The 144179-nt window shown below is 35.0% G+C and overlaps 5 protein-coding genes across 6 annotated transcripts; 4 read left to right on the top strand and 1 right to left on the bottom strand.

Moving 5' to 3' along the window:
- The first annotated feature begins 54093 nt into the window (after positions 1 to 54093).
- LOC149952422 (eukaryotic translation initiation factor 2-alpha kinase 1-like) lies at positions 54094 to 57546 on the top strand. Its single transcript, XM_090170166.1, has 14 exons — positions 54094 to 54224; positions 54282 to 54392; positions 54451 to 54621; positions 54689 to 54875; positions 54938 to 55076; positions 55145 to 55228; positions 55291 to 55777; positions 55849 to 56063; positions 56127 to 56214; positions 56277 to 56368; positions 56435 to 56629; positions 56694 to 56834; positions 56898 to 56993; positions 57077 to 57546. Exons 1-14 carry the CDS (start codon positions 54209 to 54211, stop codon positions 57200 to 57202), a joined length of 2148 nt encoding a protein of 715 aa, XP_090026292.1. The 5' UTR covers positions 54094 to 54208; the 3' UTR covers positions 57203 to 57546.
- A 146-nt stretch (positions 57547 to 57692) lies between these two features.
- LOC149952421 (exosome complex component MTR3-like) lies at positions 57693 to 58979 on the top strand. The gene is made up of 7 exons (XM_090170165.1): positions 57693 to 57843; positions 57907 to 57967; positions 58025 to 58278; positions 58340 to 58400; positions 58462 to 58547; positions 58612 to 58776; positions 58836 to 58979. The coding sequence occupies exons 1-7, from the start codon at positions 57763 to 57765 to the stop codon at positions 58941 to 58943; spliced, it is 816 nt and encodes a 271-aa protein (XP_090026291.1). The 5' UTR covers positions 57693 to 57762; the 3' UTR covers positions 58944 to 58979.
- Positions 58980 to 59073: 94 nt separating this feature from the next.
- Alg9 (alpha-1,2-mannosyltransferase Alg9) lies at positions 59074 to 62903 on the top strand. The gene is made up of 16 exons (XM_090168506.1): positions 59074 to 59206; positions 59416 to 59584; positions 59650 to 59784; positions 59855 to 59925; positions 59989 to 60151; positions 60223 to 60284; positions 60352 to 60439; positions 60501 to 60606; positions 60673 to 60761; positions 60836 to 60943; positions 61013 to 61084; positions 61276 to 61396; positions 61455 to 61599; positions 61670 to 61799; positions 61870 to 62000; positions 62416 to 62903. The coding sequence occupies exons 1-16, from the start codon at positions 59097 to 59099 to the stop codon at positions 62504 to 62506; spliced, it is 1791 nt and encodes a 596-aa protein (XP_090024632.1). The 5' UTR covers positions 59074 to 59096; the 3' UTR covers positions 62507 to 62903.
- LOC149952419 (uncharacterized) lies at positions 62830 to 74032 on the bottom strand. Of its 2 annotated transcripts, none has more exons than XM_090168504.1 (16): positions 73755 to 74032; positions 73307 to 73398; positions 73139 to 73231; positions 72866 to 73065; positions 72609 to 72790; positions 70433 to 72531; positions 70274 to 70372; positions 69818 to 70181; positions 69538 to 69755; positions 69344 to 69475; positions 69188 to 69278; positions 68766 to 68999; positions 68585 to 68705; positions 68247 to 68518; positions 68051 to 68180; positions 62830 to 67984 (listed from the first exon to the last, which is right to left on the bottom strand). In XM_090168504.1, the coding sequence occupies exons 1-16, from the start codon at positions 73912 to 73914 to the stop codon at positions 63097 to 63099; spliced, it is 9375 nt and encodes a 3124-aa protein (XP_090024630.1). In that variant the 5' UTR covers positions 73915 to 74032; the 3' UTR covers positions 62830 to 63096. The 2 variants fall into 2 exon arrangements, with proteins under 2 accessions (XP_090024630.1, XP_090024631.1); XM_090168505.1 differs by having other exon boundaries at positions 69538 to 69749; positions 73755 to 74031.
- A 263-nt stretch (positions 74033 to 74295) lies between these two features.
- LOC149952418 (mannose-P-dolichol utilization defect 1 protein) lies at positions 74296 to 105912 on the top strand. The gene is made up of 5 exons (XM_090170164.1): positions 74296 to 74668; positions 74727 to 74792; positions 74857 to 74989; positions 88768 to 88972; positions 105043 to 105912. Exons 1-5 carry the CDS (start codon positions 74575 to 74577, stop codon positions 105373 to 105375), a joined length of 831 nt encoding a protein of 276 aa, XP_090026290.1. The 5' UTR covers positions 74296 to 74574; the 3' UTR covers positions 105376 to 105912.
- The last annotated feature ends 38267 nt before the right edge of the window (positions 105913 to 144179 follow it).

Here is a 144179-nt window from a genome sequence, read left to right as displayed (position 1 = left end):
ATTCGATATAAAAATCTTCGAATGTTTTTACATTAGATTCAGCCAATTCTTAATTTTTACTAAGCATTTTAACCATTATTTTCGTGTACTTTCATTTTTAGTTTACTATGATTATAATAAATAACCACCCTCCTACGCATTGTAACCCGGTCACCTGAACTAATGGCTTTAAAAGTCGCTTGATGATTTAGGCCAATGATCAATAAAACATTTTCAAGGAAATTGGAAAGCAGTAATATTTCCGAGAGCCAGGACCTGCAAGTGACTGTTTATATAGAGCTTGTTGAAATAATGAAAAGTTTTCACCTGTACGATATGAAACAAGTGTTTCTTTTTAAAAGCCTAGTGTGATATTATGTGAATTAATATGTTCCTAATAATGTAACTTAATAATAAAATAATAGTTGATGTATAGACAAGTACCAAATACGAACTATAGATGTCACTACTATATTATTAGCAGTATGCTATTCTCGGTCATCACCTTAAAAAGATACTTGTTCCTCAATGGCTATTCTATGTAACACCAAGTTGTGTTGCTCCAATTAAATATATATTTTGCTATAGTTAATTAAGTAGTATTTACTTGAGGTTCTACATGAAAATATAACACCTAGGTTCACTCTCCTTACTCAAAAAGGGGTTCAAACATCGCAGTTCCGACCTCTCCATGTGGACGGATTATTGTCAGCAGTTAAAATGCCCCAGTGCCGGAGTAAGGACTAGGCCTACTAGGCACCGGCGTATGGGCCCCCACCAACAGAAGGCCCCGCCAACGGCCAAAAACAAATTTGTGTACATGAATAAAAAAAAACAGAATCATAAATATCTTATTATCTTCCCTGTTTTATTTGTAGCAGACGTCTCTTAGTCTTTGAAAACCGATTTAGTTTTAAAAAACACTGATTTACAGTGAATATTCACTGATTGAAATAGCTCAAATTATGTAAAAAGTCACTGAAAAAATCAGTAAAAATCCATAGGCCCCACCAAAATCTGCCTACTTACAAGGAGACATCCCGAAGTGTAACCCACCGATTTTGTTCAAACTCGTGGTATTGGTAGACCTTCTTGTAGCATGAAAAATCCTAAAGGGAATTCATTCAATGGGCAACCGTTTTGCCATGGCAACGAAAAATGTTTTTGACCACAACAAATTTTCCCATTGAAAATAACATGTGATTCTGAACGATTCCTAGCCCCCCCCCCCCCCTGTGAAAAATTTTAACCAATTTAAAAATTTCAAAAATGCCAAAAATAGAAAAATAGATAAAAATTGCCAAAAAGACATCAAAACTGATCAACTTTTGATCAATTTGAGGTCAAAATCCCATGTTATTTTCAATGGGAAAATTTAATATTTTGTGTTGTCTAAAACGTTTTTCGTTGCCATGGCAAAACGCTTGCCCATTGAATAAAATCCCTTTAGGATGTTTCAAGTTACATGAAGGTCTACCAATCCCCCGAGTTTGAACAAAATCGGTGGGTTACACCAGGGGGTAGAAATGTACGCGAAATGCGTTGTCTCATGCGATTCCCTAGTGGGAGATGTGGGGGTGGAAGTTTAGTCTGAAAAGTTTCAGCGGGTTCGTCTGCTTCGGTATCTGGACCTCGTTCGGGCCTCGGGCTAAAAATGGATCACGCTTATTGTCAAAAGAAACAACCCAAATCTAAAAAGCCGAATGGTTAGTATTACAATTTTAATTATCATCGATATAGTCATAAATTGTTTGTTTTAAAAAACGCTTCAAAATTAATATCTTTGCCCAATGAAGAGATTGAATCTCCTGATTTACCTTTTGTAAAAATTAGTTTTAAATGCTTAATTTCAAATGTTTTCTATATTTTTATTCTTTTTAAACAGCTTCTCTTAGAAAAAAATTAAGGCAAATCCAATAAAAACGAATTACTAGTCCATATTTACAATTGAAGGCACCAACGTATTAATAAACTTCGATACAATTTCAATTTAACCCAACTTATGATTAAAGATGACTTGTGATAGTTCTTACAACTCTTGAATTGGCAAGATTTTCCCATAATTAATTTACACCTTGCTAAAATAAAATAAACCTTAGTTTAATATTATATCTTTGAAATCCAATCAGTAAAATAAAGAAAATTTACGCTTCAAATCAAACTTGGTCGAACCCTCGGGGCTCGGGCCTCGTCCTCCAGTCCCGATTTTTTTGTTTAGACTGCCAGCAGCCAGCACCGACCGCGAATACGAGATTTAAAACTGAATCGAACTGAATTTTTCAGACTTTTTACCCCCTCGCTATAACATTGCCCCCCGCAACTAGGGAATCGCGTGGTTAGACGGGAGCCCGTAGGAATCTCGCCGCATTTCCAATCTTGGGTACGTAGTCTAGATTATCTTTGGTTACACTTCGGGATGTCTCCTTGTTAGTGTCTAGGGCCTCACCTTCAGTAAAACCGGTACTGCGATGCCCTTGAGAACAGTGAAGTCCGAATTACGAGGTGACCGTCGCTATCAATAGGGGGATAACGAAGGGAAAAGCAAAAAGATGTTTGAACCCTTTTTCGGAAACTAGGCCTTTAACGAGGTAGATTTGTTGACATGTTAAGGGGGAAGAATACAGTAAAAGCCTCTTTTTCGTTCAAGCTGAACGTTCCTGTTTTAAAAATTATATAATTGAATTATATTTTTCTTATTAGGCTGAACCTTCCTCTAGTGCTTAAAATAATTTTGATAATTCCAATATTAATAGTTAACGAGATATAAGGTCCTAACTAAAGGGTAGTTTGGGCGCTTGCCCAATTTGTTTAGCTCCGGGGTCCGAATTAAAACGTAATAGCTTAATTATTTTAAAATTTAAAGTTGTCAAAATTATTTTAAGCACTAAACAAGAGGCTGTTCTACACTTAAATATTAATTTTATAAGTTAAAATACAAAATTAAAAGAGTTCAGCTTGAAATAGCGCGAAAGTAGACAATTGCCACTGTAGTCTTCCCCTTAAGGCTTAGCAAAAACACGAAGTAATGTTTTCACGTTAAAAGTTTCCATTATTTCAACAAACTTTAACTTGCAGGTCCTGGCTCTAGGAAATATTACTTCATGGCAATTTCCTTGAAGATATTTTATTTAACCTATTGAAGATTTAAAATAAAAACATCTTTTTCACAAATAGGGAGTTTTTTAGAAACTCGAGTGAATTTTGCTCATAGGTAGCGAAGATTTTGAACGAAAATTCACCCACAAACTTTCTCCAGACTCGTCGGAAATTGTTCGGTTTTGAAGCGGTCGATTCCTTTCTCATCGCGCGCACCTTTCCAGGTAAAACCGAAAAGGGAATAGAACAGAGAGAGTGAATGAGGCGTCTGACCCGGACCTGTCACTTTCACTTGTCAGTGGAACAACGCTTTCGGCACTTTCAACACGAGAAAGGTAGTGAGATGGACACGTAACATTGTCGCTAGTTATATTCGGGAGATGAAGGAAAAGGTTTTTCCCAGGAGAGAATCACACTCTCAGTTGAAGAGAATCTAACCGAGATAACCCATAATAATACAAAATATAACTCAGTGTTGCTATTATATTTATGAATTATTCTGTATGAGGTAGAGTTGTTAATTTTCCGGAAAAACAAAATTCAAAAATTTCCAGAAAATTTCCAGAATTGCGGAAAATGTTTCGGAAATCGGAAAAATATACAATTGAAACGTTAATTACTTTTTAAGGGTTTTTAATGTTTTTATCTTTTCATCGATATAAAATGTCTAATAACAGTAAATATACTACAAAACATTATTAGTGTTACATTATTAATCAGTTCAAACTAGTCTAGAGGTTTAGTTTTAGTTTTAGATTCGATAAAATCAGGCGAAAATGTCGCTTTATTTAAATTTGCCAATATTACTTATCATGGAATGAAACCTTTTTTATGTTTTCGGAAAAATATGGCAAAAAAGGCCTCTGTCATTTTCCGGAATATTTTCTTCCGACTTACAACACTAGTACATGGTTTATTTTAAAAAAATCATCGTAAGACTAAATAGCAATAAATCGTATATTTATACATTATTTGGTATCAAAGTGCCGTCAATTTTTAACAGCAAAAGTATATATAAAATATTTGTAATCTCGAAGTATTCTTGAAGGACATAAAAGTGAATAAATTATCTTAGCCGACCCGAAGTAGGTTACAGCCCACCACCATACACATTTCCGGTATCTATTTTGTATTTACAGTAGAGCTGTGCGAGTACTCGGCATTTTTTGAGGTCAAGTACTCGAACTCGATCTCAAATAAGTAATTGGAGAATACTCGTCGATTAACGAGTACCAAAAAATTGCATAGTCGGGTACCCGATTACTCGAATAAACTGCTCTCTAAACTCGTCGTGTATTTGTTTTTTCTATCCTCGTTGCTTCAAAGTTCAAAGAGGGGTTTTTACAACTTTTTGGGGGGCAATAAACGGTACCTACAAAGTTGTGGAAACTGTGGTTCATTTAAATTAAAGAAATGTTTTTCAACATTGAAAGTTACTATCATAATTTCTTGAATAAAACCAGCTCCTAATCAAGTACTCGGTAGCCCGACTCGTTAAAAATATTACTCAAGGTTTTTTTTAGTTACTCGACTCGAATAAGAGAAAGTTTCCCCTTAATCAAGTACTCGATTACTCGACTCGACTTCCATATTACACGACTCGAATAAGAGAAAGTTTCCCCTTAATCAAGTACCCGATTACTCGACTCGACTTCAATATTACTCGACTCGAATAAGAGAAAGTTTCCCCTTAATCAAGTACTCGACTTCAATATTATTCGACTCGAATACGCGATGAAAAACAAATGATACTCGATTACCAACTCGATTGCCTAAAAACACTAATCGCACAGCCCTAATTTACAGACGAAACCACTGAAAAGTGCATCACATCCCAGTTCAAAATATACTCCGCCAACCAATGTGAAATGCCGAAATTCACGTAGGATAGATAATTTATTATTTACCAAGTTTTCAAAAGTAACTGTAATAGAGTATTTCGAGGCAAAATATTTTTCTTTCGTGTTCTGAAAAAGCAGCGAAAGCAAGTACGTGTTTCAATCAAATACCATTAGCTGTATAGACCAATTTGCAAATTGCTTTTAGGAAAATAAACATTTAGAGAGAAACATTTCAAGGTGTAGTTAGTGTAGGGAGCTGTTGGCTCACTTGGCTTGCCACCACCAGGGTTGGCTCGCGTAGCTTGCAGGGCTTGCCACCATGGATTAAGGGATGATTCTCTGGGGTACAATATTTTCTCCAGTCGTACCCTGGTGGCCAGAATTGTCAACGACCGGAAGTCTCGATTTTACCGATACACGGGGGAAAATTGCAAAGGGGGTGCAATCTCGAATTCGCGATTGATGAAATTATTATTTTTGTAGGCCAAGGCCTATCTTTTGAAAACTTGTTTACAGTTTGAAAGCCTATAAACAATTTAACGAAAAATTAGGTGATATACATAAATGGCTAAAAACCAATATGAAAAAGGTCGCTTACAGTACTTATTATTTCCCACATTTAACCAGGAAGCTCCAGAGCCACTGAGGTACTGACCACGATTGAATATTTAAATTTCAAATGTAATAAAACAAACCGTTGGAAAAATATTAAATTCGCCAAAAGATGGCGACGTGTCAAGAAATCTTATTCCGTATTTGTATCGGTAAAGGGGGGAAATTGAGGGGACGGCAAAAATATCTGGCAGCCTCGTTTGAAACAAACATCTTCAACTCGTAGTATAATAAAATGTGTAAGGTTATTTAATCCATGTTGCCACCACCCTCCTACGCATTGTAACCCGGCCACCCAAAATAATGGCTTTAAAAAGTCGCTTGATGACTTAGCCCTAAGGTGGTGCCTTGGTTATTAGCCTAGCTGATTAATGATTATTATTATTATTATTATTATATAATATTCAATTTTCGAACGTAATAATAAATGATTTATATTTAATTCATTTTATGCGTTTTCACGAGTGTAGTTCTCAAGAAGATGAAATGACTGAGGATGAGGCGAAGTCTGGATTTGTTTCCCTGTAAGACCGGATTCCGGGAAAAGCTTCTTCTTTCTGGAGAAAGTGCCCACCGAAAATGATAAATTGCCTTTTCGTTTGGGGAATTTATGTTTCGCGGGAAACGCGGTATATATTTGGTGTTTCCCAAAACGTATTTCCTCGCCCGCAGAAACCCTTATTTCCCGCCCATCGCATCCGGTCGGCCGAAGAGATACACTTTTGGGACCCTACAATTTATTCCAAATATTTACTTACTGAAAATTCATCATTCATTATTCACGTACCATTTCTGACCTTACTCTTTTAATTCATTACAAATATTTCATCCGAAAACCACCCTAGCCTTACAAACGAAAAACGAAAAATAAAATATAAATTCAATTTTTCGTTATTAATTTTGTAAGCTAAAATATTTAAATTTTTTACGAGCCTATTTGTTGCGAGGCAAATTTTATTTGTAGAAAACCCTCTCATATTTTATACTTGAATTTTATTTTTCATATTCAAAGGCCTATTATAATACGCTTTTTAGGCTTATATAGAAAGGTTTTTTCTTGCCGATATCGTTAACCGGATGTAGGCCTACTTATCGCAACCGATTGAGTATTTAAAATATGGATGTTCAAACAAAAGAGGTTTGAAGCAATCACGGTCGTTTCGCCGCGATGGTCGTCCTTACAAAATCTGTATACTTATTGCATTGTTAGTTGACTCAGCCGTATATCCTACGGAGATTATAGTTAATCGAAGCATTTTCTTTATCAAACGCGTACGTCAAGCCTACTGTTACCATAAGTATCATAATATTATGCTTTAAGTATGACACGTTCTTTATAAAAACGCAAATTTCTTAAATGATAGTTTGTTTCGCCAATGACAACATAAATTATAACGAGGCCGAGGACAGACAATTCTCCACGAGTTGCTAATAGTCTTTGTAACTGCCTAGGCCTAGTAAAAATTGAAACACTTTCCAAAGTAAAATAATTGCTCTTACTTGTTAGTTTGACTAGATAATGGTGTATTTTTGAAACGTAAAATTCGTTTCTGTACGTAATAGCATAAGTCTATAATATTATTCCATAAGTTTGTCACTTTGGGTAACATTTTACCGAGAGCTAATAACGGAGTGACGTCATCACAAGAAGAAAATCTCCCCCTAGCGTGGCGCGGTCAAAGGCTACGTCTGACGCATTAGAAAGCGGATGAAAAACGACGACGAAGCCCGTAATGCAGTCTGTCTTGTGAATAGCTCTCATTAAAACATTTGCATGTGGAGAATAGAAAGTGTCAAACTTATGTCATAATATTTTACACTTATGATAATAGTAATAATAATCAGCTAGGCTAATATCCAAGGCACCACCTTAGACCCAAGTCATCTAGCGACTTTTAATGCCTTTAAATGAGGTGAAAGGTTACAACGCGTAGGAAGGTGGTTCAGTATCATACTTACGGTATTATGTTACTTATACCATTAGTAATATACGAATTAACGTTAGAAGTACACGTTTGTATTATTCCGCTCTGTTAACACACTTTCTTTTAACAGTACAGTTAAGGGCAACTTGAGCTATGGGTGCCGTACCAACTGAGAGTCAAGTGATGAGCGGCGAAGAATAACAATATCCTTTGTACAAAGTCAACAAAACTATATAGCTAAGACCCTTAAATTATAATTTCAAATATTTGATTTTTCACGTGATTCGCCCAAAATTGCGTTTTTAAATTTCATTTTCAAGGTCTTTAGCAATTTACCGCGTACCATTGAGGAAAAAAAGGTCGGGCATCGGCAAATTCAATTAAATTGTCCCAAAATACCAAAACATTTCGTGTGTAGACAAAAGTAATCAACGTAAAAATTCCGCACAAAAATGAGGAAAAATTTTCCCTTAAACAAAAGCATTTCCAAAAATCCATTATTTAATTGAGAAGATTTCTCTGTGGATATTGGAATATTATTTAGCTTTGAAACCATTTTTCTGATACGAGATATACATTCGAACCATAAATCAGTTTTCATTTAAAAACCTTTCATGCAAATCCAAGGTCTTCAAACTATTGACATTATCATCCTATTACAATTTTTCTACGTATAGTTCAAACTTTCCCCTTTCGTACTTAAAATAGCTTTGCTGATTTCAAGTTTGGTATTTAATGATCCTAAGTCAGACATAAATTCGTGACTTTAGGCTAATATCGTGGAAAACCATCTACATTAGTTAATTATTTAGCTCCGGGCCTTAGATTTATTATGTTACAGATAATTAGCAACATAATTTAAAATAACAGAAACTATTTAAGTATTCTAAAAAAAATATTTTCAAATATAAATGACAAACAACAGTCTGATATTGGAAATATCTTATAATTAAAAGGGCAAGGACTGAGGTGAAATTAAACATTAAACCTGTGTAAAATTTACAAGTGCCACTTTGCAACTAAGTACTTAGTTTTGAAAACTAAAAACTAAAACAAAAGTTGGTTCAATTTATTGGATGAATATGAAATCGTTGGAAACGTTGTCCGAAAAACATTGTGTGGTGTGAACAAGGCCTAACCCCAGATATATCCGTTGATTTAAATTATGATTTTAATCAAGTAATTTTTAAAAAAAATATTTTTTATACTTCAATATATTTATGTATATGTACAAAAACAGGTTCTCTAGCAATGTCAAATCAGAGCCAACTAAATTTAGTTTTGTTTTTAAATAAAAATTAATTTAAATTTTAGTTTACATTACCGTTTTATTCAAATTATCAATCAATTATCCAAGAAAAAGAGGCACAATAAAATTAAAAAAATCAATTGAAAGCGATAAAAATCCGATTTAAATCAAACTGAACATTTTTTTAGATTTCTTAAAAAAATCTAAAATATCAACAATCCTGCTAATATGTTTGCCTCTATATAACATTTCCGTAGAAAATTTTCAATGAGATCTTGTTTAAAATGGAATATACAATAAGCCAGTTTCCATAACCGCACCACCATCTATTGGTTTAAAAATAACTATTAAACGTGGATTAAAACCGTATATTATGCCCTAGTTCAGTCAACAATATCATATGGTATAATTGGTAGGGGAGGCACATACAAAACCACTATCGAACCATTGGAGATAATGCAAAGAAATATTATAAGGATCTGACTAAAAAAAGGGAGATATGAACATCGCACAGACTTATACAAAGAATTTAAAGTTTTCACTGTTAGACAACTATATTCGAAATGTATATTCGTCACGAAGTTGGAAATGAAATAATTTACTTCAAATCCCGTGAATAGTGTTGATATATCCAAAATTGGGCAGATCCAAATTCGACTTGGATCAAAATTACAAGCTAAAATGTGTTATATTTGATCCAATTGCAATGCATGAAATCCAAATCTGATTTAATACAAATTATTTGATCCGAATAGAATTGGATTCAAACTGAAAGTGTTTTTATTCCAGTTGGATCCAAATTGAAATATTGGATTAACACAGTTTCATAAGTGTACGTATCTGTAAGAGATATATTACAGTAACATTTTGGGGCGGATGTTTTTGGAACCTTTCTTTTGAAAGTCAAAAACAGTCAAGATTTAGTAAAAATGAATACAGTAAAAAACCCAAAAAATAGTCAAGATTTAGTAAAAATTAATACAGTAAAAAGTCAAAAACAGTCAAGATTTAGTAAAAATTAATACAGTAAAAAGTCAAAAACAGTCAAGATTTAGTAAAAAATAATACAGTAAAGAGTCAAAAACAGTCAAGATTTAGTAACAAATAATACAGTAAAAAGTCAAAAACAGTCAACATTTAGTAAAAAATAATACAGTAAAGAGTCAAAAACAGTCAAGATTTAGTAACAAATAATACGGTAAAAAGTCAAAAACAGTCAAGATTTAGTTAAAAACAATACAGTAAAAAGTCAAAAACAGTCAAGATTTAGTAAAATATAATAAAGTAAAAAGCTAAAAACAGATTTAGTAAAACATACAGTACAAAGACAGAAACGGAAAAGATTTAGTAAAAAATAGTAAAGAAGTTATAAATGTTTTAGTATAATTGGATACAAACCAATAGTTATTAAAAACTAAAGACGTCACGTAAATCATAAAAATAACGGAAGCTCTAATTCTCGCCTGGTTTAAATATTCCCGGGGCCCTTGCAGCCTACTGCTCGGAATTGTTTATTCATTATCCACAAATTTTCCGATTTATTTAAAAAACGTTGGTAAAAAGAATATCATTTTAACTTATTTAATTATGTTTTTTACGCAACCAAGCATTTATTGAATAAAAGTGGCATTTATTTAAATAATTGTTTGTTTTATTTAAATAATAGGCTTATTCACTTTCGATTATTTAAACATTTTACAATTTTTATTCAACTATTGGTTATTTAAATAAATATTATTTAAATATCGCCGAGCTTATTTTATTCCTGGATAAAAATTATTCGAATGCCGAGCACTACCCGTGAACAAGTTTTGCATTGAAGAAAATACCTTTATGGCATACTTATGAGTGAATATGTTACGTATGCTCGTATTCATGCTATTTTAATGATCTGATAACTTATTCTATACTCGAAAGCAGTCGACGTAATTAGGAAATAATTGGGGAAATCCTAAAAGGTCAAAGGTGAATATCTTATTAACCCTAATCATTATTCCGTCTTACGAATTTAGGGCTATTTTAGTATTTTTTCAAACGAGAAAAATAACCCCAAAAATTGGATGATTCAGCGAACCGAACCGCGTTGTTTCGAAATAATAATTCACAATGGAAATTGCGATTTCGTAGATTATAAAAAAACAGTCCAGAATCTTACAAAACCTAATTAATATTCACGAATTTAGATGCCCCAACACGTATTTCGGTTCAGACTCGAAAGCTTCATCGTGACAAAGAATTTCAATACGTAATTCTCAATTCTTCGCAAACATCAAATTGACTTCTAAATTTACCGACGGACACGATGCGAGGAACAATCGACATGAGCTAATTTATACAAAAACTAAAACAAGCGAACTTAGGTTCTGAAGACGTCGACTAGCCACGTGATTACATATGTTAGGGTGATACTTCTATATAGTCATAAATAAGTGAACTTAAATTATTGAATGTTATCTCAAAGCTGGCACCCAGACAAAGACTTATCCGGGATTCTATTTCGGGTTGCGCCACCCCATCTTTTTCTAGATCTTTTTGGTCCACTTTGGGTGGTTTGAACCGCCAAAACAATGTAAATGTTTCTACAAAAAATATGTTGCTTTAACCCAGGAGCAACAAACACAGCACCCCACACTAGGAGAACGCAACCCGTCAAAAGTCGTGCATTTTCTTGCGTACATTTTTCATTGGTTAGAAAGGGGAAAATTCGGAAATTGTCTTCCCCCTTTCCGTAAAACGTGCAGCGTAAATTATTTAGTCCATGGCGTAAAGGTGCGTCCAATGCATTCTCCTTGTGTTTGTTGCTCCTAGCTTTAACGACACAAAATATAGCTTTATTAGTACAATCTTAGCACGCGCTCTAGAAAATCCGAAATTCCTCGCGACTTCATCACGCGCTCGTAGCCTTGTAAAAGTAAGAACCACATTAAAACAAGAAGGGCAAGTTAGTTTATAGAAAGAGCTATTACCCCTAAATACACCCTCCAATCCAAAAACGTCTTATGTTTCCATGGTTAATTGTGAAATATATTTGTGTTAATTGTTAAATATATTTATGTGTTAATTGTGAAATATATTTATGGGTTAATTGTGAAATATATTTATGGGTTAATTGTGAAATATATTTATGGGTTAATTGTTAAATATATTTATGGGTTAATTGTGAAATATATTTATGGGTTAATTGTGAAATATATTTATGGGTTAATTGTTAAATATATTTATGTGTTAATTGTTAAATTACTTAAAATGTTTACTGAAAATTTGTAACAAGAAGCATACAAATGAAAATATTTAGGTTGAATCACCATATTTTTCTAGATTTATGGAATATCAAGGTGTCTAAAATAATTCTAGTGGTTTCCAACATTTGGTAGGAGGCGCAATAGGCGCTTAAATAAACCCCTCTCTGACTGTATTGCTCTCCGGTTGAAAAATGCTGCCAGATCTATGTATAGAAAATTCTCAGTTTTGGCAGAATAAAGAGAAACCATAGACAAACCTGTTATATGTCCAGTCGCAGCAGCACAAACTTTATAATCGGCTATGAATGATCTTTTATTTAAAGGACTATTACTAGGCCTACCTAACAAAAAACCTCTGGCGCCTCTTAGGTAAGGGTTATAATGCGTAGGAGGGTGGTGGCAAGCCCTTCATGCCACGCGAGCCAACAGCTCCCTACTCCGTTAACTTCAACAAGTTTTTATGGAAGGGGAAACCGAAGAGCTCGGGGGAAACCCCTTAAACCAGTGGGGAGAAAACTTGCAAACTCAATGCAGAATGGTTCCGAGTTTTATATAGCGTTCTAATACCTGATTATTTACTTCTGATATATGTTATGTCTGACACCTCTTAGCACAAGGGCGTAAGCTGAAAGAATTATTTAACGTAATGTTCGAATGTACTAATTGCTTTAATTTATTCATACGAATTTAAGTAAATATTTAAACCAAGGTTGGACGGTTGGCATAACTCTTTTCATAACGCTAATCGTGACTTGAGCATTACACTTTCAACAATATCATCGAAATAGTAAAAACTTGAAAATGAACTCCAAAGGGTAAACAAATTATGCCTGACTTACGAAATTTCTCAGCACAATACCGTATTCAAGATCAGTAAAGTAGAGCCCACCGAAAAAAAAACTGAAAAAAATCCCACTATATTTAAATAATTTTCGTTTTGCTTGCAAAATCGTAACATTGGATACAAAGGGTTCAAGGATTTTTCGTAAACCACGAAAAAAATGTGAACTTTTTACAGGCCTATAAATTAAAGCTTGCTTACGCGATATTTGTCGTTGTATGTCCGAAGTAAAGTCGTATAAGGAAAATTGTGAAATAAACAAGTTTATTCGAGCCATTTTGAATGGAACCCCTTGTTTAATCCTTTAGTCCCTAATTGTAATTCGTATCGCACGAGTTCACTTCTTATTTTTGGAAAAGTTATTTAACAACCGATTCTTGCCCAAGTATCGCCTATATCTATTATTAAACCACATCATAATGAGTTGACTTTTTAAACTGAAATCAAGACGATGTATGATATGGTCCAATATTATTTTAATTCAAAAGTAAGGCACAATTTTTGGTGACAAAGAAATGTTGGATTTATTTAAAAGAGAGCTCTTTCGTTCAATTTTCTGACCACTTTTGTGGCGATAAATCTAAACGCATGACTGCCTTACGTAATAGTTTGCCTACATTCGCGTTATCTTATTTAAAATATTAAACATTTTCCCTTTTCAAGATAAATTTTTTATGATTAGATTTAATATATATTTTTAAAAAAGGTAAACATTGTGTTTATTTTTACGCATTTTTATAACGAGGCAATGAACTTGATTTTTTAACCAATGTTATAATTTGTGATTTTTATAGTGTATGTAATTTTGGATAAAGGTGGTAATTTGGCTATTTTATAACCATATACTCTCGCTCATAAAATACTGACCTATATTTCTGCGAAAAAAAGTATAAATTTACAAGTGATGTACTGGCCATCTCAAGCCACTTATTTTTCCAAACAGATTAACCTCCAAATTAGACGTTTGATGGAAATGTTGCGCCAGTTTCGTAACCTCAGGCGATTGCGAATTACCAAAAAGACTTTTACCAATTACGCCAGCTTAGAAACATTTTAAAACCTTATTTGTTTGCGTTCATTTCTGAAATATTTATACAGTTCATTATTTGTGGAAAGACTAGCCTAAATCTTTCAGAAGGTCTAAGGCGTTGGTTCTTTAAAAACAAATAAAAAACGAAAGTGACTAATCTATAGATACCTAGTAATTCACGATTATCGAAGGTCTTAAAAGACTGACTAAAAAATATAACTTTTTTCATAAGGAACCTAGCAAAAAATGCAGTTCGATTACCTTGAAAATCTTTTTCATCTCAATAATCAATGTATTTAAATTTTTGCGCGTTTACGTCAAGCAAATGAAGCGTAAAGTTTTTTCGGTCACTCGTAAACTTATCGAAACGATTATCTGGTGGGAAAAGTACCGAAATATAACCTTTACTGTGTCGTTGAATTTATCTGGTATTACGTTAGAAGCTAGATATACAGGTAAAGTTTGCTATAATTGAACGTCGTTGATGGTTTAAAGTTATTTAATTTATTTTTGATTGAAAATCAATATTTTTTTCTCTCGCGACTATTTTTAGTTATGACTTCAAAAAAAATAACTGAAACCCGACCACACTTGTTTTCGCGTTTTATTAAATTTCAAACGAACGCCCTTCGTTATATTTTTTTTCATTTAGATGGCTGATTTTATACAGATTTACGCCCATTTTTGTAGGACCTTAGATTTCGTGGCTTAAATTGTTTATTTATTCAAGCAGTTTCGATACTGAAAACCAATTAGTATTTAAAGACCCTATATTAGTATATAAAAATAAGATTTCAACACTTTATATTTTAGTTCTTAGATTAGCCATTTACTATTTCTAATTTTAGTATAGGTCAGTTATCAGCATTAGGACTAAACGTTATTTGGAAATTTTTCAACCAGGGGTATAGGAGTTTTAGCCCATGGGTTTGTACGAGGAAAACCCAACGCTCCAGAAACCTGGGTTTTATTAAAAGCCAATTAGCCTTTTCAGTTTACATAATCACGATTAAGTCGATTAAATCGTGATTAAAGATTAGATCTTTATTACATCGATTTAATCACGATTGAGTCTATTAAATCATGATTAAAAGATTATATCGTGATTAAAAGGATTAACTTGTGACTATTTAATCCAGATGAAAAAGATTAAATCAAGATGAAAAAGAATAAATCAAGATTAAAATATTAAATCGGATTAAAAATTTAATCGCGATTAACACGAAATACATTTAATCGGATTAAATTAAGTAAGGAATGATATGCGCCTCGTTATACCATGATGGATTGAATAATTTGGAACTTTTTCCATTAAAAGCGCTGTTGATTTACTTTAAGTGAAACATGATTCGTTCATAGAAGATACTGCTAAACAACTGACCGCGTCAGCTTGTTGAAAATAATTATACTATAACTAGGAGGACAGATTTATGGGATAATGAAATGGACAGTTGAAATTAAGTTTTGAGCCGACCAAAACGTTGAAGAGACAATTATATTTTATGTCCTGCCAGCAAAAGCTTTCGGAGAGACAATGACACTCTTCCTCCTGCTGGTATTCCACCCGCAAAGCTCGGGTGTTCAGGGAGAAGATGACTACCAGTGTTTAACCGACAAAATGCGATTGAAGTTTTGTACCGCATTGCCATTTGCTATATTAAATTTAACGTTTGAGCCTCGAAAATGCGGAATGCGCGTCGGCTCACGTCCAAAAGTCCTTATTGTAATAAAAGCTATAAAGAACATTCCGAAATATACGGATAACAATTTTCGAGCCGGCCAAGCTTTTTCGTAGAATTTTTTTGCGTAACAAAAGGGGAAAAATGTGCAATTAGGCACGTTTTGGTGTTGTGGCCAAAGAAGAAAAACTGGGAAAAGTTGGTTATTTTTTCGAATAGAAAAGCATTTTCTCACAAAACTACTTTCATATCTTGCATTTCAAAATATTCAATATTTTGTTCTCTACGTGGTTTTACGTAAACTGGAAAGTTTGCGAATGCAATTGAAATTTTAAGGGTTTCCATTAGTTTATAAAGTTTAGTTATTAGGACTGTAGAATTTAGGATATTTAGTTCACTAAGAGGTATTTAAAATCAGCTTGTTAAAGATATTTAATTTAAGTATTTTAAAATAAATAAAGTTTCTTAATTTAAGTGTTTATTAATGTCGTAGGATAGATATGAGATATGCTTATAAACTTTATCGCACGACTTAATAATTGTTTATTAGAAGGCATTACATTTTCTTGGCACCTAGTAATAGCGAAAAAAGTACCATTTTCTCCCATATTTTTGTATTTTTTCAATCTCCAGACAATAAGCTTATTTTGTTTGTATAAAGCTAAGGTGGCCTACGTAAATTGAGTATTTTTCAAAGAATTGTATTATTATACATTGGATTTTTCACAACTAATGGCATATTCTGGCTTAAACATTTCACAAATAAATTAATAAAGTTTCGCGGTGGAGTTTTAAGTTGCAATATTATTCGTGGCATTTTTTTCCTGAAATATTTCCGTAATTTTCCGAAAAAAAGGTTTTTATTTCACGATTAACCTAATATTGTTCGCAAATTTAAATTTCGCGGCATTTTCGCCTCCTTTTTTCGAATCCAAAAGTAAAATTAAACCTCTAGACTAGTCTAGAAAAAAACCCTTTAAAAATAATGTTTAAATTTTTTATTTTTCCGATTCCACGAAACTAATAAATTATTTTTGATTGGTGCTTCGTATCTGATGACTACATGAATGAATGTTTATTTAGGTTCCAGAAATGGGGTCCATTTTCAAACAGGGACGAGCAAAGCTCGCGAGGTACAATTATAACAAACTTAATGATATTATTTTGGAAAAAAGACACGGAGAAAAATCTCGTTATAAAGTTATTTTAAGTCGTCACATTGATACCAAAGGCAGATTGGGGATTGCCAAAAAAAGAGGCCGACAGCGGGTCTCTTTTCAAAAGTGAAGCGACGCTAAAACGTCAAAGCCACATATCTCCGGCTGACGTTCTCTATGACGACATCACGCCGCTTTCCGTGCTATGAAAACCAGGTGCTTACCCCCTTTATTATAAGCTCCTATTATCCCGCTAGTATCACAGTGACGCTTCAAAATTGTTTTACATAGATTGTAGATTAAAAATAGGTTAAATTGTCTACCGCTCATTGTGAAGCTAACATTTAGGAGTATGAATTCTAGGAAATTTTATATTTATAAATCTTATGAACTTTATTGATTACGTTTGAACTGAAGTGAATTTCAATGTTTGCAATATAGTTCACTCTGTGCCATTCAAAAAGAAGTTGATTATATTAAAATTAAATGAAATATTACTTTTCAATTGAGAAAAGCATGAATTTGTTTTGGTATTGTAGAGGAAAAATAGGTGAAATTAATGAATGAATGAACGTTTATTTACCTTTCCATTACATGGAGGAGTCTACAAATTAGATTCTCAGGTACATTGAATAAGAAAAATATTTACATTTGTATACACATAAGAGTTTTAATTATGCTTCAAAACCAAACGTTCATTTTTATTTGGGTATTAAACGTTCGTTTGCCCAATTGACTAGAATTTGTTTAGTCTCACGTATGGCGTCCCAGTTTAACGGCTCACAAAATAATGCTCTAATATAAAGGAGTAGATCGAGTGTAATAAAATGCGGAAAAATTTTTAGAAAATGTTCCGGAAAATTTTCCGAATTTTCCGGAAATTGGAAAAATAAAAAATTGAAACATTAATTACTTTTTAAGGGTTTTTAATGTTTTTAACTTTTTATCGATATAAAATGTCTAATATCAGTAAACATTAATAGTTTTACATTGTTAATCAGTTTAAACTAGTCTAGAGGTTTAGTTTTACTTTTAGATACGAAAAAATTAGGTGAAAATGAAGCTTTATTTAAATTTGCAAACAATATTAGACTTATCATGGAATGAAAACTTTTTATATTTTTTTCGGAAAAATACGGAAAATTTTCCGACTTACAACTCTAGTTTTAATAATAATAATAATCAGCTAGGCTAATACCCAAGGCACCACCTTAGGCACAAGTCATCTAGCGACTTATCATGCCTTTAAACAGGTGGCCGGGTTACAATGCGTAGGAGGGTGGTAGCAAGCCCTACATGCCACGCGAGCCAACAGCTCCCGACACTAACTATTACCGTTAACCTCGACAAGTTTTTTATGGAAGGGGAAACCGAAGAGCTCGGGAAAAAACCCCTTAGACCAGTGGGGAGAGAACTTGCAAACTCAACGCTGAAGGAGTTGTTCCGAGTTTTCACCCAGTGCCACAATTTGGGATCGAACTCGGCTCCTCTTGCTGCGAGGCGAAAGCGCTAACCACTCCGCCACCCCACAACACGACTCCTTAGCATTTCTCCATAACGACATCTATATAAGTCAAAATACGCCTTTGAGATTAGAAACTTGATAGGATCCGGCATCCCGTTAACTTTAAAGTCAACTCTATCAACCAAAGAATATATTTTAATTATAACCTACGAAATTCCAGGAGATTCTAGGACGCGTTGGTGCTTAGCACGATCAAAGATAACGATCAAGTTGAAAAGGGAAAGTGAAATTGAAAACTTTCCCTCCAGGCGGCGGGCGGAAAGAACCAATTTTAAGGGGTGTTTTACCCGCAACGAAATAAACTTTGAAATCGTGTTAGAACGCCAGCAAGGTTAAGTCGCCAAATCACGCAATTGGTTTGTCATATAAATGCTCATTCGTTAATGAGTTTTTAATAGCGACGTCGTCTAGGGTGAAGGTGGTAGAACAAAATATCATAATATATTTCAATATAAACGTACACCCAATTTGTTTTTAAAATATTTGGAGCCGATTCCGATAAAAAGGGGTTGGATTAATTTAAATAGTTTAAAAAAAAAGTAATACCAGGCGTCCGATTTTTGCGAAATGGGTTTTTTGGGGTTATGTTAACGCCCCTTATTTTATTATCTATTATCGTTTCGAGGGAGGTTTTGAATCACGTCAAATTACGGTCTAGCTCTTCACACCTTATAGGTACCCTAGTTTTGCAGGTTAATAGCGGTCACTTTTGCGGGGTAAACATTCATAACTGTTTAGAATGAAGGCGAAATACTGGTCTTTTCAAAATCGTTGCCCTGTAGCAGAAGTTCACTATAGGGTATATATATCCTTCCATGCAGGAATCCATACCTCTACTGGGAATGCTTATCGCGGCAGGTTTTCGTCTCGATGTGGCTGACGGTTTTTTTGACGTCACTATGTTAACTTAAACGCACTCTCGCCAGCTGAATTTAATAATAATAATAATAATAATAATCAGCTAGGCTACATAGGTAGCTTTTAGTTCTTTTATTAAAAAGAGATGGCTTTGTAGTCCATCGCGACGCATGCTACGAGCTATTCCAATCTCACTTCAATCTTTATTGTGAAAGTCGAACCTTAGAGTAAAAGTATATGTGGGAAGGAATGAACTATATGTCCCAAAGAGTTAGAAATCAGTCACTCCACGGGGTGAAAATCCTCTTTCCGCTACCTTTGGCTGTACAGCGTAGTTAGAGAAACCTCCGCTACTTTCATTGCCGCTACTATCGAATGGAAAAAATTGAAAGGAAATAAGTAGTCCCGAACTCGACGGTAACACAAATTTTGAGCTTGCGAGAGTGCGTTTAACAAACAAGAACGTGAGTGGGGAGCACGTGCAGAGGGGATTTTTTTCATCGAAGGCGGGGCCAAAGCCGTCAGAGTGATTTTACCATACGCGATACGGTATGGATAAGCAATCCTAGTTTTAAGGTATGGATTCCTGATCGAGGTTGTTTACCGCCAAATCACATCAAGTTTTAAAATTTACTCCGAATAACGACGCAAAAACTGCGTAGGGATATTTAATAATTTTCCAAATGTAATAGTTTTAGTAAAATATTTCCCCCCCAATATTTTTTCTTTTGTGAAATTTGAAAATGAAATTTTGATAAATCAATCAAAGCTTGCGCAGGTACATGATTCAATCAAATAACATTAGCAGTATAGAGAGATGAATACCAAGAACACATCGAAGCAACTGAGAACCAATAATCCGGTATCCCCACGTTTCCATGATGAACTCTTTTTTCGAATTTCGTGGGCCAATGTGTCGTAAAATTGTATTTCAAGTTAATATAATTTTTGAAATAAATATAATTTTTTAAATTAATATAATTTTTTAAAATAATATAATGTTTAAATTAATATAGTTTTTAAATTAATATAGTTTTTAAATTAATATAGTTTTTAAATTAATATAGTTTTTAAATTAATATAGTTTTTAAATTAATATAGTTTTTAAAATAATATAGTTTTTAAATTAATATAGTTTTTAAATTAATATAGTTTTTAAATTAATATAGTTTTTAAATTAATATAGTTTTTAAATTAATATAGTTTTTAAATTAATATAGTTTTTAAATTAATATAGTTTTTAAAATAATATAGTGTTTAAATTAATATAGTTTTTAAATTAATATAGTTTTTAAATTAATATATTTTTTAATAATAGTTTTTTAAATTAATATATTTTTTAATAATAGTTTTTAAATTAATAAATTTTTTAATAATAGTTTTTAAATTAATATATTTTTTAATAATAGTTTTTAAATTAATATATTTTTTAATAATAGTTTTTAAATTAATATATTTTTTAATAATAGTTTTTAAATTAATATATTTTTTAATAATAGTTTTTAAATTAATATATTTTTTAATAATAGTTTTTAAATTAATATATTTTTTAATAATAGTTTTTAAATTAATATATTTTTTAATAATAGCTTTTAACATATTTATAATTAAAAATTAAAACCGTAATAATAATCAGCTAGGCTAATACCCTTGGCACCACCTTAGGCCCAAGTCATCAGCGAGCACCTCCCTACACTTACTATTACCATTAACCTCAATTGAACTATTTTAATATAAATTATTATACTTAACATGTCATTAGCTATAACTATTATTTAAACTAGACATTTTCACTTTGAAATTGTTTAATATAAATATACATTTTTACATTCGTAGTCAACAGAAGGCGCCACGAAATGTTTGTAGGTGGGCCTTGAGAAATATACTTATCTCGTAAGAAGTATATTATATACTTTTGGCTCTACGCATCCTCTAGAAGTTATTTGTTAGTGTTTCTAGAATTTGATTTGAAGTTTCCGTTAGCACTTCCACGAGGTTTTACTTAACCTCTTTAATAGGTTATTTGTATTCGTTCAGCACCCCTTCTCAAAGATCACGAAATAGCTCGCGGAAAAGGGAACGTTTTGAGGTCGTTTTAAAAAAGATTCGTTATTACATTTATTCATCTCTGTAAATATAATTTCGTTTGCGTAACAACTAACTACGGTACTAAAGTTGATTAAACAATACGACTTTTAAACTTCACAAAAACCGAGGTATTGTTCAACAATTACCTCACCACTACTCCACTAGTCTCAAAGCCTTTCTAAACTAAAATTATGTTGTAGACCATATAGCTGGTTAAAATATCTCTAAACTAAAATTATGTTGTAGATCATATAGCTGATTAAAATATCTCTAAACTAAAATTATGTTGTAGATCATATAGCTGATTAAAATCTCTCTAAACTAAAATTATGTTGTAGATCATATAGCTGATTAAAATCTCTCTAAACTAAAATTATGTTGTAGATCATATAGCTGATTAAAATCTTTCTAAACTAAAATTATATTGTAGATCATATAGCTGATTAAAATCTCTCTAAACTAAAATTATATTGTAGATCATATAGCTGATTAAAATCTCTCTAAACTAAAATTATGTTGTAGATCATATAGCTGATTAAAATCTCTCTAAACTAAAATTATGTTGTAGATCATATAGCTGATTAAAATCTCTCTAAACTAAAATTATGTTGTAGATCATATAGCTGATTAAAATCTTTCTAAACTAAAATTATATTGTAGATCATATAGCTGATTAAAATATCTCTAAACTAAAATTATATTGTAGCTGATTAAAATCTCTCTAAACTAAAATTATATTGTAGATCATATAGCTGATTAGGCTGATTGATGCTGATAGGGTAGACCGTAGCTGATAAGGCTAATGGTAGCTATTAGACTGACTGTAATTGATAGGGCTGACTATAGCTGATTAAGGTCATTGTATTGATAGGGCTCACCGTAGATGATTAGGTAAATCGCAGTTATTAGACTGACTGTAGTTGATAGGGCTGACTCTAGCTAATTATATTCATTGATTTTGATTGGGCTGACCGTAGATGATTAGACTGACCTTAGCTAACTAGGCTGACGGTGATAGGGCTTCACCGTAGCTGATTTTTAGATTTAATGTAATTGATTAGGCTGATTACACCTGATTTAGCTGGTTGAAGCTGATTAGATATAATGTAATTGATTACCTTGATTGAAGATGATTATGTTTATTGTAATTGATTAGGCTGATTACCGTTGATTAAGCTGATTGAAGCTAATTAACTTGATGGGAGTTGATTATCTTGATTTAACCTGATTGGGCTGATTTAGTTGATTAAGGTGGTTGTAGCTGATTAAGTTGATTGTTGCTCATTTAGCTACGGGCTGATGGTGATTTGATTGTTTAGGGTTATTTGTGTAATTATTATAGTTGAGGCTTATTATAGTTGATGAGGCTCATTATAGCTTATAAGGCTCATTATAGCTGATAAGGCTCATAACAGATGATTAGGCTCATTATACCTGATATGCTTTATTATAACTCATAAACTTAAATATCTGTTTATAGCCTCATTATAGTTGATAAGACTGACATTTCTAAAAGAAGCTAAGATGACAGCAGCTGATAGACCTTATTGTAACAGATAAGGCGTCTAAAAGAGCGTTCACAATAAAATATCTGAATACAGGGTGTTTCAAAAGGTTATGCAAAAATTTGAAGGAGTTGTAGGGGGTGAGTTGAGAAGTATGCCTGTTTTTCTCATTTTCCTACGGTGAGTTAAAAGAGCGCCAGAGAGTTTGAAAGTGTGACCTACTAGCCCCTGGAAGTAGGCTGCAACAAGAGCAAAACCAAGCAGCAGGGAAATGCGAACATTAAGGTTTGGGTTCGTGTGATAGATAAAAAAGGATTTTGTTAACAAGTCGAGGTAACCAGTGTAAAAATGTAAACTTAAACAGTATTTAAAGTCCCTGCTGCTTGGTTATGCGCTTGTTGCAGCCTACTTCCAGGGGCTAGTAGGCCACACTTTGAACCTTTCTGACTCTCTTTTAACTCATCGTAGGAAAATGGGAAAAAAACAGGCAAACTTCTCAACTCACCCCCTACAACTCCTTAAAATATTTACATAACATTTTGAAACACCCTGTATATGTCAAGATTATGATATTCTCGCGGTTAACTAATTACGATTCATTATTCTTAAAAATGATAAATGATAAACAAAGTAACATAATTCCGTTAAAGACAACATTAAAGTTGATAAGAAAAACGCCTTTTTTTGACAAAACGAGATGTTACTCAACAATTACCTGGCCCGAAAAGTTTCAAGAACTAAAATAAGATACGACTTTAACCCAATTTCCCGTTAATCAGCTGCGGTAAGTTCTGGAAATAAACACTCCTTTAGAATAAGAAAAAAGATAAGCTTAATTTTGGGGGCACGTGCTCATTTGTTGCGAATTTACAACTTCGCGTCTTTGCCGGGACAATATCATATTCGTCAGGAGTGTGACTGCGGAAGGACAAGGGTTCCTTGACCATTTTACGACACGCTATCTTTAAAGGCTAACCAAGACAAAGACCACACCCAAACTCTTCGTAATACTAACTAGATCCGTTACCAAACGTCCTCAACTCGCAATGCTAAAAGAAAAACGCATTGATTTATTGAGTTTGAGAACGCGAAGGGCTCTGTATGCTGTAATCCTAACTATACAAACAGTCGCAATGCGTTATCACGATACGTAACCATTATGTCCTGGTGTTAGGAAAATACGCGTATACGATTCCTTGATGATTATTCCAGCGCGAATGACGTAACGGTTAATTCGAAATAAATTGTAATATTCAAATTAGTTTCAACATTGTGTAAAAATTATATGGATTATCGTTGTAGGTTGCTACTTTCGATTCGACTGTTGTTGTCTAAAACAGATAATCTGATTAGTTTTGGTTTTTAGTGACGTATACTGAGGGGGGGTTTCCGTATACCCCCCCCCCCCCCCGGGTGTAGCATTGATTTTACTAAATTTGAAACTCCCTCAGAAATTATTCAAAGAACGGCGTTACGGTTATTATATTACATTATTTTTATTTTCATATTATTAAAATTTTCGAGATTTTTCGGTATTATAATGCCTTTTCAGTGCATATTGCAAATATGGCGTCGAAATATAAAAAAAAGTTAAAATTATATGATGTTTAATTTAAATTAATATAGAAAACCATTAGTATTAAAGTGTATCAAATACTTTTCCAAAAATATGAAAAATTCGTAATTATTATAAAAGACTTAAATATGAAAAATACGTAATTATTATAAAAAAACTTAAATATGAAAAATACGTAATTATTATAAAAAAACTTAAATATGAAAAATACGTAATTATTATAAAAAAACTTAAATATGAAAAATTCGTAATTATTATAAAAAACTTAAATATGAAAAATTCGTAATTATTATAAAAAACGTAAATATGAAAAACTCGTAATTATTATAAAAAACTTAAATATAAAAATTCGTAATTATTATAAAAAACTTAAATATGAAAAATTCGTGAACATGTAATATAACTTTTAAATATATGTTAAAACACGGAAGTCGTATCACATGTTTCAACAAAATATTAAAAATTCCCAATTATTTAAAAAAAACTGGTAAATTTGACAAGGTTACGTTTTTTCGAAAAAATTTAAAATAATTTTACTCTTTCATTTATCTGACATCATAGGCGCGTTATAGTAAATCAACTAAGCTAAGCATAAAGACCATATTGACGTCACTAAATAAAATGGTGGTTAGATTTTGATTGACAGTAATTGTACGTTAATCCAATGGAAAATCCCTACCTAATCATTACCTTCTAATGTACCCGTGACTTGGCGCTTTTCTAGCGATTCAAAACGCAAACTTCGTCGAAAAATTTACATATTTTTCCTCATTCGACATGAAAAAAATAAAACTAACTAACAATACAAAAAGCATCCATATACATGTATTTTAGCGTAAGATTTTCCTTATTTAGCCTGCCTTTCTCAGTGGTGTCTAGTGACCTTCCGCTAAATTTTAGCCCTGGGTAATATTCAACTTGATAGTATCGTCAGAAGTAGAAATAATGTTAAACCAATGCCGTAGACTTTTCGTGGCTCCAGGCTTGGTTCGTAATGTCAAGTAAATGACGTTTTATCGGAGACAATTACCTTTCCGCAAATCCCCTTACTACCTGTACCCTTAGTTTAATCTTCCTACTAACCAAACAAGATGGTTTTTTAAATGATGTTTAAGTACAATTTGAGTTAATAGAAAAATAAACTCTATAATTTAAAAAATTCAATTTAAATTTATTTAGTTAAAACATGCTATTGTGGAAAAATAATAAATAAATGTCAATCTTTGATGAAAATTTAATATAATTTTCACCAATTGGAACTGGTTGCCATATTTCAATAAATAATTTTCCTTAAAAGTAATAAATTCAAATAATTAGGACGAAAAATTAATGGATGTATTGTTTTATACTTTTATATATTAGAGAAAATTTTTAAATTTTTCTTTCGTTTCATCACACTCTTAAGTGAGGTACACAACTTTTATTTGCGTCTATAAAAATTAATGACTCAATCCATTAAATTTATTTCGTTTAAAAATATTATCCTTGGGATGAGAATCCAATTCAGTTATTATCCCCCATCCCAAATATGAAGAAATTTACCCTCATTAAAACATTTTAAATATTTCATCTTTCGCTATAATATACATAAGTTAAAAAGTAACCTTAACCTAATTTAACCGGTCACCCGAATGACGTCACGCCCTCACTCCCTCTCACCCCCCAGTCGACATTCTAGCTCCCCCCCCCTCCATTGTCCGTTGCATTACGCGATTCACCTTGTCTGAGATAGTAGGACACCTTGAAGAATATAATACGTAACTGTTCAAAATCAAAGTTTACCTTACTTCGTAAATACGCAAACTTCACCGCGTTTACGCTATTTGAGTGGACTTTCAGCTAAGGGTCGGGGAAAAAAGGGGCGTGGCTAAATGTTCTCACGCGCCGCTTAATGCATTATTTTCCACCAAAAACTTTCACTTTTAATTTCCCGTTCGCTATGAAAAATGACACTTTATCGCGGTTGGGGAGATTTTTTATTTTAAACCTGTTTTTTATTAAAATTGTCTTATATTTCATAGTGGTATTATTTCCCCGTTATTTGGATCAAATGGTTTTCCTATTTTTATTTCCCTATACCTATTTATCCTAATTTCAAGGCCCTAGAATTTGGCCCTTACGTCCGACTGAAATAGTTTTTAATTCTTTACGAATATGCGGGATTCAAAGGAGGTTATTGGGAATGTAATTAATCTTGTATAGTGATGGGCGCTTTCCCCTCATTTTAGAGCGGGTCGGAGAAGGGTTGAGCTGAGCTACCTCGGTTTAGCTATTAATGTTTCACAGAATCATTGGAATTTTTAGGATCACGTGATTTGGAAAGTGAATGGATGAGTCACGTGATGGTAGGGGAGGAGCTACGTGAAATTCCAACGATTTTGTGGACCTTAAATAAACGAGATGATCAAAAATCTAAATTTTAGATTGGTTAAATGAGCGGAAGAATGGAGTGTAAGCGGATCTTAGCAATGAGTGCTTCATTTAGTCATAGATTGAGCAAGATCAGAACGGAGATATGTTTTGACCAGAATGATCGAATAATAATAAGCATAAAAATTTACTTTTCTAGCTCATAAAATTTTCGGTTTTACGTTGATTTCTGAGACTTTTATGATTTTTGCTAATTTCACAATTTGTTTAGATGGCGACCAAATGTGTTTAGAGTTTAAATATTTTTAAAGAATTGTAATTCATTTTCCATGTTCAATGAGTTGTTTGAACCGACTAGCGGAGCTGATCGTGAGCGACCGAATGAGAGAGCAAAAACTTTCCTTGGAAAATTGAGCGAAAGTAAAAATGAGCTCTCTGAGTCGGTATAAAACAAACACTTTATCCGAACACCGCTCTGTGAGAGACAAATATCCCAGGTTGACGTGAGCGGCTTGTGAGTTGAGAATGGATTTGGAAAAAATGCCCATCACTGATCTTTTATTATATAAGAAATTGATTCTTTTTCGGTTTATTTGGAATACGGTTGTATTTCCATATCGGTCAATGATAACTTGACGGGAATTTACTCATTCGTAGATTCGTTATTTTTTAAAGGTTGGGCCTGGCGTTATTACAGACGATTTTCAATTTAATAGCGTTTTGTTTAATGACATACTGTTACCATTGTTTTGAATAAATTATTTTTTAAGGTTTTCCGTTTTTTTTTAAATACTATAATTATTATGCTTTAGCGGTACCGCAATTAAATATAAGATTTAAAATATGACTTCAAATAATATTAATTATATTTATAATAATTGGTATTTGTTCCCGAAACCGAATTCAAGTGTAATATTGGTGCTAATTAATTTTAGTCGGAAATAAATTAAAAATTCAATATAATATAAACCGTAATTGCCTTTTACCTTCGAAAAGTAAATCCATACATAGAAACTAACATTTAAGTGGACAGTTAGGTTTAGTGGCTGCCTCTACGTCATTATTGAGACTTTAAAGCCATGACGTATTTCAAATCACTTGACGTCATAGCAGTAGCTTTGATAGTGGACGCCATTTTGCAGAATGATTTTCTACGAGGTCAAATAACATAGTTGTCACCTTGGGCACTTTATTGCTTCTGCTACGTCGTCTGTACCCGCAAAAGATAGCTATATGTTACGCATTTTGGCAATTAACTCCTATTTCCCTCAAGCGGCGTTTTTTGGAAGCTTGCGTGAAAAACACGGTGAAATAAACGTTAGTTTAGCAGGGTTGCCATGCATTTTTCGTTCTCAATTATTTATTTCACATAAAAAATACATGGCAACCCTGTTAATAAGTCCCTGAAATAGAGGTTTGCCAAACATTTTCGATGTGAAATCAATAATTTAGTACAAAAATGCATGGCAACCCTGTTAAAATGTCGTCTGCTTCATCATGTTAAACACGCAAGCTTCCGAAAAACGCCGCTTGGGGGAAATAGAAATAACGCCCATTGAAAGGCTTTTGTAAATAAACACAGATAAAACTGCGCCCCCAATAAAGTTGGGTTTGAGCTTAACCGGAACCTAGACCAAAATAGGTGGAGCCTAGTCCGTTCCTATTGGGTGCTTCCTCGTAGCGTTGTGGGCATACCTCATTATAACTAAACCGGCCTTGAAACGGCCACCATGACAGTATTTTGACGTCATGGATGACAAGGTAAACCGTCACACGATCCCGCGAAATAATCATCTTAATGTAATGGACGAACCTTAACGCTGACCGTTTTACGGAAAGGGGGAAGACAATTTCAGAATTGTCCCCTTCCGACGGCAGCAGGCCCTATAGCGCAGTGGCATAGCCAGGGGGGGGGGCACTTTTTTTTCAATGGCGTGCCCCCCCCCCCCGAAAGAAAATCCTGGCTACGCCACTGCTATAGCGTCTAACCCATGAAAACTGTACGCAAGAAAATGAACGACTTTTGTCGGGTTGCGTTCTCATTGTGTGCCGTGATGTGTTTGTTGCTTCTAGGTTCTATGATTAGATTAAACATTCGTTTATATGGCTAATATAATTTGGTTAATATTAGTTGATTATTTAATGAGGCCACTACAGGTTAGTTTATTCAACTAATTTAGTGTTTCACTATTCGTAATTGTACGGAAATAGAGCTTGGATAATTTTAAACCACCCTAAATAGAAGACAGGTGAAGGCATAGTTGGTGCTTAGCTGATTATTATTATTGTTTAGTTTTCCTGAATTGCTTGACGAAACACCTGCGAGACACTGTGGAAATTTCAACGTTATTATTTAAGGGGAAGACTACAGTGGCCATTGTCTATTTTCGCGCTATTTCAAGCTGAACTCTTTTAATTTTGTATTTTAATTTATAAAATTAATATTTATGTGTAGAACAGCCTCTTGATTAGTGCCTAAAATAATTTTTACAATTTTACATTTAAAAGTAATTAAGTTATTACGTTTTAATTCGGACCCCCGGAGCTAACCAAGTTGGGCAAGCGCCCAAACTACCCTTTAGTTAGAACCTTATATCTCGTTAACTATTAATATTAGAATTATCAAAATTATTTTAAACACCAGAGGAAGGTTCAGCCTAATAAGAAAAATATAATTCAATGATGCAACATAACCATTCTTCCTAAATATAAATAAATACATTCTTGATTCTACCGATAATAATAAAAAATATGAAAATTAGCACGCGTGAAATACTGGTGGCGTTCATTATTAGGTGAAAACTTTCGTAAAGCACTTTTGCCGAAGTGGCCCTGATGGATGCGAATTTCAATTTTAGAGATTCTCGCGCTCATTAGCAATCTTCGGAAACACTCTTTCCCGGTCGGCCTGCATTTCGCAGATTACGACACCGATAACGAAATAAATGACGTAATCTCAACAGAAGATCGTATATCGGCTTCGTGATCGGTCGATTAAAAATCGTGATCATCCGCGGCACGATTCGGGCGCCACCATCGGAGCTATATTGCGAGATGGCCCCCACCAACTATTCAAGGTAAATTACGCAGGCCGACATGGAAATAATTTATACTTTGAACCAGCTTAAAATGGTCCGAACTAAAATGTGAAGCCACCATTAGAAGATAAACGCAACCAAAATAGGGCAGGTATAGTAGAGAGAGAGTTTAAGAATGCTCCCAAAACGTGTAGGGAGACTGTAGCAAAAATGTATTCACGTTACTGAGACCGTGTGAGAGAGTAGACGGTACTGAGACCGTGTAAGAGAGTAGACGGTACTGAGACCGTGTAAGAGAGTAGACTGTACCAAAAACGTATTCTCCTTACTGAGATCATGTAGGAGAGTAGACTGTACGATGAAGGTATTAATGTTACTGAGACCATGTAGGAGAGTAGACTGTACGAAGAAGGTATTAATGTTACTGAGAACGAGTAGGAGAGTAGACTGTACCAAAAACATATTCACGTTACTGAGACCATGTAGGGGAGTAGACGGTACCAAAAACGTATTCATGTTATTGAGACCGTGTAGGAGAGTAGACTGTACCAAGAACGAATTCACGTTACTGAGAACGAGTAGGAGAGTAGACTGTACCAAGAACGAATTCATGTTACTGAGAACGAGTAGGAGAGTAGACTGTACCAAAAACGTATTCACGTTACTGAGACCATGTAGGAGAGTAGACGGTACCAAAAACGTATTCATGTCATTGAGACCGTGTAGGAGAATAGACTGTACCAAGAACGAATTCACGTTACTGAGAACGAGTAGGAGAGTAGACTGTACCAGGAACGAATTCACGTTACTGAGAACGAGTAGGAGAGTAGACTGTACAAAGAACGAATTCACGTTACTGAGAACGAATAGGAGAGTAGACTGTACCAAGAACGAATTCACGTTACTGAGAACGAGTAGCCGAGTAGACTGTACCAAGAACGAATTCACGTTACTGAGAACGAGTAGGAGAGTAGACTGTACCAAGAACGAATTCACGTTACTGAGAACGAGTAGGAGAGTAGACTGTACCAAAAACGTATTCACGTTACTGAGACCGTGTAGGAGAGTAGACTGTACCAAGAACGAATTCACGTTACTGAGAACGAGTAGGAGAGTAGACTGTACCAGGAACGAATTCACGTTACTGAGAACGAGTAGGAGAGTAGACTGTACAAAGAACGAATTCACGTTACTGAGAACGAATAGGAGAGTAGACTGTACCAGGAACGAATTCACGTTACTGAGAACGAGTAGGAGAGTAGACTGTACAAAGAACGAATTCACGTTACTGAGAACGAATAGGAGAGTAGACTGTACCAAGAACGAATTCACGTTACTGAGAACGAGTAGCAGAGTAGACTGTACCAAGAACGAATTCACGTTACTGAGAACGAGTAGGAGAGTAGACTGTACCAAGAACGAATTCACGTTACTGAGAACGAGTAGGAGAGTAGACTGTACCAGGAACGAATTCACGTTACTGAGAACGAGTAGGAGAGTAGACTGTACAAAGAACGAATTCACGTTACTGAGAACGAATAGGAGAGTAGACTGTACCAAGAACGAATTCACGTTACTGAGAACGAGTAGGAGAGTAGACTGTACCAAGAACGAATTCACGTTACTGAGAACGAGTAGGAGAGTAGACTGTACAAAGAACGAATTCACGTTACTGAGAACGAATAGGAGAGTAGACTGTACCAAGAACGAATTCACGTTACTGAGAACGAGTAGCCGAGTAGACTGTACCAAGAACGAATTCACGTTACTGAGAACGAGTAGGAGAGTAGACTGTACCAAGAACGAATTCACGTTACTGAGAACGAGTAGGAGAGTAGACTGTACCAAAAACGTATTCACGTTACTGAGACCATGTAGGAGAGTAGACGGTACCAAAAACGTATTAATGTCATTGAGACCGTGTAGGAGAATAGACTGTACCAAGAACGAATTCACGTTACTGAGAACGAGTAGGAGAGTAGACTGTACCAAGAACGAATTCACGTTACTGAGAACGAGTAGGAGAGTAGACTGTACCAAAAACGTATTCACGTTACTGAGACCATGTAGGAGAATAGACGGTACCAAAAACGTATTCATGTCATTGAGACCGTGTAGGAGAATAGACTGTACCAAGAACGAATTCACGTTACTGAGAACGAGTAGGAGAGTAGACTGTACCAAAAACGTATTCACGTTACTGAGACCATGTAGGAGAGTAGACGGTACCAAAAACGTATTCATGTCATTGAGACCGTGTAGGAGAATAGACTGTACCAAGAACGAATTCACGTTACTGAGAACGAGTAGGAGAGTAGACTGTACCAAGAACGAATTCACGTTACTGAGAACGAGTAGGAGAGTAGACTGTACCAAAAACGTATTCACGTTACTGAGACCATGTAGGAGAGTAGACGGTACCAAAAACGTATTCATGTCATTGAGACCGTGTAGGAGAATAGACTGTACCAAGAACGAATTCACGTTACTGAGAACGAGTAGCAGAGTAGACTGTACCAAAAACGTATTCACGTTACTGAGACCATGTAGGAGAGTAGACGGTACCAAGAACGAATTCACGTTACTGAGAACGAGTAGGAGAGTAGACTGTACCAAAAACGTATTCACGTTACTGAGACCATGTAGGAGAGTAGTCGGTACCAAAAACGTATTCATGTCATTGAGACCATGTAGGAGAATAGACTGTACCAAGAACGAATTCACGCTACTGAGAACGAGTAGGAGAGTAGACTGTACCAAGAACGAATTCATGTTACTGAGACCATGTAGGAGAGTAGTCGGTACCAAAAACGTATTCATGTCATTGAGACCGTGTAGGAGAATAGACTGTACCTAGAACGTATATATACACTGAGAGCGAGTAGGTTTTCAGGTTCGTGATTATACGTGTTGGCCCTATACCTTTACTAGTGCAGGCTTAATCTCTCTATTAATTCCTAGCACAGAAATGTGCAGATTTAGCTCTCTCTATTCGGTATTTGCTCGTAGGCGTCTTAGCTAAGCCCACCCATTAAACAGCCACCATAACTTTACGTCACACACACAGAGATTACGATGCAAAACACGGGGGTAGATCACTTTGTGAAAAGTTTAATCATGATTTAATCATTATTAATCTTTGTACAGCTAAAGCTTCAGATTTAATTTTAATCAAATCTAATCATGATTTAATCATACGAATGTGTCCTAGTATACATTGGAGTGAGCTGCCCCTCCAAAAAACACCTAACGATTCTTTTTAGCACATATTATTGGGTAATCTTAATGTCTTGACCAACATAATATCATTACCATGGCAACGAAAATGGGCCACACCATGAGCAAGCAACGAATAGATTATTGGGCGGTCGGAAATCAGTACAAATTACTGGGGCCCGTTCAGACTGGGGCCCGTTCCACATGGGGCCCGAGTGGGGATTCTTCTACCAAGTTTCTCTCTATAAATGTAATGTTTTCTCTTTTAAAAAATTAGCTCGTTTGAAGCCCGGAGTTATTGTTTACCCGGGCCCGCTCGGAAAAGTACACGTAGCTATTTAATCTGATAAGTACAGCAGCGGAATATAAATTTCATTAATTAAGTTAATTAACTTTCCAACTCCCAATGCGCTTTCGGGAACGGGCGAAAAAAGGATTATTATTGATCCCAAATTGAGATTTATTTCGCGAGCTTTGAAAGGCGGAATTATTTGTTATTTATTTTCCCCCTCCCAAATCCACGGAGGATTAATTCGAGATTAAGAAAAAATAGAAGTCCAGAGACGTTAAATCCCTATTGATGGGACCAAGAACATATTCAGGTTAACAGAGAATGTGTGTCTGCAACTATTGCCCTTGTTTCCATGATGCCTACACGGAGAGAAGGCCTTCAATTGTATCGGAGTGTCTTCCCCCCTTACATAACACATTGAAAGGTGGAAGGGGCGTGGTTTTTCTCCCGGGAATCACGCCAGCAAATTCTCTGTTAGAGTATAGGGTATAGAAGACGCGAGTTTTAATTGAGACGAATTTATTTTTGTCTTCCGACGTTAATTCCAAAAGGAAAGTTAATCGGTATTGATTTTTATTTAAGCCGCTTGATGGATTTCCAACAGGGTTTGCCGAGTAAACTTAAATTGTTAACTTAATTTTAAAGCTTAGAAGACTATAGCTATTTTTCTATGTAGAATTATTATTACATCAGTTGAAGACTCTTGATGGGGTTGATGCTCTGACTTTGTAGTTATAAGAGCTGGAGATGGTCTTAAATAATTAATAAAAAAAAATACTGACTTGGGCGAAAATAACAAGGAAATTGGAATTCGCAGATTTCCATTGTTTGTGGAGGTTACTAAATAACTAATTAGTTATAAATAAAAAAATTGTCGAACGAAAATATAAATGTTTAATAAGTATTCGATGTTTTCCCTGGTTTTGACAAAAACGTATTATTTTCTAAAAACAAGAGTTAATTTCTTTCGTCCAATCAGATTGAGAGATAGGTCTTAAATAGATCATTTTATGTTAATAGCGTTTTATTTAATGACATAATGTTACCGTTGTTTTGCATAAATTATTTTCTAAGGTTTTCCAATTTTTAAATACTATAATTATTATATTTTAGTGATAATTAAATTAAAATACGACTTCAAATAATATTAATTACATTAATAGTTATTAGTATTTGTTCCCAAACCGAATTAAAATGTAAAAATTTCTGCTATTTAATTTTAACAAAACCGTTCTTACTTTATCTTCCATGGTTATTAATTTATAAATTATTTATAAATTTAAAATAATAGTACAAGTAAGCTCATACAGAGAAACTAACATTTAAGGGGACAGTTAGCTTTATTGGCTGCCTCTACGTCATTATTGAGACTTTAAAGCAATGACGTCATTCAATGATTCAAATCGTCATGGAAAATCCGGGGAAAATAAAACATTAGCTTATGCTTAATACTATTTCAATTCAGAAACTGAGATTTAGCTTGTTACAGACCGATTAAAAAAGAAATAAATTGTTCATAAACTGAACTCTAATTGAACCCCATACATATACATACCTTTTGACCTTCTACAAGAAAATGATGAACAATAATTAGATCAACGTTTCTGGATGTCATCTATGTTTCTTCAATTATAAAAAATTCTTGAAATCTTTTTGACATAATTAGAACAAATAGAATTAATGTTTGCGCTTTTTTGAAAACAAATAAATGGTTTTTAAAGACTAATGTACATTTTAACAGTTTTTACCACTTAATTTCAAGGACTTTTAATGTTAATTCTCGTGATTTCAATATGATTTCATACGATTTTGTGGGTTATTTTTATCATGATTTCGTGTGATTTCCAGAGATTCATAAGATTTCATGCTATCTTATGATAATTTCAAGTGATTTCCAGAGGTTCTCAAGATTTCATGTTATTTTATGATGATTTCAAGTGATTTCCAGAGGTTCTCAAGATTTCATGTTATTTTATGATGATTTCAAGTGATTTCCAGAGGTTCTCAAGATTTCATGTTATCTTATGATGATTTCAAGTGATTTCCAGAGGTTCTCAAGATTTCATGTTATCTTATGCTGATTTCAAGTGATTTCCAGAGGTTCTCAAGATTTCATGTTATCTTATGCTGATTTCAAGTGATTTCCAGAGGTTCTCAAGATTTCATGTTATCTTACGATGATTTCAAGTGATTTCCAGAGGTTCTCAAGATTTCATGTTATCTTATGATGATTTCAAGTGATTTCCAGAGGTTCTCAAGATTTCATGTTATTTTATGCTGATTTCAAGTTATTTCCAGAGGTTCTCAAGATTTCATGTTATCTTACGATGATTTCAGGTGATTTCCAGAGGTTCTCAAGATTTCATGTTATCTTATGATGATTTCAAGTGATTTCAAGAGGTTCTCAAGATTTCATGTTATTTTATGATGATTTCAAGTGACTCTAGACGTTCATAAGATTTCATGTTATTTTATGATGATTTCAAGTGATTTCTAGAGGTTCTCAAGATTTCGTGTTATTTTATTATGATTCTAATTGATTTTCAGAGGTTCATAAGATTTCATGTTATCTTACGATGATTTCAGGTGATTTCCAGAGGTTCTCAAGATTTCATGTTATCTTATGATGATTTCAAGTGATTTCCAGAGGTTCTCAAGATTTCATGTTATTTTATGATGATTTCAAGTGACTCTAGACGTTCATAAGATTTCATGTTATTTTATGATGATTTCAAGTGATTTCTAGAGGTTCTCAAGATTTCGTGTTATTTTATTATGATTCTAATTGATTTTCAGAGGTTCATAAGATTTCATGTTATTTTATGATTTCGATTGATTTCTAAAGATTTTAAAAATTTCATGTTATTTTAAACGATTTCATTCATTTTGTACGCTTGATTTCATGAGTGACTTACCCATTCATTTTCGTGTGAATTTGCGGGAATCCGAAAGATTTGTTATTTTCGGCAAGGGATAGAAGAGCCAATTTTGAGTGCGGAAATGGTTCAGAATGTACCTTCAGGCCGCGATACTTTGTAAATATCAATGTCAAATGGAACGGGAATGGTTGGAAGAAAAACATTCGAACGGATATGGGATGTAGATTGTTTCAACGGGAATGATAACATTTCTCCTTCAAATGAATCTTTCTAAACTGTACGTCTAGTTGTATTTAAACTGGAATATCACGAATAATTACAATATTAAATCTATAGCAGAATTACTAAGCATGGAGTATAACATTTTAGATTAGATTTTGAACTTCATTTTTATGTGTTTTTAGCAGATATTTTAACTACGGATAGGAGAAAACAATACCTTACCCTTCAAACTCTAAGGTTACAATTAACTATGTCGAAAAATACCTTAAATGCTAGCACTATATCATACATCTTAAATTTAATCATTTTGCTCTTCGTAACGTCTACGTACTACCTTTCCACAAGCCTTTGCTTCGTAACGGAGACAATGCCTTGTGGAAGTCAGGACGGATACGAAACGGAGAGCCAGTGGGCGCCTAGCCTTTTAGAGATTGACTAAAAAGTCACTTTTTCACTTGTAATAATAATAATAATATAAGTTTATTGTAGAGCAAATACAAAGTGTATAAACATGTGGAACCAATGACCTTGAACAATAATAAAATTAAATTAAAAATTAATTTCCCCCAAAAATGTTTAATCACACTTATTTATTTTTCTAATAAAATATCCATGTATTGATATCACTCTCAATTTATTTGGACCAAAAAAATCACTTTTACGTAAATTATTTTTCCAAAAAGGCATAAACCAGTTTACCGCTATAAACTACTAAAAAGGTAGAAGTAGAATTTTTCTATCTAATTTATTTTATCCGGAATTTATATTCAAATTATGTTTCGTTAGTGACTCTCTCTCAACCAGATCTGGTTAAATTTTAATATTTAATTATTTAATTAGTGCGGGGTTGAAAGTGGTTTTTCCGATATTTTTCTCGAAATCAGGGTATTTTTGTGGATATTTCTAAGGATATTCCCGGTTCTTAACACCATCAGCCCCTGAAGCTAAATTTAATACCGGGACGTTTTTATAAGATTCGAGTGATGGGGAATCACCAAAGAATTATCCTCTTTAATCTCTCCGGTAATTATCATCCTCCAAAAAAATTGTTATATATATACATATATATAAGTTATTTTATGGGAAATAACTGTTATTATATTTCATTGATCGAAATTGAACAACATTTATCGATGTATTTTTGGGGAAAATTTTAACGTGGTTTTTACCAGCTATAAAATACCTGGCAAGACGTGGGAACATTTGTAACACAACCTTAAATTTCGTTAAATAAAAAAATAATTACCAAAAATATTCAATAATAAAATAGTGAAGTTAAATAGGACGTGGATTTTTTTAAATTATTTTTTAATTTATTTATTAGGTCATTTAAGCTTAATTATGTAACGTTCCGTAAAATAGTTAGCGTACAAACTAGGCTAAAACACATAGACAGAAATAAAAATTTAAAAATATTAAAACAAAGTGTCTTGTGCAATGATAAAATAAAATTTAAAATTAGTTTTCCCCAAATTTGTAAGGACACATATTTTTAATCACACTTATTTTTCCGTAATTACCATAAAATGTCCATATATTGATATCTCTCTCAATTTATTTGGACAAACAAATCACTTTTACTTAAATTATTTTTTTAAAAGGCATAAAACCAGTTTACCGTTTTAAACCGCTGAAAAGGTGGAAGTAGAAATTTTTTTATCTAATTTATTTTATCCCGTATTTATAATCAAATTATGTTTCGTTTGTGACCGTCTCTCAACCAGATCGGGCCAAATTTTAATATTTAATTAATTAATTAATTAATTAGTGGTTTTTACGATATTTTTCTCGAAATCAGGGTACTTTTGTAGATATTTCTAAGCTCTTAACACCATCCGCCCCTAAGGCTAAATTTAATACCGGAACGTTTTAGTAAGATTAGAGGATGTAATTAAGTGATGGGGAATCACCAAAAAATTATCGTCTTTAATCTATTCGGTAATTTTTTTATCATCCTGTAAAAAAATTGTTATTTAAGTTATTTTATTGCGGAAATTGAACAACATTTGATCAGTGTATTTTTGGGGAAAATTGTAACCTGGTTTTACCAGCTATAAAATACCTGGCAAGACGTGTAACACAATCTTTAAGTTCGTTAAATAAAAAATTCATTAACAAAAATATTCAATAATAAAATAGTGAAGTTAAATAGAACGATATAGAAGTTTGAGCTATTATGTCGAGGGTGATTATTTTATGATTAAGTGTGGATTTTTTAAATTACGTGTTTTTAATTTTTTTATAAAGTCATATTTATGTTAAGCTTAATTATATTACGTTTCGTGTAATAGTTAGTGTAATAGTTAGGCTAAAGAAATAAGAATATTTTCAAAAACCGAGGCTTAAGCTTTATAATAATAATAATAATAATAATTATAATAATAATAAAATTGTTTGTATTAGCCTAGCTAGTTATTAATAATTTGATATTTGTTTAAAATTATGTTGCATTTGAAGTTGAAATATTGAATGACGAAATCTCGTTGGAATAGTATTAATTTTTAGAATAGACTTAATATTGAGTAGCATTTGACTTCAAATAGCTTAGGTCACAGGTCAAACAATACAAAATGTTTAACGTTGAATTTTTAAAAAGTACAAACTTTCACACACTCGGTAAAGTAATGGATAACGCAGTTTACATTAAAATAATTTCCGATTTATTTAAATCTTTCAAATATTGATATCGAGTGAATTTAAATTTTAAAACGTGCTTAGTTACTAAGTGAAAAGTAGAAATTCTTGTACCTTTTCGAATATATCTTAAAATTTCATTCTACCCCTATAAAATATTTAATTGCAAATACATTGATTTCACGCAGGTGCTCAGGGGCGATCTAAATAAAACACTTCTCTTCCTTTCAATTAAAACTCAGATTTTGATAAGAATTTCAACTGGCCGCATAAAGTGGCTAGATTTCCTTGGTATTTTTTCAAGTACGTTTTTGATTATAAAACAACTATTTTTTTATATCTTATCCACTTCAAATTTCAAATTTATCGCAGATATGTGGAAGTATGGCTGGAAATCGTTTCTCAATTGAAATCGATCAAAATGCCCAAATATTTAAACCAATTTAGGAATAAAATACTGCGTAGCTACGATTTGGCCTGCGCTTTAATTTTACTTATTGGAAAACTATTGAAATTGACGGGGTAGTTTTACCTGGCTGTAGGAGAACGTTAGTCTTAAGAGATAGTGTCAGCTAGGAGCAACAAACACAAGGAGAACGCAGCTAGCAAATCTCATTGGACGAGCCTTCGCGCAGAACGTTTTACGAAAAGGGAGAAGACAATTTCCGAATTTTCCCCTTCCGACCGCAGCAGGCGCTAAAGCGTCTAGTCAATGAAAACTGTACGCAAGAAAATGCACGACTTTTGACGGTTTGCGTGCACCTTGTGTGGAGTGTTGTGTTTGTTGCTCCTTGGTGTCAGAAAGGACAAATTTTGAATTTTGTGATTTAGGGTACATCATAACATAGATTTTTATGTCCAGAATTCTAAAACATGTATTTAGTTATGAAAATTAACTTAAATTTATATGTTAATCATTTCGCCGCCATCTTGCCTATTGTTGACGTCATAAAATGTTGCGGATAAATAAATTTAGAAGATTTCCCACCTAATAGGTGTTTCCATAAAATACGATAGGTCATGTGACAATGTTTTGTCTACGTCACTTAGCTCTTGAAGGTAGAGAGCACGCGCAGAAGTCGCGAGACCTTTCAGAACTTCAATTTGCTAGTGAATATTTTTTTTACCCAATAAAAGCATTTTTTATTATTATTATTATTATTATTATTATTACCATTATTATTATAATTATCTATATATATAAATCTAATACACCAAGAAAATGCTGACACTATCTCTTTAAGTAATGTTTTTACACTAGAGCTAAAAGCAGCGAAACGTAAGCCCCTTACTTTACAAATTTTAAAGGCCAGTTAGTTTGGCCAACAAACTTGTCCAACTAATCGGCAGTGAATTAAGTAACCTTTTCGGTTGGGTAACCGATTTTTGGGTGTACAATTTGTTTGAGATATACAACTATTTGAAATTGAACCAATTAAATTAAGTCACTGACGTGGTAACTTTGAAACATTTGATCCGTCACGTCGTCTGCTTACAATATAATATTGCTATTATCCAATGTCCCCCAGGAGGGGTTTTACAATCACCGTGTCTGTGGGTCTGTCTGTCTGGGCGGCGAACGCGTCCGCATTTTCGGGGCCAAGTGTAATCACTGCGTTCGCAGTTTCTTGAAATTTGGGAAAAGCTTTTTCCAAAAGAGCCCTGTTTTTGTCATTTGGTGTAGTAGAAATTGTTATCAATTTGCGTTAGTATCGGGCGGGATTTGAACGCGAGCCCTCCTCCATGACAGGTGAGCGTTCTATACCACAGAACCACGGATTCATGTTGCGCTTAACTGAAAATTATCAACTCTTCCGAGGAGAGGTATATTTTGGCTTGCCAACTTGTTTTTAAATATCAAACAGGAAACATTATAGCAAACGACAATAAAAAATACGAATACTCACATTGGAGGAAACCAAATCGTTAGTCCTGGAGTGAACAATAGGCCTTTCCATAAATTCTCTACAACTGCCCAGCACGAGTTCATTAGCTCTGTTTAGTGGGAAAGCTGGGGAAGAATCGTAGAAGTGAGGGGGGAAAAACAGTAATTTATAGAAGGGTCTATTTTGACCTTGGATTAATAATAGTAGTTCCTACCTGGATATATCACTCTATCGTTCCGCGTGCATTTGCTAAGTGTTTGTTACGGGTTTTGCCTTGTAGAAGGCTAAGTTTTACGGGAGTTTCGGAAATTATCCGTTAACTTCGCCGAAGCGGCGCTGCAGTCGTAAAATCCATTTGCTGGTCAGATTTTTTCTAAGTGATATATCCAGGTAGGAACTACTATTATTAATCCAAGTTGTGACCCACAAATATAGAATGTTAACGCATTAATTTAGCACCGATAAAATTGCATAGTCTTAACGGTATTTGAATCGGCTATTGTGACCTACCCAAAAAAAGAGAATATACACGACTACCCAACTTATTCGTAAGCGCAAAAGAGGTCAAAATGTTTCAAAATAAGTATTTTTTAGAAGAATATTGTTTATAAATAATTTAGCCGTTTAGCCCTGAAAAATTAACACATCACGGATTCTGCCTAAGCATTTGGGACTGGGTCAGTTTATGTTACGTAATAGTCCGTATCACTTAATCTGACAGTTGGAAGGCATCAACGGCTTTGGGGGAAAGGGGGAAGAATTTAGTTCAAAGGAAATCCGCCCGTGGCGCTGCCGTGCTACGGCAAAGGTAGCAGTTACAGGGTCAGAGTGCGGTTTCAACACATTGCACAACAAAACTCTACTATTGATGCCCTTTGAAGGAATAATAATAATCAGCTAGGCTAATACCCAAAACACCACCCTAGGCCTAAGTCATCGAGCGACTTTTAGAGCCTTTAATTCAGGTGGCCGGGTTACAATGCGTAGGAGGGTGGTGGCAAGCCCTGCAAGCCACGCGATTCAACAGCTCCCTACACTAACTGTTACCGTTAACCTCCACAAGTTTTATGGAAGGGGAAACCGAAGATCTCGAGGGAAAACCCCTTAAACCAGTGGGGAGAGAACTTGCAAACTCAACGCGGAAGGAGTTGTTCCGAGTTGTGCCACAAGTTGGGATCGAACCAGGCTCCTCTTGCTGCGAGGGGAAAGTGCTAACCACTCCGCCACCCCACCTGGAAGTAGATACCAAATCGAGAAATCGTCTGCAACACGGGCTATGATGACTATGACTTGTTACACCCATAGTTTCAGGTGGCTGAAATATTTAATTTGTTCGTGGACCATAAATAGTTCCTTTAACTGAAATTATAGGCTTCGAGCTTAGGAAATATAGCGCCACCGGCGTTAATATCAGTCAACTAATTATGTGAAGAAATAGCAGATAACTTTTGAATTTCAATGTTTTTCTGTTGAAACTTTTAGCTGCTGCGCAGAGATAATTTTGAACAAACAGACAGCTTTAAAATATTCAATTTCAAACTCGGTCGGTAGACGGCGATACTTATGACCAAAATTTTAACTACGCAATTTTTAAAAATATATTTTATATGGGATATATAATTTAGGTTAAAGTCCACTCAGACCCGTAGCTAGAAACATTTCGTTAATGGGGCAGTAGCTTTTTGTGAGGGGGCACATTTTTTTCGTTACCTAATTTCAAAAATTAACATAAGTGGGGCCGTGAAATGTTTTTGTAGTTCAACAAAAAACCTTGCTTTCTGAAGCAGACCATTCTACAACTTGTATTTTATTAAGAAATAGTTACCTATAAATAACGATCTAAGCCTTAGACAAAGACAAGTGGTCCAAAAGTAAAATTTCAAAGAATAGAAGTTAAAAAATCTAATTAAATTGAAGGGGCAGAGAATATTCTTTGAGGGGGAATGGATTAAATTGAGGGGGCACGTGGGGGCAATATAAATTTCATTTGAGGGGACAACATTTATTTTTAAGGGGCATCGCCCACGAATGCCCCCCCCCCTCCACGGCTACGGGCCTGAATTCCACTAGTAGTAGTAAGAGTTGGGGAGGTTGGGTTAGACCCAACCTAGCACTTCGACCAGAGGTCCATTGTGCAGCTCCAGCCATTTAAACATGGAAAAGCCCAGTCTCTGAAACGAAGCGCAAGATTTGCTTCTCCGGGATGTTGGAAAAATCACTCGTTTCCAGCCTGTGCATACCAAGGTACTCAAACCTTTGAGCCGCATAAGAATCACAGACACAAAGGACATGAGAGGAAGTTTCCTCTTCTGCAAGGCATCTCCTGCACATAGGACTCTCACTGATACCAATCAGATGCAGATGTCTATTACGCTGACAGTGACCTAAAAGTAGGCCCATAACCACCCTTTTACCACTCTTAGAGAGTGAGAGTAACTCAGTTGCTCTTTTCTTAGAAGGCCCAGGAATAAACTCCTTGGCCTGCCTCTGACCATCCGTCTCAAGCCAAAGCCTGACCTGCCTCTCAGCCATAGCGCCATGCACATGGCTGCGAACCAAGCCATTGGGTATCAGAATAGCAGGTTCAGCACCTAAGAACCTAGCCTCCGCACCCTCCTTGGCCAGAGTGTCGGCCATCTCATTGACATGATGCCCTTATGACCAGGCACCCAATATAGTTGAACCCTATTATGGGTGCCCACTTCTGAAAAGAGATCCAGACAGCTAAGGACGAGCTTAGAAGTAATACTAAACTGATTAAGAGCCTTAAGGGCAGCCTGGCTGTCCGAGAAAATCTGAACAGTCTTGCCTTCTTCTTAAGACAGAAGTCTACGCAGAAGCAGATGGCCAAAATCTCAGCCAGAAAAACCGTAGCAAAACGACAAGGCTCTTGAGCAGAGAAGCCAAACTTCTTAGTCTGACAATAAACTCCAGCTCCCACCCCTGAGTGAGTCTTGGAGCCATTCGTGAACCAAACAATTTCACCCTTGGTTCCAAAAACTGTGTCGCCAGACCAGTCTAGACGACTTGGAAAGTAAACACTAAACTGCTTTCCAAAGTGTAACTTTGCTGCTATGTTGTCAGAACCCATCAATAAGATCGGTAAGTGCCCAGAATATTGCCGAAACAATTTGGTGTGGCTGCACTCCCAATTAGCAGACCTCCACCCACCATTATGTAGTAACCGATAGGCACTCATAATTGCAACCTCCTCTATATAAAGATGAAGCGGTAGAATATTCAGAAGCACCTCCGGAAAAACGCTTGGGGCTGTTCTCATAGCTCCGGTAATGCTGACACAGGCCAGCCTTTGCACAGTGCGTAGTTCAGCCTGAACTGACTTAAGCACTACCCTCGGCCACCAAATCACTGCTGCATACGTCAGCATAGGCCTGATTATCATGGTATAGATCCAATACACAACCTTTGAGCTAAGACCCCAAGACTTGCTTATGGTACCCCTTACTCTCCAGAATAACATTTTTGCCTTCCTGATACCGAGATCAAGATGTGGCTTTCATGTTAGTTTACTGTCGAGAATAACACCGAGGTATTTTACCTCAGTTGATTTGACCAAGATGGTTCCAAAGAAAGATATATCATTAAACAAGTCCTGTACCTTCCTCCGAGTGAAAGGAATCAGGCTCGTCTTGTCAGGATTGACGGTGAGGCCAACATCCCTACACCAGCATTCCACAGAGATGAGAGCTTTTCTCATCATAGCCGAAATGGTTCCTGGGAACTTCCCAGTAATGATCATTGCGACATGGTCAGCATAACCAAAGCCGCGACAGCCATCCCTGTTTAGCCTCACCAAGAGTTCGTCCACAACCAGGCACCACAGCAGGGGTTAAAGAACACCCCCATGATGGCAGCCCCGGCTAGTGGTGACCCTTAGTGATTCGCCAAGCAAGGAGGCCGTCGCGACCCGATCAGTCAACATAGAGTCGATCCAAAGACACAACGTGTCATTGATACCAAAACGTTTAGCAGCATTAAGAATGACAGCCTTAGAGACTTTATCAAAAGCCCCCTCGATGTCCAGAAAAACAGCTAACGCTATTTCTTTGAACTCAATTGCACGTTCGAGGCAGTTAATTATGCCATGAAGGGTAGTCTCAGTAGATTTACCCTTTTGATAGGCATACTGAGCATCAGAGAGGGGTGTAACACTAAGAACCTCCTCTCTAATATGTCTATCAACTAATTTCTCAAAAACCTATAGGATAAATGAAGTTAGACTGATTGGTCTAAATGCCTTAGCCTCCAGATAAATGGTTTTCCCGGGTTTAGAAATAAAGAAAACCTTTGAATGCTTCCAGGAGCTCGGTATATGCCCCAGAGCAAGGACAGTAGATACAGGGACGAGAAAGTGTATTGGTGGCCTCTGTTGGAATATATCACCTAAAACGACCTAAACGCAAGGAGTTAGTTGTAAACAAAAAAAATGGCGGTCACCTAATTTTAGCGGTTCTTGACGAGGCTTAAGTGTTCAAAACAAATGGGCATTTTTTTATTTACGCTCGTAGTTTTATTTTTAATTTAACATCAAAATGGTAAAAACTAACTACAATAATACTGTCCATGGTGAACCACGTCTTAACAATGGCCGCGGTTTGTTTACATCTAACTCCCCGTGAATATGAAGACGTTTAAAATCAAATTTTTTTCCCCTGCTTTCTCGTCCCTGTATCTACTGTCCTTGCGTAGGCTCCGCACTGGTAAGACCTCAGAAATCGGGAATTTCTGTCTCTGGCAGCCGACATTTCGCACATAAAAAATGCTCGCAATTTGTTGATCAGCAACTTCGAGAGCTCGCTGCTAGTTCGCGATCGCCAGTGGAACACACGAATCTCGCCGAGACCTGCTCTTGATTTCCCAGTGGAACTTTAAATCAAAACAAAAATCGAGCGATCTCGGAGAGATCCAATCAAATCTGCTCCCCGTGAAACAAATTTTTGAAAATTACGAATGTGCCGTCTCCTCTAAAATGACGATAAAACGTTATCATATGACCCGTGGCGCCATCCATTATTTTTGAAAAAAAAATTGCCGGAAAACGCGTCTTATTTGAACGGGTAGAATGAAAAAGTTTTCTCGTCATTTGGGAGCAGACGGCAGTATTCTTATTTTTAAAAAACTTGTTTCGCGAAATACTGAAATCCGACACTTTGATTGGACCTCTAGATTAATATTCCCAACGCAATGGAACTACCGGACTTTGGTTTTGTCTAAATAACATTACATTATAAATGTAATTTCTAAACATACAGGAAATAGTATAGCAGTGACAATAATAAACGATAATCCCAAAACCAAGAATAATCTCATTGGAAGACCACAAATCGCTATCCCCCTAGTGGGCAATTATTGTACTAGAAGTAGAAAATGCGAGAAAATGTATCCCCAATTATCTGACCTTGACCCTTGACGAATAGTTCACGATTTACTAACGTTTACTAACAAGCGAATAGTTTATAAAGTAACATTGGCTTTCTTGTTTAGATGTTTCTGCTGCGTCACGGGTGACGTATCGATGACGTTTAATTACGAAAAGATCTGGACATAAGGGTAAATTCGACGAGGCACCCTGTTTTTAAGTATAAACTGAACTAAGTTTCTACGTACTTCGTATGAGCTACATAAAAACCAGTTCAGCAAAGCGTAGTTTAAATTATGGAAAGGCCTATTTGAACAAACGAAAATATACACCTATAGATGGCGTGAGAGTGTCACAAAAAATGGAAAGCAGACGAACCTTTATAACAAAATATGCCAGAGCACAGACCTCTAACACACAGAAGGACCCGTAACCGTAGCGAAGGGTTTTTCACTCACTTTGCGTGTCCGCAAAAAAAAAATGCTGCACCACCAAGTGGTTATTTTTAGAAACAAATCAGGTAGAAGATGGCGTCCTTCTTGAACGAGTCCGACATCGATAATCTAAACAACAAGTCATTATTTACCCACGGCTCGTAAAAAATCAACAGTTGTTATATTTCCATTATCTACCTCACTTAATTACAAGAAACGCCACCAGATAGCAGTGTGTCAGAATTTATAGCCCGGTGTACCTAGTAACAGAGACCATACCACCGGAGGTCTATCATCATAGTGCCCTACGCCAGCGTCCCCCTAGCCCGGACAGGTGACAAATCCAGCATGGTTAGCAGAACCCTACTACTGATGGTCTCACCTTTGACGCAAGCCACTCAACCCAGCAGAAGGTGCAGCAATGGGTGGACCAATCCCCACTTCGCACACAGCAGTGGGATTTAGAATGGATGCTATAGCAACTCCAGCCGACACCCTACCTATGAAGGTAAAGAGCCAAACCCTTTGGAGAGAGCTCCTAAAGGGGAACGACGAGCACACAGCAGCCCAAGTAACCCGGCACAGCTGGCACCGGAGGTCCCGGTGTGAGTCCAAAAGGCCGCGAGATGGGGCCGCCGTGCCCTCATACGGAGGCTCGCCGCCCCACAGCAGGCTACCCAATCCACCGAGGCGACCAGTTTGTCTGGACCCTCTCCGCTAGCCTGAACCGAAGTTCAGTATCCAGCCCAAACCTGACCGAAGTCGGAGGTGGAGATAGGACCATTTGATCAGAGCTAACATCTCCCAGTGCGCCACCGCCCTTATGGGTTACAAGAGCCGGACCCCGACTCCCCGGTAAAGCCACCAGTTATTGCACACTCTAACCCATTTAGGGCCGCCACCAGATAGCAGCAGGAAAAAAATATTGAAGCGCGTATTTTGATCGGAAATTTCAATGGAAGCTTACTGGTCCTTCTGGGTGTTAGAGGTCTGTGGCCAGAGCGGGGTTGAAACTCTTTGTAGTCAAGCATTCTTCTGAAATAATTGTATTATTCTAAAAGTTATAAATTCGCCCGTTCAATAATAAATGTTTAACAGTTTCGCGAGATAGAGAAAACTGAAGACGAAAGTAAAGTGAAGCTGAACTTTCGCGTGACATTGATTGATTGAGGATATAAGGCTAAAAGTGAATCTTCTTTTTAAGAAACTCAACCTTATAGTGGAAGATGGATGGGACAATTTTGTCGGGACAGAAATGTAACAAATGATTCGATGAATATTCATGTAATAGAATTATGAAATAGGGTTTCTCTCCTGCACAGTTGCACCGTTAGGTTACGGCTTAAAACACAAATCTCTTGCAAAATACAAAACAAGGTTACCAGACTAACAAATGAATCTGTAATTATAAATTGCCCGCAGTGTTACCAGATTACCGAGTATTTTCCTTAATTCCAAAAACTAAGAATAATTCGTTACCATAGGTCCAAAACCAGGTAACAAAGATCAAAGAACATATAGAACTCGGTACCCTAGATTGAAATTTAGATAGCTTACGTATTGACGGTTTTGTAAAGAAGCGGGACCTCCGAAAAAATGGTTGCTATAGGGCGCTATCTATAGTGGGTTACCATGGTAACGGTTTAGCTAATGTTTTCGGAGTTCAGGCTCTAAGTGGGTAAACGCTATTGACTACGCGCGAGGCAATGAATTGGAATCTAACAATATTTCTTTGCTGATATCAAAATAACAGTTCAACTCTAAACACAAGACAGGTTAAGCCACCCTCTTAAAATCGTGTATGGAGATTAGATTTTACATAATAAAGCTACCTCTACAAGTTTTCTCTATACGTTTTCAAGGTGTGGCTTAACCTTTTTAAAATGCAGTCGGGTCATATCTTACACTTACTGACTTTACTTACAAAAATATCTTTTATGGCGAACATCATACTTTTAAACAAAAAATAACAAAAATATTCCTTATATTAAATTTTGAAAATTAAATATTGCCAAGAAAGTGGACCTTCACCCATATGGAATATAGTAAAATGACTTTTTTCACATGGTTAATAAATAGGCTTGTTAAGACAAAGAATATTGTAAGATTCGAAACCTTGTGTTTATGCCGATGTTAGATGTCGGATAATAACATTAATGTATCCAAATAGTATTTGTAATAAGTTACATTTTTAAAACTTTTAATTAAAATACTTTTAAAGTAATTTGAGTAATTTGTAATAAATTATCTCGACTTACACGAATTTGCTTTTTTTATGTGTTTTTAGGAGCATTTCAACCTCCATTTATACAAATGTTGCAGCCTACTTCCAGGGGCTAGTAGGCCACACTTTGAAGCTCTCTGGCGCTGTTTAAACTCATCGTAGGAAAATGGGAAAAAACAGGCATACTTCTCAACTCGCCCCCTACAACTCCTTCAAATTTTTATGCATATCCTTTTGAAACACCCTGTATAGAAATGCCCTTTTTTAAAAAGAGATAAAACTAATTTACCCGTCGTACACTTCTAAGAAAGATAAGACTTTAAACTTGAACGATCATCAACGATTTTTTAAAAGAACAAAAAATATAAATTCAAATACGAAGCGAAAATTTAAGAACTGATTGTCTTTTTTAGCCTACGAATTTTCTCTCCAACATAGCGGAATAAATTCTTCCATTTTTTAATTTTTCAGAAAGATGAGAAGATTTCGAGAGAGTCATCGCTATGGTAACCGAATGGAATTTTGTACGTCTCTCCAGATAGAGGGAAAGTTGAATTTTAAACATCAACATAAGTATATAACAATCCCTTCGGAAGGAAGTATGAAAATTTAATGAATTCTACCATAAGTATATATCATTTACAAGATAAAGTGGAATCTAGGAGCAACAAACACAAGGAGAACGCAGCTAGCCTTTAAATACGCTACCGCGGTGTTGTGTACAAAATTCATTGGTCGAACCTTTAAGCGGAACGTTTTACGGAAAGGGGGAAGACAATTTCCGAATTTTCCCCTTCCGACGGCAGCGGGCGCTACAGCGTCTAACCAATGAAAATTGTAAGCAAGAAAATGCTCGACTTTTGACGGGTTGCGTTCTTCTTGTGTGGGGTGCTGTGTTTGTTGCTCCTAGGTGGCATAGTGATTAGCACTTTCGCTTCGCCACAAAAAGAGCTTGGTTCGAACCGAGCTTGTGGCGCTGGGTGAACATACGGAAACTCTCCTTCTGCATTGAATTTACTAGTTATCTCCTCACCGTTTAACTGATTTCCCCCGAGTTCTTCGGTTTCTCCTTTGCATAAACACTAGTTGAGGTTAATATTAATAGTGAGTGTAGGGAGCTGTTGGCTCTCGTGGCATGAAGGCCTTGCCACCCCCTTCCTACCCGACCACCTGATTTGAGAGTCACTAGCTGACTTAGACCTAAGGTGGTGCAGATTATAATTATTTAGTTTTATTTTATTTGTAACATGTGCAATCGCTTAAGTTTTCAAAAGTTGATTTTGAAGAAAAACGTGTTACATAATATTACAATTTTCTAAAACTATTACAGATAGACAATAAATATGATATATTAATTAGTTTGGAATGTGCATCGGGCATTTATTCTTTCTAGATGGGTACTTATATCATAAGAAATATATTATAGACTTCTGATACTACAACCTTGGATCTGCTTTATAAAGGCAAACAAAAGACTAGTGAATTTTTTTACTTATTTCTTTATCCGGATTTTACTAGAAATATCGACCCCCCCCCCTCCCCTTTAATTTATTTCTGGGTGAGCCACTGATTGGTTAGTTCATTTCCGTAAATTGAATTCATTATTCATTGCCAAAAAAAAAGATCTAAGAACTTTTAAATTCCCCTGAAGTATTTATTAGGATTTAAGGCAAAGGTTAGCTTAGCAGTTACCAAAAGCTAGCGTACGCCAGCTTTGGTGCATTAGAAAATGGCATCTGGTGGTAAAGATGATAACTGCTAAAGCCTCTATCTGGTTAGGTAAATCGTTTTGGAGATTTCATGCAATTGTTTTTGTAGAAATTTTAATACTTTCCTTATTTTAAATAAACAATATAAACTTTAAAAATAAATAAATATCAAAGGATATAACATGTATTTATTAAAATTTTTTGGAGCTTTCAGACCGTGGTCCTTCGTCAGCCGTTAATACAATATAATATGACACATACGCCGTAGATAAGATACTTTTACAGGGGGTAACATCATTAGAGGTACCTTTTTAAATATCCGAAGTCTTAACAGATGGCGCCAACTGTCTGACACGTTAAAATTTTAAATTAAACAAAATCCGCTAAAAATATTTAGTTTTTCTTTAAAATAGTGTGAAAATTAATTTGGTTGTAATAAATCAGTAAGTATTTATTACAACCAAATTAATTTTCTAGTATGAATTAAAGCATTCAAATAAAACCCCAATGTCTTCGTTCTAAATGTTTGTCGATCATACTACATCACAGATTCATAAGCACTGGACTGCTCACATATAGGGCACTCTGATTGTTTATCTTGTAAGGGTGCATTCTGGGGAATATATAAATTAAGCATCTTCATGATACAAAAATATTTTAGAAATATGTACATTTTCATTTTGGCAATTTAAGTTTAGAGTTGGTATTGGGTTTTCTTTAGTGGGCCTACCATCTACAAAGTGAATTCCGCAAACCTAGAAAATGATACAAATATTTTTATGGACTTATTCAATAGAAAGTGGTTCAAATAGCTTACCATGAACTTTTTCTTCGGGTCAAAATCCTTCATTCCCAGTATTTCTAACCAACATTTTCGTGGGTTTTCGAAAATGGTACTAAGCAGGGGCAATTGTTATGCAGAATTCCATGTTTTTCGCATACGACGTTTTTCCATTTGAAAAGCGTTCTCGACAGGCAATAACTTTACAGTGACTACCGGAGCTATTCATCTTTCAATCTTTGTTTCAATCATTGAGTTGGGAATATTAATCTAGACATGGAACTAACTCCCCGGGAAACAAATTTTTTAAAATTACGAATGTGCCGTCCAGTGTTGGAAATAAGGCGGTGGCGTCGGTCAATGTCCAGTTTATTTTAGGCTATGACCAGTAAATTAAATAGAATCTGGTGGTTCACTGGTCATAATGGTCAGTTTATTTTTAATAGTTCTTTCTATAAAGTAACATGGCCTTCTTGTTTTAATGTAGCTCTTACGTCACTATATTTACCTTTTCCTAAACTACGAGCGCGCGCTCGAATCACGAGGAGCTTCCTATTTTCTAACGCTCGTGCAAATCGCGCGTGCTAAGATAATTCTACCAAAGCTAAGTCTTGTGACGTAAGATCAACATGTTATACTTCTACTTTTAACAAGTTGGATAAGCGTTAAAAATTTATAGAAAGAACTATTAAAAGTATAATTCTATACCGAAAAGAGAAAACGATAAAAGCGTTGCGCTCTCAGTTTCTCACAGCCAAGGAAATCGCTGATTTTGACTCCAAAATTGAGCGTATTTCATGGCATCTGGCAGTAATGCAATTTGACGTTCTTCCGTAAAATCAGTCAGATTCGTCGAACTAAATGCGAAACATCTAGATCAATCATTAAGAATATGTTTAAGGAAAAACTCATTATAGTTCCTAATCGCTTTTAAAAATTCACTTTCAAAGGTAATTTAAAAGGGGGGGAGGTGGGGCAGAGAAGAGTGGTCATGACCATTTAATTTATTTTTTAAGTAGGGGGTATAGTGGTCACATTGACCAGTACTTTTAAAAAGCTTATTTCCAACACTGGTGCCGTCTCTCTAAACAATAAAACGTTATCATATGACCCGTGGCGCCATCCATTATTTTTGAAAAAAAAAAAAACTTTTGGCCGGAAAACGCGTCTTATATGAACGAACCATTGAGAGATAGACGGCGCCACGGGTAGAATGAAGACGTTTTATCGTCATTTGGGAGCAGACGGCAGTATTTTTATTTTTTAAAAACATTTTTTCGCGAAATTCTGAAATCCGACGCATTGAATTGGGAATAATACTGCTAGAATTACAATTACGATTTCGGTTGCCATGGTTACGCGGGACCTGTTCTGATAAGACTGTACGAAATTCATCTTTATAATTATGCGGTAGCGCCATCTATATCTTGTAAAGTTATATGGCTAAAAATAAATAATTATTAGGTAACTCACCGTAACTTGAGTTAAAAAGGATCGTGTTGACAGAATAAAATTATTTTTAAACATTTTCAAAGGTTTGTTTGTTACGAGAAATCATACATTTCAATTTCGCATCAGATTCGCGAAAAAATTCAATTGCCATATAGTTGCCATCACTAGAGACAGATGCCGCCACGGTAGAACGATAAAGTTTATAAAGTCCCCTTATGCATTCCTCCATGAATAGATAAAAGTCTACCTCGACATACCCCCCCCCCCGTTTCTACATCCCCCTTTACGCGATTTCTGAAGAGGAATGTCAGTGCTTAGCCCAATCAGAACTATCAATACCACTCCAGGGCTATTCCTCTATGAAGAGTTACATGTGGAAACAGACGACGAGTGGGCAAACAGCTGTAACTGTAAACTAGTAGAGCGCATGCGCAAAAATTTGGTCCCACAGATAAATAGATAGGGGAGCTAGCTCTAGCTCCGTGGGGAGTCCTACTAATCATAGAGAATATATTCTCTATGGACCTCAGAGCCAACAAGAATATACTTGGTCAATACCTTATATAATCCTTCTCAGTTTCTCTAAGCAAAAGTACATCTAATTTTAACAGAAGCAGACTGAAAACCTACTATAAACTAAGTATTATAAATAGTTAGGCCTATGTGACCAATGTAAAATTCCCAAACAAACAGTGAAGAAAAATTTAACTTTTGGATATGAGCTAGCTAGGTAACATATAATTGCATAACATTAGCTTAGAAGAGTGACAGAATCAGATAGCAAAGGCTAAGCCTAAGCCTTCCTAACTAGTTAGATAAGTTACAACAAGTATTCAAAAGATAATCTGTCATATCGTAAAATAACAAAGAAATGCTGTATTTTCCTTAGAAAAATATGAATACGAAAACCACATTCTGGATAGTTGCAGCCTTCTCTCGCTTTGTACTTACAGCTAAAACCGTTAAAGAAAGTGGAAAAGACCACTAATGAATCAACAACACCTGTAAAAGGTTATTTGCATCAGTGCGTACGTTATTCAGAAAGTAGACCTGATCACTAGATAAAATAAGCTTCGTGCGCGCAGCGCAGATGGCGCTACTGTCGTTTTAACCAAGAATCTAATCGGTGCCTTGTCAGCCATTCGATTATGCGTTCTAGTTTGTTATCTGATTTCTATGATTGTCGTGTGTACTGCCGCTATTTACAGGTCTGCCAGAGAGTGCATGAAAGTATATAGCGCGACGTAGGCAGTAGCTCTCCTCTAGCTAACCAATCATGAGCTGTTATGACCCTGAACTGGGAAAGTGACGTCTGCTAGAAAAAATTTGAATTTACTTTCAGTTTTGGCCAAATGAGAGTTTGAGACAGGTCTTATCGTGTCTGGCTTAGGAATGTAACGAATCTGGCGAATGTTATTCGTTGTTCTGGTTCAATATACTCCTAAAGCTTAATAACTTATTAGGGTTAAAAATAAAGTTCTACATAAAATGACCCATAATACAGGTAATACAGTGATTAAATTGGAATTAACTAAAGACTTATTCATAAACCATCTAACAGGTGATCCCAAAAAACCGAAAGCTGTCGAAACGAATGTTTTAAATCACCGTAGGCCGCCTAGAAGAATACCAAAAACTATAACTGTTTTTGATGGATATGCAGTTGGTGGTGGTAAGACAATGAGCCGTTGTTTGTTTGAAACCTATTAAATGTTATTTTTAATGGATAGGTGATTCAACAGCTTCCAATATTGGTATTTTATGTGATCTTAATGTCTCTAATACTTCACTTTTCCCCAAGAATAAACATGCACCAAAGTCCTTGGTTATAGAATCGTTAATTGAACAATTATGTTCATTTCTTGAAAAAGATCAGAAAAAACGAAATCAGTTGTTTAGAGGTAACTAAAAGAATATTTATGTTAATTGATGTGGTATGAATCAATAATACTGTGATGAACATTTCAGTTATTTGTAATAGCTTATCTAACTGGAAGGTTCTAGACGCAAAATTTCATAATGAAACAATGCATGGAATTAGACTTCAATTTCGCGTTGCATTTGAAAAGTATATTACACAAATGAAAAATTCTATTCAACATCTCGACCAACCAAATGAACTTCTATTGAGTATTACAATCCCAGAATGGGACAGGTAATGTAATGTCATTCTCATTCCCAATTCATTGATAAGAAAACCATCCTGTTTTTCAATAGAAAGGAAAGTCTCTCAAGCTGCCTGTACCAAAACTGCTACCCCAATACTCATTTCTACGAGTTGTACACCAGACAGTACGAACGAGATTTTGTGGAACAGGAAATTATTGATAAAGGGGCATTTGGTATTGTGTTTAAGGTAAATTAACATTTTATAAGTTTTCCACTAATGCTTCAAACAATAATGCTTACAAAAAATACATCTAGGCGATGAAAAAAGTAGAAAAAGTTGAATATGCTGTCAAAAAAATACCTTTTTCATGTGATAATGAAGATCCCTTGCTTCCTAATGTATGATATAAATTATCATTAGTCGCTACCATTGCCAATTAATTAAATAATACAATTAACAGGTGCTAAGGGAAGTAGAAGTTTTTGCTAGGCTGTCGCATTCTAACGTTGTCAGTTACAAAACTGCATGGATAGAACCTGCATTAGGCGATATATCAGATTTCTTTGGCTCAAGTAACGAGACATCTACTGAAACCCTTGAACTTAGCTCAAAAAATCAAAAAAGTGTTAGATCATCTCCGATATTAGAAGAAGAAGAAGAAAGCTTGACTAGAAGCGATAGTCTTGGTTTTGAAACTTCAAACTTAAGAGAAAACGTGTATAATTCATTTTTTAATCAACATGAAAGTCTACAATTAAGTTCTTACAAAGAAATAATGGTTACAAGGTCTTCTATATTAGAAGAACAAGAACAATTGTTTAAACGGACTAAAAATGATAGTTTCAGTATTGAAGATTCTAAATTAAGCAGCGAGGAATTTAACATAATGCTGGATCAAATGGTGGAGAGATACGATTCTGGAGAATTCACAACTGATTTACAAGCTGGTACCATATTATTTTTTCTACTTTGAACTTTAGTATAATCATTGTAATTGTGCCTCTTATTTATAATTAAGGTATTTTAAGTAGTTCAGTGCGTAATAGACACTTTTCTGGTGATACTTCGAAGTCTCTGAGCGATTCGGAATTGGACAATGCTGAACTATTCGAGCAATCATGTAAACAAAAATTGTTTAGTAAAAATGATTTAGCCTTAGTGCCAACTTTCAAACGTAGCAAGAGCTTAAATGCGGAAAACAATTACTCATTTAATGGTGCTAGTAGTAAAATTGTAGGTATAATAAAAATTTATGTATTTATAATATTTATTTGTTGATTTTTATTTTCTGTATAGACAACAAATGCAATTCTCTATGTGCAAATGGAACTTTGCAAATATAGTCTTCGTAAATGGCTCGATGAAAGGAATGCCACTGGAAAAGGTACTTATTCTATTAAAACGCCTATTTTTTGACTGTTCAATCTAAGAAATTTTGTTTCATAGTCGATACAAAGTCCGCCACAAATATATTTAAACAAATTTTGAAAGGAGTTCAATATTTACACAGCCAAGATCTTATGCACCGTGATCTTAAGGTATAAATAACATTTATAATGAGTGTAGTTTGTGAAATTATTTTTATTTTGTCCGTGATATTTCAGCCTCAAAATATATTGTTTGACAGTCAAGATAGAGTAAAAATAGGTGATTTTGGTTTGGCAACTGCGTGTTGCTGTTTTAATAGAGATAATTTAAAAAAAACAAACAAGAAGCACACTTTTGGTCACTCTCAAGGAGTGGGAACTAGTCCGTATTCAGCTCCTGAAGTCAAAAATGGAACTTCCTACGATACTAAGGTTCATTATTACTTAATAATTTTTAAATAAAACTTATTTTAATGAGCTCCTTTTTTTGTTGTAGGCTGATATGTATAGTCTTGGGGTTATACTGTTGGAGTTGTTTTATCCATTTGTAACTGGCATGGAACGTGCCATAGTCATAGAAAGTGATCTTCCCAAAGGAAAATTACCCAATGAATTTAAACAAAAATTTCCCGAACAAGTAATAATTTTATTTAATTAAAGTTAGTTGATTTGTTTTAACTAATATTTTTTTATTTTATAGGCTTGTGTGATACTTGATCTAACAAACTTTAAACCTAAACTTAGACCTGGTGCATCTGATGTATTAAACTCTCAATTATTTTTATCAAAAACACAGGTACATAAATTCAACTTGTTCAATTCAATTCAATTTGTTTTTGCCTTCCAAAAAATATCTAATTAAATTACCAAATTTTTTAGGTTATTGCCAAACAAGAAATGGAAATTAAGAATCTTAAAAAAGATGTTATGAAGCTCAAAGCTAAAATCAGAATTTTAGAACGGCAGAAGAAAACTATCGCTAAGCCCCCTTTGGTTCGTCATTGAAACCCAGATAGGTAGTGGCTAAAACAGACACTATTAGTTTTTTCTCATCATTGTTTGTAAATTTGACTTAAAAAATAATTATACTCGCATTTTAATATAATTTATACATAATAATAAGTATGTTTAAGAAAAAACGTTCTTATGACTTTTTAATTTGACTGTAGCAGACACTAGATCATAGGAGGCGCAAGCCCGCAACCTTGGAGAAGCTAGCCCTGATATGCCTAATACACCCAAATCGGTCGCGAATACTGTTATGTAGAAAGATCTTATTTAATTATGTTGGAAAATTTTCTTTAGTGAAACGTAAATTCATGTGAATAAATAATTTTTTAATATTTAAATTTCTTGTGATTTCATTTTGAGTTCTCATTTTACGTTTTAGCAATTTTCGGTATCTTATTCTTTATAAATTTATTTATGATAAGTTTTCCCCGCCAATTTGATTGCTAAAATCGAAGTAGGCCGTGCATTTATTTTTAAAAAAAAAGTTTTCAGTAGACGACAGTTCATTCAAATTTCGGGCCTTGGTATCGCGTGCAATTGCCAATTTGTATAAAATGCCAACAGATAGTAAACGTTTACCTTATCCAGAAGATACTAGACCAAGAGAAATTTTTAAAATTGCAAAGCATGTCAAAGTATAAAAAGATGCAAATAATTTGTCCAAATAAAAATTGTTTATTTAGTTTTGTTTGTTTAAGTTACTATCAAAAGATGGAAAAAGGCAAGATGGTAGACCTCAAGATGAAATTAGGCCAATATGTAAAGTATTTTCATTATTTTTGTCAAATATTCAACTTATATTTTATTTTGTTTCAGTTCTAAAAGTTGGTGCTGTTAGTTCAGCAAAAGGTTCTGCATATTTAGAACTAAATAGAACTAAAGTTCTTTGCTCTGTATTTGGTCCTCGAGAGATGACCAGAAAACAGGACTTTAGTTTAAATGGAAAAATAAATTGCATGTTTAAATTTGCACCGTTTTCATGCCCCGTAAGGAGACAGTATCAACAAGATGCCGAAGAAAAGGAATTTTCAACAATATTGAAGGAAGCGCTTGACCCGGTCATCTGCTTGGTAAAATTTTAAATTAGAATCAATCGTGAACAAATTTAAAATGTGTGTTATATTTTTTTAGTTTAAATATCCCAAATCAATAATTGATATTAATGTTTTGGTCATTGAAAATGATGGAAGTGGTAACCCTTTTTATTTATTAAACTAATGTCAGAGTTGTAATAATGCGTAAACCTTTTTTAGCATTATCCGCAGCCATAACCTGCGCAGGGGCAGCTTTAGCAGATGGAGGGATTGATTTATATGATATTGTTGTTGGCAGTTCTTTTGTAAGATCCAATGCCATCTTGTTAACTAATTCAGCAAGGTTGTAACGTGGTTTTCCATTTATAGAAACAATCGGGAAGTTTGAGTTTACTAGACCCAACTTTGTCCGAAGAACTATTTGTTTCTGAAAATGAGGATAGTGGAAGGATAACATTAGGATGGATGCCATCTTTGCAACAAATTGCCACTGTATTTCACCATGGAAATTTCCAAGCAGATACTTTATCTAATGTATTCATATTCCTTCATCTCATTTATGTATGATAATTGCATTAATGTTTTTTTTTCAGGGAATAAAAACTTTAGTGGAAACGTGTGGAAAAACGAGTCTTGTTGTTCAGCAATGTTTGCTAAAATCAGTTAAACAGACTAAGAAAGATAGCGATGATAAAACCTGATGTGCTCCAATATTTTTTACTGCTAATAAATTTTTGTTATACCACGTGGTTTTACTAATTTATTTTCACATTAGTTTTAGTTGTAATATAAATATTGGTCACTAGGTGACGCTGGTTGTAAATTTTTTGAGTCAATAGCGGATTGAAAGAAAAATGGCGCCTGGACGAAGTCGTGCGCGCCCGTCACTCTCGAAAGATACTTCGAAACGACATAATTTTAAACATTCCGAAGCTAAAAATGTCGTTAAAGTTGTTGAGTCAAGGTACAGCTATAAATTATATATAGAAACATAATGCAGATTTTGTTGATATTAAATTGATTTTGTGAAACCGTGACCTCAAAAAAAACTTATCTTAAGCCTATCTGTCAAACAGCCATGTGCTTTTGTCATATGGAAAAGTGTAATGCTAGTAAGGCTGGTTACATATGAAACTTAAATCTAAAAGAAACCCGTTTTTCAATAAATTATAGCAATGAAACGCAAGTGCCAAGCAAAGTATCCAATTCTTCATATATGGATAATTCATCTCCTTGTCCACGTTCCATGACTGCATTGAAGCTATTCCTTTCATCTTCACTTTGTTCCGTTGTTTGGACAGGAATATCTGATTGTGATGAGACTTTTAACTACTGGGAACCTGTAAGTGTTAAATGTTCAATTACTTTTACTGACATCACCTAAATTACTTTGATATCTATGATAAGACGCATCTATTAATCTATGGCACTGGGTTTCAAACGTGGGAATATTCTCCAGTATATGCCTTAAGGTCTTACCTTTATCTGTGGCCTCAAGCTGCGATAGGAAAATTATGCTTTGAAATTTTCCACCTCAATAAGGTTTGACAAAAGTTGTTCTAACTATCTACAAGTATAATATTATCCACTAATTTATTAATTTTATAATTAGATCTCCACTTTTTATGTCATAAGATCCTTTTTGGGAATTATATCAGCATTATGTCAACTATATTTTTATCAGTAATTGATAATTTTTTTTTATTGGTTCATTTAAATCCACCCTTATGTCTAAATTTATTCTAGAGGGATATGCAAAAGATTTGGCTCTCATGTTGGACGTCTAGCATTAGTATTTTTAACTTTTTCTACGGGGTTGTTTGTATCATCAACCGCTTATTTGCCAAGTTCTTTTGCCATGTATACAACTATGGTGGCATTTGGAGCTTGGTTTAATAACCAGAATCAGGTGTGATTGTTTATATTATTCTTGGAGACAGGGAATGATATTTGAAATTAACGAACTCTTAACCTTTATAGTTTGCAATAATGTCAGTTGCTTTGGGGGCAATAGTAGGCTGGCCATTTGCTGCCTTAACTGGGTAAATATTATGGTAGCCATATCCTTTGTTTTTAAAACAGTCTTTTATATGTTAAACGTTTCTATAGCATTCCACTCGCTCTAAGCATTATATTCGTGCAGAAAAAGGTGAAATACTTCGCCATCTGGTCTATCATATCTCTTGTTTTGTTTATGGTAAGTTTTAAATTTTAACTTCAGCTTTCATTAGAATACAAAATGATGTTGAAATATTTAGATTCCATTAGTTGCGATTGATAGTTATTACTACGGGAAGCTTGTAGTTGCTCCATTGAATATCATTTTATACAATGTATTCTCTCAACATGGGCCTGATATTTATGGTACTTTTAAAATTGACTACATTTTAAGTCTTTTATAACTGAATCTTGACTTCTTTTCCAAAATAGGAATCGAGTCGTGGACTTTTTATTTTTTAAATGGCTTCCTCAATTTTAATTTTGCCTTCATTTCTGCTCTATTTTCCGCACCACTTTTGGTATCACTTTTTTACCAATAGCGTTTTAACTTTTCCAAATTTTCCTTTCCTAATCCTTGTTTCTTAATTTGTAGTTGGTTTATTATTTGGGGACTAGATCAACCACGTATGTACAATCCTGCGCTGTAACTCTCACTGCCATGTATCTTTGGATAGCGGTTTTCTTTACAAGACCACATAAAGTGCATCTTTTAAATCTCTACTTTTAACTTTGATTCCCCTTAAATAAAATTTTTCTCTTCTTATTGTAGGAGGAGCGATTCTTGTTTCCCATATACCCTCTTATATGTTTAGCTAGTGCACTTACACTTGATTGCTCAAAAGTAAGGTTTTGAGATTAACTATTATCCCAAGTGTATATTAGTTCCAACAAGAGAAGCTATATGCTCAGAATATATGTAGTTAGTTTTTCAATACTAACTTTCTATATTGATGCGTTGGCTACTCAAGGGCTAAATTATACACTCATGCTAGTAAATTTACGTCTAAATTAGGGTCTTTACTATAATTTAAGAAAATAATAATGCGTTTATGGAAACGTAAATATACATCCAAAGTAATTGATTATTTTACAATAACATTTCTGGTCATATGCGCTTTACTTTCAATATCCAGATCAGTGATAATTTACAAAGGTATAAGTGCAAAATAATGCAGGGCTGTAGTATAAAGTCTAAAAAAAAAATATTGTAGGCTTCAAGGCTCCAGTTGAAGTATTTCTCGAAGCCAATGCTCATTTTGAAGACAAGAGCGGTAGTTCTGTGTTAAAGGCAAACACTAACATTTGTGTGGGGAAAGATTGGTATAGATTTCCTAGTAGCTTCTTCTTGCCAACAGGGTAAATGCTAAATTTTATCAACAAATGAGTAATTGTCTATGGTTTAAAAATCAAAATTTCAATGGTTTAGCCTTCAACTTAAATTTCTGCAATCGGACTTCAAAGGGCAGCTACCTCAACCTTTTCCGAATAATGATCACCCAACTTCAGTCATTCCCAAACATATGAATGATTTGAATTTAGAAGAAACTAGTAGATACGTAAGTTTTCTGAATTTATTGCAATTGTCTCGTACATGGAAAAAATATTAAAATTGAGGTTTTGTAATAGGTCACTGTAAACCAGTGCCAATATTTGATTGATGCAGACTTCCCTTACGAAAGTAAATTAGAGCCAAGATACTCGGATCACAAGGACCGATGGCAAAAATTGGTCTCTGTTCCATTATTGTACAACCAAAAGTAAGTTTTAGTGGTGGTTCCCCAAAAATTAATTATGATATGTGCCAGGAGGGAACCCTTAGACCTTCTTATTAGATTAATAGTGGGAAAAACATGCATAGGTCCCTTGAATGACTTGTTAGCAAAGACGAAACAGGGCTATAAATTTCAGTATAGCCAGTATTATTTCTAGTTTTTGTGTGATAGGGGATATTCAGTTGCAGTCTTGCAGAATATGTGGGGTAGGGTGGCTAAATAATTACATAACGAAAAACATGCCCTGTTAAATAAGTTCAATTGTGTTATTTTGGAAAAAGTTTTCACATAATTTATTTGAACACTCTTTTTACTGTATCGTAACCCCTCTATATATATTTCAGTCTTTCTCGCAAAAGAAGGGATTAATTTAGCCATAATTTTTTTAAATACTTTACAGGTCCTCTAAATTGTTCCGTTCATTCTACATACCATATTTTACAGAAACAAAGTGCAGTTTTGTAGATTATAATATTTTAAAAGTTGTATGAAATGCAAAGTAAATGTTACACAAGGTGAAAAACTGGGGCTTTACATTTTGCACAAATTAGAAAGAGCTTATGGGAGCTTGTATACAAAAGATGAAATGCATTTTTTTCTGTTACTTGTATACAAAAAATAAAAGGTTTTGGGAGAAACGTAAAGCGAACAATATTAGATTTTTATAGACCATTTTACTAGAATATTTACATAAGAAAGATTTGGATTTTGACAAGATTGAAAGCGGGCCTGATTGTTTTTGATCTTGTTAATTTAAATTAATTTCATTTTAAAAATACGAATGCTGTTGATACAACAGATTATTTCAAAAAATTAAATTAGAGAAGTATGATTAATTGTAAAAAGTTACAGTGGAAAATAAAATTACACAAATACATTTATAGTAAATACCAGTAGTTATGCGAAAACACATACATGAGTTTCGATATATTCATAAATAACGTTTTAAAGAACACTAGGTTAAATAGAATTGCAAATTAAAACTTTTTCAAAATATTCTCGCTTCAATATTTTTACAACACTATTCTTTTTTTTAAAATTTTATATCTAAAACAATACTTTAAAATAAATTCTCAGTTGCTTAAGATGTATTACTGTCTTTTTTTTCCACTGGTAATTCTATTTGAGAAGGTTGCGCACTTTCTGTATTTTGTTGCGACCTTAGTAAATTGTCTATCATAAAGCCACCATTTGGGTGAAGAGTGCCCTGGGGGGGTTGATTATTTGACCCTAGGTTTGTAGTTTGATTTATAACATTTGTGGAAGGGGGTACAAGATCATGCTCTCGTTTTGGTAAATTGTTCTCTTGGGCCTCTGTACTCGTATTAACTGCCTCTGGTTCTTGTATTGAGGCTTCAGGATTAGGTTGATTGTTTTTTTCAGGGCTCACTGATTTGTTTGGTAGAGTCACATTTGTTGGTGTAGGGGAAATGGATTGGTTATTGTCTTGCAAATGGTCTTTAGTTGATTCAGTCATCGTTAACTCCAAAATGTTAGAAAGTTTTTTGTCATTAGTAACATTATCTTCTGGTGCACTAGGAAATGAAGAATGTTGTCGCGTCGATTCTTTTGTCTCACCAGAGACAGCTTCTTGACTATGACAAGTTGGAGAAGTTCTCTCGGAGCTATTTTTTGTAGTTAACTGTCTGTCTTCAGGTATAGGTTGTTGTTCCCTTTCTACTGATTTTGCGTGTTCTTCTACAGCTTTTTGGCGCTGTTCTTCTATACATTTTCTCTGTTCACCCTCCTCAACTTCCCTTTGTTGTTCTTCTTTCTTGACTTTTTCTTCTTCCAATAACCTATATCTCTCTTCTTCCATGGCTTTTTGTTTCTCTTCTTCCAAAGCCATAAGTCTCTCTTCTTCCATAACCCTAAGTCTTTGGGCTTCCATGGCCCTGTGCCTTTCTTCTTCGATAGCCCTATGTCTCTGCTCTTCCATGGCTCTGCGCCGTTCTTCTTCCATGGCTCTATGCCTTTCTTCTTCCATGGCTCTACGCCTTTCTTCTTCCATGGCTCTACGCCTTTCTTCTTCCATGGCTCTACGCCTTTCTTCTTCCATGGCTCTGCGCCTTTCTTCTTCCATGGCTCTACGCCTTTCTTCTTCCATGTCTCTGCGCCTTTCTTCTTCCATGGCTCTGCGCCTTTCTTCTTCCATGGCTCTGCGCCTTTCTTCTTCCATGGCTCGATGTCTCTGTTCTTCCATGGCTCTGTGCCTTTGTTCTTCCAAGGCTTTAAGTCTGTTTTCTTCTTCTACAGCTCGACGTCTACTTTCTTCTTCTATGGCTCGACGTCTGCTTTCTTCTTCCAAAGCTTTCAGTCTATTTTCTTCTTCTATGGCTCGACGTCTGCTTTCTTCTTCCAAAGCTTTCAGTCTATTTTCTTCTTCCATGGCTCTACGTCTTTTTTCTTCTTCCATGGCTTTACGTCTTTTTTCCTCTTCCATGGCTTTGCGTCTGTGTTCTTCCATTGCTTTAAGTCGGTTTTCTTCTTCCATGGCTCTACGTCTCCTTCCGTCTTCCATGGCTTTAAGACTGTTTTCTTCTTCCGCAATCCTCGGCCTCTGCTCCAACTCCATAGCTCCACATTTTTCTTCTATGTGTTGACTTTCATCTTCTTCTGTCACTTTTTGTATATCTTCCTCTTTTATCTGTTTACTTTGTTCATTATCTAGTACATTATTTTCAGTCTCTGAGGATTTACTTTTATCGTCCCTCGTAGGTGGAGTTTTTCCTTCTGTAGACTTTGATTCTTTCAAAACAAGTTTTTCTGCTTCATTCACTGCACTTTTTTGTTCCCCATCAGTATGTTTCTCACATTTCGCTTCTGTGGATCTCTGGCGCTCCTGCTCTATAGATTTCCTTCGTTCTTCTTCAATGGCCTCTGCTTGCTTCTTTTCTCGCTCATACCTCTGTCTACAATCTCTTTCCATATATTCACGGTATTCACGATCAATTTGTTTTTGATTGTCAAGTTCTCGCTGGTAATCCCTTTTGCGTTTTTCCCTCTGAGAACTATCCTTTTCATCAGATTTTGTTTCTTTCATTTGGGGCCCATGAGATTTATTCGAATCGGTTTTTATCTCTGTACTTTGAGGCAAAGACTCTGACTTCTTATCAGACCTTGACTCTTTAAGATCTGTGACTTTTTGGAATTCTTCGGTAATGATTTCTTTTTTAATATTTACTGATACATCTTTATGGCTGGGTCCTGGTCTATCAGAGCGATCAATCTCCGGTTGTACTGGCATTAATGAAACATTCGGTTTTGGTGGTTCAGCTAATTCATTTCTTGGAAGTGGTTTAGGTGCGTAAGGATCTATATTAGCGAGTTCCTGCAGATGAGATACTGGTGTATTAGGATAGGGTCCTCTGATTGGCATACCTGGACCTTGTTGCATTAAACCATCTCTTGGTAGAAGTGGTCCAGGTGGCATGTGACTTGGATGTGATGGAGCCATAGATGTATTTGGATGAGAGTGATGAGGTGCCACACTGGCGTAAGTCGGAGGAACACTTTGTATCATTGGAGGTTTACCATAAGGCTGAGAACCAACTGTGCCACTATAAGGTGGAGGACCTCCATGATGCATCATAATATTCATACTAGGGTTAATAAATCTGCTTCTAATTTCTTCCCTTGCATTTGAACCTCCCATAGATAGATGAGAAGGTGGCATAGGAATATTATGACGAGACATTCCACTAATTGGATGATGATAAGGAGGTCTTATGGAACCAGGGTGATGAGTAGTAGGAGGTTGTTGGGGAATAGAATTCCTTAGTGTACTACCTCCAGGTGTTATGTTTTGATTTGCAATAGGTACGGTAATGGGGCTGTTTGTATAAGTGGTACCAGATGTAGTTGGAGGATGCGATGTATTCCTTCCAATGTTGGGTGGTTGGCACGGTCCACTAACTGGAACATTACTATGAGTTTGTCCTCCATCCGATGTTGGTATGTGAGTAGGATGTCCACCTGCTGTTGTACTGAGAGATAGAGATACAGCTGATGATACATGTATAGGGGTTGGTGGGCCTGAGCTTCCTGAAGTACCATGATGAGGAGGTGCTCCAGTAACTGGAATATTATGATGAGAAGGTGGTGGGCCTCCAGCAACATGGTGAGCTTGAGGTCCAGTGGGAGCATGATGCGGCTGATAGGAATGTGGTCCTGCCGGTGGAGGGTTCCTGTGTGGAAGCCTCATTGGAAGTTTATGACCGGGTGTTGTTTGAGGTTGTTGATTCATATGAGGAGGTGGAGGCCCTGGATAATTAGGGTGTGGAATATTATGTCTTGGAGGCATTGAAGGATGTGGCATCTGGCTAGTGGTTCCTGGAGGTTGGTTATAGTTCACGTTATAACTCGGGTCTTCTGGTGGGGGCTGATTGAGATGCGTACTTGTTTGTGGTAGTTGATGTGTATTTGGATAATAGTTTTGAGGTGGGGGTGGTTGTTGTCCTGACACCCCTGTATTTGGAGGATAGTAATTTGGAGGTGGTGGAGGATTACCTTGTTGATAAGAACCAGGATAGCCTCTGTACTCATCATGGCTCTGTTGAGGATGATGCTGATAGTTGCCTGAATTGGGAGATCTAGGGTAAGGTCCACCTGGAGGTGGTTGTTGATAATATGGAGGACCAGCTGGACCCGGGTAAGGGTAATTACCCTGGGGCCTATAATGTTCACCAATATTACCCCTAAATTCAGGTCCTTGATTTGGATGGTGAGGGTTTAAATGTCTGGCATGCGTTGGTGGTGGAGTATGTCTATTATATATATTAGGAGATCCTGGATAAGGTCCGGTTAACGGCGTGAGTGGTTTTGCACTTCCACTAGATAGAGGTGAATTTCCTTCGCGATTGTAAGAATCCAATGAAGTTAGCTTTGATGGACTGCCAGGACCATAACTCTCAACCATAGATGGTCTTAATGGGCTAGGTCTGTTTGAGTAGTCATCTAATGGTGTTAAATTTTCACCATAGGGTTCCCCGTAATTTCTGTTCCTGATTTGTTGCATTCCTGGAGAATTTTGGTATGGGTAATTTTGGGGTCTGCTCACATTCTTCATCATGGTTAAATCTTGGGCAGAATCGATTTCACGACCACCAAGATGAGGTACTGGAGCATTATTAGGACCAATATTTTCCATCATTTGAGGATGTTCCATGCCCATTTCAGGACCCATGGGCCGGTTCCCAGCAACTTCTGTAGTGGACATAATAACACCGCTCCGGGGCTGAACTAAAAGTTGTTTCGTTAAGGGCATGGCTGTTGGATGGAGTGGAGGCTGTTGTTGAGACTGATTATTGGGAAGAGCGACTAAGGGAGGTGGAGGTGGCAAAGAATTGTCCCTTATTTGAGACATTGCAACATTTCCGGGTTGAGGAACCATTTGCAATTCGTAGGGCATTTGTGGTGGTATTAGAGCTTCAACTGGTTTGGGAATATTACTGTCCAAGTTAGCCTCTGGAATTTTTTCTGTTGGATTTGATTGAATTGGTTTAGCAACGGTGCTTTCTGTAGATTGTGGCTTGGTTTGTCCTTCTTTATCCTCCTCATCATCAGATCTTATAATTTGTCTTTTGGTTCCAACTTTAGTCTCTGAATCAGTATCCTCACTAGTTCCTTCTTCATTTTCACTTCCTTCTTCGTCCTCCTCCTCATCATCATCATCATCTTCCTCCTCCGTTTCAGAATCTTTACTTTTCTTAAAAACCTTGGATGATGGTCTTATAGTGGAACTACGTTTCTTCACTTTTTCTGATCCAGAACTGGCTTCCGAATCACTTTCCATCTTTGATTTTTTGCGTTTGCGATCACTTTTGGATTTCTTATTGGAATCATCTGATCCGGAATTGCTCGATTCATCAAATCTTGATATTAATGTTCGTTTCTTCTTTTTACCAGATTTCCAATCATCTTCACTGTCTGGTTGTTTCATTAGTTCCCATTTGCTCTTGGACTTTTTCCTAATGTTCAGCAAATTATTGTAAAAACCAAAAACTCTCAAAAACTCTTTAAATACAAATACTTACTTTGGCCTTGACCATTCTTCCTCATCATCAGATGAAACCTCTTTGTAGCTAATTTTTTTCCTAGCAGCCCTTCTTACATTAGGCGCATAATCACTACCTTCTTCGCTTTCATAATCATCACTTTCAACAACTGAAGTAAAAGTAACAATTTGAAGTTATTCACTTACTGGTGCTTATACACATTGCCTTTACTCACCAAAATCATCACCCCATCGTCTTTTCCTATTGCCTCTTTTAGAACTCCTTCCGCCACCACCACGTCTGTTCCTTCGAGTTTCTTTTCTCCAATCAGAATCATCTTCTTCCTCTTCATCGTAGCTTTTTTCTGATTTTGAAACCTCAGTGTCCGAATTTGGTCCAGAGCTTCCCATAAAATCCTCATCATTTTTATCTCCATCATCTTCCTCACTAGTCAAATCTAAATCATTGAGTCTTTTCTTTTTTTTTCCACCACGGTGTTTCACAACCCTATTTTAAATAAGAAAGATTCATATTTTTATCAAATTGAAAGCAAAAAGGTTATTGAGCCAGTACCTTAAATCAATTTCCTCTGGCAATTCTTCTTCCACTTTTTCTTCCTCTTTTGATTCATCCTCTTTATCTTCAGCCAAATTAGATATATCTTTACCTTTGCTTACTGGCGGTTCCGGCGGTTCTATAACAACAGATTTTTTATAGTACATTATGTTACATTTTAAGTCAAAAAATCTCAAACCTTTTTCTTTCTCGGTATGTACGGGAAAATCAGTTCCTAGTTGGCTTTGAAGTGCGGTTGCAATCAGTTCGTCATACTCTCTATACTGATAGCTAACAGCCTTACGATTCCTGATAGACCTCGTGTACTTCTTTTCCTTTTTCATTTTAGAGTAGTGCTCTCTTTCACCTTCGTCTTCGCTTTTATCTTCTGAATAGTCATCATCATCTTCATCCGTGCTTCTGCTCTTTCTCTCTGTTGGGTTCAAGTTTTATACACATTTTTCTTTTTTGTTTCCATATAGAGATATTTCACTTGTATAGGGGTCTACGTCACCAATGCTTTTTTGTATTGAGAAACCCGCTCAAAATGGCGACCATTACACTGCCAAAGCTAGGGAAAACAGACGCCGTGAAATATCTCTATTGTGTCAAGACACCTACTTATTTTCTTTTTTCGTATTTCATGTTCAATTTTATCTTTATCTTCGTCTTGTTGTTCTTCATCTTCTTCACCAGAACTCTCTTTCTTTTCCTAAACACAGAAATGGTAGAATTAAGTAAAAAGAAAAACTTGGAATAAGACACCCGCGTGTTTACCGGTTTCAACACATTGTCCAAGCTTATTCCAACATAGGCTAATCGCTGTTTTCTAAGTTCTTCACGTTCCCTCTTTTTCAACAGTTGATCAAAATTTTTCAGTTCTTCAAATAGTTTATCGCACAACATTTTCTGTTTGGAAAACAAATTTTACAGTCAATGGTACAATTATTGAATTTTTTTTATTCCTTTACATGTTCACAAGGAGGGCAAAACCAATCTCCATCAGGAATAATCATTAGAGGTGGATTCAAACAAGCAGTGTGAAATCCGCTGTCGCAAGAATCACACAGTAATATCCATTCTGGATGATCTTGAGCTCCACAACGTCCGCAAGGTTTGTCATCATTACTGTCATCCTTTACCGAATCTTTTCCTTCCTCGTCACTTCCAACTTCGCTTGGAGCTGTAACTGATATTCTATTAAACCTGTACAAGTGCTCTTCGGAATGGAAAATATTATTCTACTTTTACCTTTTTTAAGAGTACGAGCTCTTCTTATAACAACTGGTTCCTCAGAAACGTCCAACTCCTCGCACGCAAATTCGTCTTCATTTTCATCAAATTTTAGCACTTCCTCTTCTTGCTCAACGTCATCTTCCTCATAAACTTCCTCTTCTTCTTCAGTGCTGGAGTCATCATCTGATACATCCCAAGGGTTGGAACTGGATTTAAGACCCCAGTTGCTTCCGCGACTGCCTTTGCCTCTCTTTTTCTTCTTATTTTTGGTTTTACCGGATATAGACCCAGTTACTGAGGACGATTTCCATTCTTGAGAGTCATCATCATCACAATCTTTCTCTTCCAATTCTTCAAGATAAAATTCCAGATCTTCTTCCTACATTGTACAAAAGTAAATTCGTTTTCATAACTTACAATGAAAAGAAATTATACAAATAGTAATGAACAAAGAAATTGATTTTCTTTGACCTCTTGCTTTTTCTTGAGTTTAATCGGTGTCCTTTTTTGCTTTTTTGGTGAGTTCTTTAGCTTATCTTGCTCCTTTTGCTTTAGCTGTAACGCAGCTTCCTAGAATGAACCACAAATATTGAAATGCATTATAATTAAAAATCAAATAACTTTATTTACTTTCACTGCTTTTTCTTTAGCGAGTTGTTCGAGTCTCCTCTGTTCCTGTTTCATTTTCTCAGCCAGCTCGCTCATTTTCTTTTGTTGTTGTTGCTGAATACGAGGGCTCCTTTTAAGGGGTGCAGCGCTTTCGCAAGAGTTATCATTACTGAAGTCTCCTACTGAACTACTCTGGCCTCTTCCTCTGCTTCCTTTCGGACGCCCTCCTCTGCCTCTCCTACCCCGGGGCCTACCACCTTTAGCACCCCTAGCTACAGCTTCTTGTATCCTGCCCGTCATAGCATTGAAAACTTGGAGAAATCCCTCTGTACTAGCTCTAGGATCAGGATTTTCTTCATTAGCATTGAAATCCATGCTGAAATTTTGTAGGTGGAAGGAATTCGGCGATTTAACTTCCTTGAAAGTGTCGCTGTTTTTTTCACCATTCGCTTCTTCATTGTCTTCATCATCAATGTCCTCACTGTCTTCATCTTTCTTGATAGCTTTTTTAGATGACGTTTTTGTTTCATCTTTCTCTTTGTCATCTTTTTTCTCTGTATTTTTCAAGGAAGTTTTGGTTTCATTTTTTTCTTTGGCTTTTTTCTCTGCATTTTTCGGAGACATCTTGGAATCTTTTGCCTTGTTCTTTTGAATTTCTTCAACTTTAGTGTCCTTTTGTTTGCTAGCTCTTCGGGGCATTTGTCTCAGTTTTCTAGGTTCTGTTGTTTCTGGTGATGCTTTAGCTTCGTTCTCTGTGTCATCATCTTTAGCTTTATTTTCATCAGTCTGTTCCTCTACTTTACTTGAATCATTTGGAACGTCATTTTTTTCATTTACTTCCACCAATACTACTTTATCAGTGTCTTTTTCTTTGATTTTCTTTAATTTTTTTCCTTCCTCAACTTCATCTTTAGATTCGGTTATTAGTTTATCGTCATCATTAGCTGTTGATGGCCCTTTCTCCAGCACAGACTGTCCCAAAGTTTCTTTCATCGGTTTTTCTGGTTCTAGTTTGGGTGGCTCATCTTCAATTTCATCTAAATTTTCTAACTCAGATTCATCTTTTTTGGAATCTGTGCTCGTGTCATTTTTCTCAGCTTCTTTAGTTTCCAACACTGTCATTTTTTCTCCATTTTTCTCATTTTCCGGTTGTTTGTCTCGTTTTTCACTGTTTGTTTTGGAGGTTGCATCAGTAGAGCTTTCACAAGTATTTTCTATTAGCTGGGGTAATTCTTCTTCTTCTTCTTCCTCCTCCTCGTGGTCACCATTTATAAGCATCTCTTCTGTGCGTTCTGAGAAAAATTCCTTAAGCTTTTTTCTTCTTTCACTAACTGGTTTTAATTTTTCCAAATTTACAAGAGTTTTTTTAGATTGTTCTATTTCATCTTTAGTAGAAATGGCCATTGGCAGGTCTTTTTTGCTACTGACAACTAAACCTTCGCTTTTAATTATTTCCGACACCAATTCCTTGAGTGATTTTAGTTTAAATTTTGGTGTGAACTCCTCACATTTGGAATCAACCTCATTCGAAAGCGAAGTTATATTTATATCAGTTGATTTAGATGAGACACAGTTTAATTTACTAATCGAGTAGTTCTGAACATTGTTCTCCTCAAGCTCATTGATTTTGGAACTACAAGTACTACTGTTAAAATCACTGCTAGTTTTTTCAGTGTCTTTTACAACTGTGGTTGATCGATCCGTATTTAATTTTGTTTCATTGGACGGTAAATCCTCCTTTAGAGATTCGGGCTCTTTAGGTTTATCTGTAAGCGGTTCAGTTTCATTTTTATCCCCTGATATACTACTGGCTTTAATTTCTTTCACTCGAGAAGCGCAAATGTTTGATAATTTGTCAACAGAGCAAGTCTTATTTTGAATTTCACTAATTTCCACAAGTTTATCTGGTTCATCATTCGTAGCACAAGTTTTTTCAACACGCGAGAACTTCGGATCTGTAGCACTTGTATCAGCATCCGTAGTTTCATTTTTAATTTTGATGTCAACTGTTAGAGAGACTGGTCCATTCTCCACCTTTTCCGATATTTTGGAAAATAAAGGTGGTATTTGAATTTCAGACTGTCCCGTATCCAAAAGAACTTTTTCATCATCACCAAGTTCTGAAAAATAAAAAATATTCATAAAGAAAAGCATCTTACTGATGTTAATGGAACTAAGCGTTTATAACGAAGCTTACTCTCTTCTTCTTTTATAGTTTCCAAATAATTTGTTAATTTTTTTGCATCTGCGGCCATTTGAATTTGTATAGCAGGATTGCTGTCGCCATTTTCGCTGTTTGTTGATGAAGATTCTTCTTTTGTTACTTTCAAATTGCTCTGTTGAAGTTTAACCAATAACTGCGCAAATTCTTCTCGGGACCTTTAAAATAAATAGAAAATTAAATATTGAATTAGGGATATGGGTTTTTCCTTAATTAATATCTTTATAACTTACTGGCAAACGAGGCTCCAAGATGAGTCTTCATCAGCTTCTTCCTGATATATTCTGATATTTAGATTAGAATCTAGCTGAAACCAATACATATGGCCTTTAACATCCCTTCCTATTGGTAAAATACGTAGACTTTCGGCTTCTTGTTTATTTATTTCTGTCTTGAATTTTATATAGGTATCGAATTGAGCTTCGACGAGCCGCTACATAAAAAGAAAACATTATTACAATTGAATTTTTTTATATATAACTATAAGATGTGCAAGGAACATTTACTTTAAGAAGCTCCAGTTTTACTGACAGTTTAGCTTTTTTATAACCAAATCTTTCCAGTTCCCAGGCATCTACACTGGAATACTCGTGGCAAAACTATTAAACAACAAATGAAGTCTTACAATATTGGCCAAATTTTGTGGTTACACAGTTCCAAATATATTTATATACCTTAACTATTGCTTTTTCCCAACGATCTTTTGAAAACCATTTACGACATTTTCTCATTAATAAAATGTGTATGTCTCTGAGGTTTTCACTGACTGAAAAAAATATAAATTATGCCATAAATGACAATTAAGAATAATGCACTTTTGTAGCTATCTAAGAAGTTGGATTTTTTTTAATATTTTGCTACATTTTTTTTATTTTATGGTAAGTTTCTAAGATGCATTTAGAACAGGTGAATAAAACCAATTGGCTTACAGACTGTGTAAAGTAGATGTAATAGGCTTATAATGTTTTTTTTTTTAATGACAGTGGCATTCTATAAAGGCTAGTGCCTGGTTCTTATAAAAAGGGACGCCACCAAAAATCCATGGCAGTCGGCAGTTAACTAGTGGTTGAACTTAACCCTACTCGATGAAAAGATATTGTTACGCAAAGATTGAGGCATTACCATTCTTAGAGTCTTCTAGCATTAGACGTAACTCTTCCACGGAAACGTTAATTCCAATAAGATCACCAAATTTAATGAAAAATGAACAAATAACGGCGAAATTTGGATCCCCGTAGACACTTTCCTCGGTCGCCATTATGCCGATGACGATTTCTGTCATGAAAACAGTATGGCGGCCGCGAGTGATTACCTCTCTTCTTTGATAATGAAATGTTTGTTTTAATGCGAAAAACGTAAATAAATCAAGTTTTATTTATTTTCCAATGAATTTTATGATTAATAGTGTTATTATAAGTGTGTCATTAATGAATATAATTAGTAGAAACGGGTAATAAAAACACTTAAAGATGCGGTCATTAAAATTTTATTATAGTTTTAATTAGGTAGGCGTTTAGTGACATCTAGCGCTTAACTTTTGTAAATAAGATGCTCAAAAGGAGTTTTAACTTACAAAATTAATTGTATTTTAATAATTTTATAAAAACAATGTAATTTTTTGTTTGGTTTCCGAAAAACATTGAAAATCTGAAATATCCTCGTCGTAAAGTGTTTCTAAACGTTAACAGTGACATCTCCCGAGTTGATTTTGTTTTACGGTTGCGACGCGGACTCCAAGTTTCCGAAGCCATATCCCATAATAAAAACCGGCTTCTGTAATTTTTATAAGTACTATTTATTTAAATACGCGTGTACATTCATCAAATATTTCAGGAAGTTATTTCTATAATAGTAATGAACTATTCTTGTTTAAGCAACGAGCGCAAGTATTAGATTCTTCGAAAACCAAGGCTTGGTGTAGTTTTATTTTTTAGGAGAAAATATGGAAATTGATCAGTTGTTTCGTTCTTTGGTACTTTTACTGTTATCAGAGAAGTGCTATGACACTTTTTTTGTAGAATTCGATTTTATGCATGGTGCGTTTTTTACATTTCTTTTTGCTTAATGGAAACTTAATTAAAACATCAATTACAGCTGGATGCCTCAAAGCCGCATTGAGCAAAGGTCTCGGAGTTGGAATAATTCTGGGATCAACTCTTGGTTAGTATATAAATTTCTTTTAGTAGAAACTGCATTTTCCTAATGGAATAATTGCTATATACAGTGAAAGTTCCACAAATAACGAAGATTGTACGAGCTAAGAGCGCGCAAGGAATTGCATTATTGGGCTGTATTTTGGAACTTGTAGCCTTGTCATCTGCCACAGCGTATAATTATTCAAATAAATATCCATTCAGGTAAAAATTCATAGCAAATTGTTATTTTACGTAGCGTCTAACGTTTTCGCGTTGAAATAAATGTTAGTTAATAAATGTGACGGTAGATGTCGCCTCCCATCCTTTCAACTCTTAAAAAAAAAAATTCTGAGTTTGGGCGATAGATGCCGCCACAAGCTCTGAAAAATTCGTTTGCGTCTGAGATCGTTGCAACTAGGAATATGAAAACTCGGTTTACTTGAATCCTCCTAGGTTGCAGCTAAACGTGGACCACAAAGTTAAACCACGGTTTATATATTTACACAGGTTAGACTACTTGTACGTTCATATGTGCTAGCGTTTTGAGCCCCTTAAGTTCTTCTTACAGGCAACTCTGTTTTCTACTATGCTACTGGTACGCCCTCTAATGTATATAAACAATACTAATTAATTTATTTTAAATTTAATTTTTATAAATTTTAATTATAAGTACACTAATGAGCTACCGTATTTATAATTTGATAATATGTAGTTTAAAATTTATTAATTATCTACGATACATTTAAATTTAAAATATAGGTGGCGCTCCATTTTTAAATATAAATATTATTTTAACAATAGTTGATTATAGTTCAGAAACTTTACACAAGCTGGCGCTGTAGGCGCGAAGTAGAATTTTTCAAATTCTCTAAACGCAGGAGTAGCTCATAAGCGTCCATCTCTGAGGCGAAGTAGTCTAACCTGTGTAAATATATAAACCATGGTTAAACTAAGGGGACTGAAATTTTTTATGATTTCGGTATTAACGCGTTCTTTATTATCAAAAGTAGTGAATCACCTTAAATCAATGATTTTTTAAATATCTTTGATTTTGGTCCATGATTTTCAAGAAAACATTATTGATTTTTACAGCTGAAAATTTTGCTTTTTTAACCATCTAAATACGTAAATTTATGCGTAACTAGACTAGTTTTGAGCTACAAATAAAAAATAGGCCTTTCTATAAAATAAGCTACTTTTGTATAACTTGTTTTTATGTAGCTCATATATCATGAAATACGTAGAAGTTCAGTTTATGCTTAAAAACAGGGTGCCTGGTTGAATTTACTCTTATGTTCAGCGCTTTTCCTAATAAAACGTCATCGATACGTCACCCGTGACGCAGAAGCAACATTCAAACAATAAGGCCAATGTGACTTTATACATGGTTGCCACACGTCAGAGAAACCGGGGAATTTAAAAATGGCCCGAAAAAGTCAGGCAATTTTAAGAATTTGTAAAAATTTTGGGAAAAGTCAGGGAATTCAATTCAATTTTATCTTGGCTCTTTTGGAAGGTAATTTTACTCTAGATCTATGACAAATTTTATGATTATCATTTATTTCCTTAGATAATTTTTTCAACCTTTTTACAGAAATATAATTCCATTTAAATTTATTAACTTCTGATAAAAATAAAATATAAAAGGAAAACTTTGGCCTTGAAAAGTCAGAGAAAATTTCCTAAAATGGTCAGGGAAAACAGGGAATTTTAATCTAAAAATTTTGTGGCAACCCTCTTTGTTCAATAGATGTCGCTAGCGTCGAAATAAAAAAAGGCGGTACTTATTGGTACCCCTCGCGTTAATTGGATTGTTTGTAAATGGGTCAATAACATAAATTACAGCAATTATAAACAATATTTTACATGGGATATATAGTTTAGGTTAAAGTCCACTAACTTGTAAGTAGATTATAAGTTGTCTAACTATAATATTCTACAATGGCTCTCTGACGACGTTATCGTTTGGCTATTTTAAATTTTAGCTTCCTTTGCCATAAATAGATGGCACCACGCTCTCCAGTAAAGTCGCGTTTTTCGCAGATTCATGGCCATCTCTAATAACAGGGGCCTTTTCATAATACAGATGGCAATGATAGAGCCGACACTTTCTTTAAGACGCGTGTGATCTTTGACGTGAAATAATATCATGGCGGCCATTTTCAAGGCGGGCTTAGCTACACCCAATACGTACAAATTTCAACCCCCAAATATCGTATTAAAAACAATACCTATAAATGAGCCCTCACAAAACGGTTCAACCCTGGAATCGAAACCCTGAAGGGAAAAATCGCTTGATCCATAGAAGTGAAATTAATCCGAGCTCATCTTACAAGACTGTCAGGCTGAAATCAAACCGCCCTTTTAGAACAAATTGATGTTGGGTCCATAAAACATGTTTTAGACACGGGGGGTGGGGTGGAGGTCTCTAACCCCCGCCCGATAGGCCTATAACGAACCCGACGTAATGTCCATAAGTCTCGAATCGAATTTTTTGGACCAGGGGGAGATCTCCCGTTACCGCTTTGAACTATCTGACCCCGCGCTAGATTTTTGGCACCCCATTATCCTCCCAACCCCGGCGTATACCTCGCTGCGCGGTAACCTTCTAGGCGGAGGCAGCTACGCGTTATAAACTGTATTAAGAGTACCCCTATTGCTTTATTCTAACACCTCTGGCGGGTAATGCGTTTCCGCCTGTATGGCTGGCCACTTAATTATCGAACTGCCCCCCCCCCCCCCCCCACTCGCTTCGACGGGAGCGAAAAAAAACAATCAATCGAATTGTGCCCTGCCACACACGGTTCGAGGGTCTGTCAAGTCCGCTGCTTTCCCAATACCTTTTTCTTTTCTTCGCGTTCAGCCTTGCCACTGCCAATGCAACTTTTGAAGTTTTCGGGGATTGCCGATATATTGGTGGGTTACCTATATCTTTTCCTAAGGACGGCCAGAAGTATATCGGGGTTGTCAGAGGTTTGCAGGGCCCCCAGAGGTCCTATAATTCCTGTAAAATCCTACATTTTTTGCCAAATCCCGAAAAAGTCCTATAAAATCCTACATTTTCAAAAATGTATTATAACATCCAATATTTTTAGCAAAATCCCCAAAAAGTCCTATAAAATCCTACATTTTCAAAAATGTTCTATACCATCCTATATTTTAAGCAAAATCCCCAAAAAGTGCTATAAAATCCTACATTTTTCAAAATGTACTATAACATCCTATATTTTTAGTAAAATCCCCAAAAAGTGCTATAAAATCCTACATTTTTCAAAATGTACTATAACATCCTATATTTTTAGTAAAATCCCCAAAAAGTGCTTTAAAATCCTACATTTTCCAAAATGTACTATAACATCCTATATTTTTAGTAAAATCCCCAAAAAGTGCTTTAAAATCCTACATTTCTCAAAATGTACTATAACATCCTATATTTTTAGTAAAATCCCCAAAAAGTCCTATTAAATCCTACATTTTCCAAAATGTACTATAACATCCTATATTTTTAGCCAAATCCCCAAAAAGTCCTATAAAATCTTACATTTTCAAAAATGTACTATAACATCCTATATTTTTTCCAAAATTAATCATTTGTAAAAAGTCAGGTTAAGGTCAGGGAATTTTAAGAATTTGTAAAGAAAAAGTCAGGGAAAAGTCAGGGAATTCAATTTTATCTTGGCACTTTTTGAAGGTTATTTATTTATCTATTTATTAAATTTCTATGATTATCATTTTTTGCTTGGAAGTTAAGCTAATTTTTTCAACATTGCATTAACCATTTTACTGAAATAGAAGTCCATTTAAAATTATTAAATAACTGATAAATATAAAATAAAAAATTTGGCCTTAAAAAGTTAGGTAAAATCTCTTAAAATGGTCAGGGAATTTGAATCTGAAAATTTTGTGCAACCCTGAATAATAATAATGAGGTTAGCGGGGTCCCATTTTACCGAAACAAATAAATATTATGCGTGAGCTTATAAAAAATTTGTTTGGAGAAATGATGAGATTTTGCATTATCCGTTCTCCCTCAAAGGGACTATAAACTAAATCAGGAAATTGTTAAAACGTGCCTGTAAAATTCGATGAGGTTCATACCCCCCTTTAATAGCCACAAGAACGTATTTAATCATACTTAGGGATAAATACTATGTTGAGATTGTCCACGAGCATCATGGTATAATTCCTCTTGCACGAGAGGCTGAAGGGAAACTATCACCCGCGTGTGCTTCAGGCACGTCGGAAGACGACTCGGTGATGGACACCGCTCATCTCATTTGAGAGGTTTGTGAGCGAAATTGAGCGGTAAAATATATTTTACCTCACAAAATTGAGCGAAAATTAATAAGCGTCTATTTTGGGTAGCCAGATCGGTAGATGAAGACTTCTATCGTAATAGATGTTTTATTTACTTCTGTTTCAAATGGAAAATGACGCCATCTAGTTTAAATGAAAACGTTAAAATCGTACCTTTAAGGGATTCCCCTTTAATATTTGTTTCCCTGTATGTCAATCGGTTTATCTGTTGGGCAAAATTGTGACTTAGCACAACCAATATTACCTAAATTTCCCTTTATTCAGTCCATGGAAAATATGCCAAATAGTGTTTAATAATAAATTATTACATTAAAGAGATGTAAATAAGCCAAAACAAGTAAATTCCTATGATATTATTTATTATATTTATCAAAATATAATAATATCAAAATAATAATAATAATTATAATGAAAGAAAAATTGTTATTTCGTTAAAAAAATTGCGAAAATAAATACTATTATTAAGCTATATTGTCTATCCCAAAATGTGGCAACTTGGCTAGTTTTGTCTTATTTAAATCAAGTTATTATTATTATTTAAATTATAAAAATGTTCGAAAGTAGATTATCTATCAGTTTAAATTTAGGGAAAATTCTATTAAATTTTTATTATTAATAAAAATAATAATTATTATTATCATCAGCTAGGCTAATACCCAAGGTATCACCCTAGGCCTAAGTCATCGAGCGACTTTTAAAGCCATAAATTACTATTCAATTTCACGAAGATTAATTTCAGCTTTTATTTATTTAATTATTAATCAATTTGTCAAAACCAAAAAAATCAACAACCAAAGTATTTGAGTAAAATAGCCCAAATCTGAAATTTATTGAATGACAATTTTTTGGGATTAAAAAAAAATATTAGCCATATTAGCCAGTAAAGGTATTTGACACCTGTCATTAACACATTGGAACACTGGCCATAACTATATTTGTATCCTTTGCCTTTGTCACTAGTTTAACCGTACTGTCACGCCTAGAAAGCGCGGGTTAAGATCCCCTGTAAGAAGTCCCCAGCCAAATGTACGGCACGAAATATTTTTAGATCCCAGCGTGTTCCATTCTTTTTAAGGCAGCTCCTCGCGGGAGAGTCCCCCCCCCCTCCGCCTCACCTCCGGCCTTTCTACTTGTATCACCTGTTTTATGGCCAAGACATCCGTCATTGCTGTAACATTATTGCAGGCGTTCTTGTTTTACGCCACTTTAATAGGGGGTGCTGTTCGCACCAATCTTAACGCACCTTAAGTTCATTTCATAGAAATCACTAATAGTAATCTTATAGTGTACATTTTTGAGCTCTAAAGTAATCTTAGTTTACATTTTTGAGCTCTAAAGTAATCTTAGTGTACACTTTTGAGCTCTAAAGTAATCTTAGTGTACGCTTTTGAGCTCTAAAGTAATCTTAGTGTACACTTTTGAGATCTAAAGTAATCTTAGTGTACACTTTTGAGATCTAAAGTAATCTTAGTGTACACTTTAGAACTCTAAGTGTACACTTTTGTACTCTCAAGTTATCTAAGTGTACACTTTTGTACTCTCAAGTTATCTAAGTGTACACTTTTGTACTCTCAAGTTATTTAAGTGTACACTTTTGTACTCTCAAGTTATCTAAGTGTACACTTTTGTACTCTCAAGTTATCTATGTGTACACGTTTGTACTCTCAAGTTATCTAAGTGTACGCTTTTGAACTCTTAAGTAATTTTAATTTACACTGTTGAACTCTTAAGTAATCTTAATGTACACTGTTGAACTCTTAAGTAATGTTAATGTACACTTTTGAACTCTTAAGTAATCTTAGTGTACATTTTTGAGCTCTTAAGTAATCTTAGTTTACATTGTTGAACTTTTAAGTAATCTTAGTTTACATTTTTGAGCTCTTAAGTAATCTTAGTTTACATTGTTGAACTCTTAAGTAATCTTAGTGTACATTTTTGAGCTCTTAAGTAATCTAAATGTACACTTTTGAACTCTAGGTAATCTTAGTGTACGCTTTTGAACTCTTAAGTAATCTTAGTTTACATGTTTTAACTCTTTAAGTAATCCCAGTTTACACTTTTGTACTTTAAAGTAATCCCAGTTTAAACTTTTGTACTTTAAAGTAATCTCAGTGTACACTTTTGTACTCTAAAATAATAAGTGTATGCTTTTGTACTTCTGTAATCCGACTGTACACTTTTGTACCCTAGCTTTTTTACTTTAAAAGTAATTTACGTGTACACTCTTTTACTCTCAAACTATTCACCTGTAATAAAAATAGCGCAGCTCCAAACTCAACTTTTATGACAATGACTTTACTTATGACTAAATGTCATAACTCCTCTCTACTCTTGCTTTTAAAGAGGAGTAAAAAGTGTAGCCCAAATTCCTCGTCCTGGGTTAGTACTTAACTGTGTCGAGTAATTATCTCCACAGGAACAAGTTTAATAGTTTGATTTAGGGTTGAAATGTGTAAACCTTTAGTTCCAAAACAGCGAAATGTATCCACTTTCAGCTAACATCTGTTTATGGATTAACACAGTTTTTTCCCATTTAAGTTTCCCGACTTTTCCAGATTTTCCCTGACCATTTTACTTATTTTATGCAAAAATGTCGAATTTTTTTCCCTAAATTTTAGTAAGGTTTTTCTATTTGTAACATAAATTAAATTATCTGACATTTCCCTGATTTCTAGAGTAATTTTTAAAATTCCCTGACTTTTCCCTGATTTGTAGACTAATTTTTAAAATTCCCTGACTTTTCCCTGATTTGTAGACTAATTTTTAAAATTCCCTGACTTTTCCAGGAATTCCAGTTTTTCCAGTTATCGATGTTTTCCCGTCAGTTTTTCCAGTTATCGATGTTTTCCCGTATTTTTTCACACCCTTTCCAAAAATGTAAACATTTTTATCGTTGACAAAGTCCTTTCTTTAATGTCTTAATTTGCAATCGCGCGAAGTTCCAGTGCGAATTCGACCTGTTTTAGTATACTTTTTTTGGCCACAATAGGATTCTCGAAATAATTCCACCTGTAGATCTCAACCTCGCTCGTGTTGTCGGCTCTGGAAGCAATTCGTCACTTTTTGGCGGATAGATCAAAAGCCATCCATCCCCCCCCTCTTCCAATCACCTTCCAACTGCAAAGTAGTCCTATATTCCCGCCACCCCCGAGAGAAAACTCGCAACATCCAAATGGGGGGGGGGGGCTTATAATAAAAGAATTCTTTTCTTTTATGAAATATTTTTTCTCATCTCTACCGCTAGTGCCTGTATTTAATCATTTTTTGGGTTCTGACTACGCGAGAGTAAAATTTATTTTTTATTCCCTCGAGGCAATTTTGGCACTTTCTCCTAATATTTCTACTTTTTTTATTCTTTTAACTTTCCGCAGAGTTTCATATGGTAAAAAAAATATTGCTGAAACTTGCCGGCCTAAATATATGTTATTAATTTTATACAAAGTTGAGCTAGAAAACGTCAAACATTACTTGTTATTTGGTAACTGATGTCATTAGAATATAATATATTGAAAGGTGGGAATTTTGTTACGTAATTCCAATTACCATTTATCCTAAACGTCTTGGGGTCCCACTTCTCCCAAGGCTATTTCTTCAGATTCCCACATAACTCAAACTTTTGGTGTCCCACTTCTCAAAAGGCTATTTCTAATGATAACCCGTTATCGTAAACTTTGGGGTCCCACTTCTCAAAAGGCTATTTCTAATGATAACCAGTTTTCGTAAAACCTTTCGGGTCCCACTTCTCAAAAGGCTATTTCTGATGATTCCCAGTTATCGTAAACCTTTGGGATCCCACTTCTCAAAACGCTATTTCTGATGATTCCCAGTTATCGTAAACCTTTGGGGAACCACTTCTCAAAAGGCTATTTCTGATGATTCCCAGTTATCGTAAACCTTTGGGTTCCCACTTCTCAAAAGGCTATTTCTGATGATTCCCAGTTATCGTAAACTTTTAGGGTTCCACTTCTCAAAAGGCTATTCCTAATGATTCCCAGTTATCGTAAACCTTTGGGGTCCCACTTCTCAAAAGGCTATTTCTAATGATTCAGAGTTATCGTAAACATTTGGGGTCCCACTTCTCAAAAGGGTATTCCTAATGATTCCCAGTTATCGTAAACCTTTTTGGTCCCACTTCTCAAAAGGCTATTTCTACAGATTCCCACTCAACAAAAACCGTTGGGGTCCCACTTCTCAAAAGACTATTTCTAATGAATCCCAGTTTTCATAAAACTTTTGGGGAACCACTTCTCAAAAGGCTCTAATGATTCCCAGTTTTCGTAAAACTTTTGGGGTTCCATTTCGCAAAAGATTATTTCTACAGATTCCCACTTAACAAAAACGTTTGGGGCCCCACTTCTCCCAAGGCTATTTTTCTCGATTCCCATTTATTTCAAACATATGGGGTCCCACTTCTCAAAAGCCTATTTCTGATAATTCCCAGTTATCGTAAACCTTTGGGGTACCACTTCTCCAAGGGCTATTTCTAATGATTCCCAGTTATCGTAAACCTTTGGGGTTCCACTTCTCAAAAGGCTATTCCTAATGATTCCCAGTTATCGTAAACCTTTGGGGTCCCACTTCTCAAAAGGCTATTTCTAATGATTCCCAGTTATCGTAAACATTTGGGGTCCCACTTATCAAAAAGCTATTTCTACAGATTCCCAGTTATCGTAAACATTTGGGGTCCCACTTCTCCAAGGGCTATTTCTAATGATTCCCAGTTATCGTAAACATTTGGGGTCCCACTTCTCAAAAGGGTATTCCTAATGATTCCCAGTTATCGTAAACCTTTGGGGTCCCACTTCTCAAAAGGCTATTTCTAATGATTCCCAGTTATCGTAAACATTTGGGGTCCCACTTCTCAAAAGGGTATTCCTAATGATTCCCAGTTATCGTAAACCTTTGGGGTCCCACTTCTCAAAAGGCTATTTCTACAGATTCCCACATAACTCAAACTTTTGGTGTCCCACTTCTCAAAAGGCTATTTCTAATGATAACCCGTTATCGTAAACTTTGGGGTCCCACTTCTCAAAAGGCTATTTCTAATGATAACCAGTTTTCGTAAAACCTTTCGGGTCCCACTTCTTAAAAGGTTATTTCAGATGATTCTAAGTTATCGTAAACCTTTGGGGAACCACTTCTCAAAAGGCTCCAATGATTCCCAGTTTTCGTAAAACTTTTGGGGTTCCATTTCTCAAAAGATTATTTCTACAGATTCCCACTTAACAAAAACGTTTGGGGCCCCACTTCTCCCAAGGCTATTTTTCTCGATTCCCATTTATTTCAAACATATGGGGTCCCACTTCTCAAAAGGCTATTTCTGATAATTCCCAGTTATCGTAAACCTTTGGGGTCCCACTTCTCCAAGCGCTATTTCTAATGATTCCCAGTTATCGTAAACCTTTGGGGTCCCACTTCTCCAAGCGCTATTTCTAATGATTCCCAGTTATCGTAAACCTTTGGGGTCCCACTTCTCAAAAGGCTATTTATTTTGACTCTTTTTGAAATTGTTTTGGGGTTTTGAGGTTTAAATAAATTTATCCCACCCTGTCATGGCGCGTTAAACATGGCATTATCCTTAGATTAATTTCGGAACTGTTAATTATTTAATGCATCTTGGAACCTAGAAACGTTCGTCTGCTAAATAACTGTTCATAACCTAATCTAGGGATGGCGGTATTTTGGTGGCAGGAATCTAATTACAGTAGGTTGAATCTCTAGTCTTTTTAGCATTCTACGGTAGAGACAATCAGATTATAGTATTTGGTTTTTATTTTTATCGTTCACCCAAAAAGGTAAAGGTAAACAGTATTTAAAGTTTTGGCTGCTATCTATCTATATTTTTTGGCTTAGCGCTTGTTGCGGCCTACTTCCAGGGGCTAGTAGGCCACACTTTGAAGCTCTCTAGCGCTCTTTTCACTCATCCTAGGAAAATAGGGAAAAACAGGCATACTTCTCAACTCACCCCCTTCAACTCCTTAAAATTTTGGAATAACCTTTTGAAACACCCTGTATTTTAGGTGAAGTGGTATTGGGTTAAATATATTTGGGTGAAGTGGTATTGGGATAAATAATATTGGATGAAATAGGATTAGGTAAAATTATTTTAGCTGAATTGATATTAGTATTTTTGGAATCACTTGGGATTGAGATAAAGATTTTTGCATGAATGGGGATCGCGAGAAAAACGTTTCGGTGAAGTGAGATTATCAGACTTTGGGACTTTGGGTGAAATGAAATCAGGAGAAACTATTTTGATGGAATAGTTCTTTTTATAAAATAACTTTGGCCATCTTGTGGAAATGTTGCCTCCCCGCTTCAGCTGTGGATCCGTTTTCTCTCCCACTAAAGAGCTTATGAACTCATTCTTAGGCATTGGCTGAACTATTCCAGGGCAACATTTCAACAAGTTGGGCAAGCGTAAAGACATTTTATAAAATCAACTATTGGGATCGTGTTAAATATTTTTGGAATAAATATAACTATACCCACATACTACTAAACTGAATTAAAGTATTTACATATAGCTACCAAATCCACAAAGTTATTAAGCAGAAAATATACTAATATTCATGGTACTGTGTAGAATTTAGGTAGATAACAGCGAGTTAACAAACAATTGATATTGTAGTAACCTGATAGATGTAACCGCTTCAAGATCGTCCGACGTTTTCTGATTCGTCCTTTTTGATATGAAAACTGTTCCTTAAAAGATATTAATCTTACGGCATAATATATTTTATAGTCTTTGACATACTTATAAAAAAAAAGATGTATAAAATGAGAGCTTCGAGGTGGTGGTACGTTACGTACGTAATTGGTGTACCGGTTCTCCACTTCCTTTGTTGGAGCGGTTTTTCTTCTAGTATGATGTATAACCATTGGTACATTTTTGCGTGTTGCTGGTGGCGGCTTGGTATAGATCTCCAACAGTTTAATTTATGATTCTAACCGTAATTACATTCAGACTTTAATTTATAGTAAAAATTATTACGTTTTGTTCACTGATAACTAATTTCGTGGCAAATATTTTAACAAAATTTGACCACTTGCTCGTGACGTCAATGCGCCTTTTTATTAAATTTGGACTGGAAACACCTTTTAATAGGGATATAAATTGATCCTCTGGTAGCATTGCATTTATTAGAAATCCTCTTACCATTTAAATAGCGACAGGTGTTTCGCTACACTTTTAATCTTTTTTTTTAATGGAGAGAGGTTAAGACCGTGCTAGACAACGTGTAGACTTAAGTCTATCGCCTACACTCCTAGGCGTTTTCAAGACCGGGTCTTAACCTCCATAAAACCACGACAAATTGAAATATTTCAGAGGTCGTAAAAGCTACAAATATATAAATTTAATTTTAGTTGGAGTCGGTTCCAGTAGATAAATAATAAAAAAATCTTTAAAAAAATGTTAATATCTTTATTCTCACTTCCTCTGCTGAGTCTGATTTTTACGATGGCCGGGGAACATTAAAATCGCCGAACAGCGGCCGTCGTTCCGCTGTTTTATTTAAACTCTTCAATCCGTCAGAACGACACCTTTTATAGCGGACGAATGGGTAGTTAATTTTGGCAAAAACAAACCCCGTCATTTGGTATACGCTTCATCACGCTGAGCGTTATAAAGCGATAAAATTTGATTTCTCTCAAACACAATAAAATCTTTTTATAACTTGCATCGCGTTGTATCTTCTGCCGGGGTACTTCCTAGTGATTCGTAAATAAGACGATCCCTGAATAAATAAGTAAAACAGTGTTTACCACCCCGGGCACCGGTTAAACACTTATTACGGGCAGGGTAGGCTGGTTTAAATTAATTGGATTAAAATCAAGATATAAATCAACTGATTTTTTCGAAAAAAATCGTTGATATAAATCAATTTGATTAAAATCAACGATTTTAATCAACTTTATTTAAATCAACTGATTTTTTAGAAAAAATCGTTGATTTAAATCACACAATGTATTTTAATGTAGGAATAAAAATGACAAAAATAGTTTCTTAAAAAATTAAAAGTATAGACTAGAATAAATTTGTAAAGTAATTTGTCCTATAGCTAATACTAGCAATTTAATTGAGTGGCGGGATTTGAAACTTAGGATTTTATAGGGATTTTGCTAAAAATATAGGTTGTTATAGGACATTTTTTAATATATAGGAATTATAGTACCTCTGGGGGCCCTAAATTAAAGGGTTGGCTGATTTCAATCATAATTGATTTTTTTAAAATCATCGATCTAAATCACACACTAGCTGAAAACTATTCGTGAGTTCTGAACCGTTCAACCAGTCCCCATGCGCACTATTCGGCAAAAAAAAATTCTAGAACTACCCAAATGCAAACTATTGAACCGTTCGGAACCGTTCTAAATGGTACCTGCTCAAGACCAAGTACTGGCCGGAACTCAAGGTTGAAATCTCTAAAATTCGTCTGCACATCGGGCTGCGTACGTCAAATCGTACGATTCTAATTTGAATGACAACTATTCGTACAAAAGTTCTGAACTATCCAGAACTTTTTCGTGACGTCATAGCTCAGTCCTAGGCCGTTCTCTTAACGGTTCAGAACTCACGAATAGTTTTCAGCTAATGTATTTTAATGTAGAAATAAAAAGTGACAAAAATAGTTTCTTAAAAAATTAAAATTTTAGCAAACTAAAATATTAAATATATAAATTCAAGACTAGCTAGCTCATAAAAGTGAAATATCCGTTAATTATTCAGGAAAAGAGAAAGTAATTGTATAAAAATCAATAAAATCAAAATCTTTAATTTTTATTTTTTGCAACTCTGATTACGGGTCCGGTTAAACACTAATTATGGGCCCCATGAGAGCGGCTGTTTCTGGGGGTTACTATACGATTTTGGGAAGAGACCCAGAAGGGTATCTCACTTGTTCAACCACGGGCCCCAGGCGGAACGGGCCCGGGGAACTTTCGCCATGCCTGCCAAATAAAGGTATCGTCAAAATACCACGCGTGTAAACCATAAAATAGACCAACTCACAAATTGCTTATGAGGAAACCACTTATTTTAGTGCTTTTATTTATGCTAGATGGCGCCAGTGAGGAAGATTTGTTTTACTCCAACTATGCAGAAAAATGGCGCTACACAACTTTAGGGGCTTTCCCGTTTTTATTTAATGTTATGTAGCGCCATCTTTAGCATAGTCGGAGTAAAAATATTAAAATAATCTTCATTTTTACTGTTTTTCGCGTAGGGTATAATAAAAAAAAACACTTCTAAACTCATAATAATATCAAGAAACACTAACAAATTAATATTTCGGTTTTTATATTATTTTAAATTTCTACGTTTCAGTCTGTTGGCGCCATCTGGTAAGGCTTAAGGTATTTAAGAATCGCCCTTTAATGGCGTTACCCCCGTAAAAGTATCTTCCTTCTCTAAAATGGTCGTTTTTTTAGTCGATGACAATGGTTTGTTTATTGTGTTAGAAATTACACAATATTACTCAAATGATGCTTGTTAAAATTAATGTACAAATATTGCATTTTTCAAAATATTTTGTCTTTAGTTTTGCATAAAATTTAATTAAATTAATAAATATATAATGCATTTCGTTCTTACGATCTTTAATTTTAGAGTTCATAATTTTGCATATAATTAGATTAATAAAGAAATAATGTATTTTTTCTGATGTTCTTTGTTTTTACAGTTCATGGGGCGAATACGTATTTCTGCTAATCGAAACGGCCATAATTGCCTTCCTGGTCATTTATTACGGCGGCCGGACGTTACTGGCGTGGTTCTTCTTGTTGACCACCGTGTCCACCCTTTACGTACTTATCTCCGGGTTGACCCCTCCACATATACTATGGTCGCTTCAAGCGGCTAACCTTCCCATCGTCGTCGTGGCTAAGGTAAGTCGAAACCGTTTGACCTTTTGACCTTCGAGCAAATTGGACGTCGATTGACGGATAACGAGTCTTTAAATTATTGACCGTTGGGGGAGAGCGCGACCCGTGTCCGCCTGTGTCGTGCTGGACCCTAATCAGGTGGTCACTTGACCACGCCCTGATGCCGCGACTCTCACGCCCTCTGTAAATGTCAACCGTTTAGAAAACGGCGATTAAATAGCGCTATCTCCGCGTGTCCCAAATGTATTCCTAATACAGTCTTCTTCCGCGCTGTGTTTATCCAAGGGTCATTAAGCTTGGGTGGGGAAGCCCGTGGCTCAGGAGGCGCCCCCTGTTGCCAGACGCGGGTAAATAGCCGGTCCCCTCCTTCGTAATAGGTTTACAGATCGTTCCCTGTTTATTGACATTTAGGGATGTTACACGATTCGTTCCACTGCCCCAAACCCCGACCCCACCTTCACCCGCGCTTTACGACATTGCCATCGAAGATGCCATTTTTGACGAATCATTTGCGAAAATATTGCGACTTTTAATATTTCGAAATTTTAGGTGGTCACGTTTTATATTTTTTCCTATTATTTCAAACTTTGATATTCATTGTACAGATTTTACTTATTTTTTATTTTTATGTTTAATTATGGTATTTTTGGAAACTTCTTTGGACAATTTATACCTTTGTTTTTCAATAACTAGCCTATTATTTCCATATGTTTTAAAATATTTTGCCTATTATTTTATCCTATATTTTTCCTGTTTCCAATATTTTATCTTATATTTTTCCTATGTTTCCAATATTTTTCCTATTCTTTTATCCTATATTTTTTTATTCTTTTATTCTATATTTTTCCTATGTTTCCAATATTTTGCCTATTATTTTATTCTTTATTTTTCCTGTTTTAAATTCTTTAGTTTGATTTAGCACAATATGCAAATAAAGAGAAAATATTGGTACTGAAGGGCTCGCGAAGAGCGGATATGCAGAATATTAGAGTTTAAGACTAAACTAAAATTACGGAAGCTCCCATCAAAATATTAAAAATAAAATTATACTTTTAGATAATAACTGCTTTGAATCGTAAAAAAAACTTTAAATACCTGCCGATATTAACAAAGTTATCTATCATAACAGTAATGTATATGATAAAAGCATTGCTAAAGACGGTTCATCACACTGTCATACCTTTTTATTAAATTTTTTTATGAAAAAATGTTTGCAAGAGCATATCCGTATATGTTTCTTTTCATTTTACGTGATACATATTTTCTATCACAAATCGAATATCGTGGTTTTTTATTTGTTTACACTCTTAACCCCCTGTCTAAAATAAGGTATGATCTACGAGGGGTTGATCACTTGCCGTAATCGGTGTACAAGCCTGTAGCTTTGACTATACTAAAATGATTACCTAACTGATTACAGATTTAGCACTACCAAAGGCTGTACTCATTTTTGTACTCCCGTAATCGGTGTACAGAATTTTAGGAAGTGGTTAGCCCCTCGATGATCTAGCTTCTGAAGTCTGGCGTACGTGGCGCAACCAATCCAATAAAATATTATCATTAGTTAGTTTATCGAGAATTTTCCTATTTTTAAATGTTTCTCTGAAAATATTTTTCTAATACCGGTATCGGCAGTGGCGTAGCTAGGGGGGGCGGACCGCACCGGGTACCACCCGTTTGGGGCCGTTTTGGGGGTGACACCCGGTCGTGAAAAAAATCAAAACTTACACAAACTAGAGACTAGTAAGTAGCACACCATGATATCCGCACCGGGTGCCACCCGTGCTAGCTACGCCACTGGATATCGGCCAATATCGGTTTAAGCGAAGCCGATATTGGCCGATACCGATATTAGAAAAATAAGCCGATATTGCAGGGTTCGTACAGAACCTGGATATCCTGGAATAGTAATAATAAAGTTTATTGATCAGGAAAATAAAGTTTACGCTTATTGCGCCCTGCTTTAGTAGGGAATGGAGATAATATTAAATACCATAAAAGTTACACAAAAATAAGAATGAAATAACAGCAATGACAAAGGAATGGCGATGGATATGGCATAAGCTGGATAAGTCAGGGATCTGTAAAATGGAGGGGAAATGTCAGGGATTTAAATAATTTTGTAGAAAGTCAGGGATAACCGGATAAGTCAGGGATTTTAGTCAGTCAACCAAACCACACATTAACAAAGAATTTTTTACCTAAACTAATAAAAACAAATGTCCAAAAATATAACAAAAAAGGTCATGAATATTGGCAAAAATTGGTCAGGGATAACCTGGAAAAGTCAGGGATTTTAGATCAGAAATTTTCGTACGAACCCTGTATTGGCGCCACCCAAAAAAATTGAGCGCACTCGAGTTTTGATAATTAATCCAACAAAGACCAAATTAATATCATTCATACCATAGTTGTAACGAAGTGTAAAAGCATCTTTAAAAAACTGTTTAAAAAGGTATTTAAATTCGTTTCCCTCCCCCGTGCAAGAAGCCGAATTCGTGTACTCGGCATTCCAGAGAAGGCTTTCCATATTTCATCTCAGCCCCCTCCCCCGAATTCCCGCGCGCTCTTTGATTGAAAGACAAGGTCCGGGTCAAATAGTCAATCTCCTCCGCGTCCGAGCGGCATGCCGGACGACCTTCGACCCCCGCGTACTCCTTAAACGTTGCCCCCCTTCCCGTACGCCTCTTAGTTGCCGAAATATCCGACAGGGGGCATCCCCGCTCGCCTATATATATAAGAACCCTGACGGGCCTTTTGAAATATTTCCTAAAAAATGCGAAGCGCGTTTGCAATAAAGATTAAGGCGTGGTATTCTTATCTTCCAATGCCACGTTAAGTTGTTTACTATTAAGGTATTTTAATACCGTTTGTGATACTCGGAGGGTACAGCGCGATGGAAGCGTGGCATGGGTGTTGGAACGTGTTGAATGATTAGCGAGGGTATTTAGGGTAGCTGTTGATGGCTGGAAACACGCCCAACTCGTCGACATGCATTTAGCCGTTCGTTTTTTGAAGAGAATCGTTGTACGTACCGGCCCCTTTTGGATCATTGTCTTACCAGACAGCCATAACGGATACTCCGACTTAGTCTTAATTATAGCTTTCCGTTCGCCGTCGAAAGATGGCGTAACCAAACTTGATTTTTTGTTTCTACCCCACTTCTTAGTTCTTATCCCCTCCTTTTAACCGTATTTCTTTCAAGTTCATGACAATCGCTGTTTTTAAACGAGAGTCTACTTAAAGCCTGATGGATTAGGGATTTTGGTGTATAATCTATTGTTATTTTGTGTTACAATTGTTGAGAAGGTGAAAAAGGTGATTTCGTGTACCCGAACCCTTTGCCTCTTTAGGACAATGTTGCCAGACATGGTTGGGGGAAAAAAACTTTTATATAAAAACATTTCATTTTAAATCAGTTTTTTTCAAACACTGCTTTATTTAACTTTTAATCTATTTTTCGCTTTTGTTTAACCGTGCATACATATTACCAATCAACTAAAAATTAATATGAATAATAAAAAATATGCCTAAATTAAACTCAAATAATTTATTACAAGTCTGGCTAGAAGCGAAAGTTTTAGTTTTGGTTTCATTTTTGATTTTTATAAATACAGCTTCACCAAGAAAAAGTCTCGAAAATTTTATAGAAAAAATAGGAAATTTTCAAGCGAATTAAAGGAAAATATAGGAAAAATAATTTGAAAAAATAAGGATTCTTATCGAAAAACCGTAGATAAAATAAAGTTAAATATAGGATGAAGAAGGGTACACGACGACGGAATGATTTCGGATTATACTACATGAGGAAACTTGAGGAATTTATAGGAAGGTATTGAAAATATAGGAAATGTGGTCACCTTGTAAATGTTTGAGAAATGTAGTTATTTCGTTAAGAAAATGTACAAATATTTTTGAATAATTTATAGTTAATTAGAAATACCAATTACTTGGTTTAAACCATGGTCTAAACCAGCCAACCATGTTGCCAGACGAACTATAATTACAGAACTCCAGGCAATCCTATAATTCCTATATTATCTTATAATTCTGAAATGGTCCTATACAGTGTTCCCAAAAAGCGACGGGGAAACAGATAAATTAACCGCCAAAATTTCGATTAATCACAGGGCCCCCAGAGGTCCTATAATTCCTTTAAAATCCTATATTTTCGAAAACGTCCTATAACATCCTATATTTTTAGCAAAACCCCTCAAAAATCATATAAAATCCCATAATTTTGATATATTGCCCATTTCAAATCCAACCACTCACAATTATCAGTTAAATTGCTAGATTTAGCTATAGGATAAATTCCGATACCAAGTCATTCTAGTCTATACTTTCGTTATTGTTAACTAGTGTTGTAAGTCGGAAAATTTCCCGCTCGGAAAATTTTCCGGAAAATTACCGAGGCCTTTTTTCCGGAAAATTTTCCGTATTTTTCCGAAAAATATTAGAAACGTTTTCATTCCATGATTTGTCTAATATATTGTTTGCAAATTTAAATAAAGCGGCATTTTCACCTCATTTTTTTTTCGAATCTAAAAGTAAAACTAAACCTATAGACTAGTTTAAACTGGTTGAAATGTAACACTATTAATGTTTTGTAGTATGTTTACTGATATTAGTCATTTTAAATCGATAAAAAGTTTAAAACATAAAAAACCCTTGAAAAGTAATTTATGTTTAAATTTTTTATTTTTCCGATTTGCGGAAAATTTTCCGCTATTCGGAAAATTTTCCGGAAATTTTTTCGCATTTAATTTTTCCGCATTTAATTTTTCCGGAAAATTAACAACCCTATTGTTAACCGAGTTGTTAACATGGTTTTATCCGAACGCCGAGCCTTATGGTACCATATTTTTGATAATTCTATTCGCTACCGAAACGAGTCTAGGTGGCGTAACGGCGCTAGCTTCTCCGAGGTTGTGCCTATGATTTAAAAGTCATAAGAACGTTATTCCTTAAACTTATTGAAATATAAGCAAACGATACAAAAATTATATTAAAATTCAAGTATCATTATTACTAAAGTCAAATTTACGAATAACGATGAGGAATAACTATTAGCGTCTGCTTTAGCCGCTACCTATCTAGGTTTCAATGGCGAACCAAAGGGGGCGTAGTGATAGTTTTCGGTCGCGAATATTGCGTGATTATTTTCGATTTTGGCAGATGGAAAAGTTTAAAATTGTTAGTTAATAATAATACTTTTTGTTTTAATTTTAAAAAATGAAATTTCTCACAAATATTAAACAAATATTTTTAATATTTGTAAGATAATTATTTTTACAATTCTACAATTCTTATGCGTTTGTGACAATACCAAAATTTCAACTACCTTTCTGGCCACTGTAATTTTGTAATCTCGAAGTCCGACGATAAATCCTGAAATCCAACAATAAACCCCTAAATCCAACTCGAAATCTCCAAATCTCGAAATCCGACGATAAATCCCGAAATCCAACTCGAAATCTCGAAATCCGACAATAATTCCTGAAATCCAACTCGAAATCCTGAAATCCAACAATAAATCCCTAAATCCAACTCGAAATCTCGAAATCCGACAATAATTCCTGAAATCCAACTCGAAATCCTGAAATCCAACAATAAATCCCTAAATCCAACTCGAAATCTCGAAATCCAACTCGAAATCTCCAAATCTAACTCAAAATCTCAAAATCTAACTCAAAATCTCAAAATCCGACGATAAATCCCGAAATCCAACTCTAAATCTCGAAATCCGACGATAAATCCCAAAATCCAACTCGAAATCTCGAAATCCGACGATAAATCCCGAAATCCAACTCGAAATCTCCAAATCTCGAAATCCGACGATAAATCCCGAAATCCAACTCGAAATCTCGAAATCCGACAATAATTCCTGAAATCCAACTCGAAATCCTGAAATCCAACAATAAATCCCTAAATCCAACTCGAAATCTCGAAATCCGACAATAATTCCTGAAATCCAACTCGAAATCCTGAAATCCAACAATAAATCCCTAAATCCAACTCGAAATCTCGAAATCCAACTCGAAATCTCCAAATCTAACTCAAAATCTCAAAATCTCAAAATCCGACGATAAATCCCGAAATCCAACTCTAAATCTCGAAATCCGACGATAAATCCCAAAATCCAACTCGAAATCTCGAAATCCGACGATAAATCCCGAAATCCAACTCGAAATCTCGAAATCCGACGATAAATCCCGAAATCCAACTCGAAATCTCGAAATCCGACGATAAATCCCGAAATCCAATTCAAAATCTCGAAATCCGACGATAAATCCTGAAATCCAACTCGAAATCCTGAAATCCGACGATAAATCCCGAAATCCAATTCGAAATCTCGAAATCCAATTCGAAATCTCGAAATCCGACGATAAATCCTGAAATCCAACTCGAAATCCTGAAATCCAACAATAAATAATGAAATCCAACTCGAAATCCGACGATAAATCCTGAAATCCGGTACAAAAGTTAAGAAATCCGAAATCCAACAAGAACTCTTGTACACATGTTTGGTGATTGTTCGACCCCTCGGATTCATAAACCCGAATAACACCGTCTGTAAATATTAAACCGTGATTCGATGTATACTTCCGCTGTTTGGCAGAAAAATAGTTCCCATTGAAAACCGCCTCGAACCTGCAAAATTACAAGTTTCACGCGTATCGCCTAGATGGACACTTATCTCGTAAAAATATATTATACGCTTTTGATATAAGTAAAACGACCATACGAAATCACCAAAGAAATTACGCTTAGTTTTGTAGTAAAACCCACCAAAATCTAAACATTCCAAGTTCCCAAAGATAAATCTAGGCTAATGATGCTACTACCGGAGTAGCAGCTTTTACGGTAACTTAAACTTACGTAAATAAAATCTTTTTTCTTACTTCCAAGGTATATAGGTTTAGCCCGCTAAAAAAGGAGAACATGCAAATTGCGCGTTCTCTTAGGCATATCGCTTACGGAAAAGGCAATTTTCCGAGCGATTTCCCATGGAAACCCGCCGCCATTGTATTCTTTCGCTCTGATGAAAGTTCCAAAACTATTCCTTCTACCAAGACGCAAAAACCGTCCCTTCTCGTATTAAACGTCTACCCTTTACTTCCACTAGCTTTAGTTACGTATATTTAAACGAATTCGCCTTCAAATAGTCTCAGCGGAGATGAAACAAATGTCCTAAACTTAATATTTATTTACGCTCAGGAAGACGATTTTTTGCGTCCTTTCTAATCCCCCTCGAGCTCTAAACGCAGAGTTGCCAGATTAATTTTAAGGATCCCGCACACTCCAATTGGGAAACTAGCCCAAAATCTCGCCCGAACCAAAAATCGTACTTTACTCGATATGGTCCAAGAAAATGGGTATTTTACCTGATACCAGAAGTAAATGAACCGAAGTTATCAGACTGCTATACTCCTCATGTTGGAGGCGTTTTCCTTATGAAGTTAAATTTTTACCTCGAATTTTAAATTTTGCGCGCTCCTAGGCAAAAAAAAACGTTTTTGTTTTTATGAAACCATTATTTATACATAGACATAGCTATACCCAAAATGCCCAAGTGCAATTTATCATGTCAAAAGACGGGGATGGAAATTAGCTTTTATTTGACTCGATTTTCTCATCATTTTCATAAGGAAAACGCCCTCCGATTCTGAGCGCTATTTCGATAACTTTGGTTCATTTACTTCTGCTGATACTTAAGGTAATGAACTAGAACTACGTTTGCACTTGAGCCTTTGGTAGTGGTAACAAGTAAGGTATATTTTGTAAAAGAATTTAAAAAGAGTGGGTGATCGATTCACAATTTATTCAGGGCTCATACACGACCTGGAAAACATGGAAAAGTCAGGGAATTTGAAAATGTTTTCGAAATGTCAAGGAATTTTAAAATGACCCCAAAAATCAGGAAAATAAATTTTTGAAAGAAAATATTTTTGACGATTAAACCATTTATTTATTCTACAAAAATGGTCCGGGAAAATTTGGCAAATTAGTCAGTAAAAACCTGGAAATGTCAGGGAATTTAATTCCGGAAATTTTGTACGAACCCTGTTATTGTTGCGCTGGATTCCCGACCATTGGGGTTTTGGAACTATTTCAAACTTTCAGCTTGAACATTTCGAAACCTAGCCTATTATAATTCCGCCGAACTTGCAGAAACCCGCCCAAAAAGCCGCCGTCCGCCCAACAGCGTTCGTAAAGAAGCCCAATTTGGGCGGGAAACCTCCCAGCTGGTAACTCTGCTTAGAAAGACTATTTTTAGCGTCATTCCTAATCCCCCCCAAACTCTAACAGTAAGTTCCTTCCCCCTTTTAAAAAAATCAAATCGTGTCGCTATCTCATTGGTTCCCTAGAACTTAAGTCTTCCGACGCGATTGCAGCGCACTCTTGTGACGTTCTACTTCCCCTACTCGTTCGGGGGGAGGGGAGAGACTAAACTAGAACATTATGCCTTATATTCTATCGTCTCAATGTAGTCATTCTCATATTCTTGGTTCTCGTAAGGCAAAAATATCAAAATGAAATTATGAAGTTCGCGGGTATCATCCTCAACTGATATTAGAAGGGACGTACCCCCAAAAAAATTAGAACTATTCGCGCGTATAATCGGAAAAATGTATAGCTCATCAGGAGGTCCAATTTTTGCAACAGCAGGGGGAGAACAGAACGCCCGAAAAAAGTCCCCGACATATCGTTTTCAAAGGAAACTATTGTTTCTCAAAGCCGTCACTAGAGGGGGCCATAAAAGTTTTGACCAAATTAAAAAGAACATTTTTCTGCCCTCCCAAACCCCCATCTCAGACTTATTTTTAATTGTACCCTCCACCCCTTACCCGAACTTACATTGAAACAAAGTGAGCGTTAAGTTTTGAATAGAAAACTCGTCAGAAGAGCTCCTTTTTGGGGGAACATTTTGAAAGAGAATCGGAAGAATACTAATTTCGTGAAAAGTCGGTAGGATAGAAAAATTCCCCCCTAATTATATCCGTAAATTCCGAGTGGGGGTGCTCCTTTGAATCCGTTCATCCTCGAAGACTAATAAACCGAACATTACCGCCATCTATCGTATTGTTTCGTATCCGCCGCCGCAAAAAGGACGCGAAAAACAAAGGGGTGTAATGTTTTCTTCCCGGCACTTGCTCTGCACTCCACGCCTCTCTCTCTCTCTAAATATAATTTCACTTTTGTTTTTAGATTCCAGAAGGCAATATAGCAGTTAGCTTTAATTGGTTTAACGCGTTTATTTTTTTTTAAGGGGAAACAAGATTTCGTCGTTTTGAAATATCGTTACTTTTGTTTTACGACTTAGGCCTAATATTTGGTATCGGGGTCTGGGATGTTCTCGTGTTGAATGTGTAATTGGTTTGTGTAGACTATAGGGCAATTGTTAGTTCGCAGCTCGAGAACATTTATAAACAACGTCAGGAATTTAGTTTTGTTGAAATGGTTTATATATTCTCGTTCAGGGTTGTTGGTCTTGCAAATTTTCGTCGGAGTTGATCTTATTTACATATTTTCGCCTATTTTTGTTGGTTCTTATTTACTCTTTCGCGCCTGGGTTTGTTGGGCGTATTTACTGTCTCGCGCCTGGGTTTGTTGGGCGTATCTACTGTCTCACGCCTGGGTTTGTTGGGCATATTTACTGTCTCGCGCCTGGGTTTGTTGGTATTCATTTTTCCCTTTCACACCTGGATTTTGTTCGTCTCGTTTATCCCTCAATCCTGAATTTTGTTGGTCTCGCGCCTGGGTTTGTTGGGCGTATTTACTGTCTCGCGCCTGGGTTTGTTGGTATTCATTTTTTCCTTCCACACCTGGATTTTGTTCGTCTCGTTTATCCCTCAATCCTGGGTTTTGTTGGTCTCGTTTATCCCTCAATCCTGGGTTTTGTTGGTCTCATTTATCCCTCTATCCTGGATTTTGTTGGTCTCATTTATCCCTCTATCCTGGATTTTGTTGGTCTCATTTATCCCTCTATCCTGGATTTTGTTGGTCTCATTTATCCCTATATCCTGGATTTTGTTGATCCCATTTATCCCTCTATCCTGGATTTTGATAGTCCCATTTATCCCTCTATCCTGGATTTTGTTGGTCTCATTTATCCCTCTATCATGGATTTTGTTGGTCTCCTTTATCCTTATATCCTGGATTTTGTTGATCCCATTTATCCCTCTATCCTCGATTTTGTTGGTCTCATTTATGCCTATATCCTGGATTTCGTTGGTCTCATTTATCCCTCTATCCTGGATTTTGTTGGTCTCATTTATCCCTCTATCCTGGATTTTGTTGGTCTCATTTATCCCTCTATCCTGAATTTTGTTGGTCTCATTTATCCCTCTATCCTGAATTTTGTTGGTCCCATTTATCCCTATATCCTGGATTTTGATGGTCCCATTTATCTCTCTATCCTGGATTTTGTTGGTCTCATTTATCCCTCTATCCTGGATTTTGTTGGTCTCCTTTATCCTTATATCCTGGATTTTGTTGATCCCATTTATCCCTTTATCCTGGATTTTGTTGGTCTCATTTATGCCTATATCCTGGATTTCGTTGGTCTCATTTATCCCTCTATCCTGGATTTTGTTGGTCTCATTTATCCCTCTATCCTGGATTTTGTTGGTCTCATTTATCCCTCTATCCTGGATTTTGTTGGTCTCATTTATCCCTATATCCTGTATTTTGTTGATCCCATTTATCCCTCTATCCTGGATTTTGATAGTCCCATTTATCCCTCTATCCTGGATTTTGTTGATCCCATTTATCCCTCTATCCTGGATTTTGATGGTCCCATTTATCGCTCTATCCTCGATTTTGTTGGTCTCATTTATCCCTATATCCTGGATTTTGTTGGTCTCATGTATCCCTATATCCTGGATTTCGTTGGTCTCATTTATCCCTCTATCCTGGATTTTGTTGGTCTCATTTATCCCTATATCCTGGATTTTGTTAGTCTCATTTATCCCTATATCCTGGATTTTGTTGGTCTCATTTATGCCTATATCCTGAATTTTGTTGGTCTCATTTATCCCTCTATCCTGAATTTTGATGGTCCCATTTATCCCTCTATCCTGGATTTTGATGGTCCCATTTATCCCTATATCCTGGATTTTGTTGGTCTCATTTATCCCTCTATCCTGAATTTTGATGGTCCCATTTATCCCTCTATCCTGGATTTTGATGGTCCCATTTATCCCTATATCCTGGATTTTGTTGGTCTCATTTATGCCTATATCCTGAATTTTGTTGGTCTCATTTATCCCTATATCCTGGATTTTGTTAGTCTCATTTATCCCTATATCCTGGATTTTGTTGGTCTCATTTATGCCTATATCCTGAATTTTGTTGGTCTCATTTATCCCTCTATCCTGAATTTTGATGGTCCCATTTATCCCTCTATCCTGGATTTTGATGGTCCCATTTATCCCTATATCCTGGATTTTGTTGGTCTCATTTATCCCTATATCCTGTATTTTGTTGATCCCATTTATCCCTCTATCCTGGATTTTGATAGTCCCATTTATCCCTCTATCCTGGATTTTGTTGATCCCATTTATCCCTCTATCCTGGATTTTGATGGTCCCATTTATCGCTCTATCCTCGATTTTGTTGGTCTCATTTATCCCTATATCCTGGATTTTGTTGGTCTCATGTATCCCTATATCCTGGATTTCGTTGGTCTCATTTATCCCTCTATCCTGGATTTTGTTGGTCCGATTTATCCCTCTATCCTGGATTTTGTTGGTCTCATTTATCCCTATATCCTGGATTTTGTTGGTCTAATTTATGCCTATATCCTGGATTTCGTTGGTCTCATTTATCCCTCTATCCTGGATTTTGTTGAGCTCATTTATCCCTCTATCCTGGATTTTGGTGGTCTCATTTATCCCTCTATCCTGAATTTTGTTGGTCTCATTTATCCCTCTATCCTGGATTTTGATGGTCCCATTTATCCCTATATCCTGGATTTTGTTGGTCTTACTAATTCTTTCGCGTCTGTGTTTATTTCTCTGTTTTTAATCTCACGGCTGGGTTTTTGTTGGTCTTAAACGCTCGGGCTCGTAGATCTTATTGGGTATAATGTAACGTTTGATATTTGGAAGCGTAATTATTTATTTTCACGCTGTATTAGACCAACCATTAGATTCCATCTCTAGCCAACGCAACATTCATCACTCTTTACCCGGAAAATGTAACCCGCAAATCCATATTGAAATTCTGAATAACGTCCAAAGTACCCCTTACGGTCCTCGCCCTATTAAATTTTAATATAAACTTAGTGAATATCCACCCCGTTTTTAAACCAAGCAAAGAAGGAGGGGTTCGCGTCCAAATTGTATTATATATAAGTCCCCTTTACATATTCTCTTACCAATCGCGCGGTAGGTCGCGGATAACCCCTGATGGTTCGGCTTCCACGCCACGCTGCACCTGAGTTAGTTTCGTATTTCCACAGCTATGAACAATCACTATGGCATTTTTACCATCCGATCGGGTTGGAAGCTCTCCTCAGCGGTGGCACCTCCCCCCGAAAACTAGGGGAAGCCAGCGGGAGGAATCCTTTTTTGCGTCCGCACCCCGTTAGGCCTAAGAGCGGGCCTTGGTCTCCGGTTTTGCGTCCTTTTTTCACCGCCGCGCAGACTGTACTTAACCCCGACTTTAACGTAAAGAGTCGGATGATTTGATCGCTTCTGTGTGGTGGAAGTAACGCGTTTCACTATTATTATTCGAAGATTATTATATTTTCTCGGTAGAAAATGGTTTATATATTTTCTGTTTTTTTTGTTGCGGTTTGAACTGGGCAATACGTTTTGTCCACCCCCCCCCTCCCTTGGCATCAGTTTTAAATTAGTTTACGGACTAGACCACCGAGTGGCGCTGTCGACTCGAATAGCCTCCACGCTCTCTTTAATCCGCTGCGTTTTATTTACGGTAAATTTAACCTAGGAGGATGAGTTTTCATCTGCCTAGATTTAACTGGTTTTTATCGCGGTGTTCTCTGCTTATTTCCAGGGTTGAATTTTCACATATAATCATAAGTAACATAATAATAAGTATGACAATTAGCAATTATTATCACCAAACTAATTTTCAGAGTAATTGCGTAATCCATATTTAGTTCAGCATAGAGCCCGCTAGTGTCTAAATACGCCTAAGACTAAATATCCTATTACTACTCGAAGGAAAGTTGCCAGTCCAAATCGGAACTAGGCTAGAGTGTCAGTCTCGAAAAAAGGTTGGGTCAGGAAATTAATTAATAAAAGTTTTAATTTTGAACATGGATTCAATGGGGGTAATGTTACATTTGTTTTGATCCACCATTTGATCAAGATGTAGATTTTTGATAAAGGAGAAGAACCGAATTTATAAATATCCAGATATTTATATAATTATATAATAAATATAATAATATAATAATTTGAAAGCTGGAAATTTTAAATTGTATTAAAACTGCTAAAAGTATATTTTTAATATTTCTTTTAAATTTATGAAAAAATTTATCCTAAACTGAACTGTTATTTATAGTAATAACATAAAACATTGCTTAAGATATTGTAAAAAGTTTATTTTGGTTTTAGTCTGGCGCCATCTAGTATAACTAAAAGCATTAAAATCGAACCTTTAAGGGCTTCTCTCTAAATGTTAGTTTCCACGTAAGCAGTTTTTGAATTGGTCTGTTGTCTCTCATAACCAGAGCTACTTCTGTAGCTGGTTCATTTTGGCGCCTAGAAGGAGCCTGGGCATTTGAATTCGTTTGCTTGTGTGTTTTCTAGCGGCTAAGAATTTTGGTCACTTTTCAGTCACAATTTTAGTCACTTAAATCACAAAATTTGGTAGCCCGTGTAGGGTAAACAGTCTGTACACAATAATTATCTCCTTAAAGCAAGTGTCGGCTCGGCGTGGAGTAACTCTTTCAACAGATGTCGCTAACGTCGAAACTAAAACAAGATACTTAAGCTACATTTTGACGTAAATGGCGGGACATAAAAGTACCCCTCGCGTTGATACAATAACTTGAATTATACTAATTTTAACAATATATTTTATATAAGATATAATAATTTGGATTAAAGTCCACTAAGTAGAGTATAATTTGTCTAATTATAATACTCAACAATGGTTCTTTGACGACGGTATTGTTTCGCTAGTTTGAGTTTTAGCTTCCAGTGCTATTAACAGATGGCAGCACGCTCTCCAATAATGTCGTTTTTTCGAAGAATCGGATAGATTCATTTCCATATCTAATAGCAAGGGCCTTATCATAATACAGGTGGCCATGATAGAGCCGACAGTTGCTTTAAATTACACGTAATATTGTTTAGTTAAGACGATAATGTATTAATCCACCTCACTGCCCTTAAAAAACTAAAATCATCCCGGTATGTATTGTCATTAGCTCCGTAAAATAAACACGTTTTTGTTTAAACATGGCCTCGCAAAATTTTCCCCAAGTAATCAACACTCCTCCATGCACTCTCGTTTATTCTTTTGTAAATGAGAAACACTGGCCTGGATTTTGCAGCGTTTAATATTTTTCTCTCAATATTGGTGGGCGATTAATACGAGGCTAATATATCACTCTCGCCTACGATTGCGTGGGCCAGCCTAGTTATAATAGAAAACGGACGAAATCGAGCGGATTATTAATGGTTGTCTAGAAAATTGGCCGCCAGAATATTGGGAGGGGTTTCGCGTCTTAGTCGAGGGTACCCCTCTTAGATTTCTTATTACACTCTTTTCGAAACGTTTCGGGGGCTGAACCCTGTGACTCACGCTCGAGAAATTGCCTTATATTGAGTGCCAATTTTTTGTAATTAAATATACTCGAATCACACCGTTGAGATTTTTATCTTGTTGTGGTAAAAATTATATTATCGTGTTATTGGGACAAATATTTTTACACAATCCGCGGTGTTCGTACGATTTCTCGCGGAACGTTATACGTGATATGTCAATAGATTGGAGATATTATGCCCTCGCCGGCATTGTTAACATTTGTGAGATCGAGGCCCCGTTAGTGGGGCATTTGCCCATTTTAGTGGCTTTGGGTGATTTTCGAATTTAAATGTACGCAATTTTTTTACATTAAGACCGACTTGGTTGAAAATTATATTTTTCGGTTGGTTCTGAACTACGTTTTCGGTTGCATTAAAAATTTTAATTTTAAGTGAGATTTTTAGCCGATTCGCGGGACCCCACAACCCGCGTACGCACTATTGTCATATTTGAATTTCGTGCCAATTGATACAGGCGCCTTCTAACTCTTTCGCGTTTCGCTACCTTATTTCGAAAACCAGGTAACTCGAATAATTTGGTTGGTCTGAAAATTAATTTAAATTAACGTGTTCGTGTTTCGCTACATTATTTCCAAAACCACGTAACTCGAATAATTTGGTTTGTCTGAAAATTAATTAAACTTAAGGTAGCGAAACACAAACACTTTTAAGTTAAATTAATGTTCAGACAAACCAAATTATTCGATTTACCTGGTTTTGGAAATAAGGTAGCGAAACACAAACACTTTTATTTCCAAAACCAGGTAACTCAAATAATTTGGTTTGTCTGAAAATTAATTTAACTTAAAAGTGTTTGTGTTTCGCTACATTATTTCCAAAACCACGTAACTCGAATAATTTGGTTTGCCTAAAAATTAATTTAAATTAACGTGTTCGTGTTTCGCTACATTATTTCCAAAACCACGTAACTCGAATAATTTGGTTTGTCTGAAAATTAATTTAAATTAACGTGTTCGTGTTTCGCGACCTTATTTCCAAAACCATGTAACTCGAAAATTTCGTTTTCGATAAAACTCCTCAAATTTAAATTTAATATTTAAAATATATTGAATGCATCAGGGGGATTGTGTGTACTTAAATGTCCGTGACATCTTGTTATGTCTTGGGTGGTTACTTATTTCGTAATATATTTATTATATTATTTTGATGAAAGTGTTCAAAACTCGTAAAGCTCTCAAAGAATCGTTTCAACCGTTTATTTTATCTCGAAAAACGTACAAATGACACAAAGTCATTTATAAATATTTAATTTATCTCTTACAGATGCTTCAAGCCTTGGCGAACTTTAGTCAAGGTCATACGGGTCAGCTCTCGGCGGTGACAATAGGCCTTCTGGTAGCCGGATCCATGGCCCGGGTCTTCACGTCCATCCAAGAGACTGGAGACTCGATCGTGGTCGCTGTGGCCGCTTGTTCGGCAGCCGCCAACGCTGTCCTTGGCATCCAGATGATGTATTACTGGAAAGCGACCAACAAATTCTTGATGTCCGCCAAACCGGAGAAGAAGAAGGTCAAGAGTCAGAAAGTGGACAAGATTCTGGCCGGTGGTAAGGGTCCTCGAAATACCAACTCACCAGGATCTAAGAAAAGGAAGTAACCATTTTATCAACATTAGTACTTATAAGATGAAAATTAATATAGGGGTTTTTCGAATTTAAATATAAAAAATAATAATTAAAAATATATATTTAAAGAAATGGAAATGTTAAAGTAAGGTTCATCTCGACTGTAGGTTTAGCAATAAATCCTTCGAATTTTTTTTTAAACTATCGTGAAAAACTTTAGGACCTTTTATATAGGTATTTTAAAAGCTCATTAAATAACAGATTTCATCCTAAGAATTCCCACGGTGCATTTGGCAAGGCTTAAAGGAAATTTTCAATTGTTATTAACTTGAGCCTTGTTTTACGCATTAGGTAGCTAGGGATCATTCATATTATTATATTGGATATAAAAACGGGTTTCTAATGTTTTTAAATAATTCGAAGAAATAGAAAAATTTCGTGTGAAAAGAAAGCTATACACAATTTTGTAGAATTTAGAGGAATGTTTGATATTTATATTGTTTAAAATTATGATATAATATTCTCATCGCTTGTTGATTCGTCAACGATATGCACAATCTCAAGCCTTATTGATATTCCCCCTTTTTTAATTGAAATAAACGATGTTTTCCACTAAAAATTGTTGTTCCATTTCATTGTAGCTGAGTTGGCTGATTTTAATCATTTGATTTTCTTTAAGCAAAATTATTCATTTAGGTGGAGTTTTAAAAAATTACCAAAATTAGATTCTAAAACAATTCTGGTACGAATTTAGTCGGTTGAAATCTAAAATATTAAACAGGAGTTAAATTTAATTGGTATTTTATTTGGTTTTAGTTTGGGTAACCGATAGAGTCAAATTATCAATCGATTAGAAACACCAATGAATAAATTAGCACCATTAATAGTCCTTTAAATAAAAGATCATTCATAGCCGATTAAATAGTTTGTGCTGCTGCGACTGGACTTATAACCGGTTTGTCTATGGTTTCTCTTTATACTGCTAAAGCTGAGAATTTTCTATGCACAGATCTGGCAGCATTTCTCAACAGGGGGGCAAGAATGCCAGAGAGGGGTTTATTTAAGCGACTATTGCAGGGTTCGTACACGACCTGGAAAAGTCAGGGAATTTGAAAATGTTTCCAAAAGGTCAGGGAAAAGTCAGACAAATTGAAAATGATTCGAAAAGGTCAGGGAAAAGTCAGGCAATTGAAAATGATTCGAAAAGGTCAGGGAAAAGTCCGGAAATTTTAAAATGATTCCAAAAGGTCAGACAAAAGTCAGGAATTTTAAAATGGTCCAAAAAAGTAAGGAAATTTTAAAATGTCCCCAAAAAAATCGGACCAATAAGTTTTTGAAAGATGTATTAAAAATACATAATCATTATGTTTTAAAGATTCTACCTCAAAACATTCATTTATTCTACAAAAATGGTCAGGGAAACCTGGAAATGTCAGGGAATTTAATTCCGGAAATTTTGCACGAACCCCGTATTGTTAAGAACCAACCAATAAATTCGATCAAATTAAAAAATCAAATAGGCCAAAATATAAAGTAAATTTGGTATTAACCAAAATCACGTGACTACCATATCACAGCCAACTTCGATTCGGTAACTCGTACTCATAGTTGGCCGCGCGACGTTAAAGAAAAAAATTATTCCTTCCAAATACTGCAGACAGTTAATTAACTTCCATTTTCTTTTACAAAGTGTTTTAAATAGATAATCGATAAAAATTTAAACCACCATTGTCAAAGTAAAATGAATAATAGTTCGTATTTGTTAGGATAGATGGCGCTGCAGTTCTCCACTAAGTCACGTGACTACCATCTTTTCAGCCCCCCTGGACTTTATAGTTTCGCCTATTGATTTTTATTAAAAAAAAAGGCTGACCCTGGTCTTAAGTACCTATGTTTCAAAGATAATTAGTTTGTCGGTTGTACGTACAACGTTTTTTTTTAACGCGTTCTGATTGAACGAAACGTAGACTACGAGATCATTGAAGGTCGATGTGTCACCTTGGAGAATTTGTATCTATTTGAATTGCTGTTAGACTGCTAAACCCGCTACGTCCATAATATATTCTTGGATGCGGTGGATTTTAAACCAAATCGGCTAAACACTAATAGGGTATTCATCATTTTCCAAGATGGCGTTGGAGTTCAACCAGAAACATAAGGTATCATTTGTTGGGTGTGACCAACCTTCGTAAACAATTTCGCCAAAATCTGATAAAAACTACGGCAGTTATAGCGTAAGGTAACTAATTCAAATCCGCCATTTTCCAAGATGGAGTTGGAGTTCCAAGATGGCTTCGGATTTCCATCCAAAAAAGTAAATACGTGCGCAAAATAAGCGAATTGTTTCTTCTGGGAAAACAATTTGTTGGAAAATGGCAGAACAAAAAATAGATGTACTTTCGAAACGCTTTTAGGAACGTACAAGGTAATGTAGTCATTTCATTTAAGTTTTACAACAAGTATTTTATTTAAAAATGTTTGAAATTTTGTACCAACTATTGAATCATACCAACAGTGGAGGAAACCTACATGTACTACTTAAATCTCTCGTTAGGAGCGCTTTTAGGTGATTCAATATTAAGAAAGGAGTTTTTGGGTATGGTTCGTGTCCAGTATTTTGTTTGTCCAAGGTAGAATCGAACCCATGCATGAGTCACTGTTTATTTTATAAGATCTAACCATAAGTAAAATAACATACATTATATAAGTATGACACTTCCTATTCTCACACCGCTAAATTCTTTAATGATAGTCTGTTTCGCCAATGACTATATAAATCATGGACTGACAAAGCAATGACTATTGAATTTCCGATTATATTAGAAACAAAATTATTTATTATGTTACTTATGGTCTAACCAATAATGTATTTATTTGTACTTAGGGAATATGTGTTATGTAGAGATGACTGAATGGCTCGTTAAAAAACAGGAGCAAAAAGCATTCTACTAGTTCCACTATTTGTCACGCGATGGCGCCACTGATAGCATAACTTTACCTCAGGTGGACTAAAAACGCTTCCGTGGGACTATTAACTTCCAAGGAGACATCCCGAGGTGTTTATCCACATATTTTGCCATGCTATTTTACGTAAAGAATGTTTAAAGTTTAGTTGTGAAAAACATTTTTGGTCGCCACGGCAAAACGAATTGCCATTGAAACTTTTCACTTTAGGAGCTTTCAAGGTACATGAAGGTCTACTTAACCCCCGAGTTTGAAAAAAATCGGGGAGAATCACCTCGGGATGGCTTCCATGTTAGTTATGTCCACTGGAGAACCAAGAATTAGTTACAAGAAACTTGACTTAAATTTAGTTGCAAGAAACTTGACTTACATTTAGTTACAAGAAACTAAATTTAGTTACAAGAATATTTACTTAAATTTAGTTACAAGAATCTTTACTTAAATTTAGTTACAAGAAACTTGACTTAAATTTAGTTACAAGAAACTTGACTTAAATTTAGTTACAAGAAACTTGACTTAAATTTAGTTACAAGAATATTTACTTAAATTTAGTTACAAGAATCTTTACTTAAATTTAGTTACAAGAAACTTGACTTAGATTTAGTTACAAGAAACTTGACTTAAATTTAGTTACAAGAAACTTGACTTAAATTTAGTTACAAGAATCTTGACTTAAATTTAGTTACAAGAAACTTGACTTAAATTTAGTTACAAGAAACTTGACTTAAATTTAGTTACAAGAAACTTGACTTAAATTTAGTTACAAGAAACTTGACTTAAATTTAGTTACAAGAATCTTGACTTAAATTTAGTTACAAGAAACTTTACTTACATTTAGTTACAAGAAACTTTACTTACATTTAGTTACAAGAAACTTTACTTAAATTTAGTTACAAGAAACTTGGCTTAAATTTAACAAGAAACTTGACTTAAATTTAGTTACAAGAAACTTGACTTAAATTTAGTTACAAGAAACTTGACTTAGATTTAGTTACAAGAAACTTGACTTAAATTTAGTTACAAGAAACTTGACTTAAATTTAGTTACAAGAAACTTTACTTACATTTAGTTACAAAAAACTTTACTTAAATTTTAATTAAAATAATTTTAAAATTAATTTGTAGAGCAGTGTTGCACCCAGGGGGAAATGTTAAAAGCTGGAAGTCAAGGATGAAAAAATAAATACAAAATTAACTGTAATTCTGTAGGTTATGTAAACTATCCAATAGGAACCTCACACTATGACGTCATACAACGTCACCCATGCTTTTTCCTACAGTTAAAAAATAGTATACCAACATGGCAACAAGGACTAAATCTACGAAACGCCATTACCCAATTAGAGCAAAATAGATCAGGTCTATGAATAAAATCAAGGCCTAACTAACGAAGACGCGGCCTTAATAATGATAATAAAGGATGGATTCCCATTAGGCGACAATAGCGGCCGCTAGCTTTTAAATGACCATATGAAAATGACCGCCACTAGAATTCCTAATTAAGATGCCTGTTGCTTTTAATACAAGCAAAGCGTGTTTGATATGAATAGGACACCGTTAGATGGCGCGGCGGTGGTAAGGGGGGTCGACAAATCTCATTGAATAAACCCCCCCTCCCGACTCCGTATAAATTGTATCATCATTATTATTATCCAAATTATAATGTAGTAAACGGCAATTTTTCCAGCGGGACTTTACTAATTGCGATATATCCTTTAATAAGTGGACATTATAATGGGCAAACAACTTAATGTATTAGGCCTACTCGCGTTACCCCTATTATGATTGAAATAGGGGGTTTGGTCCCCCGCGAGAGAAACGCCAAGTATTTAAAGGGGTTTGGCGGCCCTTTAATTTAAGCCTTCTCCTTTAGGCCGCTCCATTCATTACGCGGCAAATATTTGGGATATTTCGAATAGTCATGTCAGTAGCAACATGCTTTGTTATTAATAGTGCCGTTTTCGGACAATAGGCGGCGTTGGCTCTCCTCGTTTTGAAGTAAATAAGCGGGGAGCGTATCTTTTATAGGCCCTTAATGCGATTTTAATTACGAGTAGTTAGGGCTGGGAGGAGTTTGATAGTTATTACGTATGATAATTTTGGGGACTGGACCTCTTTAAGTGAATATTTCCCCCGTCTCTCCAGAGATGGCGTTGTATTATTATATTGAGAGCCTGCCGATATTCTATTGCGGATTTCGATAATTAATAGGCGATGGTTTCGCTTGATAGGATGGCATCAACATTTGTTAATTTATTCCTCTAGGTTCTGGTTTCTCTGATTTGTATGGACAGCGCGGAGAGTTGAATGCGCGCTGTATAGATTCGCGCCCTTAAAAGCGTTTACGACCTGTTATTTAGCCGCGAATTTCTAGCTTTAATTGTTCTTACGTCTAGTTTATTAGATTTACCTCGTTTTAAATTCATGATAATTAATATTCACTAGGATTTATTTGGATCTGAGATGTAACTAATTTTGAGCGCTTTTTTGAGTTTGCTCAGTTTTGTCAATTCATACAATTTTTGGCTGGTTTTTTAGATTTTTGTAATTTTTAGCTTGTTTTTGGTTTTTTTCGGAGTAGTTTTGTCAGTTTTTGCCATTTTTGGCTGGTTTTGCCAATTCCTGCAATTTTCGGCTGGTTTTTTAGACTTTTGTAATTTTTGGCTTGTTTTTAGTTTTTTTCGAGTGGTTTTGTCAGTTTTTTGCCATTTTTGGCTGGTTTTGCCAATTCCTGCAATTTTTGGATAGTTTTTTAGATTTTTGTAATTTTTGGCTGGTTTTTTAGATTTTTGTAATTTTTGGCTGGTTTTTGGTTTTTTGGAGTGGTTTTGTCAGTTAATTTTTGCCATTTTTGGCTGCTTTTTCCAATTCATGCAATTTTTGGCTGGTTTTTTAGATTTTTGTAATTTTTGGCTGGTTTTTGGTTTTTTTGGAGTAGTTTTGTCAGTTTTTGCAATTTTTGGCTGGTTTTGTCAATTCATGCAATTTTCGGCTGTTTTTTAGATTTTTGTAATTTTTGGTTTTTTGGAGTGTTTTTGTCAGATTTTTCTGTTTTGGTCAATTCATGCAATTTTTTGATGTTTTTTAGATTTTGGTAATTTTGGCTGGTTTTCGGATTTTTTTTTACGTGTTTTTGTAATTTTTGGCTGGTTTTCGGGTTTTATGGTGTGTTTTGTCAGGTTTTGCCATTTTTGGCTAGTTTTGTCAATTCATGCAATTTTGGGCTGGTTTTTAAGTTTTTTGTAATTTTTGGCAGGTTTTTTTCAGTTGTTTTGTAAATTTTCGTAATTTTGGTGTGTTTTTGTCAATTTTGGACATTTTTGGTTGGTTTTATCTATTTTTAAGCAAATTGTTTTTGGTTTTTTTTTTGGAATTTGGATATGTTGACCGATTTTGTTTTGGAATTTTTGGGTGTTTTTAATAGATTTTTTAATATTTTCAATAGATTTTTAATATTTTCAATAGATTTTTAATATTTTCAATAGATTTTTAATATTTTCAATAGATTTTTAATATTTTCAATAGATTTTTTATATTTTCAATAGATTTTTAATATTTTCAATAGATTTTTAATATTTTCAATAGATTTTTAATATTTTCAATAGATTTTTAATATTTTCAATAGATTTTTAATATTTTCAATAGATTTTTAATATTTTTAATATTTTCAATAGATTTTTAATATTTTCAATAGATTTTTAATATTTTCAATAGATTTGTAATATTTTCAATAGATTTTTAATATTTTCAATAGATTTTTAATATTTTCAATAGATTTGTAATATTTTCAATAGATTTTTAATATTTTCAATAGATTTTTAATATTTTCAATAGATTTTTAATATTTTCAATAGATTTTTAATATTTTCAATAGATTTTTAATATTTTCAATAGATTTGTAATATTTTCAATAGATTTTTAATATTTTCAATAGATTTTTAATATTTTCAATAGATTTTTAATATTTTCAATAGATTTTTAATATTTTCAATAGATTTTTAATATTTTCAATAGATTTTTAATATTTTCAATAGATTTTTAATATTTTCAATAGATTTTTAATATTTTCAATAGATTTTTAATATTTTCAATAGATTTTTAATATTTTCAATAGATTTTTAATATTTTCAATAGATTTTTAATATTTTCAATAGATTTTTAATATTTTCAATAGATTTTTAATATTTTCAATAGATTTTTAATATTTTCAATAGATTTTTAATATTTTCAATAGATTTTTAATATTTTCAATAGATTTTTAATATTTTCAATAGATTTTAATATTTTCAATAGATTTTTAATAATTTAATATTTTTAATAGACTTTTAATATTTTAATAGGTTTTTTAATATTTTTAATAAATTTCTAATAAATTTTTTAATATTTAATAGATTGTTTAATATTTTTAATATATTTTTTAATATTTAATAGATTGTTTAATATTTTTAATATATTTTTTAATATTTTCAATAGATTTTTAATAGATTTTTAATATTTTTAATAGATTTTTTAATATTTTTAATAGTTTTTTTTAATATTTTTAATAAATTTTTAATAGATTTTTAATATTTTTAATAAATTTTTAATAGATTTTTAATAGATTTTTTAATATTTAATAGATTTTTTTTTTGGAATTTGGATATGTTGACCGATTTTATTTTGGAATTTTTGGGAGTTTTTAATAGATTTTTGATATTTTCAATAGATTTTTAATATTTTAATAGATTTTGTAATATTTTTAATAGATTTTTAATATTTTTGATATTTTTAATAGATTTTTAATATTTTTGATATTTTTAATAGATTTTTAATATTTTTAATAGATTTTTGAAACATTTTGGCTATTTTATTTAATATTTTTAATAAATTTTTAATATATTTTTAATAGATTTTTTAATATTTAATAGATTTTTTAGCAAATTGTTTTCGTTTTTTTTGGAATTTGGATATGTTGACCGATTTTGTTTTGGAATTTTTGGGTGTTTTTAATAGATTTTTGATATTTTCAATAGATTTTTAATATTTTAATAGATTTTGTAATATTTTTAATAGATTTTTAATATTTTTGATAGATTTTTTATATTTTTAATAGATTTTTAATATTTTTAATAGATTTTTGAAACATTTTGGCTATTTTATTTAAAAAAATACACCTGGTTGGCACCAAAATCTAATCATAGTAAGCTACTTTAACTGTTTAAAGTTTAGAAAATAAACACATGCACGTCACTAGATGACGTTGAAAATTCTAAGCTTAACTGTTAATCTATAAAATTAAACGTTGCCTTCTAAACAATCTAATGTTTCCAGATTTCACCATTTTTATTCAGAAAAGAAGTATTTGTAGAAGCGTATATTTTCGTCATCGTCTTTCGTAAAACGTGGAATTAATAATATAACGGTAAATGAAATTACGCGTATCGCAATGTACCCCAAAATAGAGAAAGTAATGGGATTCTATTTATATTTCTCCCGCTGTTTCGGATCTTACTTTGGAATGACGTATTAAGTAAAAGGAAGTCTGTGAATGGATGGCCTGAAATATATCGGTCAATTTACTAAACGCTATAGCCCGTTAAATATAGTTCATAAACTCCCAACTGTGAAATATAATAGGCAATCATTGGCCAAGGCCTATATTTGCAACGACGGATAAACTTACGGGAAATGGAACGCTAAAAAACATCGTCCATAAGTAGTAGATCATATAACCGGCGAAGAAACCATGGGAACGCTGTAGCGGGAATGGGCTCCCCTCGAAAGGTCTATAGCACCCTGACAAAGGGACCATTTGAGAAAAGAGGGGTCCTAAAGGCCTCTCAGCTGCGCCGAAGAAGGGGCAAAAAGTAGCCCCGAGTTCCTCCGATAATAGGGGGTTGGGGCAGGTATTGTGAAAAAAGGCGCTATGACAAAAAAAAGTAAAGGACTTTTTTTATACATATATATAAAAATTTGTGGGTCGAACTGCACCCCTGAGTACCCATGCCGCCCCAAATAAAAGGTCACACTGGGAACTATTTCGTAAATATAAAAGAGGACCGCTGCCTGACTCGGATTTTGGGATTTTGTTTGTCGGATTAGTAAAATCAGAAGTAAATGAACTGAAGTTATCGAAGTAGCGCTAAGAATCGGAGAGCGTTTTCCTTACGAAAATTATGAGAAAATCCAGTCAAATAAAAGCTAATTTCCTTCCCCGTCTTGTGACGCGATGAATTTAGCTTGGGAATTGTGGGTATAACTATTTCTATGTATAAAAAATAGTTTCATAAAAACAAAAACGTTTTTATTTTTGTCCTACGAGCGCGCAAAACTTCATAATGAAAACGCCTAAAACATGGGGAGTATAGCAGTCTGATAACTTTGGTTCATTTACTTTTGGTAAAATGTATTCAAGATAACTCGAAAAGTATGTCTTGCTTTAATTAATGTTGTTAATTTTCCGGAAAAATAAAATGCTGAAACATAAATTACTTTTTAAAGGTTTTTAATTCTTTTAACTTTTTATCGATATAGAATGTCTAATATCAGTAAACATGCTACGAAACATTAATAGTGTTACATTGTTAATCAGTTTAAACTAGTCTAGAGGTTTGGTTTTACTTTAAGATTCGAGAAAATTAGGCAAACAATATTAGACTAATCATGGAATGAATGGTTTTTCTTAATTTTTCGGAAAAATACGGAAATGTTTCCGGAAAAAAGGCTTTGGTCCTTTTCCCGCCTTTTCCGCGGAAAATTTTCCAACTTACAACACTTCTTTAAATTAATCCTTATTTCTTAAATACTTCACTATGTTTTTAATAAAGTATCAATTTCTGTGTTGTTATCAGGGCCGTTCAGAGGGGGGTGAAATCTCCGGAGCCCGGTGGAAAAGGGCCCACAAGTTTCCTTTCACGGGCCCGCCCTAGGAAATTTCTGTTATAAGAGCCCCTGATGACATAATTTGGCCAGGGGTCCGAAATGTCTTTGCACGGTCCTGGTTGCTATTAGAAATACTCTAATACGGTATTATATTTAGTAAATTTAATCTAATAATTTAATTTCTTTTGAAATTATAAACTTTGGTCATTGTGAGTTTTAATAATTAAATCTTTATATTTTAATAAACATCTTATTTAAAATAACGTAGATGATATATTTTAATAAACATCTTATTTAAAATAACGTAAGTTGTATATTTTAATAAACATCTTATTTAAAACAACGTAAGTTATATATTTTAATAAATATCTTATTTAAAATAACGTAGATGATATATTTTAATAAATATCTTATTTAAAATAACGTAGGTGATCTATTTGAATAAATATTTTATTTAAAATAACGTAGGTGATCTATTTGAATAAATATCTTACTTAAAATAACGTAGGTAACTATCCGATCAATTGTATCTCAACCACACGCTTAATTTTTGGTTAGAATCATCCAACCATATCTCTATAATATTCCTTTAATTTTTTTCGTTCCAAATATCGAGTTTTGGTGCTGGAATATAGTCGTGTTCGTCGTAAATTGATGCAAATAAATATAGAAGGTAAAATGACTACAGACTGTACTCTTACTCCCGGCTACGCTTCGCTTTATGGTATTTTCTACTACTATAGTATAAACTGCGTCGTGTTTTCGTAAAATTTCGGGAACTCGTCTGCTTGGCCACCCCCTATGCATCATTTATATGCCCCCCCCCTCCCCGGTATGGAAGTCTTTGATGTTTGGGAAATTCCGGGGTCCTCTTCGCATGGTTGATTTTTTGGTGGTCGCGTCACCCCTTTTTTCACATAGCCCCCCTTTGGTGAATTTTTTTATAAGCTGCGGGTCTCGGGTCTATTGTGAAGTCCACCTACTGTTATTTCTCCCCAAATTTCCGTAATGACGAACGTGCTTGAGCCAGGGAACCCGTCTTTTTCGGTGGGTGGTATTGCTAAGGATGGGTGCTCGGTGGGACTTGACCTTAGCGGCCTTTGACCTTCAAGGACAGACTTGAAAGGGAACTGCCATGTTTTGTTTACTCGTACACTTCTTCAATCCATTGAATATATTTAATAGGAATCTACTTTTCACAAGGCTTTAAAATGAATCTGACTATCTCGAGGTTTTATAGGGAGCAATTTGCGCGAAGCACTTCCTGTTTGTACATATTTTCATTGACGAGGCTTAACTAATAACATTACCAGAAGCTAATAGACTTAAAGTACCCCCGACACGATCAATTTTCTGTTTCAATCCATGGATTTTATTTAGGGCTGTGTGACTCGAACTCTACCTCGAATAAGTAATTAGAGAATACTCGTCGATTAACGAGTACCAAAAAATTGCACATTCGGGTATCCGATTACTCGAATAAACGAGTCTGTTCCATTGCGCCGAATCCCATTCGACCTAACCTAACCTAACCAACAGATTTAAAAATATATTAAAACTATTTTTTTTTGTGGTCGCTCAATTGTGAATATTGCATCGGTCGATTAGAAAAATACAAAACCCGCCTTTGGGCTAATTTCATCAAAAACATTGGCGGAATTCGGTCGAATGGGATTCGGCGCAATGGGAAGATACCGAATAAACTGCTCTCTAAACTCGTCGAGTATTTGTTTTTCTACCCTCGTTGCTTCAAAGTTCCAAGATGGGTTTTTACAACTTTTTGAGGGGCAATAAACGGTACCTACAAAGTTGTGGGAACTGTGGTTTATTTAAATTAAGGGAATATTTTTCAGCATTGAAAGTTACTTTATAATCCTTTTAAATTTAATTTCATAATTTATTGAATAAAACCAGCTCGATAACCCGACTCGTTAAAAATATTAAGTTTTTTTTAGTTACTCGACTCGAATAAGAGAATTAAAGTTTCCCCTTAATCAAGTACCCGATTACTCGACTCGACTTCAATATTACTCGACTCGAATAAGAAAAAGTTTCCCCTTTATCAAGTACTCGATTACTCGACTCGACTTCAATATTACTCGACTCAAATACTTGATGAAAAAATTTGATACTCGATAACCGACTCGATAACCGACTCGATTGCCTAAAGCCCTAAAACCACTAATCGCACAGCCCTAATTTTATTTGGTTTTTATATTGACTGATTTGGTTTTATTTTAATTTTAATATTAAAATTATTATATTTATTGATTTCCACCAGTATGATATATCGTATACGCATATTTTCATATTAATTGCGCCAATACCTTATTTAAATTTAAATTAACCAAATGCCCATATTATAGCTATTTATTTAATCAAATACTTGACGTTTGCCTTTAATAGGGTTGTTGTTGATTAATACAGACATAAGTAACATAATAACCATAAGTATGACACTAACTATTGCTTTAATGATACACTGACTATCTCGCCCATCTTGGACTTACAATCAAACTTTGTAATATATTATCGTCCTTGTTAGTGGTATATTTCGTCTTGGAACCATTTAGACACTAGTCCTTGATTGCGCAATAGCTGTGAAAATCAGTTTGGTAATAATTTTTGTTAATTGTCATACTTACTGGTTTTATGTTACTTATGATATACGGTAGTATTAACATACGGTTATATACCATTATTGGATATGTCGATTAACCCGTTGTAACTACCTGTCATAGTAGACGTAATTTTGTACCTACGCTAGTGCCATCTCATAGACGTAATTTTGTACCTACGCTAGTGCCATCTCATAGACGTAATTTTGTACCTACGCTAGTGCCATCTCGTAAACGTAATTTTGTACCTACGCTAGTGCCATCTCATAGACGTAATTTTGTACCTACGCTAGTGCCATCTCGTAAACGTAATTTTGTACCTACGCTAGTGCCATCTCGTACACGTAATTTTGTACCGACGCTAGTGCCATCTCGTAGACGTAATTTTGTACCTACGCTAGTGACGTAAAACTTTATTGAACGCCAAAACGTCTAAAAGCTGTTTTAAAAGAAACCATCAAAATGGCGGCAATTAAAAATTCGCGAGACAGACTGCATTACGGGCCTCGTCGCCGTTTTGCGTCCGCTGGCTAACGGGTCACACGTGGCCTTTGACAGCGCCTCTTGTGATGACGTCACTCCGTTACTAGCTCTCAGTAAAAACTTGTTGAGGTTAACGGTAATAGTTAGAGTAGGGAGCTGTTAGCTCGCCTGGCATGAAGGGCTTGCCACCACCCTCCTACGCATTGTAACCCGGCCACCTGAATTAATGTCTTTAAAAGTCGCTTGATGACTTAGGCCTAAGGTGGTGCCTAGCTGCTTATTAATATTATTATTATTCCCCAAAGTGACAAACTAATGGATCAATATTATAGACTTATGTTTGAACGTATTAATTTGATACCATTCCGATACCTCTTGTGACGTCACAACCGGAAACGATTTGTTAATGGAAGACCATATAGCAGACGACAGTTTCTAGAGCCCGGAGATCGTTGCAAATTATTAGTTCGGCAATTAATATATGGATGGCGCCACGTATTTGGCTGCCACAAGTCGCCACGACAGTTTGGGAACGTCGTATTATCGCCAATAAATTAAATATAAACTTATTCACGTCAAAATGTAATAATTTCGAGGTATTAAATTTTAATCGATGAACGTACAGGGGTTTTACCGCCATCAGTGCCAAACTCTGAAAGTTACTCAAACCAGCAGCTGTCCCTCTAACGGTCGTCTCTCGAACTAAACGTTCCCTTTTATCAAGCCAATTCCCCGCCACCAAAAGTCGAGCTTAAAAGCTTAAAATGGCGCAACCCCGTTGCTGCTAATGGACTGCGAGAGCGGCAGTATTCACGAAAGCTTAGAAAAAGGGACATCAATTATCAATTGATGCTCCGCGGAACTTTTTCAGCGGTAAAAATAGTACTCCAGCTGCCAAATCTATTGTCGTCCGACCCCTTACTTCGTAGCTAGACCCGAACTGGGAAAAGGGGTAAAATCTACGAAGCTAATACGTAGAGTATAAACTGAATTTCGAACTACATAAAACTGTATATAGCGGTAGAAATAGTTGGAAAATTCGCGGCTATTTTGAAAAGAAACACGCCCCTACTTTTTGGTGGCGAATGCGCTAAGGGAAAGCCTGGTAATAAGGGGTACCTTTAGCGGTTCGGTGACGTAATCGTAGAGGGGGGATTGGGTAAGGGCGGGGGCGGGAATTCTTTGGCGAACGAATTCTATGCAAAATGTCAGTGGCAGAAATGTGGACAAAAATACCGTCGCCTAAGAAGAATGGTTCGCGGATAAAAAACCATTACCTTTCTGAAAGAGAAAGTGGTATTTTGAATGGAGATACGCGTAAATTTTTGCTCTTTGGGGGTTCGTCGGGTACTTGGGAGCTATTAGGGTACGGTCACCCTTTTCTTAACGTGGAGAGTGATTATATTTAACAGCCCGTCTTTTCAAATACTTTATTTTCTAAGGGTTGGACGTAGATGTTCCAAAAGTGAACGGTACTCTCGGGCGCGCGTATCTCGCTGGAAGAATGATATGGGAGGAGATCTCTTTGGGAGGAGATCTCTAGCGCAACAAATAAGGCTTATCGCTCGCTTCATCTCTATTGAAACGAACCCTTTCTTTCGCTCGTCGCGTGATGTAACTGTGTAGGTTGACCCTGGTCGCCCAAGACTTTCTTGTCAATACGCTATTGAAATAGTTTTGGAAGCTCGTGTGGATATATACCAAGGATGGAAATAATTTTTATTTCAGTGTCAGGGACGGGAAGGTTGGGGCTAACCAACTCCTACAAATTTGTACACAAATTACAGGCGCATCAAACTGAGTACAGCCTTTGGTAATACAAAATTTGTAATTAAGTATTTTCTCGAAAAAAAAGTTTTAATTCCATGATTAGTCTAATATATTGTTTGCAAATTTAAATAGAGCGGAATTTTCACCTCATTTTTTTAACACAATTAATGTTTTGTAGTATATTTACTGTTATTAGACATTTTATATCGATAACAAGTTAAAAACATTAAAAACCCTTAAAAAGTAATTTATGTTTCAATTTTTACCTCTCCGAGGGGACTTTGTACCCTAGGAGGGGTTATACAACCATCGTGTCTGTCTGTCTGTCTGTCTGTGGGTCTGTATGCTCACTGCGTACGCAGTCGAATAACCGTTTTAGCAGTTTAAAGGTTGGCAAAACCACCGTGTGACGGTGAGCGTTAACGGATCGATTTGCGGTTGGGTTTGGTTTGGTTGGTCTTTTGTTCGTCAACGCTCACCGTCGCGACAGTTTTAATTCAGTTTGATTAGATGTTTATGTGTAGGTTGTGAATGTTGAGTTCGTGTTATGACGGTTGTGGGTGTTGAGTTTGTTGTGCTTGTGTTACGATGGTTGTGGATGTTGAGTTCGTGTGATGATGGTTGTGGATGTTAAGTCTGTTGTGTTTGTACGGGCGTTTTCTCTCCAACTTCTTCTTAATGACTTTGGGACGGACCGAGTGCTGAGTTTTATGCAACCTCTCAACGTCCAATGGCAGGGTTTCCACCAATTGTTCACGGTATTCGTCTTAGTGCCAATTTGCGATTTATTGGTGCCGGCCGGGGTCTGCCTCGTGCAAGAGATTTACTCTAACCACTCAGCCACCAACGCTTGTTAAGTTACGGTGTTTTTCTAAAAAACAGCTTTGGCGAATGTCCTTTACAAAGTTATAACGTTAGGTACTATAATTTATTCTACATCATTTTAAATATTTGTAAATTATATTAATCTTATATTTGTAAATTATATTAATCTTATATTTAATTAAATATTTGTAAATTATATTAATCTTATATTTAATTAAATATTTGTAAATTATATTAATCTTATATTTAATTAAATATTTGTAAATTATATTAATCTTATATTTAATTAAATATTTATAAATTATATTAATCTTATATTTAATTAAATATTTATAAAATATATTAATCTTATATTTAATTAAATATTTATAAATTATATTAATCTTATATTTAATTAAATATTTATAAATTATATTAATCTTATATTTAATTAAATATTTATAAATTATATTAATCTTATATTTAATTAAATATTTATAAATTATATTAATCTTATATTTAATTAAATATTTATAAATTATATTAATCTTATATTTAATTAAATATTTATAGATTATATTATTATTATTATTATTATTTTAATGTAAAATTTGATCGTGATCAGGAATTGAACTCGGGTCGCATTGTAACAATACGGATAGTTCACCGCCGAGCCATTGACTTCCTTAGGGAAAATATTAAAGTAAAGGAACCATTATGATAAGGCGGTTTTTTTTACTAAACGGATTAATACAATAACTGTATATATTGTTTATTGAACTTTGTTTGTTTTTTCTTTGGTACGGTTTTTTGTTTTGTTTTAAATTTTTGTTAAATTCTTAACAAAATTTCGTTAAAACACAAAAAGTAGTTCATTGTTACCTTTTAATAACGCTTAGAAAAAGGATAATTATTCCAAACTCCCGCGGAAACTATATCAAAGTAATAATATAGCGCCACCGTGTGGAGAACTATCAATCAAACCGGGTAAACAATATAATCTCTTCAATTTTTCGAACTTTAGTCAAATCTTGACGGGTCTAAAAAACACCAAATAAAGGTATATAAAGCCGTTACCGTCAATATAGAAGATATAGTCTTTCTTAGTTCTTGGCTGTCAGACGAACTACTACAGGACGGGGTCCTGGTGTCGGTCAAAAGTTATGAGGTAAGTTTGCGGTTTTAATTAGTATGTTCGGTCTTCGGTCAAGAAAAGAGTTAAATTGTGTTTCGCGTTTGGAACGTGAGTGAATGGACTTAAGTGTATGAACAGTGCGTGTTTAAGACTGAAAGTGTTAAAGTAATTGTGAATTAACTCAAGTCAGCTGTAAGATAAAATTGATTGTTATTATTTTTTGAATTGGAATAACCTAATTATACCCTTGAAATTATCAACTCAACCTGTGAGGCTAATTAAGTAGATTGGAAGTAATTAGTAGCGAACAGCTCTCAGCTGTTAATTAAGACAGTTTATAGTTAGGTAGTTAGAGTTCTGGCAATCCCGAATCAAATAAATTTTCGATATAACGGCGACGGGAAATTATTCTCGTAAATTTATCGCGTGGCCTTAGGGAATATTCTTTTAACAAAATTTCGATAAACTATCGTTTAATTAAAATCGGCCCGATTCCGTTAAAATTATAAACCAAAAAACGAACGGTCGTTATAATACCCTCTGTAGATATTTCTTTCATTAAAATTTGCTTCGTATTATATTCAACTGATCAACTTGTACTGTGAAAAGGGTTTAATTCAATTGTGCTTTGTTATAGTACGTCTAACTCACTGTTGCAACTACTTAACTTATGATATTCTGAATAAATTAAAATTGGTCGTTTCGTCTCAATTATTTTAATTATAATTAAAATTTTATACCGGGCGGTATAGAACTGGGATAACATTTTTAACAAATAACTCTAAATTGCGGATATATATCGTTAAGGGTTATCTCGAGAAATTAATACCACTAGGGACAATTCTTCCGAGGAGAGGTATATTTTGGCTTGCCAACTTGTTTATTTTTCCGATTTGCGGAAAATTTTTCCGGAATATTAACAACTCTACTTCTTGTTCACCGATTACAGTGAGTGATCGGTATTTATGGAGTATTAAAGGATTTCATATTTATGCCACCAATTTTAACTGGCGCTAGTTACGTTATAAACAAGTAGCGCCTGATTTTTCTATTTAGTTCCCTACTCGGGTTAAATTTATTATTAATTGTCATTCATGTTTAGCGATACGTCGATAAAATAAACTATTGGACTCGAATCTAGATGGAGTTCTTGGTTTTTTTAGAGCCGCCCCGATATTGGAAAATTTTCCACTCAAATATCGAACACGTGTAAGCGAACGACATCGTATAACGTTTTTACGCACGTGCTTTGGGATTGGCTGGAATAAGAATAAGGTTTTTTGGTTACGATTCTGGTTCATTCGTTTATTTGTCCAAAAATTGGATCCACTACAACTACTTCTCAATATTACCATGTAGAATTTTTTTTAAATTTTGATCTTTTGCCATTTTAAATTGTAATCAACGTAAGCTCCCCTGTAGAAAATTAGAGTCGGGCCGACGTCGGCAAAAGGTACTAAACACTAAAGTCGGACGACCTTTGGATTTAGGGTCGAAATGTCCTAGGGGTAAAAGGGCGAGAGGCTGATCACTCCGCGTAATCGGTGTACAGAGCCGTACCTTTGATTGTACTAATGGGATTACGCGTAATCTTTGAAGTCCCTGCCTTTGGCAGTGCTAATCTAAGCGTAATTCGGTGTACAGACTTTCTAAGAGTGGTTAGCCCCTCGTAAAAGGGTCGTCGACAATACGTCGACTCTTTACCGCCTTTTAATAGACCTAAGAACCGACTGCGAAACGACGTCGGGCCGACTTTATATTAATGCTTATTTCCGACCCAAAACTGATCTAATTATTAGATGCCACGTTTTTCGAATACAAATAAGTTTGAAGAAAAATAAAAGTTAATAAAAAATTATCTCAGAAAATCATCAAATATCCCCTTTTCCTAAATAAATATAGTTTGTTTCCAGTGCCGTATTTCCGCCTAGGCCAACCTAGGCCGGGGCCTAGGACCCATCCTTGGAAGGGGCCCTCCAGTGACCGTAATTACTGTATTCGAAGTCATAAATCTATAATAACAATCGTTATTTAAATTGGAGAAATTCCTAGGTAGAAGATTTTGTTTTAAAATTACCAAAGTTTCTGCCTGGCAGTTTACGGACGCAGCCTTAAATCGCAATGTTGCATAATTATCGCATATTTAGTTGACGATTGTTAAGAGCTTTTATTTAGTAATATAACCGTAGAGCTCAGACTTCTACGCGGAATCAGGTAAATTCAGGCACAGCCTAGTTCCAGGGATAAGAGTAAATGCAGCGCGTGAAAAGGGGGCCCAGACTCCTTATCTGTCTATGGGCCCAGGATCTCTAAGTCCGGCCCTGTCTGTTTCATAAAGTTAATGTCGAATCCAATAATTAAAGTGTCTATTTTAAGTCCCAAAATTGGATTTACGGTTTTATTGTCGAAAAACGTTCGGACGTTTTTAGGTCGGCATTTGGTCGTCGACTATAAAGCGACTTTTCGACCCTAAAACGACTTCATGCGCTACAGGGGCTAGGATAACTCGTCTATGGGAATTAGTTCTTTTAGCCTAAATATTTCGTCTCTGAAAGATGAAAATTTCGTCTATAGGTGGTATTCACGAGAAATGCAGATAATATGGCTTCCATGGCTAAGACCTTTTTTGGACACATACATTACGAAGGTATTTTAGGCTATCTAACATAACTTGGGTAAAACAGGGTACATGACGAGCCGATTTTCGGTTTGGACGAATCTATCGAACTCAATTTTATGCTAGTTCATCTTAATGTTACTCGCGGTATATTCCCATTCGATCGAAATCCCATTCGACCGAATTCAATATGTTTCCGAAATATAGCCCAAAAGGCGGATTCGGTTCATTGGGACCTTTTGTTTTGTTTTTTACTTCTGCCCCGAGATATAGCAGGGTACGCAAAAAACGTTATACCTAAACAAAATTGCTACAGGTGTACTAACGGTAAGGTTAGGTTAGGTTAGGTTAGTCTCTCACATCCCTAGGGTGGCGCGCTTTTATAAATATATTTATGCTTTGAACTTTTTATTTATATCAAGAATACAATAATTCGAACAATTTCATTTTTTAATGTGAATGGTTAAGTCTGTAGCAATTGGGCTGTAAACCGCACAATTGGGGTATTTTCGATCGATTGGGACTCAATGTTAAATCGTTTTCGAACGAATGGGATTTCGGTCGAATGGGACCAAAGCGTTACTCGCATCTTCAATATCAAAATATCCTAAATTTAATTTTGGTGTCTAGAATTTTATGCTACAGAAAAATTGGATTGATTTTAATTATTTACTTGAAAACGGTTGAGTTATTAGCCTCTTATTTGGTAACGTCTAATTCGGAAGAGTGATGTTATCGGTGCTCTCTCCTACGTATTATTTTGGATCGCCTTTTCCACTTCCTCGTTTGGGCCGAGTGCTACGAAGGGAGAATTGTTATTGCCGCATTTTATTCTTAGATGGCAGCCCGATCTCCCCTCTCAGTCGCTTTTACTGCCGCCAAAATTGATGATTCTTTTCTGACAAAATAGTGCCATCTCATTTTTAAAACCCAAAAAAGGCAGACACGTATAGAAGATAAAATGTCCTATAGGTAGACTTTTTTCGATCTGTCATTTCATAGCGTTTTCTTTTCGCTGCTCAATCCAGATCGACTTGATCGGAATTTTCACGTAGCATTTGCGGGTTTGGATCGCTTCAAAGAGTTTTTGACTTTCGCGTGTGTTCCATTTAACTGTTCTATAGACCACTGGAGATCGCCTCGATCAACATTTCAATGTTGCATTTGCGGGCTTGGATCAGCTCCGAACAGTTTTCGTCTTTCGCGTGTGTTCCATTTGACTGTTCTAGACCACTGGAGATCGCCTCGATCAACATTTCAATGTTGCGTTTGCGGGCTTGGATCAGCTCCGAACAGTTTTCGTCTGTCGCGTGTGTTCCATTTGACTGTTCTAGACTGCTCTATATAGTCCCGATCAGAATTTTCGTGTTCCATTTGCGTGCTCAGATCAGGTGCGAAAGGTTTTCCATTTGCGTGCTCAGGTCAGCTCCAAGCAATTTTCGATTTTTAGGCGTGTTCCTTTTGACTGTTTCGATCACTCAGAATTTTCGTGTTCATTTGCGTGCTCATATCAGTTCTGAGTTCACCTTTTTTTCGCGTATTCAATTTTGCTGCTCGAAATCGCTCGCGACCACCACGTTCAGAATTTCGTGTTCCATTTGCGTCCTCAAGTTTGTTCCGAGCCTATATTTGGCTTTTCAAGAGGTTGCCACTCGTAAGCATTTTATGATTAGTGATTTCCAAAAACATTATGTGCTTGATTTCTAGTGACTATTTATCTTAATTTTTCGGTGATTTATAGTGATTATTTATCTCAATTTTCGGTGATTTCTAGTGACTATTTATCTCAATTTTTTATTATTTAGTGATTTCTTTCAATTTTATAGTTTATAGTTTATATTATTTTTCTGAATTTTTTGTGATTTATCTCAATATTATACGACTTATCTCAATTTTTGTGTGATTTATCTCAATATTATACGACTTATCTCAATATTATGTGACTGTTCTCAATATTATGTGACTGATCTCAATATTATGTGACCGATCTCAATATTATGTGACTGATCTCAATATTATGTGACTGATCTCAATATTATGTGACTGATCTCAATATATGTGACTGGTCTCAATATTATGTGACTGATCTCAATATTATGTGACTGATCTCAATATTATGTGACTGGTCTCAATATTATGTGACTGATCTCAATATTATGTGACCGATCTGAATATTATGTGACTTATCTCAATATTATGTGACTGTTCTCAATATTATGTGACTGATCTCAATATTATGTGACTGATCTCAATATTATGTGACCGATCTGAATATTATGTGACTTATCTCAATATTATGTGATTGATCTCAATATGATGTGACTTATCTGAATATTATGTGACTTATCTCAATATTATGTGACTTATCTCAATATTATGTGACTTATCTCAATATTATGTGACTTATCTCAATATTATGTGACTTATCTCAATATTATGTGACTTATCTCAATATTATGTGACTTATCTCAATATTATGTAACTTACCTCAATGTTTTAGTGATTTATCTCAATTTTATTGTTAATTTAAAAAAAAAGTGGTTTATCTTAGTTTCATAGTGATTTATCTCAAAGTTTTGTGATTTATCTCAATTTTATAGTGATTTATCTGAATGTTTTATTAATTTATATCAATTTTATTGTTAATTTTCTAAACTTCGTGTGATTTATCTCAATTTTACAGTGTTTTCTTTCAATGTTTTATTGATTTATCTCAATTTTATAGTGTTTTCTCTCAATGTTTTATTGATTTATCTCAATTTTATAGTGTTTTCTCTCAATGTTTTATTGATTTATCTCAATTTTATTGTTAATTTTATAATTTTTTTCTGATTTATCTCACTTTTACGCGATTAGTTTCAACTTATTGGTGATTTGCAGTGACTATCTTCAGTTATTTCGAGCGATATTACGCACGATTTGTACACCTGCTTACTTAATTGACTACCCCTCGGCCAGCTTTCTACCAGCGTTTGGTCTATTTCAGATCTACAACTCTTAACTTTCTCTTATAACCTGGAAGCTAGCTGAACTCTATATGAGGGTATAATCGAGTCTTTGATTGAATTGCCAACTAACAACGTTCCGCCGCCGCCATAGACATCATGGACGTTTGACGAAATAGAGAGAGATACATAATTATAGCCTTGACTAGGATACATGGGAGAATCCCACACGCCTTGTTAGTGGTCCTCCGCCGACCCCTCCCTCCCCTCTCGCCAGATTGTTACAAGGAAAAGCTCTTTAGACCGCGCGCGTGCGACTCGCGAGTGGGAAAAACTCAAGGTTTCGGTTTTATACGAGCCTAGCGTAGGTTAGTGTAAGACTCATATAAAGTTATTATACCCGCCGCTGACGCCGCCGCCGCCGTCGATGGTTCGTGAGACAGTAGCAAAGACTTTAGCGACGGCGTGTGATGGCAGGAAACCTACTACTGCCAGAAATATTGGGTGTAGGGAAGACGTTGACGCTGGTTCGTTCTCGCCTTTTGCAGAGACAGGAACTAAAACTTCAGCAACGGCCTGTGATGGTAGGAAACCTACTATTGCCAGATATATTTGTTGTAGGGAAGACGTAGACGCTGGTTCGTCCCGGTCGTCCGTTTCGTTCTCAGAGACAGTAGCTAAAACTTCAGCAACGGCGTGGGATGGTAGGGAACCTCCTATTGCCATATATATTTGTTGAAGCGAAGTAGATGCTGGTTCATTCTCGCCGTTTGCAGAGACAGTAGCTAAAACTTCAGCAACGGCGTGGGATGGTAGGGAACCTCCTATTGCCATATATATATTTGTTGAAGCGAAGTAGATGCTGGTTCATTCTCGCCGTTTGCAGAGACAGTAGATAAAACTTCAGCAACGGCGTGTGATGGTAGGAAACCTCCTATATCCAGCGAGTGGTTGTTGGGAAGAATTAGACACTGGTTCGTCTCCGGCGTCGTTCACAGAATTAGGAGCTAAAACCCCAGTGATGCCTTGTGATGGTTGGAAACCTCCTACTAACAGAGAGATTGGTTGTAGGGAAGAAGTAGACGTTGGTTCGTCCGTGTCATTCACAGAGACAGTAGCTAAAACTCTAGTAATGGCGTGTGATGGTAGAAAACCTCCTATTGCCAGAGATATTTGTTGTAGGGAAGAAATAGACGCAGGTTCGTCCCCGTCGTTCACAAAGAAAATAGCTAAGACTTTAGCAACGGCGTGTGATGGTAGGAAACCTCCTATTGCCAGATATATTTGTTGTAGGGAAGAAGAAAAAATCAACAAAACAGCGCGAAATATGAAAATTGAAACAATTGTAATTCTACACCTGTGTGTGCATATAAACAATTATATACTTATTATCTCGGTGTGAAACTATTATTGGAGACACAGCGTGACCCACTTGTTTTTTTCTTGTTCCTAGAGTCGAAATTACCGGTATGCCGAAAGGAGGGGGCCCTGGGCGCACGTGTGCTTTGGCGGGCCGCGAAACCCCGCCCACCTAATTTCAGGCGGCTCTCTGTCTTTTTTATATCTGCCTCTCGCGCCTTTCATCGCGCGAGACCCAGTTCATTACACGGAGAGCGCACCCTGGCGGTCGTAATTCCCGTAATTCCCATTTTTTTTACCTCAATCGTGGCGAAGGAAAGAAAGATGCCCCCTGACGGCAGGGAACACCGTTAATTGCGTATTTCGACGTTTGCGCCCCCTTTTGGTTCGCGGTCGTATTATTATTATTATTATTATTAACCGGACGTAATTAGTGTCGGATTGATGGGTTTCTATGGTATCCATGTATGTCTTTGACGCGAAGATTGTGTCGTTTCTTTGCAAATAAATTAAAATCGTGAGAGTGTAGTACAACTATTCAAATTAGTTTTTTTTGCATATTTAGCTGTAATACAATAATTTGAATTAATTTATTTATGCCTATTTATTTATACGTCACCCGTGTGTGTTTGAGTACTCAGTATTACCCAGGGAACTATGTGTATTTGTAATATAAGGTGTAGTATCTCTTCTTATGAAAATTTTATGATAATAATTTGATTATTTAGTTATTTGGTTATTTATTTGGTTATTTATTTTGTTTATTTATTTGGTTTATTTATTTGTTGATTTATTTGTTGATTTATTTGTTGATTTATTTGGTGATTTATTTGGTGATTTATTTGGTGATTTATTTGTTGATTTATTTGTTGATTTATTTGTTGATTTATTTGTTGATTTATTTGTTGATTTATTTGTTGATTTATTTGTTGATTTATTTGGTGATTTATTTGGTGATTTATTTGTTGATTTATTTGGTTATTTATTTGTTGATTTATTTGTTGATTTATTTGTTGATTTATTTGTTGATTTATTTGTTGATTTATTTGGTTATTTATTTGGTTATTTATTTGGTTATTTATTTGGTTATTTATTTGGTTATTTATTTGGTTATTTATTTGGTTATTTATTTGGTTATTTATTTGGTTATTTATTTGGTTATTTATTTGGTTATTTATTTGGTTATTTATTTGGTTATTTATTTGGTTATTTATTTGGTTATTTATTTGGTTATTTATTTGGTTATTTATTTGGTTATTTATTTGGTTATTTATTTGGTTATTTATTTGGTTATTTATTTGGTTATTTATTTGGTTATTTATTTGGTTATTTATTTGGTTATTTATTTGAGCCAGTGACGAAACTCTGACACTTTAAGCATGGTTATAAAACACTGCAATAACTGTCTCCAAGCATGGCACCGTACCCAATGCAACTAACTGGTTAATGACAATATTAACCAATTATACGTTGATTACATAATAATTTGCCTTATATTATACGGCCTAGTGTCTATAGAAGAAAGCTTTTAAAACAAATTGCAATAATTTAAGCTTTTTTCGTGTGTATGCCTAAAGAATTAAGAAACTCGGTCTTTTGGCTAAGATCAAAGTGTAGATTATTGTACATAGCGGATATACCTAATTATTAAACTAATTCGATTAATTGAAGTTGTTTTGGCGACCGTAGCGGACAAACATATATACAAACACTCATCTTCATACAGGGTGTTTCAAAAGCTTATGCAAAAATTTGAAGGAGTAAATTGTAGGGGGTGAGTTGAGAAATATGCCCGTTTTTGTCCCATTTTCCTACGATGAGTGAAAAGAGCGCCAGAGAGCTTCAAAGTGTGTCCTACTAGCCCCTGGAAGTAGGCTGCAACAAGCGCAAATACCAAGCAGCAGGGACGTTAAATACTGTTTAAGTTTACTCTTTTACGCTTGTTACCTCGATTTGTTTACAAAGTCCTTTTTAACCAATCACACGAACCCAAACCTTAATGTTCGCATTTCCCTGCTGCTTGGTTTTGCTCTTGGTGCAGCCTACTTCCAGGGGCTAGTAGGCCACACTTTGAATCTCTCTGGCCCTCTTTTCACTCATCGTAGGAAAATGGGACAAAAACGGGCATATTTCTCAACTCACCCCCTACAATTCCTTAAATTTTTGCACAATCCCGTATAGTAGATAATAGGTCTGTTCCGAAAGTCAGATTGGAATTTTAAAATTTCGTCAACTTTTCTAGAATAGTAATTTTTTCGAAAATTTTGAAAATAAGAAAACAATTTTTCTTAATTTATCTAAAACAATTTCGCGTAAAATTTTGTTCTGAATCATCCAAATTTTTTCTCTAGAAAAAATTGTATAAAATCTGCCTATATTACGAGTCATTTTTCATATCTTTCAAGATTTAATCGAAAATCATCTTGCGCAAGTGATGAATTTCAAAATTTTCACTCTTTCAACACCCGGGAATATTTGATATTTTGGGTTCGCAGTGGCACTCGTTGTTCGTCGAGTTCCCACTTTTAATAAACTGGAAAATTCATAGCCTTCCACATTTCCATCTACATTTCGCGGAGTATATAGAAAATGCAGGGGGGCGTTATTAATATACGAAATCGGGGGAACTTGGACCCCACCGTGACAACGAAAGGGAAGGGAGGGGGGGGGATTGGGGCAAAAGCCTGGAACGCCATCTCGCGGTTACAACCAGACATTTATCACGCTTAGCTTCGAGCGTATATTAGCGTCTACTAACCGTTCCCCCATATTCTACAGTCGACCAAATCTGGGCTTAGATCACCCGCGGGACCATTCTAACCTCGCCACTCTCTAAGGGCTCTAAAGGGCGCAGACTTCACCTTCTTCGGGACCTTCCGCGGAGCTGCCTTAGTAAGGCGAGGGGAGAAGGTAGACCCCGAAGGAGGTAGGCGCCCCAAACCCGCGCCGGGGTTGAGCGCCCCTCGGTCTCGTCACCCCTAAAATATGTATTAGCGGGATGCCAGGCTGTATATGCGTCGGGTCGCGGACGATAAGGCACACACATACCCCCCGCCGCTCCCCCTGGTGGTGATGAAGCGAAACTGGGATGGATGGATGGCTGGGTGTTGGGGTAGGGGCCCGCCGAGCCGAGCATTATCATCCCGCAAAGCTCTCGCCTTGATCGAGTTTTCGACGGTTTATTAATTTCCGCGTAACTTGTACCCCTTCCCAACAACGTCGTCTTTGACTTTGCCCGGAATTCCCCGCTCCAAATACACCCCATTTTGCCGAAATAATTTAACTTATGTCATATTACAAAAATTAGCGCCATTTTAAATATAACATGGTGTTGGTTTATTTTTTACAAACATTAATTTTCGTAATAATTTTCCAAATATTACAATATCATATTTTAAGAATATTTTTACAGACATTTTTCAATCTGATTTTTCGTAATATTTTAAATCTGGTATTTACACAAATTTTGTATCTGATATTTTCGAAATATTTTTAAACCGATATTTTCGTAATATTTTTAATCTGATATTTAAACCAATTTTTAATCCGATATTTACAAAAAATTTTAATCCGATATTTCTGTAATATTTTTTATCCGATATTTTTGTAATATTTTTAATCCGATATTTTTGTTTTTTTTTAATCCGATATTTTTGTAATATTTTTAATCCGATATTTTTGTAATATTTTTAATCCGATATTTTTGTAATATTTTTAATCCGATATTTTTGTAATATTTTTAATCCGATATTTTTGTAATATTTTTCATCCGATATTTTTGTAATATTTTTAATCCGATATTTTTAATCCGATATTTTTGTAATATTTTTGTAATATTTTTAATCCGATATTTTTGTAATATTTTTAATCCGATATTTTTGTAATATTTTTAATCCGATATTTTTGTAATATTTTTAATCCGATATTTTTGTAATATTTTTAATCCGATATTTTTGTAATATTTTTAATCCGATATTTTTAATCCGATATTTTTGTAATATTTTTAATCCGATATTTTTGTAATATTTTTAATCCGATATTTTCGTAATATTTTTAATCCGATATTTTCGTAATATTTTTAATCTGATATTTTCATTTTTTTAATCCGATATTTTCGTAATATTTTTAATCTGATATTTTCATTTTTTTTAATCCGATATTTTCGTAATATTTTTAATCTGATATTTACACAAATTTTTAATCCGATATTTACACAAATTTTTAATCCGATATTTACACAAATTTTGATATTTTCAGAATATTTTGAGTTTGATATTTTTAAAATATTTTTAATGTGATATTTTCACCAATTTTCGAATCGGATAAAATCTTAAATCTGATAATTTTTATTATCTTGAATCTGACAATTAAAAAAAAATGCAAATATGGTAATTTTCAAAATCTTAAATCCCATAGTTGTTAAACCTTAAATGTCAGCATTTTCAAAATCTAGAATATGACAATTTTTAGTATCTTGAATCTAATAATTTGACAATAGGAATGTGCTTAATCCGTGGTAAGACTTGAAAACTACTTTAACCTCCATTTTAGTCCAAAGACTTAATTAACTAATTCTTATCTATCAAGCCACAACAAAATGGCGCTTTTAGGTAGAGTGGAAACGGACTAAGCTATCGTCTGTTTCCCTGAATTGTGACAACGCGGTCCTTACAGGCGTTAAGAGGGAAGACTATAGTAAAAACCTCTTTTTCGTTCAAGCTGAACGTTTAAGTTTTAACAGTTACACAACCGAATTATATTTTTTTTAATAGGCTAAACCTTCCTCTAGTGCTTAAAATAATTTTGATAATTCTAATATTAATAGTTAACGAGATATAAGGCTATAACTAAAGGGTAGTTTGGGTGCTTGCCCAACTTGTTTATCTCCGGGGGTCCAAATTAAAACGTAATAATTAAATTACTTTGAAATTTAAAATTGTCAAAATTATTTTAAGCACTAAACAAGAGGCTGTTCTACACATAAATATTAATTTTATAAGTTAAAACCCAAAAATAAAACAGTTCAGCTTGAAATAGCGCGAAACTAGACACTGATCACTGTAGTCTCCCCCCTTAAAGAGTCTATAGATGAATTTCGGAAATTGGCCTCGAAAAATCCCAAATTGTGATCGGTCGTACCTGCTATAACGAGGTTCGGAAGGTCCGAATTTTTCAAACGCTTTTGCGGCCCTTTAAACCCTATACAAAATACAAAGCCCTAAATTTAATTTAGGTAGTTGAGATGAGGTGCAATGTAGGGCGTATATCGGGGAAACCCCTTTTTGGCAACTTCTCCTCGCTCTCATCACTGAAGCGAGTTGCGTGGCGGTCATCATCCTTTTTCGGGCATATGGGCCTGCTTTTAATTTATGACCCGCATTAGGCAAACCACCCCCCGCTTTTTTCCATCCCTCGGTAATGTTATAGCTGGCCACAGTCACCCTACAGTTTCCAAAACGGGATATTAATACCCCCGCGTACTTTAAACCTACTGTCAAGTGAGGGTTTTTCACTTTTCTAGACGGAATTGGAATATTTGGGGGCTTAAACCCCCGACCGTTTTCGATTTTTCAATCGATACCCCTTGGTATTAAACGTATAAAAAAGCTAGGGGGAAAGAACGGGGGTACTTCGAGGGGGTGCTGGGGTTTCAAGGGGGTTCTGAAGAGGAATTACACGTGCTAAATGACAGAGAACCCTTTTTTTAATTTTGGAGAATATTTTTGGGCAGTTGAGAAACGAATTCTTTTTATTCTTTTTTACATTCTCCGAAAGTTTAATTTTTTTTGTTCTACCATCTTGGCTCTGTCACTCGTTGAAGTTTTATCACAATTGACAAAACAGTGACGTCTTTTAAGTGTTTTTTTTTTTTACAAATTTCTTTAAATAAATTGCACGAGTGATATCCGATTCATTTGTTTAATAATAATAATAATAATAATAATAATAATAATAATAATAATAATAATAATAATAATAATAATCAGTTAGGCTAATAACCAAAGCACCACCTTTTGCCTAAGTCATCAAGCAACTTTTGAAGCCATTAATTCAGGTGGCCGGGTTACAATGCGTAAGAGGGTGGTGGCAAGCCCTTCATGCCACGCGAGCCAACAGCTCCCTGTATACACTAACTATTGCCGTTAACCTCAACAAGTTTTTATCCGAACTAAACTTATTTTTTGCATATCAATTCGTTTTATAAATTATAACCGCGAATAATATCCATAAATAAACAGTTAACTGAATTTTATAATTTAATAATTGAAACTTTGGTGGTTAATCTATCTGTTCCGCCGAACTCTAGTGTCGGTTTATTCCAAAATCGCCTTAATCCTTACATCATCGTATCACAAGTCTATAAGATGTTCCGTAAGTGTGACACTTACGATATTTTATACGCGAAATTTATGTTTGGAAACTGTAGCTAAAGCGGGTACAATTTACTAGAGCGCTTGGAGTCTAGTGGGCCCGGATTTGGACCCTTATCCCAAGTTTATCGACATAAACATCTACAGTAATAGCGGCTATCTTTGGACCTGAAATGGTTGTTTTGCCGGGGCCCAGGGCAGTCCTGTTTTTCGTTAAGAGCTACACTTATGATTGAAATTGTTTAGACTTAAATATGAAAGCCTTTTGATAACTCCATATTCTTATGAAAGTCTTTTGATAATTAAAGATTCTTATGAAAGCCTTTTGATAACTACATATTCTTATGAAAGTATTTTTATAACTACATATTCTTATGAAAGTCTTTTTATAACTACATATTCTTCTAAAAACTATTTGACAACTGCATATTCTTATGAAAATCTTTTGATAACTACAGAGTTTTAGGAACGCCTATTCATAGCTACAGATTCTTATGAAAGCCTTTTGATAACTACAGATCCTTATGAAAGTCTTTTTATAACTACCGATTCTTATAAAACCTATTTGGCAACTACAGATTTTTGTAAAAGCTATTTGACAACTGCATATTCTCATGGAAGCCTTTTGATAACTACAGAGTTTTGGGAAAGCCTTTTGATAACTACAGATTCTTGTAAAAGCTATTTGACAACTGCATATTCTCATGGAAGCCTTTTGATAACTACAATTTCTTATGATAGCTTTTTGATAACTACAGATTCTTATGAAAGCTTTTTGATAACTATAGATCCTTATGAAAGCTTTTTGATAACTATAGATCTTTATGAAAGATTTTTTATAACTACCGATTCCTATAAAAGCTATTTGACGACTACAGATTCTTGTAAAGGCTATTTGACAACTGCAGATCCTTTTGAGAGTCTTTTTAGAACTACATAATCTTATAAAAGCTAATTTACAACTACATATTCTTATGAAAGCTAAATTACAACTATAGATCCTTATGAAAGGCTTTTTGATAACTATAGATCTTTATGAAAGATTTTTTATAACTACCGATTCCTATAAAAGCTATTTGACGACTACAGATTCTTGTAAAGGCTATTTGACAACTGCAGATCCTTTTGAGAGTCTTTTTAGAACTACATAATTTTATAAAAGCTAATTTACAACTACATATTCTTATGAAAGCTAAATTACAACTACAGATTCTTATGAAAGCTAATTTACAACTACATATTCTTATGAAAGCCTTTTGATAACTACAGATCCTTATGAAAGTCTTTTTATAACTACAGATTCTTGTAAAAGCTATTTGACAACTGCATATTCTCATGGAAGCCTTTTGATAACTACAGAGTTTTGGGAAAGCCTTTTGATAACTACAGAGTTTTGGGAAAACTTTTTGATAACTCCTTATTGAAGCTTTTGTTCTACGAAATTGACGGGACAATAATTTTAATAACTCGATAAAATAAAGGTTTTAAGAAAATAAAAATGTTTCAACCAAAACGAGTTCAGAGGTGTTAATCCAGATTGAAAAGACAGAGTGCGTCGTCACGCTACGGGGACCTAACAGATTGACCTTTACACCTCGTTACGGGGTCCGCGTGGGTGGCTGGACCCGCTCCCGGATGGTGACAAGGGGAGTCCAATAAGTAGAATGACCGGAAACGCCACGGGGTGGCCACTCTCTCCCAAGATTTAGAAGTCGAACGCTGGGGGATGTGTCCGACTCTAGGTCATCAAAGTTCCGTGGTCGGGGCTGGCCGGGGAAGTTAATGGCCCCATTTAGGGGGAGCCGGGGCCCGAGGAAGGCAATCGGGGTAAATACCCCCGACGCCAAGGAAAGTGGCGCTGTAATAGGGTTAAAGGAACGAAATAACCGCTAAACCGCGTTAAAGGGACCCGCGGAGGGTCGCCGAATAGTTGGCCATTCCGCCGCTGGAGAGCGCCACTATTACGACGCTCGCGGTGAATGGCTGGAATAGCGTGATTTGCCGCTGCCAGACACCCCATCCCCTATTATTAGCCTGTTTGGGAAACCGGCCGATTAGGCGCCGAATTACCGAAGAGGAGGATGTCTAATATTAGCGCGCCACCTAGCGCTACTGCCCATAACCATTCCGAAGCACCCTTAACTGACAGCGCCCCATCGCGTTTCGGTAAAGGGTAAAGGCTGCGTTCCATACAGCTTCCAATTCGTCGTTTCACTATGCCGTATACGTTTTACTTTTCTTATAGCTTCTAGCGTGTTTATAGCTTCGCCCGTGTAATGGCTGACGTTCAAAGCGGGTTCCTAACTATGTCTTCCCCGCCTTCCGCAACGCTTTGTTTTAGCGAGAAACTAGACGTACGATGACTGGCAATTTCAGATTGAATGGGATGACGTACTGTACACCTTTGCGCGATCAGGGAATGGTGGTACCTATGTTGAAGTGGATCAATTCCTTGTTGGACAGATTGCCTCGTGAAATTAGAGCTATTTGGAAGGCGCGCTGTTTGCCGTTATCAGAAGTAAATTACTTAAAGTGCATTGTCATATATAAGTGGAATCTATAAAATACAATAGGAATCCATTGCTCTACTTGGAATGCTTATCGCGGCAGATTTTCGTCTCGATCTAGGAGCAGCAAACACAGCACCCCACACAAGGAGAACAGTTTTCATTGGTTAGACGCTTTAGCGCCTGGTGCCGTCGTAAGGGGAAAATGCGGAAATTGTCTTCCCCCCCTGCCCGTAAAACGCTCAGGGTAAAGGCTCGTCCAATGAAATTTGTACACAACACTGCGTTAGCGTGTTTAAAGGATAGCTGCGTTCTCCTTGTAATTGTTGCTGATGGTTTTTTTGACGTCACTATAGCCACGGTCACACTAGAGCTTAAAACCCAGTTTAGGTCGGTTTGAATGCCAGTTTTTACCGCCGACGATAACTCCTGGTTCACACGTGCGAAATTGCTACATCCCGGTTCGCTTATAGCCAAGGCTTAACGCCATTTCAAATTATGACCAGAATTTTTAAAATACTAAAATATATCCCAAAACCATTAGTTAATCTTGTTTACTATACATACAGTAATATTATTTGACATTATTTAGAATTTTATTCCCATTATTTTTGAAAATACGAGCAATTTTACTTCCCCGCCTTGTCGTTTTGAAAGCGATTCTAAGCAAGCGGATTTGGACAAGTTGCTTCCCGAACCAACACGAAGCGATTTCTCACGCTGGTTTTGAAAACTAGTTATCTAAACGAAGCGAATTTAGGGGTAAGTGTGAACATCGCTTATGTTAACTTAACAAATAACTACGTGAGAGGGGAGCGTGCGCAGAGGGATTTTTTTATATCGTAGGCGGGGCCAAAGCCGTCAGAGTGATCTTACCAAACGCGATACAGCCGGATAAGCATTCCAAGTAGAGGTATGGATTCCTGAATACAATAATTTAAAAGTAGAAATATAATATGAAGCTATTAAGTCACAAGAAAGAACGTCATTAAACTGGGTGACGGAAACGAGTCTAGATGGCGCTGTTTCCGAGGTGGCGCCTATGATGTAGCGTCTGCTTTTGTTAAATTAGTGAAAATTGCCTTAACCTGGGTGTTCTAATTGCTCAAAACAGTGTAAAATTATAATAAAGTGTAAATGAATATTTCATAGTTTCTAATTGTCTAATTCAGGGCCCGCATGGTGGAGGTGGGGCCTTTACTTATATTTTGCATGGGGCCCTAGAAATTTTAGTTACAGCTCGAGTCTAATTGGCGTTTCTATAAAATAACGTGGCCTTTTTATTTTCTGTTTTTTTCTCACTTCTACAATGCTTTCTTAGCTGCCCCACTAAAGAGAGCTAGTGAATTCGTCCATATAGGTTTGACTGCACAATTTCAAGAACAAGTTGGGCAGTCGTAGCGAATTTATGGAAAGGCCTATTGGATATAAAATAGTTTTTATATTACAAGCGCTAAAGGCGTCTGCTATCTACTTTTCGATGGCAACCGAAAGAGGGCGTAGCGATAGCATTCATTGGCCAATTGTCTTCCCAGACGCACTAGAAAATACGAAATTTATCGCGACTATAGCACGCCACAGTGACGTGGGATCATAGAAAATATACAATAGGAATAGCAACTCGTCTCGAAGTGTTTTAGGCCCATTCGCTTATAATGTTATATGACGTAAGCCTCTTCTATTGAAATATGTTTTTACCGGTAGTACCCTGTGCAAACTCCTTTCTTTAGAATATCAAGATAAATTCTAATTGAGATTGTCTAACAGTGGCGTAGACAAGGGGAGGTTTCCTGGTCCAGACCCCCCCCCTTTGGCTTACCTTTGACTGCACTAAATTTGCACCCCCTTTAAGAATTTCTGGCTACGCCACTGTTGTCTAAGCTGGAGTTTCTATTCCTCTTTTATATTTTCTATGGAAAAATTGACTTAAAATAAGAAAGACATGTTACTTTATAAAAAGCTATATTTAAAAAACAAATATTAAAATAATCAGCTAGGCTAATAACCAAGGCACCACGTTAGGCCCAAGTCATCTAGCGAATTTAAATGTCTTTAAACAGGTGGCCATACTTTCTAATGGAATAAAAAAAAATATTTTAAAGATAAAAAATATTCTAGTTTGAAATCTTTAAAAATATGTTCCTAAAACATTTTCTTATTTTTCTCAAAATCTATAATAGGTAGAGTTTTTAAATTTATAGGGAACATTCTAATTCTAATTTTAAGAAAATTAGAAACTTTATAAAAAAATTACAACTTTCCTATAGAGGGTTTTCGTTTATAACCTACCGCTCAAAAAATAAACTTTTGAAAAACATTTTTAGACTTTTCTGAAATTACAAATTAGATCGTAAACCCTGAAAACTCTCCCTATTATAGATTTTCAGAAAAATCCGATGTCAGAGCAAAATCAGACACCCAGTATACGTCTAAAAAACCGAACGAAATTATTATTTTAAAAGTGTGCCGTTTTACGCTATGTCTAAAAACACCCCAAGAAAATTTCTATTAAAAAAAGGTGTTATTTTTGGTTAAAAGAATTCCATTTTAAACCATTATTTTTTAAAAACTCGCATAAATCAATTGTTGAAAATGTTGGAAATCCATGGTTGGCAAAAAATCGGACTTTTTAAATTAAAAAGTCCAGTATGGATTAAACCGGCTAAAACCACTAATAAAAAATGCTCAAATTGCTTATATCTAGCCCTCATAACTTCGAAAATGCTCAACCGATTTCAAAATTACATTTTACATTTTGAGGTATAGCAGGCTTATTTACCCTAACATGGCAGCGTATTTTCACGCGCAAAATGAATTTTCAGATCCCTTAATTGCTTATATCTAGCCCTCATTACTTCGTGAGACGACGTAGCAGACGACAAAAAGTGAAGGTTAATTTTTAGTTTCGTTCCGGAATAAAAAATGCGGAATATTATATTCTGCATTTTTATTTGAAATAAATAGTATTTAAATTTTCAATATTTCTAATTCATTTCTCAATATTTTAATTAAAAAAAGTGGTTTTAACAGTGGATTTTTTTTGGTGGTTAAAATCAGTCTGGCAAAATCCCAAACTCGAGAAACTCCATCACATTTTTCCAAGCAGTGTTGCCGAAACTGGTACATTTGTACTTTTTCGGTACGATTTGAAATAACCAAGTACAAAAGTACACTTTTAAAATTTTAAGGAGAATTTTAGTACGTTTCATAATTTTGGGAAATTTTCCTTCGAGGTCTTTCAAAACCGTAAAATTACGAGAAAAACGACATTGAAGAAGCTCCTGACTAGGTTAGATTTACAATAATATACAAAATTAGGCTTTTGAGACTCGCGTGTTTAAAGTTACTAAAATTTGGTTGTATCACATTTCAATTTAAAATTGAAACATTTCTGAGGAAAAATAAAGTTAAAACTTTTTGTCATTAAAAATGTACAGAAATAGGTTTTTTTTATAGCAAAAGTACAAAAAGTACGTTTCCGTATTCTAGCGGACTGTTTCCAAGATGTCCGGTAAAATATAATATTAAAAACAGTCGTATCATGACCGCAACTTTAATATCATCTCTTAATATCTTTGATATTACATTTCAACCGATATACCACGGTCTTATTCACCCTAGAGTCCACATTTTAGCATTACAATCAACAAGCCGTTACGGCCGCCCTTAGCACTCGTAGAGTCGTCTTCGCCAATTTGTAATTAAAATCGTCTTTTGGAGGATACCCGATAGTGGCGCCATCTTGTCGTCTCACAATAGCGCGTCCTTCCCCCCCCCTTTCTCCTTCCCCCCACACGCGCCCGCCAAAGTTGATATAAAAGGTAGATCAAAAGAGGATAGATGGTCTCTGCTGGCAATTCGCTCGAAGCCGGTGGAACTAATCGGTTTGCGGGGTAAGATAGGGGGCCTTAATGTCGGCTAAGATCGCGGCGTGGTAGGGGTATTGCTTCTCTCCTTTCAATGGATTAGCCAACGGTATTAAATCACGCGCTCGAGTCGTTCGGGGGCGCCAGGTTTTGGGTGATTTTTTTTGGGGGGGGGGGCCTAGCCGCCCCAGAGTGTATTAAAAAGGGGGGTTCTAGCGTGCCAATGGATGATGGAAGGCGTTGGTTTCGCTTCAATGGAAAAACGATACTTTCGCGAATGGGCCGGAGATAATTAAAAGCATTTTTGGACGGAGCATCTGTTGCGTTTTCCATTGGCCCTGCCAGAAATTGCGATATAGACGGTCATATTTTATTACCGCTAATACGCGGGATGCCCCTTCGAACGGACGATGCTGCTCGGTAACGCTCGTTGGTTGGATACACCGATCCGGCGGCGTATGCTTTTAACAAAGTGCCGGACCATATCATGGACTGGGCCACATTTCTACTCTTGATAATTTTATATATTTATTTTCAAATTTCCCATGCTTTCATTGAAATTTTCGATTCTTTTATAGTATTTCAATTTTCGATTCTTATATAGTATTTCAAATTTTCGATTCTTATATAGTATTTCAAATTTTCGATTCTTATATAGTATTTCAAATTTTCGATTCTTATATAGTATTTCAAATTTTCGATTCTTATATAGTATTTCAAATTTTCGATTCTTATATAGTATTTCAAATTTTCGATTCTTATATAGTATTTCAAATTTTCGAATCTTATATAAACCTAAAGTTTTCGAATCTTATATGGTGTAGAAATTTTTTTAATCTTATTTAAAATTTACGGGTTTTATATTTTATTTAAAATATGGTCTTAAATTTTTATTTAAAACTATCCTAGTATGTTAATTTTTGAAATAAGCTAGTATGATAATTTTTCAAATATTCTAGTATGATAATTTTACAAATATTTTATTATTTTAATTTTTCAAATATTCTAGTATGATATTGTTTTCAAATATTCTAGTATGATAATGTTTTCAAATATTCTAGTATGATAATGTTTTCAAAGATTCTAGTATGATAATGTTTTTAAATATTCTAGTATGATAATGTTTTCAAATATTCTAGTATGATAATGTTTTCAAATATTCTAGTATGATAATGTTTTCAAATATTCTAGTATGATAATGTTTTCAATATTATAGTATAAACTTTGTTCAGATATTCTAGTACGATATTGTTTCCAATATTCTAGCCTGCCAATTTTTCAAATATTCTAGCCTGCTAATTTTTCAAATATTTTATTATTTTAATTTTTCAAATATTTTATTATTTTAATTTTTCAAATATTTTATTATTTTAATTTTTCAAATATTCTAGTATAACAATTTTTACAATATTCTAGTATGATGATTTTCGCAATATTTTAGCCTGATAATTTTTCTATTATTTTAGTATGATAACTTTTACAATATTCTAGTATGATAACTTTTACAATATTCTAGTATGATAACTTTTACAATATTCTAGTATGATAACTTTTACAATATTCTAGTATGATAACTTTTACAATATTCTAGTATGATAACTTTTACAATATTCTAGTATGATAACTTTTACAATATTCTAGTATGATAACTTTTACAATATTCTAGTATGATAACTTTTACAATATTCTAGTATGATAACTTTTACAATATTCTAGTATGATAACTTTTACAATATTCTAGTATGATAACTTTTACAATATTCTAGTATGATAACTTTTACAATATTCTAGTATGATAACTTTTACAATATTCTAGTATGATAACTTTTACAATATTCTAGTATGATAACTTTTACAATATTCTAGTATGATAACTTTTACAATATTCTAGTATGATAACTTTTACAATATTCTAGTATGGGAGCGTCCATAAATTACGTGAGGCGTTTAGGGGAGGGAGGGGGTCAAGCTGAATCTCACCCAATCTCACGTGGAGGAGAGGGTGGGGGGTTTCGGCTAATATCACGTAATTTGTTTCCGCAAGAAACAGTGTAAAATTGCGATAAAACAGGATTAAATTTTACTAGTTCCTTAATAATTAAAATTTAGGTATTTTATTGTTCGATTTTCTCACTGTGATTCTAGACTACGTTCTGTCTAAAATACTAGTCTTAACTAGTCTTAAATATAAATAATTAAGCAAATTATGTTTTGTTAAATAAATCCAACGCGATCAAACACATATTAACGTATTGGCACTAAAAATACGCATTTTGAAAAATCTCACGTGATATTAGGGGGAGGGAGGGGGTCGAGTCAAATATCACGACATCTCACCAAGGGGGGAGGGGGGGGGGTTGAAAAATCGCCAAAATCGCCTCACTTAATTAATAAACGCTCCCGCTCCCTATGATAACTTTTACAATATTCTAGTATGATATTTTTTCAAATATTCTAGTATGATAATATTTCAAATATTCTGGTATGATAATTTTTCAAATATTCTAGTATGATCATTTTCCAAATATTCTAGTATG

The sequence above is a fragment of the Leiobunum rupestre genome, chromosome 3 (genome assembly GCF_980474605.1).
Source record: "Leiobunum rupestre chromosome 3, qqLeiRupe1.1.hap1, whole genome shotgun sequence".
Classification (NCBI taxonomy): Eukaryota; Metazoa; Arthropoda; class Arachnida; order Opiliones; family Sclerosomatidae; genus Leiobunum; species Leiobunum rupestre.
The sequence above is the reverse complement of the archived record's forward strand: the minus strand, read 5'-3'. Positions and strand labels throughout refer to the sequence as shown.

What these genes read in the sequence shown, in the direction of transcription:
- LOC149952422 (XM_090170166.1), top strand. An exon ending in TTATGCACCGTGATCTTAAG is followed by an intron (nt 56,369 to 56,434) that starts GTATAAATAACA and finishes GTGATATTTCAG; the next exon opens with CCTCAAAATATATTGTTTGA. An exon ending in AACAAAAATTTCCCGAACAA is followed by an intron (nt 56,835 to 56,897) that starts GTAATAATTTTA and finishes TTTATTTTATAG; the next exon opens with GCTTGTGTGATACTTGATCT.
- LOC149952421 (XM_090170165.1), top strand. Translation starts at nt 57,763, where the DNA reads ATGCCAACAGATAGTAAACGTTTACCTTATCCAGAAGATACTAGACCA. An exon ending in AGATGAAATTAGGCCAATAT is followed by an intron (nt 57,968 to 58,024) that starts GTAAAGTATTTT and finishes ATTTTGTTTCAG; the next exon opens with TTCTAAAAGTTGGTGCTGTT. An exon ending in TTGACCCGGTCATCTGCTTG is followed by an intron (nt 58,279 to 58,339) that starts GTAAAATTTTAA and finishes ATATTTTTTTAG; the next exon opens with TTTAAATATCCCAAATCAAT.
- Alg9 (XM_090168506.1), top strand. Translation starts at nt 59,097, where the DNA reads ATGGCGCCTGGACGAAGTCGTGCGCGCCCGTCACTCTCGAAAGATACT. An exon ending in CTTTTAACTACTGGGAACCT is followed by an intron (nt 59,585 to 59,649) that starts GTAAGTGTTAAA and finishes ATCTATGATAAG; the next exon opens with ACGCATCTATTAATCTATGG. An exon ending in TAGAAGAAACTAGTAGATAC is followed by an intron (nt 61,800 to 61,869) that starts GTAAGTTTTCTG and finishes GTTTTGTAATAG; the next exon opens with GTCACTGTAAACCAGTGCCA.
- LOC149952419 (XM_090168504.1), bottom strand. Translation starts at nt 73,914, where the DNA reads ATGACAGAAATCGTCATCGGCATAATGGCGACCGAGGAAAGTGTCTAC. An exon ending in TTTGCCCTCCTTGTGAACAT is followed by an intron (nt 69,476 to 69,537) that starts GTAAAGGAATAA and finishes TTTTCCAAACAG; the next exon opens with AAAATGTTGTGCGATAAACT. An exon ending in ACATACCGAGAAAGAAAAAG is followed by an intron (nt 68,706 to 68,765) that starts GTTTGAGATTTT and finishes CTGTTGTTATAG; the next exon opens with AACCGCCGGAACCGCCAGTA.
- LOC149952418 (XM_090170164.1), top strand. Translation starts at nt 74,575, where the DNA reads ATGGAAATTGATCAGTTGTTTCGTTCTTTGGTACTTTTACTGTTATCA. An exon ending in AGAATTCGATTTTATGCATG is followed by an intron (nt 74,669 to 74,726) that starts GTGCGTTTTTTA and finishes CATCAATTACAG; the next exon opens with CTGGATGCCTCAAAGCCGCA. An exon ending in TCAAATAAATATCCATTCAG is followed by an intron (nt 74,990 to 88,767) that starts GTAAAAATTCAT and finishes TTGTTTTTACAG; the next exon opens with TTCATGGGGCGAATACGTAT.